This window comes from Rhinolophus ferrumequinum, chromosome 3 (genome assembly GCF_004115265.2).
Source record: "Rhinolophus ferrumequinum isolate MPI-CBG mRhiFer1 chromosome 3, mRhiFer1_v1.p, whole genome shotgun sequence".
NCBI lineage: Eukaryota > Metazoa > Chordata > Mammalia > Chiroptera > Rhinolophidae > Rhinolophus > Rhinolophus ferrumequinum.
Genome location: NC_046286.1, coordinates 43,908,404 through 44,052,582, shown reverse-complemented (window position 1 = coordinate 44,052,582; position 144,179 = coordinate 43,908,404). Strand labels below are relative to the sequence as shown.

General features: G+C 38.2%; 1 pseudogene; it reads left to right on the top strand.

The window, feature by feature from the left end:
• Positions 1-32,930: 32,930 nt before the first annotated feature.
• Positions 32,931-82,861, top strand: LOC117020664 (Y-box-binding protein 1-like; annotated as a pseudogene).
• The last annotated feature ends 61,318 nt before the right edge of the window (positions 82,862-144,179 follow it).

Genomic DNA, 144,179 nt, shown 5'->3' with positions numbered 1-144,179 from the left:
CCCACAGAACGAAATTTGATAGCAAGGATTTAGAAACAATAAACAACAATAAAAAAAATGGGTATGCTCTGTTCAACAATTAGTAGCTCACACCTGGATTACTAAATGAATAGCCTAAAACGACAAAGAGAAACTCAAGCACATTCACAAAAAAGTGACAAGGATGATGAAGAGATTTGACCTCTTGTCCTATTATGAGCAGTTGAAGGAACTAGAGCAATTCAGCCAACTGAAGATAGAACATTATGGAAATCAGAGCCAATTTTAGAGAGTTGAAGAACTATTATTTAGAACAAAGATTAAATTTGCTCATTCCTCCCCAAGGGATAGAACTAAAAGCACTGGGTTGCGAAAGGATCAATATACAGGAGAATATAATAGAGCTCACCAAATATGGAATAGACTGCCTTGGGAAAAAATGAATATCTACAACAGGAGGTGTACAAGCTCAGATTCGGTGATGACTTTGTGAGGCTTCTACAGAAAGAAATCAAGCATGGGAAGGGAGATGGATCACTCCAAATGACATTTAGGATACCTTCCAAAACTGGGTCTATGCTGTTCCGGGTCTGTTTTCAGCCCAGTGCCTGTAGCTTCTCACTAATGACAGGCAGTCAAGTCTTGATTAACAATGGCTACAAGCCAGGGATCTCTTTCCCTTACTGTTTACATTCATTCCTTCATGAAATTATAAAATTTGGTTTACTTGAATATTAATGCAGATTAGTCCCCTTTTCTTTCGATCTGTGTTTTCTTGTTTTGAGCATGTGCTACTTCCCCTTTGAATTCAACTGGAAATTTCGTCATGATCATGTAGCTTTTTGGACACAAACTAGAGTTGGTATCTTGGTCAGTCTAAGCATCCTGCCTTCGTCACATCCCAATTTGCCTCTCCTATTGGTTGATGTTAATTAAAGCATTCAATTTATAGGACTAATCTCTTCCAAGCAGCTCATTTTAAAGGATCTCTTAACTCATTTTTCTTGTTTATGTTTATATTTGAGTGATGCCCTATAATTCTATATATCCAAAACTCTCAAGAAATGAGAGTACCCAAAGAAATAAAATTGTTGCTTAATAGTCCTAATCAACATTTTAGGACTATGTCTTTCTTCATGGAGTTAAGTTAGTGGGCAAGTGAGTACAATTTCTGAGTATTTTACTGAAACTGGACAATTTATAGTGAGTCATATGTGATGGTTAGGAAGAATTAATAACATAAAATTCTTACCTATACAGAATTTTTCAGTAGTTATCAGATACTGAAGTTTTGCAAGTAAACTGGCTATTTAATGTAGCAGCATAACAATTTGAAAGTAGTTTCTGGACAATAGATTTCACGGATCACTGAGGTCTGGCACATTCACAGCTTTCTTCTCGATTTCCCATCGCAACGTGGTGGGTTATCTAAAACTCAATGCTGGTTCAAAGAGCAGTATTTGCCTTTATTTCAATGTGTTCTGATCTTACTTCTCAGAATTTTATGGGGGCTGTATTAATCCTCAGTTCTAATAGTTTTTATATACAATGATTTATATACCAAGACATTTTTTCATGTGTTTGACAATACAATCATAGGCTTTTAACAAGTTTCGGGTGTTATCATCTATAAGGAGCTAAATTGTATTCTCAAGCATTGAGCAATGAACAAAACTGTGATATTTCCTCATAAGTGGCCTCCCATGAGAAGGAACTCAGTGTAATGTTATTGACGTATTATTCAATTTAGCCTTTTAAAAATCATTCTTGTATATCCCATGACAAATATAACTAGCCTTTATCAAACAAGAAATTGAAAATCTACGTAGAAAAAGACACAAATTTTACAGTTGTGGAGGTCAGAAGTTCAAAACGAGTCTTACAGGGCCAGCACAACTGAAAAGCCATACCAGGCACTTAGGTAAAACTCAGCATCATAAACATATCAATAGTCTATAAGTTAATCTGTAAATTTAATGTAATACCAACATGATATTTTTCATTAGACAACTTGACTGTATAGTACAAAATATAGCAGAATAAATAAGCAGGAATAGTCAGAAGAATTCTAAACAGGAAAAGAAATGAAAGGAAGTAGACTTACTAGATATTAAAATATCTTACAACAAGTGAAATAATTAAAATTGTGAAGAACTAAACCAAAATCATTATGGAAGAGACTACTCATTTTTCACTAATAATTCTGGTTCTAATAGAACCCTAATTCTACTAGAAGTGGGCTATTGCCTGAATGTTTATGTACCTCCAAAAGTCTTATGTGGAAACCCTAACCCCCAAGGAGATTGTGTTAGGAAGTGGGGCCTTTGGGAGGGGCTTAGGTCATGAGGGCACATCCCCCACATATGGGATTAGTGTCCTTATAAAAGAGACTCCAGAAAGCTCCCTTGCTCCTTTCACCATGTGAGGACACAGCAAGAAGCAGGCAGTCTACAAACCAGAAGAGAGCCTTAGCCAGGACCCTACCCTGCTGGCACCCTGAACTTGAACTTCCAGTCTCCAGAACTGTGAGAAATATATTTCTGTTGTTTATAAGCCACCCAGTCTGTGATATTCTGTTATACCAACCTGAATGGACTAAAACAAGGTATCAATATGCCCATATTTGAAAACTACATTTTCTAGCTTTTCCTTGCAGAAAGGCTGTGGCCATGTGACTGAATTTTGGCCATTGTGACACTGGTTGGGTGTCTTAGTTTCCTATTTCTGTTGCAACAAGCTGCCACAAACAGTGGTTTAAAACAACACAAATTTGTTATCTTACAGTTCTGACGGGCAGAAATCCAAAATGAATCTTACAGCTAAAATCAAAATGCCCCCAGGGCTGTTCCTTCTATGGGCTATCGGAGAGAATCTGCCTTGACTTTTCCAGTGTCTAGAGGCTGCCTGCACTCCTTGGCTCATGGTCCCATTCTTGCACCAAAGTAAATCACTCCAACCTCTACTTCTGTCATCACATATGCATTTCTAAATTTGACATCCAGCTTCCCTATGTGACCCTGTGTGGTTACATCGAGCCTGCCAGATAATCCAAAAATAATCTTCCTATCTTAAGAACCTTAAATTAATCATATCTACAAAGTCCCAGATTCCAGGGAATAAGACCAGGGCATCTTTCGGGGAGCACAATTCTGCCTATCAGAGTCAGCCTTCTGGAAATCTTGTTAGAAGGAAGCTGAAGACTTCTACTAACAGCCATGATGGAGAAACAAAAACTGGATTTAACCTCCTACCATAAACAACTGAAAAACTGGGGTGGGGGAAGCCTAAAGCAGTTGTTTTCAGTTATTGCACAATAGGCAGCACAGGATTGTGATCCCAGAGAGAAGGGACACAAATGAGGTGAGCATGACAGTCACTCTGGTTTCCTTCCTAGAGTAATTTTCAGGCATCATGTACAGAACTGGAAACCAGATAGGGTCTGAGGACTCTCTGAGTTAAACACACAGAGACTGGAGGTCAATCAGCCAGGAGTAACAGAAGTTGTAGAGAAGAGTCCTGTAAATGAGGGAGCCACACAGAGAATGAGCATCAGAAATTTGCGTGTCATCTTGAATCTTTGCTAAGTAGTAAGTCATGCATGCTAAAGTGAAACTTCACAAAGATAGTCAAATGGCTACCAGGTATTTGTGAGCTGAACAATGGAGAGCTCGCACCGGGCATGGAGATTTCAAACCCCACTAAGCAGAGTAGATCCTGGATGATCACGTGCTCATCCAATGGAGACTCTAAGTTCATCATGCCTTAGCAGTAGTGCTAAACTATCAAGGCAGTGAGGATTACCCTACGGAGGGATGGAAGTAGTAAGGAAGAAAGCACGGGGTAGGATTGGGGGTGAGGGGAGATGCATGCAGAAAAGAACGAAATAAAAACAAAAAGGCAAAAAATGTAGCAGGAAGCGGACTCAGCTGGCATTAGTCATAAATTTTCTCTTCCTATCTCTTCTTGATTAAAATGTACATGATTGCTGGAACTACAGCAGCTATATTGCCACCATGAAGCACTTGAGGCTAGAAGCTGGCACTAAGCTTGTCAGAGAAGAATGATGGAGAGAATTAGGTATATTCATGATACTGTAGCACCCCCGCTACAGTGAGGGCTGCTTACTCCAGCCTTCATGTTACATGAGGGAAATAAAACCCTATTTTTTTTTTTTAAACAACAATTATTTGGTTTTTCTTTTATATGCCGTCAGATGAAACCTCAGCTGAATCACAGGATAGTAGAACAGACTGGAAAACCAAAAAAATAGGTGAAAATATAGACAATATTTTATAAAAAGGATAAATAGTGATAAAAAGGATAATAGTGACATTTCGACACAGTAAGGGGAAGATAAACAATTCATTAAATGTTATTGTGAATCGGATAACCATCTGAAAAACATATCAAATCCGGTTCCTACTTCGAACTACGCTTCATGGGGATCAAATATTTAAATATAAAAATGAAGCCATAAAAGTAGAAGAAATTATAGAATTTAAAAAATTACCTCAGAGGGGAGATCTTTCTTGACACAAAATGTAAAAGCCATAAGATAAAATATTGACATATTCAATTACATAAAAAATAAAATGTATGCAACAAGAAAAAATGCACAAGCAGAGTCAAAATAAAACTAACAAAATGAGGAAAATATTTGCAACTAATATCAGAGCTAAGGGATATTTTCCCTGGTACATAAATGAGCTCTCTAACTAATAAATAAAAGACTATTGATGCCATAGAAGAGTAGAGGATGTGAACAGATGGGTCACAAACAAAAAGCAAATGACTCCTAAGCATTATGAAAAGATGCTTACTTCCACTCATGACAAGGGCAATACAAATTAAAATTAAATGGCATAGCATTTCAACTCATCAGATTGACATATCATGGTGGGGAATGAAATACGACTCTATTGCTAGTGAAAGTGTAAATTGCTTCAAATACAAGTTAAGAACAAATGGCATTATGTTTTAAAATTAAAAATGCACATATCTTTTGATTCATCAATTCCACTTCTAGTTATTTATCCCAAAATATTCATTCATTCAATAAATGAGTGCCTACTCTATTTAAAACACTTTTCCAGGCACTCTATATACAAAGATAGTCACTAGCTATCACATACTTTATGATAGGAAAGGTTAGAAACAATCTAAATTTCCATAAACAAAGGCCTAGTAAAATTAATTAGGTACATCCATACAATAATAGACTATGAACCTGTTGCAAAGAAACAGAAACATGATATGAAAAGCTTTTTCAAAATAAAAGCTTCCTGAAGGTATGGATTTCTGTTTTGCTTACTACTATATCCCTAACACATAGAACACATAGAACTTATAACAAATATTTAATGAACTAACAAAGTGGGAAAAAGCAAGTCACAGAATGGTGTGCTACAATTATGTGTGAGAAAATATGAAAATATATATACTGATATACATTTCTAAATGCATAGACCATCTTTGGCTGCATAACACACTAGTAATACGAGTTCCCTCCAAAGAAGAGTACTACAGAATGGGGGACCAGGGAGGGAATTAGACTCCCTTCATACCCTACAACCTTTGGTATTTTTTGAATGCTGTGCCATGTGCATGAATTACTTCTTGAAAAGAAAAGTACACGTGTTGACCACTTCTGCATCTCTTCAATCCGTTTTTGCTTCCCCTCTGGTGCTGGCTTGAGCAGATAGTATTGGCATTCCTTGTGGTTCTGAGATGCTTTCAGAAATATACTAGGTGATTTTTTTATATATAAATGTATTCCCCTTGCTAACATTTAATAGGGGCCTGTCTATTAACCTTGCACCTACTCACAAACAATTCAATTGAGATGACAAGAGTGAAGTGACTCATCTCCAAATACAAAGATGCTGGCGGGGGAGAATGGGGCTTCCAGGGCCTTGTGAGAAGACAGTAACCTTCATAGCCACTCAATGGTGTCAGCAGGTATTACCTGTTAGGTCAGTTCTGCTCAGAAGCCTCTCCTGACTCCCCATTCCACTCCCACCCTTGATACACACACGCTCTCCCAGTCTTGATCCACATTCCACAGCTGTGTTTCCAAAATGTCCCATGAGTATATCTCTGGAAGCTCTAATTCAGGACTTTGCATTTGCCTATATTCTTATCTATCTTCCACACTAGACAGAGCCAACTCCTTGGGGCAGGAATCATGTTTGAATGTTTCTATAGCTCTGACATTTAGCACAGTGCCCAGTTTAGTAATTCTTCAACAAATGTTTGAAAAATGAATATATGAAAGAATGAATAAATAGTTCAGATGCCTTTTGCAAGGAAATCTCCACCCCATAGGTAAGCATTTTGGTGACATGCTAGAGGCTTGCCTAGGTCAGATGTTACCCTGCATAGAAAGAAGACCTAGTCCATGGCTGGATGCAAACTATATTTGCTAAAGAGGCCACCAGTCCCAGGTGAATATTACTGAGACTCCAGGAGAAGGGCAAGTCCAGTCAGAAGAGAGGTGAAAGCCAGGGCTCCACAGGAATAAGTCAGATGCAGAGTGCAAGACAGAACAAGTTCAAACCTTTAAAACGGTTGACCTTAAATACATCAAGAGAACCTGGGACTTGATTGGAGGCAGGACAGAAGTTCAAGGGGAGGCAGATGGCTAAAATATACAAGACTGGTCTAGGCAAAGATCTAGTTCTGAGTTTACATCAGGGATCTTATCAAGCTGTGCCAAGAATTGCTCCCACACTGTGCCATTCTACCTGTGCAAGAGATTGCTCACATTTCCCCATTTTGCTCATTGATTAAATCCGAATGAAGTTGTGACTGTTCTAATGTGGGTAGGGGAGGACTGAATATTCAGATTTCATCTGTTGAAGTTTAAGTCAATAGCGTTGGGTGCTGTATTTAATCGTTCTCAATTATTTTGTGGGTGTTAGATGTGCCTCCCAAAAGCAGTAAAAGGTCCCCATGAGCAGAAACCCTGCTTGGCATCCTTTTTGAGGCCTTGTATAGCCGCTGGGCACATACAGTGCTCAATGATCACTTGCTGATTAACTAATTGAAATATGTATGCATCCTGCAGGCAAGACTCAAAAACAGTGCTCTGTGTTCTTGTTTAGACAATGAACCTGTTTGAACTCTGTCATTTGCAAATTCTTTTCACTCTGCCATGGAATGTGCCTTTTAAAGTTAATGTACATATATATCAGAAGTAATGTTAGGTTAGACTCCTTGGCAGAGACTGGCTTTTATTAACAGCTTTGTCATTTTCAAGTTCTATTTGTACAAGTGCTTCACAAGGTAGAAATTTATTCTGGCTTTAGGTACAAATGTGTCAGTTGAAAGTACTCTGGTGAAACATGAGGATGGAGACCCAGGCCCTAGCCTTAGCATTTCTGCCAGCTAATCATGAGATTTGTGAGATTTGGGCACGATTTCCAGCCCCCTCTCCTTGATCCTAAGTGAGGCTCTGCGCTGGATGGCTGCTAAGGTCCCTTCTAGCACTGGCCTTCTGTAAGACTTTGTTATAATGGCTTTAACTGTGGTTTCTCTCTGCAGTTAACAGTACACCCTGCTACCAAAGGTCTGGAAGATGGGACCGTCCACATATAGCCTTTTATTTACAATCTCAGGAATAACTCAATTTTAAATGCTGGGACTAAGCTAAGGAGATTTCTTCCACTCTGTTACACCTGGAAATGATATTATTGTGCAGGTGGTCTAGAACTCTTAGTGCTAATCATTTCTTTTACATAAAGATATGCAAGATTCCTTTCAGTTATACAAGTGTTTGGCCTGAGGGATAACCCATTATCCTATCAGCTGGATGTTTCATACTGACCCCAGCCTGGAAAAGGATTCCGAGGGACCAAACAAAGTATGTAGCATGAAACAATGGAAAGAGCAATGGGTTTGCAATTTATATAACTTTGCAACATGTGGGATTGGCTTCTTCATCTGTAAGATGGAATAATAAAGTCCTATAGAAACACTGAAACATGGTTCCTGACCTAAGCAGCTGGTTCTGGCTAGTGTGGGAGACAGACAAGAATATAGGAAAATGTAAAGTCCTGAGTTAGAGCTTCCAGAGATATACTCATGGGGCATTTTGGAAACACAGCTGTGGAATGTGGATCAAGAATGGGAGGGTGGGTGTGTGTCAAGGGGCGGGAGGGATTTCCAGCCCTCCTCCAAGGACAGAAGTCTTCCGCCCACTCCCCCGTCACTATAGAGGGTCTTCACCTATGCCTGAAGGTAACAGTATTTGCTGTTCTTATCCCAGCAACATAAGGCCTTTATTCCTTAGGGAGAACAAGTGAGATTTCATGCTTTTTCTGCAGTCGTAGCCACTCCATATCCAGGCCAACGCCGCCAAAAAAGACTTTCTCCAGTTGCCCATTGTGCCTCATTCTTTCTCATGAGCACCCAGCAAGGTCCATGGAGAACAGCCTGCAAGTGGGCACAAATGTCCCTTCTGTCTGTAGCTCCCAGGAGTTCTATACTGTCATGCCAGCCCACACTCTGCCTTTAGCCATTTGAATGAAGCTGAGTTCTTCGTATGCCCACACTTGTATGAAAGCCCTGTCCTTCTTGTGTTGTCTCCACAGGTACTCATGTTTGATCTCTCCATGGTGCCTGCCTTTTCTGAAATTTTAGGCCAGTTAGTTGCTCTGTAATTTCAGCTCTATGATGATTTTAAGAAAAATTATTATTTTGTATTATATTTTCCAACTTTATCTTATTGCTGGAATAGGAGTAATGCTCTTTCTAGCTTTCTATATCCTAGATGGAAGCCAGAAGTCCCATTTAGATTTACCTTAAAGAGTTTATCCTAGGAAGACAAATTATATTTTGTTTAAGATATACATTTTGGTATATTTATAAATTGAGTAAAATTAGAAAAACTCAAACTTGTGCATTAGTCAGCATAAATAATGATAGCTGCTGAAACAAACTACAACTGTCAACACCTAGAGGCTCACTCTTACCAGAGTTTGATGCAGGCTGAGGGGCCTTCCTGTGTGTCTGTCCTCCCAGATGGACCTTCCTTCACGTACATCTACCAAGTCCTTCTGGTTCTATATAATGAAAGAAAAAGAGAAAAAGAGTAAGACTAGAAGATATATTTTAGGGCCAGGCCTGAAATTTCTGCCCCAGATTCCATTGGCCAGAAGTCAGTCACATAGCCCCAACCTAACTACAAGAGAAGCTGAAAAATATTGTCTTCCTGTGTACCTATGAGGAGGAAATAGGATTGATGACCATGTAACCAGTCTGTGCCTGTGTCATGAATTTAAAAAAAAAAATGTTAAATTATGGCATATCCATATGTGGAAATATTACATATGCATTAAAACTGTTTTTGTAAAAATTTTCATGTCAATGAAAAATGCTTAAGATATAACATTAAATAAGAAAAGAATACAAATTAGAATATACACTATGATCCTAATTATGTGTGTATATATAACACACATATGTCATCTATGCCAATAAAAAGACTGAAAAACTCAGAATTCAGTGGCTTTCCTTGAATGATAGGATTACAAGTGATTTAATTTTTTTTATCCTTAGAAAGCCTGTATTATCCAGATATTTATAATAATCCTATATTATTTTATGATATAATTGTATAACTAGTGTTTATTTTAGGGTATAATTTAGAAAAAAATATATCAGGAGTATTTTTTTTCAGGAGCATTTTGAGAAAATTGGAGCATTGAAACTGCAGGGAGCAAATTCTTACAGCAACTCTGTGAATTATCCATAGTTTATATTCATAGTCTGAAAGTAATTTTCATTTTCATTATATGACTATATCTTTATCTGAGTAGCTAAACATGATCCAAAGATAATACTGTACTTCTATAAATGAAATTCTGGTAACTATAAATAAGTTTTAAAAATAAAGTTCTTTTAAGTTATTAAATGTGACTATAATAAAAAGATAAAATGTTTTAATTAATGATAAGTCTGGACAATTGATGGTTAATATGAGTAAATGAAAATGCACAGAATCAAATAGACACATCCCTTTTTCTGCTTCACTTTTCATATTGAATTGGGCACTAAGTCATCTTTCCTCTGACTTCCCAATGTGTACAGAAGCTACCCCTGGGGGTCCTTTCCGACCCCAACTATAATATTTGTATTTCCCCCTATCAGTACCTTCGGCTCAGTCTCTTCCTACCCAGCCTTCCATTCTCAAAAACACTATCAGGGTGATCTTTCCAAAATGCAAGTCTGATCCTGGGTAGGAACAGACCTGATGAGACATCTGGAGACTCCCATGCATGCAAAGCTCCTGAGCAAAGACTCTGGGGATGATTGAGCACCAGGCCCAGAGTGTGCACTCGATGAACAAGGAGCTCAGAAAATCTGCCCTCAGGATCCTACAGGAAGGCTGTGCTGCAGACACAACAGAGTTCTTGCTGGGCAACTGAAGGAGACGAGAGCAGACAAGAAAGGCCAGCCTGGTGCACAGTTTTAAGGCTGTGACTAGAAGTTTTCGTTTGATATCCAGAGTACAACTGAGAAACTACTGAAGGATTCTGAATACTGCAGTAAAAAGAATAGAAAATTAGATCTATTTTCTCCCCCCAATTTTCCTAATATGACAATGAGCGCTATTGTCCACTTGAATTAAACCAGGCATTTGAATATTTCCTGCTGCTGTCAGCTCACTTCATGTAATATTTAGCCAAGTGAGTGGTATCTTGTCAAAGAAGTGTGCATAACACGGCTTTTTTTACTACTCCTTTTAAATTATTTAAATGAATTTACCTCTTACAATAAAATGACTTCACGGCTGCTGTGGAGCTAAAAAGTTAGGCCGTCGCCGCCATGCACTCTTTCTGCTCTCTGTGGCGGCAGGAAAGGAGACTTTTCTCCGCTGCCTGTATCCCAGGATCATGCCCACAGGAATATTCTTCCCCTTCTACCTCTTGCTATGCTCCTGATACACAGATAGGGCACCTGGGACTCAGAAAGGAAAACTACAAAAGAAATACTCCAGAAAAAAAAAAAAAAAAACATTCAGATTCAAGTGCATTTCCCCATTTTTGTATGTAATAGAAATTAATGTATGTATTTTAAATGTATACAAGGTGTGATCAAATCATACGTTGATTGTTTACATGTTAAAAATTTATTACAGTAAAAGACACACTGCCATTAAACCCCATCGTTCTTGCCACTTTCTGAAGTAGTTCTGGAAGTCCTCTTTCGTGAGTGTCTTTAGTTGCGCTGCTGTGACTGCTTCGAGGTCCTGAATCATTTTGACTTTGGGGAAGAGCCAGAAGTCACACGGTGCCAGATCCAGTGAATAAGATGGATGAGGACACACCGTAATATTTTTATTTGACAGAAATTGCCGTATACCAGAAGCGATGTGTGACATGGAGCATTGTCATGATGGAGGATGATTTATGGCACACTTGAAAACACACCTTCCCTCAACCATAGCTCACACCCGACTGACTGCACCGAACAAGTTGAAACTTGTCACATTCTTACTAAGGTTCAAGTGGCCACTTTTGTATTGAAGATCCCTGCCTTTCCGTTGGATGGCACTGGGCAGCAGCATTCACTATTTTTTTCATCACAATAGAAAGACTCCATGTCACACATCGCTTCTGGTATGGCAAATTCTATTAAATAAAAACATTACGGTGTGTCCTCATCCACCTTATTCTTCGGATCTGGCACCATGCAACTTCTAGCTCTTCCCCAAAGTCAAAATGACCATGAAAGGAAAATGTTTTGAATTGATTCAGGACATCGAGGCAGCCACAACAGAGCAACTAAAGTCACTCACGAAAGAGGACTTCCAAAACTGTTTCAGAAAGTGGCAGAAATGATGGGATACGTGTGTTGGAAACAAGGGGGTGTATTTTGAGGGGAATAAATGTCAATGTGTCTTTTACTGAAACAAACTATTTTTATTTAAACATTCACTTTTTAATCACACCTCGTATATTAATATAATATATATTAATAGCAATGATAAGACATTTCATTTATCCAGTTAGTATTACTTTATAAAAGTAAGAATTTGAAGTCAGGAAATGGAATGAGATGAGAGCTGTAATTGGATAAGGGAAAGGAAATGATTGTACCTCCCACTTTCCTTAATACCAGCAATCTTACTTCTGTCTTCTCCCCAGAATAAACTCGAAACATCTTCATGGATCGTATAGCATACTCTCATTACTGCACATCCTATTTCTATCTAATTACTTCCTTATGAATAATTCTCTAAAGGGAGATGTTTTACAGAATAGAAACAATACACCCAGAATGTTAGACCTCAAAGGAAAGGTCTGCAAATCAACATCAGCAGAGGAGCAGTGCTGGTTATAATGGGGCTCCCCCTGTGAGCCCCGCCCCTGATCTGTGACCTCACCTTCAGGCCTTTGTTCACACTTGGGGTAAGGGAGTATAGAATTGAGGTGTTTCACTTGCATCGCCAGAAGTTGGTGGTTGGCTGTTGGTAAAGAAAGCGTTTTACGGGGGTTAAAAGTAACAGAGATGCAGAAGTGGCAGCTCTCTGCTGAGAAGGCCAAAATAGAGTTAAGTTCTGTTCTTCTACATGCCTACGCAGATGTGTGACTTGTCTAAAATCAGAGTCCATTTTCTCTTCCTTTTCTGAGCAGAGGCAGCTCTTTTCCAGGAGGTCCTTCACCAAGCTTGTAGGTAGAGCTGCCGCTAACAACAACGGAAATAACCAGTATTGTCCTTCTGGAAGCCATCTGGTCTCTGTCGCTAAAGGTAAACTTCAGTCAGGCAAGGTGGCGACTAGCCACCTATTGTTATTTGAGAGTTCCAAAAGCAGCATGCTGCACAAACACACATCCCCACAACCACATACACATACTTGCCTCCAACCTAAAATTCTGTCCTCACCACACCACCCCCTACTGTCACCATCTTGTCTTAAGAGAGTGAATTTTCTTGGGCCTGAACCCAGAGCAGAGAGCTCCATGAAGCAGAGAAGAACATGAGAAGGAGAAAACCTGGGTGCAGCTTACCTGCTCTGTACCTTCTGAGACTTGAGAACTAAGACAAACTCTCCGGAGGCTCAGATTCCTCAAGTGTATAATAAGAAAGTAGTAAAAGTTTTTCTCTCAGGCTCTTTCTGTCCGATTTCATTACTCCATACTATCTCATTAAATACTCCTCAGATTGAAAAGCAGAGGGAATAGTGTAGAACGCACTGGCATAGGAGTTGAGAGCCAACTCAGATCCTAATTCCAGCTCTTCTACTTACAAGTTAAGGATCTTAATCAAGCCACTTAACCTGGCCTAACTGTAGGGCAATCATGGGACCAAATGAGATAGCATGCATCCACCAGTCCGCTTTTAGTGCATAACAAACCATGTGACAACTTAGTGGTTGACCAACAATTACAATTCTTTTCCATGATTCTGCAGTTTGGCTGGTGCTTCTTCTGGTCTGGGCTGGTACCGCTGGTCTCTAAAACTTGCTGGTGGCTTGACTAGGCTAGATGGTCCAGGACAGCTTTACTCACGTGTTTGGCAGATGGAAGGCTGGTTGTCCACGGGGCTCAGCTAAGGTTCTAAAGAGCAGTAGGAAGCCCAATGCATAGGTGCTGTTTAAGGCCCTGATAACATCACGTTTGCAAATGTCCATTGACTAAAGCAACTCACATGGCTGGGACCAAATTCAAGGGAAGGGCAAGATGGAAAGAGCTTTAAAGAATTTGTGTCCATTTTTGCAATCTACCAAAATACATCAAAATAGCTTTGAAAATTATAAAATATATTACAAATTTAAGGAACATTGTTAACATTTGTTTTACCTGCAAATATTTGGTTTGAATGTTTCCGACTGTAAAAATACTTTTGCTGCTGCATTATCCACTGAGGGTCCTTCATAACCTGTGAAATGCATTGGCCCTGATTGATTTATCTGAACAATCTATTGTCACTAATGTCACTAGCTAGGCCCTAAAATATGAGGAAGAAGAGGTAAGAGTGTGAGGGCACCGGACAATGTGAGGGCACAAGGATACAGGGCAAGATAAGCTTCTAAAACAGCCCAGGTAGCATCAAAGACCACTGGCTTCACATCTTCCCAGGCTGGTAAAGGTGGTAAAGGTAGTGAAGGTGCTGGAACTTGAGGAACTGCACAGAGCTGACAGTACCTGTGCCGGGGGGATCTGCATGCAGGAAATTATTATATTTTAACTCAGGCAGGCCAGGTCGTGAGGCATGCTGTGACAAAAGGTGATAGGAAATAGGGCAGACTGGAAATAGGCAGTAAAGGGGCTGGAAAATCGAACCTCAGTTATAGGAGGGTATCCTGACAATATGTTAGCTATTGTCAGAGTGAATTAACTAAGGCCAAATGGAGATGGTGGGTCACGAGCAGCCAGGAAAGTTAAAGAGAAACACAGGTGTCAATGTTCCAAGCTCCTCATAGCAGAATCCCAGTCAATGGCTGACGACATTGGGAAGAAGATCTGGCTTTCTCACCTTCCCTCCTGAGATGACTGGCATGAACTGGCCAAATTCAGGACTACAGAGAGGTGGGATAGAAGTTAGAGCTGTCCCCATCTCTGGGATACAAGATGCGGGTTGGAGAATTTAGCTGAAGCCTCACCTAACAGCCTGGGCCAGTATAGCAAAGACTGGGAAAAGCTAAGATTATGATTGATGGCAGGGGACTCTCAGGACTTGCTCCAGGGACACTGGGTCTGTGACAACACAAATAATTCTGGATCCATCTACTGTGGCTGAGTTGCTGACAGGCTTCAGCCCTTCTCAGAGTCGATCAGTTGCCACATGGGTCTGAGTCTGCAAATAGGAGTCATTAGGGGCCCTGGCTATGACCAGAGTCCCTCTAACTGCCTGTATCTCAGGTCTGCTTACCTATTACAAATGAGACAGAGCAGCAATTCTAAGCACTGACTGGAGACAGGCCTGGGTGGAAAGTCCAGTTTTGCCATTTACTGTCTATGTGATATGGGCATGTTTCTTCACTTTTCCATTAATCGGCTTCTGTAAAATATGGATCATAACAATTCCTACCTGGAAGGATGTTGAAGTAATTAATGAATTCAGTTAATGAACATAGACGGCGTAGGACAGTTACCTGGTACGTGACAAGTACTAGATAATTAGAATTACAAGTCTTTCTCTTCCTGCTAAGATTGTTCTTTTTCTTTTAAGAAAAGATTAATATCAGATTACCTACACTCAGAGCTTAACAGCTTTGTCTTTTAAAATTGTACGATCATCCAATTTTAATTAATATTGAACAGGTTTGGCCAGAGACACTGAAAGGGAATTATTTCATTCTTACTGACGTTTTTTCTTTGTACTTGACAGTTCTAGTCAAGTTTGTCTATCACTGCAAAAGGAAAAGGAAAAACTTAGAAGCATGAAGTTATAAACACATTTAGAGACACCTTCTGGTGCCTCCTCTGGAAGGTGATTGGTCAAGGGCAAAGCACCTACGAACCAGGAGATCAAAACAGCCATTAAAACACATCATAGAACTATTGGTGAGAATGCAAAATGGTGTAGCCACTATGGAAAACAGTATGGAGTGCCTCAAAATATTAAAAATAGAACTATGATAGGATCGAGCACTCCCACTTCTGGGTATTTATCGAAAAGAATTGAAATTAGGACTCCAAAGAGATATTAACGGTTCCATATTCATTGCAGCATCATTCACAATAGGCACGATGTGGAAATAACCTAAATAGCTATTGATGGATAAATGTATATAGAAAATGTGTATATATACAATGGAATATCATTCTGCCTTTAAAAAGGAGGAAATTCTGCAATTTGTGACAACATGGATGAAACTGGAGGCTATTACACCAAGTGAAATAAGTCAGTCACAGAAAGAAAAATCTGCATGATTCCATTTATATGAGGTTTCTAAAATAGCTAAATTCATAGAATCACAGAGTGAGATGGTGGTTTCCAGGGGCTGGGGGCAAGAGGGGAATGGGGAGTTACTAACCAACAGGCATAAAGTTTTAATTAAGCAAGAAGAATAGAGATCTGCTGCACAACGTCGTACCTATAGTCAACAAAAATATATTGTACACTTCAAACTTGCTAAGAGGATTCAAAATACATAGTGTACAAAAATGGCCAATTATATAATGTAGTTCAATTGTTAGGAGGCAGAAAGTGACACAATCTCATCATGTTTTGTCTCCTGGCTACTTTCTGAAGATTGTACATCCTTCAGCTGTGTTTGCCCCTAAAGAGAAATATATCCTGAGCAGCTGTATCCAAGTGACCAGATAAAGCAAAATATGTAAGCCTCCCATTGATCTGCTGTGTGTCTGGCACTAAATTTTACATCACAAAATCTCCATCTTTTCTAAGTTTCCTTGCAGCCTTAAGGTCCTACCTTTAAGGCATTTTCTAATTGGCCATGTGCTTTCAAAATAAAATTTTCCAGTGGTGAGATGTGGCAAATGGCTGCAGCAAGCACTGTGGAGACTTAAAAGAAGGGACACAAAATTTAGATTTTAGACACCAATCTGGATGTGTATGACAATTTAGTTGTATAATTTATGTTCTCTGCCCCACAGCATCTAGAGAATGAAAGAGGTGTCAGGGAGGACAGAATGAGAAGATACAGTCTCTTCCCTGGAGAAATACATGAAAGTGGGAAACAATACAAGATGGAATAACACCTCAGAGCAATATACTACTTTAAAGTGTATAAAGAACTTACCTGTACATTATATGATTTAACCCTCAAAACCTGTGCTTTCTGAATTAATGTCCACAGTTGACAAACGAGGGACTTGAGACTTATGAGGGATTGCTCAAGATCGTAATGGTAGTTAAGAGTTATGTTTGGACTCCTGACTGGTTTGTGAGATTTCTGATTCCCTGTCCAATGGTTCTCTCACTAATCACCTCTACATTCAGTCTGCCATCTAGGTTTAGAGAAACCAAGGGTCCAACCAGTAGTTTAGTTGGGCTGGAATAGATGCTTCAAGTTGGGGATTCTAGGGAAAGAAATTTGTGGAAATACAGTGCTGCTGGGTGGAGGTCAGTCACGTATGGTCCCTGAACCCTAGTTCCCCAAATGTAATTAGTTCTAGAAGCCTGAGATGAACTGAAAAAATTTGAGGACCACTATATATAGAAACTTAAAGAGTAGCCATTCATTTTTCCTATACTTGGGTGGGTAACATTTCAGGACAAACCACAAAATGTCCTTTTGATTCTAAATTTCTCTGAGCTCTCTTCCTTTCACTGAAAGCTATGGGGCACCTCATTAAGACAGCTCTGTCAGATTTACTTCAAATATAAATTACAGAAAACTTGACCCACTTCATATTTTTTGTATGCTTTTCTGTAACTTAAAAAAATGCCATAGAGATGAGTGAAGACTACCTACTTCCCATTTATAAGCTACCAACTATAACTTCAAAATTATAATACAACACTTAAATAATGCGCCTTGTTAATTAAATGGTGGCCAACTGCATCCTTGTTAGATTTCCCAGCCATTAGCTAAAGCAGCCTTGTTTTCCTTGGATGCTTGTTAGGACCCCCATGCCTATTAGCGCCATCTGCCTCCATAGGACCCCTCCCCCAAAGGGCCTCTACCTGCCCTGGAGAGTTTCCTGTGTTCTTCCAGTAGCGGCCATCAGGTCAAAGACATAGATGCTTGTGTATCAGTTCTCTCATGCTCCAATGACCCATGCCTTTTTAAAGAGAAGTGCATCATACAATGTGTCCCAATTCTCTCACTCAAAAGGATCAATCAGATACTTGTAAGGGTCCCAAACCTCCTCCTTCTGAGAAATTATAAGGGGAAATAGAACCATGCGTGTGTGAATACAGGATGGAATTTTTATAGATTATCTCATTCAATTCCCCAGTTTTATAAATGAGGAAAATAAGCCCAATGAAGTAGTTAGAGCGGTTTAGGTAATAAAAGTGATGAGAATCATTCTTTGTGCAGGAAAGTATTATTATTAAAATGGTATTTTAGAATATGGAATAAAATATCAATTAGCTAGAAAAGACCAGAAGTGAGAAGAGTAACTAAAAGGCAATTGTTTGAATGTTGGAGACAGACCCTGTGTTTAGTTGGAAAATAGGAGCCAATCTGGAGAACTGAAGAGACCTACAGATAGAAGGAACTAAAGATCCCTGTTTGCCACACTTACCAAATCTAGCTCAATTTTCTCTGCTCAAATGCCTCTTCCAACTTCTTTTGTCCAACTATGAGGCAAAACTAGAATGTCTTTTCATTCTGCTTCTTAAATCCTTGCTCATTCCTCTACAGTTGTTCTTCACTTTTAATTGTCCCTCAATTTGCATCTCTCAAAGGTCAAGTTATGCCTTTCAGCTCAAATACTCTGATATCTGGAAGACAAACCTTTCCTCTGCCTGGCCCACTCCGCTTGGTTTCACCGTATCCTTGGACCTTTCTGTTGGCATCGTCAGACTTTCTCTAGTTCTGCCATTTCTACCAGCTGTGGAACAGGTTTTCATAAAGAGTTGGATAATGGAATTATTTGATTTGTAATGTCTGTCCACTACTAATTGATCACCAGGCCATAGAGTAACATGTCTAAGGATTAGCCTATCATGGTCTCTCCCTCAACCTTGACCTGCGTTTTCTCTCTGTTTAATGCTACAAACCCCCAATACATCCAGACTGCTGATGCCCTCACTTTCTTTTTCCTTCCCTTAAGAATTTTTTTTTCTTTTGTCCAAGCAGAAGTGTGGAAAAGTTGGCTTGTTTCTCCAAATAGTAGCATGGCTCGTTGAGTATCTAGAAAAGTGTCTGTCTTGGCATCTATGTTCTGCGAAGGAGTATATAAGCACATATTTAGTACCTTTAATGCCACTTTTGTACCCTTAACACTCAGGGCCAGATTGTCTACCAAGTTAGGGAAACAGCAAGGCTGGAAAGTTGGATCAACAACAAAATCTTCAAATTTTGAGTAGCATACTGAATAAATTACATAAATGTCTAACCACTATGCTGTACACCTGGAGCTAATATAAAATAATATTGAATGTCAACTGTAACTGAAAAAAAATAAATAAATAATTTAAACAAACAAACAAATAAAAATGGTCCTTCACAGGGAAAAAGAACAAATGAAAGAACCAAACTCTTTCAAAATACAGTCCCAAAGGGTGTAACGTAAACAGAATATTTCTCTTTCTTGATTTCTCTTATTTGGCACAAAGTATATCAGTTCCCCAAATCCACCTCAAAAATAAAAATAAAGAGCTAAACTAATATCAACTTTTTAGTTATAAAATAAGGACAAAGTTCAGTTTTAACAATATGATACTTCCATCCCAAAAAGAAAGTCTATGATTTTACGTGGGACAAATGAAAATTCTATTGAAAAACTTTATTGCACATAAATACCTTCAGATTGATGAAGAGAAAAGGAAACTAATATCTATAAAATACTCTATGTTTTAGGTACTGTGCTAGAAATTTTCCACAAAGCAGAGTTCAAGTAGAATGAATTAGACATATAACAAGCTGAAATGCTAATGTGTCTTTAAAAACTTGAAAAAGAGTGTCATTTAATATGCTGCTGGTTTCATGAGGTATTGATTATAAAGCTAAAACAAATGAAAGTGATTTGAAGTGGTCGTAGTAAGTGAGATTGCTGGTGATGAGATTGCAGTTGATTTTCAATGCTTTGCGAACTTATCTTCATCAGAATCAGAACTCTTGATTGGAAGCCAAGATTAAACATAAGGTTGCATTTACAGAGCTGTGGCTTGTTGTTTCATCTAAATCGTTATATTACCAACTCTATTAATTTTCAGTTTATGTCTGTATAGGAAGTAATTGGAAAAAATTAGTCCCATTATACATAAAAGGAAGCAGAGATAAAAAGATGTTAAGTGATTTTTATTTAACCTTCCAGAGAAGATTAATAACGGTGACCAAAGTAAACCTAACTCGCAGCAATAAGAATTTGTGCTCTTGATGTTACCATCTTTCAACTATGAAACAATTCTTATTAGACCATCTGTGTGGATTAGCTCTCAATTGCTGAGGATTAAATCGTTAAATACACCCACTACTCTCACCCCTCCTTTCTTGTTGCTACCCACAATGTAATCTTTAGAGAAGTTCGAGTCTTTGACCTTTTGAAGTAATAGGGCATTATCCAGCTGCAATGGAACCAGTCAGGGCTAAGGGAACCAAGTCACAGAGTCCCATCCAGAAAGCAGTCCACTGAGGTAATACAAATCATTCCTGAAATGAGTCTCCTTGTGATTTTCAGAGAAGAATTCCTAAGAGAGGAGAATCAGTTCTTTTAAAATTGTGTTAGTATTCTCACTGAGCACTTCATTATCTAGTCCTCCAAGATTTATTGGAGAAAAGGACCCAATGATTTCAATATGAATTTCCCCTAGGTAAAATTGGACAGATAATGCATCAAATCTACATAAATACTACTGAGGAGCCATATAATCTTTGGGAGTGGCACCAGTCTCTACAGGCTGTAGGCAAGTTGGAAGACCACAAGGCTGGCAATCAGAAGACGTGTGCTCTGGCCTTGGCTCGACACTCCTCTCATTACCTGGGGCCTTGGAAGTCACATTACTTTTCAGAGCCTTGATGTCCTCTTCTGTCAGTAAAAGGAATATATTTTTCCTAACTTCTTCACAGGTTGCTGTTAGTGTCTTATGACTAAGGAATGGACAAGCAAATGTATCTGTGTCATGTCAATTTAGCTAGACGAGAACATTTTTCATAATTCCCTTCCCTGCATAGTTCTGGGTTAGTCTGGCCTGCAAGAGGCATTAGGCAAGATTTGGAAGGTGGAAATGAGGCAGTAGCTATCTTCTCATTTTGTACCTGAAAGTTCAGTGCAGACCGTGAAGCATTGTGCATCTCATACTTGGTGTTGCTTTATCTGCAGATTTACCTGGGTGGTATGGGGCAGCAGTCAAGCTTCAACTCCCACAGCTCTCACAGCTCCTGCTGGCTCTTCCTTCAACTTCTATGACTCCTGGGCCAGGAGCTTGTTAAGATCTAAGATTTGAGCCCCAACTTCATCTGCAAGATACCCTCCATCAAAGCTCAGAGGCAGAGAGACACTGACAAGAGTCCCAGTCCATCCTTGTAGGTTACAGCTTCTCTGGTCCTAGCTTCCCCCACTTCACATTGTCTGTGCTTCCCAAATGCTTGTTTCTGCTGACTCCAGGATGCAGCTTCAGATACAGAAGAAATAGCCTCCACACAGTGTTTAGCTCCCACAATTGCTTAGGTCAAATTTCTATAATACATCCCTTATCATATAGACAGAAATATGGATGATGATATAGATAGATATAAATACAGATATAAATATATATGTGTGTGTCCTATTGATTCTACTTCTGTAATAGAACCTTAACTGATACAGTCTACTATTCTTAAAATCATGGGCCATTTATCTCAATATTCCCAGCTCAAGCACATTGCTCACAATAGCAAGTGCTCAACCAAATTATTAAATTCAAAGCATTTACTTTGCAAACTTTCAAGCATTAAACAAAAGTAAGGTACTTTTAAATGCAATGATCACCCAAACAAAATAGCAAGTAGCTAATGAATGGCTTTTCTTAATAACATATTAGTAAAATAAATTATTACCTGGAAATATTTTCTGCTTGTAATAAATCAAAGAATTTGCTATGTCTGGTAACTTGACAAAAAATTAAAACTAAACCTTGTAAAATTTAAACTTGAAAACATATTCACTCATGGTTATTTTAATGGCAAATAGGAAGCTGTTTGCACCCAGCTAGTAGTGATTATTTCAGACTACAAATAGAGAAGTATTGTAATAATGAACAACTACTGAACACACTTTGAAATGGGTAATATTCTTATGTATAATTGGGATATTTTGTCCCTTTCATTCTAAAAGATAATAAAACACATATATTTACTGGTTTTAATAATGATGGCAAGGTTAAAATTATCTAAATAAGATTTCCATTAACCAAATTTTTACCAAAAGAATATATGTATATGTTTTAAGAATTGTAGAGAACTTTATTGGTCTCAAAAATCTTTCTCAATTATAATCACTATGCTATATAGTATGACTCATAAAAGGAAATAACTGCAGCTAACTACCAAAGACTTAGAAAGCCGGGGAATTGGAAGTACACACAATCATGGGAGTGGGGCAGCCACTGGGACTTTGGGGTATAGAAAGTCAAAGCACTTACAACCAGGCAGGTAGGATACTACATCTAGAATGTCAGTTAGTAAAAAGTGGGGTCCCAGTTCTTGAAGACATGGGAGAAGACTTTCCTCTTCTTCCAAGTGTAAATGATGCAATTTCTAGGCCAATATTATGGGTCACAATTTCAGGGACTGGATTATTCATTCATCTGATTTTCTCTGTGAAATTCATTCACATATTTTTCTCTTCATCTGTTTCTCAATCTATTCTGTTCTCCTGACCCATGTTTATGTGTATACACATGGATTAAACAACCAGCCATACTGGCACGTTTCCTAAGTTTACATTTCAGCCCAAAGTTGCCTCTGGAGTTAGAGTCCACCACATGTCATCTCATGGATGATTCACAGCATCTCAAATTCTACATGTCCAGAGCCTGTACTGACCAGAACTTGCTCCTTGTTTCTATTCTCCTCCATTCATCTATTAATTGTTAAAAATATACTGAATGCCAAACATTTGCCAGGTCTGAGGATTTGATGACAAATTAGGTGTTCCCAGTCCACAAGATATTTAAAGTCTAGTGCAACAGTTCTCAGCCTTCGTCACAAAATGGAATAGTTAACCTGGAATCTTGAAAAAGTATCAAAGCATGGGCCCAACCCTCAGATGTTCCAATTTAAGTGGTCTTTATTGAAGGGGAAAGCACCCTGTTGTTTTTTAAAAGCCCCCTAAGTAAATCTAGTTCGTAGCCAGAGTTGGAAAAACCTAGTATAATAGAATACTAACTAGCCTATGGTCCATGTAAAAAAATTAGTATTTACCTTAGATCTTCTACTTTCTCCTACCTCCAATATTCAATTAGTTACCAAATTTTATGGGACTGCTTGCTACAAGAACATTTCTTAATTTCAGGCCTCATTTTCATTATTATTTTCATCGCCCTATATCAAGCCACCCTAATTTCTCCAAAATTTTGGCAATCGTCTTCTAACTTGTCTTCTTGCCATTAGATTTTCCCTCTCATAATTCTTTCTCTACACAAAAGCAGGAGTGATTTTTCTAACACGCAGTTATGATCAGTGGTCTAAACTATACTCACATGTATCAACATATAAAATAAATATAAAAACAATATATAAATCCAAAATAAGAATGTTAAAGGAAAAAAGCAAGTTATAAGAATATGTGCAGTCTGATTACATTTCAAGACCAAAAGAGGCAAAAGCAAAAACATATATAATTATTTTAAAAATAAACTTCTTATTAAAGAAAGATTTACATAAAGTGCTCAGATCAAAGCCATACAACCTGAAGAATTTTCACAAAGCGAACACAGCCACCACACAGTATAGAAATGAAATATTACCAGCAGCTCAGCAGTCTCTCTTTGTACTCCATGCCAATCAGTCATTCTTTTCTCCACAGATGTAACCAACTATCTGATTTCGAATAGCATAGATTTCCCGGTTTTCAATATTCTGTACTTTCTCTTTATATCTGACTCTTTTCAACAACATTACTTTTTGTGAAATTCATTCATGCCGTAGTATGTAGCAGTGGTTTTGTCTTTTTCATTGCTATATAGTACCCTCTGTATGAATATTCTAATTTATTTATTCATTCTACTAATGACCATTTATGCTTTTCTCACTTCAGGTTGCAACTAATAACACAGCTATCAACATTCTTGAACCGGCATTTTAGGACATGGAGGCATGCATTTCTTTTGGAAATTCCATTTCTAAAGTGGAACAGCTGCATCATGGGGGCATGCAAATGTTCAGTTTTAGTGGAAAGAATCAAATAGTTCTCCAAAATGGTGTAGTGGTTTATGCTCCCAGCAAGAGTATGTAAGAGTTCCAGTTGCTCCATATCCTTACAGACAATTGTTATTTTCAGTCTTTAATTTTTAGCCTTTGGAGAGTTTAGTGCTATCCTACTTAGGTTTTAAATTTCATTTCTTTGATGACTAATGAGAATGAGCACCTTTCCATATGTTTGTTAATTGTTTGGATATAGTCTTTTGTTGAGAGTCAACTACCTATCTCTTTCAAATTGCTTTGGCTTAAAATCAATTGACCATGCGTAGGTCATTTTCTGGACTCTATCCTGTTCTGTTGATTTATATACATATCCTGTAGTGAATTCCACACTATTATGATTGTTGTGGCTTTTTAGTAAGTCTTGAAATATGGTAGTGGGTATTTTCTGAATTTGTTGTTCTTCTTTTAAAATCATTTTGGGTATTCTACTTTCTTTACCTTTCCATATAAATTTTAGAATCAGTTTGTTGATTTCTGCCAAAAAAAAAAATCTGTTGGCATTGCAGCATTATTCTCAATAGCCAAAATATGGAAACAACCTAAGAGTCTGCCAATGGATGAATGAATAAAGAAGACATAGTATATATACATACGATGGAGTAGTATTTAGCCATGAGAAAGAAGGAAATCCTGCTGTAACATGGATGGACCTTGAGGGCATTATGCTAAATGAGGTAAGTCAGACAGAGGAAGACAAACACTGGATGATATCACTTATATGTGGAATCTAAAAGAGCCTAACTTGTAAAAACAGAGACTAGAATGGCGATTACCAGGAGCTGGGGGTGAGGAATTGGAGAGACGTTGTTTAAGGGTAAACACTTGCAACTAGTAAGTAAATTAGTTCTGGAGCTCTAATGCACAGCATAGTGAGTCTAAGCAACAATACTATATTATAAACTTCAAAGTTGCTAAGAGACTAGATCTTAATTGTTCTCACCACAAAAAGGAAATGATAATTATGTGACATGATAGAAGTGTTAGCTAAGGCTATGGTAGTAATCATATCATTTAATATATATAATTTGTACACCTTAAACTTTATACAATGTTATATGTCAATTATATCTAAATAAACAAATACAAAAAAAAAGTATATAACTGTGTTTTATAACTGTGCTTTTCATGATGTTGGCTGGAGCACCCACGATGGCTTCACATCCATGTCTCCCAGTGTGGCCTCCACATGGGGTAGTTGGAATGCCAAGGCAGGATGCCAGGGCAGGGCTGAGCTTCTCTTTCTTTTCTTTTTTTTTTTTAATTTTTATTGGGGAATATTGGACGACAGTGTGTTTTTCCAGGACCCATCACCTCCAAGTCAAATCATTGTTTTCATTCTAGTTGTGGAGGGTGCAGGTCACTCACCCATGTGGGAATCGAACTGGTGACCTGGGTGTTATGAGCACTGCACTCTAACCAACTGAGCCAACCGGCCGCCCATGAGCTTCTCTTTCTCAATTTCAGATCATCTAGGGCTCTTTTCAACATGGCCTCCCTCTTCAGGGGGGCAGTCAGACTTCTTTAAATGGTTGTTCTGGGCTCTGATAGGGCAAAAACAGAAGTTGCAATGTCTCTGAAGGCCTAGCCATGGTAATCCCCCAGAATGTCATTTCTGCTACATTCTGTTATTCAAAGTGATCACTAAGATTTAAGGGAGATTTAAGGGAAAGAAAATAAACTCCATCTCTTGTTTGAAGAGGACAAAGTCACATTGAAAAATTGCATGCAGGATGGGAGGAATTGTGTGGCCATCTTTGAAAACAACCTATCATAGTCTCTGTACACTCCTTTGGAAATAGCCTCAGGTAACGACACCCAGAACCATCTTCACATTGGCACAAGAAAATCTAGGAAATACCTTCTAAGTCAGCTATTGATTCAACTAGTTACATAGCAGTGTCTGGGTAAGTGCCTCTCCGTGTGCTTCACCAGAGAGGTCCTGCCAGGAGGTCTGGCTGCATCTTGGCAGGGGAAGCACTTACTGTGGACTTTGAGCATCTTTTCATAATGAGCACAATTGCAGTCTCACTTAGTTAATGGCAATCAAAACAAATGTAGAGCATTGGCTTATTGGCTATCTTTGTTGGCCAGGAGTAAAGGACTCAGACCTGGAGGGACAAATAACAATGTGTACAAACAGGTACTTTTTGTGGAAGAAGAATGCCCATTAAAAGAAGATGGGTGGAAAAGGAAGAACAGGTTTGTTCAAATACATCCAATTACACATGTGGTCTCTCAGTACAATTATAAGTTAGTTTTTTAAAAGTACACTGTATTTAGAGACTATCTGTATTTGCAGAGACCTCTTGATTTATTGCACCTAGCAATTTCACTAGTAAAGTAATCATTTCAGGTCTGTCCATAATTTCTATTTTGATAAGCAAAATTTGGCTCAAAATGTGATTCCTACTTGGCAGCCAAAATAAGCTTTCCAGCTGCCCAATTTTAAAAATGAAATGATTTTTAAAGTGCTTTTCTGCAATGTTCAGGAAGACCTTGACAAAACTCAGAGCTGCAGCTGTTCCTTTCACCATGGCAATGTTATTTAATTAATCCATGAGTTTTAGGCTTCCTGTGGTTGCCACCAAACCTACCCAAAACCCTCTTTGAGGCCAGAGAGTCAGTATTTTTGCAGTATTACCCTCTTCCTTCCCCTCCTAATAAATCCAATTTCTAAAGTGTTAGCAATATCAGAGGATAGAGTTACTTAACACACCTCAGCAAAACTTTCAAATTCTCCTCCTTAGATCTCTAATCCCTTCCCTGCAAAAGTTCTTTTCCCACTATCAGAACCCTCATGTCTCCCTTCTCCCTTCCCCTGCAGTCTCCCTTTAAACCCCCTCTATTCTCACAAGCAATCCTCAACTTGGATACTTCACTAAACAAAATAAAGCCTTTTGTGGCTGACCTCCTTATCCCCTTGCTCCAAGGAAAGCAGTTCTGGAATTATCAATGTTGATAGAAATAGGTGCAGTAAGAGAAAGTTCTTGTCCTTCCGTCCCCAAACAATTTATCAAATATTTCCCTGAGCAAAGCAGAACCTTTGGGGATAGAGGGAGAAAAGTACAGTAGGCAGTGTTAAGGAGCAGAGAAGAAAATAAGAAAATAAAGAGCAACATCTGCCATAGAAAAGAAGTAGCTCCCGTATCTGTCCTCTCTTTTTTTATTTTGTCTATCAGATAGACTCCTTGCCTCTCAGATTATCAGATGATAAAAATGTGCCATCTCCTGTTCAAAAGCAACCAACCAAGAAGCTTGATTTCAACACGTCACCCTCCTACCAGGAATCCAGCACTTAGCTAGTGACAGGAGGGTGATGCAGAATTTCCTTTCCTCCTAAAAATTATCAACTTGCTGGAAACTCTGAGACATGTGATTCCCAGAGAACCAGACACTCCAAGAAAGAATCAGGCAACTAACATGTGATTCAAAGTTCAGGGTTATGGAAACAGAGAAGGAGGTGAGCAGAATCAACTAGGGTAGGTGTTTTTTTTTTAGGAAAGTTTTCAAAATCTATCCATGAAGGAGTGGAAACATCATGACCAAGACTGAAGATATAATTTGCTGGGTGTAGAATTTTGGGTTGACATATTTTGGATTTTCTTGTTTGTTTGTTTTTTCAGTATTTTAAAGATGTCAATTCATTGCTTTCTGGCTTGCAGAATTTCTGAAGGAAACCTTCTGTAATTGTTATCTTTGTTCCTCTGCATATGTGTATCTCTGGGTTTTGTTAAACTTCTGGCTGTTTTCAATATTTTCTCTTTATCTTTAGTTGTTAGATGTTTGAATGTGATATGTCCAAGCGACTTTTTTTAAATTTTCACTAGTGGTGTTCTCTGATAGTCTTGGATCTGTGGTTTGATATCTTTCATTATTCTTAGAAAATTATCAACCATTATCTCTTCATACATTATCATGTCCCATTCTCTCTATTTTTTCCTTGGAGAGTCCAGTAACACATATATTCAACTGTTTGATACTATGCTAAGCTCCTGGAGCTCTGTTTTTATTTAGTTCAATTTTTTTTTTTAATTTCAGCTTGAGTAATTTCTTCATATTTAATAATTCTTATCTCAGCTCTATGGAAGCTACTGACAAACTTGCTTGAGGCACTATTCATCTCTGTGTTTTTATTTCCAGCATTTCCATTCACCTGTTTCTTATATTTACCATCTATGCTAAAATTCCCAATCTTCTATAGCATGTTTCCACCTTTTCCATAATTGAATATTTAATGTATTAATCATACTTATTTTAAAATATTTGTCTGATAATTCCACTATCTGGATCATTTGTGAGTCTAAACATGTTCATTGTTTTGTCTCTTAACAGTGGCCTTTTTTGTTATTTTTATGTGTTTCATAATTTTGTGATTTTCAGATATACTGTGTCTAACATATAGGTAATAATCTTTATGCCTGGAAACTTGAGTCAATTTAGTCAGGGGCTTGATTTACTTTTTATTGTTGCTGTGGTTAACTTTAGTATCCACCAGCTTCAAATTCCTCTGGTATTAGCTTTTACTTTTATTTATAAAATTAAGACTTGCCATTTCTAAACCAATCACTGTCAAGAGGAATGGAATTACCACATCTGATTTAGACCAGCAAGTGGGACTCCATTCCTTGAGTCCATGGATGCGTTCAGCTCCCCCAGAAGTATGCTGCTATCTAGTTTATAAAGAAACACAGAGTCTGTTAGTAAAGAGAAGGGAGGAGATGACTTTTAGGTAAACCATCAACTTTTAGGTTTATTCCTTGACTAATCTTGGAGTTTTGTAGTTCAATTTAACCCTATGTTTACAACTTTATCTTGAATTTTGAGAACTTGCCACTATTATGATAAGAAGAGGTGTAGAGAACTACACCTAAGCTAATAACATTTATTACAAAATGCAGGCCATATTTCTTACTTTCTTACTGTATGCCACTCTCTAATACTGTTGTTCAACTGTGTCCCTGAGTATATGCTAATGTCAGAGATTTTTCTACTATGTATTGAAATGAGTGATAGTGTTTATATTTTCTCTAGAATAGCAGTTGTCAAACTCTAGTGAGGAATCTGTGCGATCATTCTCTTCCTGGCAACCTCTCAAAAATAAAACAATTAATATGCATATTTATTCTTTACCAGTTATGAAACTCTCTTGCATATAACATTCACCAAAGCCTCATAACAGTAATTAAGACAGCTCTGGCTCAACTATTCACATTATTTATACCACAACTTCCTGCCTCTAATTTGCTAGTCCATCACTAAGTGATGTCATCGTCTTCTTTTTTTGGTTCTGCTTTCTCAGACTTTTCCAACATGTACCCAGAACCGACCTAACATCCATGGCTGTGCATTCAGAAAATCTTTTCTTTAAGTCCCCCCAAAACTACTCCATCCATGATTCTAATCAAAGTTCCTATCTCCTGAGTGCTCTTACTTCAAGCTATTTGTAATGGGAGAAATTCGTCTCACCAACTTACACTAGAAGGTACATTATTAAAAACAACTTACTGAGAATGTCAAATATGAATTAGGCATCAAAAAACGCCTTTATAAAAAAATTATGCAAGTCCCAATTAGGTATTATTTCACAACAAAAGTTTGTATACGATGATATCAAATCCTACTATACACAATCAGGTAAAATGTAGTCACCATCTTCTTCATGTATTAAAGTGTAAAACCATTTTAAACTGACAGTGATTAAGAAAAATATATGTCATTGTTATAATAGTTGCCTTGATTTATACTAAGCTTAATTAGCTTAAAATTGAATGTTTCAAAAAAAAAAAAGAAAAGAAAAGAAAATACAATGAGGCTTAGATTTCCATTGATTTTCTTCCATTGCTTTATGTGTGTCTTGCAATTCTCCAAATGGTCTGTGGCTTTGGCAGAACAGCAGAAGAAAATTAAAGCTATGCCTCTGTCAGGGGAGGCATAAAATACTAATAGTTGCTTACATTTCTTATAAAATTTTGTGTCACATCATGGAGAAATTGGCTATTACACAATTTCCCTTCAGCATGAATCTAGATGAAACTCTACCTGTCTATGAAGGCAGTGCCCAGTTTTTAATCATTATTTGTGTAGTGATACCATCAAAGAAAATTTTCTGATGTCATCAAATATGTATAGAATCACAAAAGACTCTGAATAGCCAAAGCAGTCCTTAGAAAAAGAACAGGGCCAGAGGTATCAAACTCCCTGACTTCAAATTATACTACAAAGTGACAATAATCAAAACAGCATGGTATTGGAAGAAAAACAGGCACACAGACCAATAAAACAGAATTGAGAACCCAGAAACAAACCCATATACATAGGCAAATAATTTTCAACAAAGGGGCCAAAAGCATACAATTGAGGAAAAAAAGCCTCTTCAATAAATGGTGCTGGGAAATTGGAAAGCCACATGCGAAAGAATGAAACTGGATTGTTCTCTGTTGCCATGTACCAAAATTAACTCAAAATGGATCAAAGACCTAAACATAAGACCTGAAACAATAAACTGCATAGAAGAAAGCAGAGATACCAAACTTATGGACCTTGGTCTTAGAGAGCATCTTATGAATTTTACCTCAAAGGCAAGGAAAGTAAAAGCAAAAAGAAATGAATGGGACTGTATCAAACTAAAAAGCTTCTGCACAGCAAAAGAAATTATCAACAAAACAAAAAGACAACCAATCAAATGGGAGAAGATATTTGCAAATCACACCTTCAATAAGGGGCTAATATCCAAAATATATAAAGAACTCACAAAACTCAACAACAAAGAAACAAACAGTCCAATTAAAAAATGGACAGAGGACCTGGACAGACACTTCTCCCAAGAAGACATACAAACAGCCAACAGATATATGAAAAGATGCTCAACTTCACTAGCTATTAGAGAAATACAAATCAAAAGCACAATGTGATACCACCTTACACCAGTTAGAATGTCTATTATCAACCAGATAAGAAATAACAAGTGTTGGAGAGGTTGTGGAGTAAAAGGAACCCTCATATACTGCTGGTGGGAATGTAAATTGGTACAGCCACTACGGAAACAGTATGGAGGTCCCTCAAAAAATTAAGAATAAAATTACCATATGACCCAGAAATCCTTCTTCTGGGTATGTACCAAAAAATCTGAAAACATTTATTTGTAAAGATATTTGTACCCATATGTTCATTGCATCATTATTCACGATGGCCAAAACATGAAAACAACCAAAGTGTCCTTTGATAGATGATTGGATAAAGAAGATAATAGTGTATATACATATATGTATATATACACAATGGAATATTAACGATAAGAAAAGACAAAATATTGCCATTAGTGAAACATAGATGGATTTTGAAATTATCATGCTAAGTGAATAAGTCACACAGAAGAAGTTGAGATCCATATGATTTCACTCATATGTAGGTTATAAAATTGAAAGCACCAACTGAACACGACAAACAAATAAGTAAAACAGATGACAGTTTAGTGGTTACTGGAGGGTTAGGGGGAGGGGGAAATAGAGGGTCAACTGTATGGTGACAGAAGGAGATTTGACCTCAGGTGGTGAACACACAATGCGACATACAGAATTGTAAAAAGGAAAAAAACAACCAGACATCTTTCCATGAAAAAAATAAATGCAAAGCCTGCCCAAATATCCCTCATGATAAAGGAATGAGATATTATGGAGGACAACAGTCTTTGGGCTCCATATTTTGAACATTGTCAAAAAAATTATATTTTGAACAATATTATCTTTGCAGCAAAAGCCTGACTCTGGCCTTGCAGAATCTGCTAATTGAGAACTATTCCAAATATTAGCAATATGTGTTTCTGCAAAAAGGCTGGATACCTTAACATATCAAAAAGCCAGTGGCAAATTAAAGCTGGATACTGCATTGCACTAAAGGATTGGCTGGGCCCCAGAGATCTGGATAAGTCACTATGCGAAAAGGTCACTATGTGAAATACATACAACAGAGAGTATGTATGTAAAGAATGAGGCCAAATGCTGCTGAGCTTGACACAGTGAGTATACATGCTGTTTTAAAAAGTATCATTTACTTATAGGATAAAAGCTAAGATCCATATTTGGATGATGATTTAAATTATGGATAGCCCTTCAAAACACTTGAAAATATACACACTATGAAAAATTATTTTGGCCAAAAAAGTAACCTGGTGGAGTTCACAGAACTGATTATTATTTTCTAATTTAATTTTATCCCCAGTACCTTGAAAAACTACTGGCTCAGTGAATTATTAGAAAGATAATCTATAACTTAACATGCATATAGATAGGTAGGGGTTTCAGGATAATGCGAAATATTCTCTTACCATTGCTATCTGGGTGAATTAAATTCACTGAGTCAGCCTCTCATGGGCGCCTGAAATTCTCTCCTCTTTGATCTTGCTCCCCCTCTGCTTTTTTACAACTCAAACTTTCTTTCAGGATTTCTACTCCATATTGCCCTTGGTTTTTAGGAGATCTATTTCCTGGTATGACCCTGGCTAGGGAGATAGGTATATTTCTGGCTTTATCCTGGAAGAGAATGTGGGTTCTCATGTTCTTCAAAGCAGAGTACCAACAAGACAAGCCAACCCCTCTGTTGTTAATGTTTACTGCCTTTCTTAGAGAAACTCCAATATGTGGGTAATTAGCACGCAGACAACGATCAGGAAGAGGATTGGATTGATGGAAGGAGCAGACACACAGCCTAGGGTAAATCATACAAGGTTCACGTATCAAAAAACAGAGAAGAAAGTCAGTGCACAGTGCTGGAAGCTAACATCTAAGGGAGTAAGTGCCACATCAGACCTTATGAAAGCTCAGCTGGCCCCCTTCAAAGCCAAAGTTATATACAGCAAAACTTAGGTGCCGTAAGACTGGAATAGTTCCGCACGTACTCTAGTCTGGACATGTGCAAAAGACCACCCATCTAAGCCACGCGCACACTATCAGTTTGGGGCACAATGGGCCACATGACCCCAGAGCTTCAGGCATGCCCAAGGTCCATGCATCCCTTACAGCCTGTCCAGGCCTACACATCCTGGTTCACATACTTCCCTGATGTTAGAATCACAGACATAGAACAGGGCTTTGTTGCCCAAATGCCAAATGTGCCATCAAGGTCACAGTCATTTGAGGAACTACCAGGCAAATCCTGCCATGCATTATTATACTAAAAAATCTCCCTACCTGCCATCCCCACAAGGGTGAAAAGAGGAAAGAACAAATACTCTCCATTGTTTGAAGAGTATTACATGCTATTTGCTTATCAGTTTCTGTAATTTTTGACCCATACATGAATGCTAAATATTAAAACTAATATATATTTTTTTAATGAAATAAAGCACGGTGCCATAGAAGTCTTTTAAGGACAAACACTGCGGTCCTGCCCATCTTTTTTTTCCTCTCTCTTTACTCACAATTTAATAGAACTAAATTAGAAAATTAGGCCCACCTAACTGGTTACCTGCTCTTCTAAAAAAACAAAAAAGGAATTCTTAATCTTTGAATGCTAACAACTTTTATCAGCAGGTGTGGTGAGACACTTTTGGAGTTACTGAGGCCCACGGCTTCACATTTGAGGACTGCTGGCTTAGTGCAGAACTGTGGCTAATTCTCACTGAATGAATGACAGGAGCAGGACCTATTTCTAGGCACTGCCTTCTCGTTTTCCTCATCTCCTACCTTCTCCTGCTTAATACACTTAAATACTCCAGTCCTCACAATTTAATATTTTTTTCTTTTGCTTTTATTTAATATTTGGAAAATAAGGTTAATACAGCCGTAGAGACTTGGGCCATCACTCTTTTATTTATGCCACCTTGTTCTCATTATACTTTTCAAAAAACAAAAACATTTCCCTCAAGAACATTTCATTTTGATAAAGATTCTGGATACATGTGGAAAAAGTCCTTATTCAAATGGATCTGAAGATTGTAGGATTTATACTGTGTGGCTTTGTTTGATACAATAGCTCAAGTCACTCAAGAAATCACTGCATTTTAATAATCTTCTTCCCTGAACCCTTGTCTACATGCCCCAGATGTATACACAGAAATACGTGTTTCCATATCTGTAGAGCAGTTACTCTCTGATCTGCACAAAGTGATGTCGCAAACCCTATTTTAGGAATCCTGACTCCTCCAAGTCTTGGTTCAACTGATGGAAGGTTTACCTCAAGGGAAAGTTTTAGAACAGTTTGGCCTTTCACGGGGCTTAAGAACAGAAATGTGACACATTTAGAACCCTATTTGGCACAGTCTATACAGCTATTTTTCCCATTTTTGGAAGCTGTCTATGCTTTTTTTCTTCATACAGTAAAGGCTTACATATGTTTAGGCTGTCAGGCAACCTGAGAAATTTCCTCCTACTAGTTACAATCTAGAGACCACAATTTGTCATAATATAGAAATTTTGCTCTTTGTTTAAAAATAAAAAGAAAAACCAGTAACACCTTTGGAACATTTTCATGGGGTAAGAAAGACCACCTACTCCACTTATCCACATTTTTGACACCTAAAACCCCAACTTTGCTGGACTGAACAAGAAGACAGACTGAGGTCTGCGAGGATAAGACTGAAGACATAAATTATTAATTCAAGCCAGAAGGAAAAGGAAGGCCCTGCAGAATTCTAACAAATGAGTAAATCAGTCTTGGATTACCTGTAAGATTTACATACAGCTGAATGTGAGTTGGGGATAGGGAGGGAGAGGAAGGAGGGAAGGAAGAAGGAAGGGAGAGAGAGAGAGAGAGTGAGAGAGAAAAAGAGAGAGAGAGAGAGAGAGAGAGAGAGAGAGAGAGAGAGAGAGAGAGAAAGTGAGAAAGAGAGAGAGAGAGAGAGAGAGAGAGAGAGAGAGAGAGAGAGAGAGAGAGAGAGAGACTTAAAGTTCTCTGATTGCAGTTCTTCTAAGCTAATGTTAGGAAACTCATCTTTTAATTAAAGCAAGAAATCGCAAACAATGCCGCGAGAACAGCTTTGTCTGTGATCACACGGACAACTTCTGGACTAGGGCTTATTGCAATGAACTGTATTCTTCACTCTGCACAGAGACATGTAGAGAACTGTTAGCAAGGAGTTGCGAAAGTATTCGGTTGGTGCAAAAGTAATTGCGGTTTTTGCAATTATTTTTAACCGCAATTACTTTGCTCCAACCTAATACTTAGGACAGGCCCAGGGATTGTAAACCACAGTGACGCAGCCATTCATCTTCTCCTAAGGGACAGATGCACTGTTTGCGCTGTTCCTGGGAACTCTGGCAGGGGTATGGATCTCTTTTCCCATAGGTGCTTATCGAATAACAGTTGCGTTCACAGGCTGACATAGGGTGCAGGTACTGTTTATCCTGTGAGTCGTGCTTAGGAAAATCAGATGGCCTGGTTTAAAGTGCCACAGAAGCATCCTGCTTAGAATACTGCAGTTAGAAACAAGGGAAAAAGCTACTTACTCAAAAGTGATAAAAATAAAATTATTTATTGAATCAATTGAGATTACCATGAGAAAAATTAGTGATTTATATCAGACTTGCAAATACTTTTTTGTTTTAAATGTTGCTCTGCAAAATATTATTTTACTTTAACTTATTCTTTTAGATCCAAACACCTTTAGGCAATAGCTGCCTCTTCCACTATTTCTGATACATTTCATAATAATGACTATTACTGCAATATGGTGAAATAAGAAAACACTGATTTTATTGCAGTTCTAGCATTTGCCACCTAATGTGCCTAATTTAAAGGAAAAGAAAGTCTCTTAAATTCTCTGTAACTTGATTTCCTTATTTATAAACTGAATAATTTATTTATGAAATAATATTTCTGTGACCTTATTGTGAAGATTTAAGTTAACAAGAGTGAAATAATTTTAATAGTTAAAAGCACTAATTATTTATAAAATATTAGTATTATATACATCATATATTACCATTAAAACATGAGAAAAATCATGTGATCAGACTATAAGTGATAAAAGATAATGACAAAGCAATAAATCTGCTTTTTGAATAAATATACCAGAGTTTACACATCCAAATGTGTGCTGTTTTTTCATAACAGACATCTTGAGAGGCAGTAATTTAAGGGGACACTACTGCTCAAACATGTTTGAAGTTTTTTTGTTTGATTGTTTGTTTGGTTTCTTTTTGGGAATTGCTATCAGAAACCAACTTATAAGCAACAAGAAAATCATTCCTAATTAGTTTGTCATTAAATCTTGCTTAGCACCAAAAGCAGTACTCCTGATTTAAACCACTGACACATTCATCAAACTTAGATTTGTTTGGCGCATAGCACTCAAAAAATTAGTCACACTTGAAAAAGATAACTGGCCAGGATTTTCAAAGTGAGTATTATAGACTCTGAAAGCAATTCCAAAATAATAGTTCCAGAATTTTTTGAATAAAGCAGTATCATTGGAATAATTGTATAGCTTCCAAGATAATTATTTAGAGAGGACAGCACTATTTGCATGAGTAAGTTCTGACTATTTTTAAAAAATCAGTTCCAATACTTCATAGTCCTGCTTTAAACATCATAATGTCCCTTGTATCCTCTAGTTTCCATAAAGAGAAGAGAGGATTGATTGGTGGGAAAAATCTATACCTCATACCATTTAAGGTGATAATTGCAAAGTTGTGAATTTTCCAAAATTCACCTTAGACAACAATACATGTTGAAACATTAATTCTATTTCTGAAATTATATTAATTAAATATCTACCTTTTAAATATCAGACTTTGTCAGTTAAAACAAAATGAAGTGACACCAAATACCAAATCAGGAGCAAGGACCCAAAACAGTCCTGAGTAACTAAAGCAACTGCTGTTCTAGATCATTTTTCTTGTTTGAATTAGTCAGTACTTACGGTGAATTAAAAGCAGCCACAAATTTTTTGCCCCTCCCTCCAATATCCCCTCCATTTGAATCTCAGCTGGAGCTGACAGCTTTAACTTAACAGCTTTAACCAATAGAATGCAGCAAAAGTAATACTGTATAGTTTTAAAGACTGAGCTTTAAAATATCTGCAGCTTCTGCCTTCATGCTTGAAACATTCCCTTTGCCACCGTACTGTTAGACCCTAAGCCCATGAAACAGCCATAGGAAGGAAAACCAAGATAGTCTAATTAATAGTCCCAGCTGAGTTCCTCAAAATCAAACTAGCAGTCCTGTGAGTGAGCCCCCTTGGATGTTCCAGCCAGAGATGACCTCAGCCCCAGCTGACACCACTTAGAGTATAACCTAACTCTCCTACTTATTAGCTATGTTTCTAGAGCCAATTATTTAATCCTCTGTGTTTCAACTTCCTCATTTTTAAACTGCAACAATAATAATCCCTGTCTTACTGGTTTGTTGTTGTTAAAAGGAAATAAAAGACGGAAAGCACTTATGTAACAGTAGTTATCATCGAACTGATAAATAAATTTGCCATTTCCACATTGTTTTTTTTAATAAATCTTGCCATCAACATAACATAAGCTAAGGATCACTCTCATACCTGATATCTCACTTGGGAATCTCTCTCCACTGCTTATTCTTTAATTTTATTTCTAGAAAATGTCAACACATTATTAAAGAGACTATCATGGCAATTATACATAATTAAACCTGTTTCTTGATGAGGACATAGGAAATAATTCAATGGAAGCTTGTTACAGGTTTTTCTTCAAGTGAGCATATTCTGTCGTCATCATCACCATCATCATTTTGCTCATTTGTCGTGATTTCTATAAGTTTTTTGATGAAAATTATCCAGACTATATTTATAATGTGCAACCGCTGCTTCTCTCCACCATTGGATAAATGCCCTAGAGCCTGAGGTCACGTCATGTCATGGAATACTACTCTGTGATAAAAAGGAATGACGATTGATACATGCAATAAATTAGGTAGATCTCAAGGGCATTATCCTGAATGAAAACAAGCTAATCTCAACAGGTTGTTAGTGTATAATTCCATTTACATTACATTCTTGAAATACCAAAATTATAGAGATGAAAAAACGAGTAGTGGGTGCCAACAAGCAGAGATGGTGGAAGAAAAGGCTTGTGTGTGGCTGATAGAAAAGTTCTGTATCTTGATTGGGCGTTGGTTGCACAAACCTACATAAGCAATGGGATGGCATGAAATTATACATATACACTGAATCAATGTCACTCTACTGGTTGTGATATTATACTATGGTTATGTAGCATGTAAACATTGACAGAAACTGGTTTAAAGGGTACACAGGACCATCTGTGTGACTTTTGCAACTTCCTGTAAGTCTATGATTATTTTAAAATTAAAAATTTTTTTAAAATACTAAATGTTGGTGAGAGTGGGGATCAAGTAAACGTGTCAAACACTTTGGAAACTGTCAGTAACTAGTAAACAAAACCTAGACCTGTCCTATGATCTAGGAACCGCAGTCTTAGCTTAGCAGTCTTACCCAAGAAATGTGAATGCTTATGTCCACCGAAAGATATATACAAGAATGTTCACAGTAGGTTTACTCATATAAGTCATAAACTAGAGACAATCCATCAACTGGAGAATAAATAAAATGTGGTGGATTCATACAGCAGAATATGGTATAGCAATAAAATAAAATCAGACTTCTAATACATGTAACAATTTTAAATTGCACAGACATGGTATTGAGAAAAGAAGCCACATACAAAGGAATACATTCTGTATGTAGAAAAGTCAGAGTAATAGTTACTTCTGGCATGACGGTATTAACCAGCAAGGGGCATGAGGAAACCTCCAGGAAATATTCTATATGTTAATTTGTGTAGTGGTTACACAAGTGTATACAATAGCAAAAAAATTCATTAAGATGTATATTTCAATTTATATACATCACTTTGTAGATTTTATGTTTCAATTAAAAAATAGAGGGAAAATGCAGAATGCGGAATTTATTAGTAGTGGTATAAATCATGATACGTATATCAAGTAAGACAAGACTCCTAAAACAGGTAAGCACAAGGATTTCCTCCCTTTGCTCTGTTATGTGTGCGGCACTGATGATAGGAAGTAGAAAAACTGAGAAGCCATAAGAGAATATATTCTGATATTGGGGCTAATAAAATTGTGTGAAATTAGCACATCGGGCTTGAACCAGGGTCCTGACCAGATCCCACAGAATGGGGATCTATGATACACACGGAAGTCTCTGTGTCCCTTTCAATTGCCCCAGGATCCCTACAAGCCCCTGGCACCAGGTGAGTGACCTGGTGCCAGTAACATATGTACTGGCACCAAATAATTATATGTACTGGCAACAAATAATCTGCCAGATTATTTTTTAAACCTTGAGGGAAGAGGCAAATCAAAGTAGCATACCTCTTATTACTTCAAAGTTGTGCTAATTCCACAATAATTGTCTGCATTTAATTTAAAACATTAAAATGAGATTTCTTCAAAAAGCAACATTCTTTTTTTTTTTTTTTTTTTTTTTTTTTTCTTTTTTATTTATTGGGGTGACAATTGTTAGTAGAATTACATAGATTTCAGTTGTGCAATTCTGAATCACATCATCCATAAATCACACTGTGTGTTCACCACCCAGAGTCAGCTCCCCTTCCATCACCGTACATTTGATCCCCCTCACCCTCATCCCCCACCCCCCAACCCCCTTACGCTCTGGTAACCACCAAATTACGTTCCCCAGATTAATTTTCAAACCCCGTGGCCATCCTGTGGTCACCGACTGCCCTCCAATCCCCTCACCTTCCCCCCCACCCCCCACTCCCCCCGCCCATCTAGCAACCCTCAGTTTTTCCTCATTGTCTCCCAAACAGTTTCTGATTAGTTCATTCACTTATTCTTTTCTTTAGAATTCTTGACACTCTTCTTGTCAAGAGGCCTCAGGTTAAACAATAAAACAGGCTGAGGTTTGAACTTCTTAGCTTTCACATTATATTTTAATTATGCTGCTATATTTATTTGTAGTTCTTAACATGCTTCTGTCACTGTCACAGAACACTGGGGAATCCCCTTTGCATCTAACATAACACCAGCTAATCCCCTTCCTCAGGAACCCAGAACTGCAGGGCCTTAGGGTGCAACTGGAGGATTACCAACCTTTTGCAGGGGGAGTCATTTTTATTGGTTTTATTAAAACTGTTTTATTACTTTGCTGAAAAAAGCAAAAGGATTATGGCATCACGGAGGAAACAGTTCATACACTTATACACTTGCATAAGGGTTAACTGCTCTTTGCTTATATAACCACAGCAATTTAGGGTAAAAATCTGGTCGTGTTGAGTGCAACCCAGACAGCATTTCTGTGACTCCAGTCCTCGAATTCCTCTAGGAGTCCCTAGACAGTGTCTTTCCTGGTATATGAGCAGTCCCAACTGCACGTGATGGCTACCATTTTCCTCCTTTCCTGTCTGGATTCCTAAAGGTCTCTTGTTGAAGCCAGTGAGACCTGGCCCATGAAGCTTGTACAGTGGCACCAATTGTACATCGAATTCTGCTTCTTCGCTATTCCATTTGTGTCAGTCTAGTCCTGTTACTATGTGTGCCTCAGTGTGGGTCAATTAAACCCTTTTTATCTTTTATGCCACTATACATAGGATTTGAAGCAATAAGACCTGGCACCTTAAAAACATCAGTTTAAGAAAGTGAAACCACTCCATATGATACCATAATGATGGATACATGTTGTTAAACATTTGTCCAAACCCATAGAGTGTACAACACTAAGAGTGAACCCTAATGTAAACTATGGACTCTGGGTGAAGTGTCAGTGTAGGTTCATCAGTTGTACCCCTCTGGTGGGGAACGTTGATATTTGGGGGGCTGTACATGTCGGGGGGGGCAGGAAGTATATGGAAAAATCTCTGTACCTATCTCTCAGTTCTGCTATGAACTGCAAACTGTTCTTAAAAAGTAGTCGATAAAAAATATATATATCAGAGAATTTAATTAATAAAATAGGTGGGGTTTTTTATTATTATTATTACTTAGTTTTAGCTGTCACTTTTATAAAAGCTCCCTTTCCAAGGGCTCAAGTTGAACTAGCTGTTGGAATGGTCTCCATACAGTGGATCAGATCACCTTCCTCTCTGTTTTGGTCCACTGTCCTTGAGCCAAATTTGTGTGCATCAACGTTTCTTCCCTTAGTGTGAACTCTTCATAAGAGGCTCCTGGATGCCATGGGCAAGTAAGACCCAAGTGAACAAATCCTTGAGCAGACAGGTAAAAATGACATCCCTAACACACCTTTATAGCTTAGCTGGTTCGTAGACACTTGCCCAATTACACCAAAGCAAGGGAAACTACCAACCTCTAACCTACCAGCACAGCACAGTTCATGTAGAGACCATGAAGGAAATCTGCTTTGGGCTATTTGGCTCATTATTTCAACATTTTATCCCAGAGTAACAAATTTTAAAAGAGCACAAAATTGGTCCCAATTTCATAAAATATACTATCTGAGCACTTCCATCTTGTGGCTTTTTAGTATTATTTCCTATAGTAATAGTCCCTTTTTTTTTTTCAATTGTTTAATATGTACTCCTTACATTTTCCCAGCCTCCACCCGCAGGGACCGGTTAAATGTCTTCCTGATTGAGCCCTTCCTGCTGGCCAAGAGCTCACTCAATAGTGGAGAGAAGTCTAAGGTTAGTGAGAATAAGTACCCTGAGAGACAGGGAGAGAGTATGGTCAGTAACTTAGAAATCACATTTCATTGTGAAGAGCAATGAGGCATTTTTCTACCACACTGTGTGTGCCCAAACTTGAAAATGAAATTTGTTCTTCCTGCAACTTTCTATAGCCAAGGAGAGCCTTTAAACTTACCTTCTATATGTCCCACTTAATTGTGTATATGTGACCCGGAATTAGTAAATACCATTTACATTTTATAATTAATTCCAGAAGCTCATTTGCTTTCAATGGGTGTTTGTTTAATTCTGTTTCTTGGAAAGAAGCATTGACAGGGAGCATCCTTTCATAATTATACTGGTCTTTTCTCTCTAATGGACAGAAAAATCCCTGCAGGCTGCAATGCCAACAGCAACAAGAATGTCACAGATGTTAGCAGGTTTGCTATCAAGTATCTGTTGACATTTCAAATGTGTACTGTGTCTTCCAGGACCTGTACCATGGCTTTCTGTGCCCTCGGAAAGTAACATCCTTCAATTCTTCCCTGAGATAAATGTTTATGATTTGTCCACACTTTCCAGAATACTAATGTTGTTTAGGATGCAGACAATCTTTGAAACATCTTCAGATATTTAAGGACCCTTAGAACTGGGAACAACTTTTAAGGTCATCCAAATCATTTTATAGACCCAGTTTGCGTGACCAGCTTGAAACCACCCAGGCTACTGGCAGCAAAGCCAAGACAAGGTCAGTGCGCTCGACATTCAGTCTGCCATTCTTTAAGTATATTTGGGTTTTGTCCTATTACAAGAAGCATTCTTTACAGGGTTGAACGTCCATCTCTCAGTTCCTATTTTAATGCACAGAAAGCCATTGCAGCTATTGGAGAACATCCAATAGAAAGTGCCCGGAGTACAATGTAAGGAGCCTTGAGTATCATCTTGTCTTGGTTGATTATGATTATATTCACGTGATTTCAGTTACTTTTGTCCTTCATGAGACTGAGAATAAAGTTGGCACAGTACCTTATCTACAAGTTGTGGTGAGGTCATCATTGTGAAAATAGATTGCAAAGATAGAGTGGCACACTTAGCATTCTATTATTATGATGCAGTCTTATTTCCATACTTTCAAAAGAAAAACAAATTGATTCTATGTGTAGGCCGTGCAGCACTGATTCATTAGAATGTGAAACCAGTCCTTTTAGATGACTTACCCATGCAAACACTGGGTTCTTAGGAAATCCCTAAGCTTATAAAGGCAAGAGAGGAGGGGTAGGTCTATTCATTTCATGATAGCGCTTGCATTTCTTTGAAGAGTTAGACCTTATCTTGTGACTGGTGACCCAACCTCTTCTCTTTTGCTGTACTATTCTCCACACACTCATTATTCTGGTTTTTACTCCTAGGCTTGGTCCCTATTGCCAAAGATGTAAAGAAAAAAAAATCCATGATTAGAAGTATACATCACTGCTGGGTGTGGCCCACATTTGTTAGAATCTGACAATGGCATCTCTCAACCAAATAAAATGGAAAATGAGATGTACTGTAGTAAGATGTGAGATCTATGATACTTAAATCAAGGTGTACAAGAAATATTCCAAGAAATATTGAATATTCTAATATCCAAACCAAATAACAAATCCGATGACTGGTCAACAAATAAAAGGAGACACTGAGGCCCTATATGTGACTTATTATAGCAATTTGAGAAGGTGGCCTCTTAGACCCTGAGACATCAATCAATCCTATAAACACAGATTTTCAGGTTTTATTAACAACTGGATGACTCTGTAGTTTTTGACCTTAAGGATATCTCTAGTTGCCTCTTTCTCCATATCAAAGGGAAGGTCAATATGTTTTAAGCAGTTTTGAGACTGATAGGCTTAAGCATAAAGATAATTATTTGTTTAACTGCTTCCACATCACTTTCTTAAATCGTCCTACAATGCCAAATATGATAGTATATTAGGATTCCTGATATACACTGTATATTCAGTTCAGATTTGGCAGTGATTTCTATTCTTATTTCATATTTACTTGAGTAAGATCTCCTTGGGTCATAGCTAGCAGTCCAATGTACTTTGACTGAATTAGAATCTGATATGAAAAGACTTCAGCTGAGTAATATTGTTTAGAAGTCTTGACTATACTAGCAGTGGTTTGCTCTTTAATAAAAATTTCAAAGAAATTTGGTCTCAGCTATACTGAAGACCACCATAATGTTCCAAAAAGCCAACAGTTTATTTAACAAAAAATATAATCCTAAGTAGGGAGGCAAGACTCAATAGTTCATATATCAGTTTCAAATATCAACCTTGCTATGAATTTGTCTTATGAAAAATATCACTCATCTCCGTTTTCAGTCTTCTTTAAGCACCCATCCCTCTTCTCATATCATTGGCCTATGTGTGTACTACATATATTTATTCAGAAACCCCAGGGACCCATCCTCTTTTTTTTCTTTTCTGTATCCTTAAATTTAACAGAGACTAGAAAGCAGAATCTTTCTGGATATTTAATCTATATATGTCCCTTTTACCTTTCAACCAATTATGTTTAGCATAACAGGTTTTTAAATTATAGTTAATTATTATTAAAGGTTCTTAGGTAAAAATGTAAATATTAATGCAAAAAGCATAGTGAAAATTATGTCGATAAAGAAATCTGTTATAAATGCATAAAGAATGAGACTCATTATATTAGCTCATTATGGCTGCATAAGAAATTACTTCAAAAGTTAATGGTTTAAAACCACAAACATTTATTATCTTACAGTTTCTGTGGGTCAGGAATCCAGATTCATCTTAATCGAGTTCTCTGATTCAGGGTGTCTGACAAGATTCTAGTCAAGGTAACAAACAGGGCTGCCTGCATCTCATAGCTTCACTGGGTAAAGAGCCACTTCTACTCACTTCTCTGGTTGTTGGTAGGATTTAGTTCCTCATGGTTGTTTGTTGGACTAAAGGCTTCAGTTCTTCACTGGCTATGGTAAGAGACCACCCTCAGTTCCTTGCCATGAACACGTTCCAACATAGCAATTTGCTTCACCAAAGTGTGCAAGTAAGAAAAGTCAGAGGAAGTATGCAAGTAAAATGGAAGTCACAATCTTTTATAACCTAATCTCAGAATTGGCATCCTATTAATTTTGTCATATTCTATTCATTAGAAAAAAGTCACTAGGTCTAGACATACTCAAAGGGAGGGGATTACAGAGGACATGAATAGCCAGGAGGTGGGGATCATTGGGAGCCATTGTAGAAGCTGCCAACTACGCCCAAACATCTGGCCAGCAGAATTCCAGTAAGCTCAGCCATTTGGGATATAGTCATAAAAGCTAAAGCCTACAAAAGGGGTAGCAAAGGAGATAGATCTTCCAGGGCCATTGCCCTTTTTGACCAAAAGATGAAGTTACTCTCAAACTTATAGAAAAAAAAAAAGCCAAATTAACTTGAAAAATTAGTAAAAATTAAACTCCCTGATTTCACAAACTTAAGTGGGTTTACTAAGAAAAGTTCAATTCCAGTTATTAGAGGTGACAAATTAAAGATAATAGGAAGAGATGGGATGCTAAAAGCTGATATATTAAATGGTTATGTGGTGACAATTGAAGAAATAGCAGAGATTCCTTCAATTACCAACGCTATCTGTTCTTCAATTACCAGGGCATCTGGCCAGCACATGATATCCCTAAGGGGATCAAACTATGATACTGTAAAATAAAGGCACTCCTTTGTGTGTCTTCTTGAATGAAAGGGCAACAAATGAGTTGGTGAATGGCATGTCTACCCAGGAGGGCATATGCTTTCTGCACTATTGGAGAGTTCTCTGCCATTAAGGATATTGGGAAATAAATTCTCAGGTAAGCCACAATCTTGATTTTAATTTGGCGCTGCATTTCAATTGTTTTATTAACTGAATCTTTCACCAAAATTGCCAGCAAAATACCAGACTAGGAAGTATGTGAGATACAGGGATAACAAAGAGCCTACTCTGAAAGAGTGCAGTCTTTATGAGAAGGAAGTTATGTTTGCAGTGACTCCAACACAAGGCAGAATGGTGACAAATTCTGTACCTCAATAAAAACTGCAACCCTGCTCCTTGAAGTAGTTCCAAGATCCAACATCAGCATGGGCATCCCCCTGAGAGCTTATTAGACATACAGAATCTCAGCTCCATTCCAAAACTACTGATTCTGAACCTGCATTTTAACAAGATCCCCAGGGGACCTGATGCACAGTAAAGTCTGAGAAGCACTGCTGTAATGTAACATCAAAGAGTTTTGAGAGAACCGCGAAGAGGAAGACTAAGTTCAACTGGAGGAATTAGAGAATGCTTCACAGAGAAGGTATCATCTGAGCTGAAGCTCATGAGATGTGCATGATTTTAGCAGACACAATTTCAATGAAAAGAAGAGACTTTCTTTGTTGGGGGGTGGGGATTTTAAAGCATAGACAATAGTCTAGTACAGGAAAATGAACTGCTTGTTTGGGGAATGAAAATTGAACACACTGTTAGGTTGAGGCCAGATTACAATGGCCTTCAAGTACTTACTAAGAGATTTTTACTTTATTGTGTTGGCAATAGAGAGACACTCGGAGTTTTCGAGCAGAGCACAACAGCAGTAAGAAAAATTATATGGAGGCAATGTGGAAGATATATTGGTGTGAGGAGAGGCCAAACACATACCAGTTAGGAGCAATTAACACAGACAGACATAGAATTAGAAGCTGTAGTTCAGAGATGAGGTTATGCAACCTTGAAATTCTCAGCAGTAGTAATGGAAATAAAGGAGAAGTGATGGAAGTCAGAGGCATTTCAGAGGTGGAATCCAGATAAGCATTAGAGACTTTACACCTGAATGATGGGGAGTAAAATTATGTCATTGAGGGAGATGGGATCATGGAAATGAGAGCACATTTTGAGAGGAAGAAGATGAGTTTGTCTTTGGCCATGAGATTGTTGCTGCAAATTTTGAGAATGTCAGCCATATTATAGCCTTCCATGCTCCCTTCATGCAACAGTATAACCTTTCTGGTTTTACAATTCTCATGTTTTTCAGTGTCTTCCCCTGAGAGTTCTAAACAGATACCTGAAAAAGTCAGTGCATTTCAATTCAATCAGAAAGGTTTTATTCTTTTTTTCTGGTTTAAAGTGCCCACATAGAAGAAATCCTTGATAATGAATCACATTCTTGTAACTGTTTAGAAAGCTCTTGATTCCAATGTACTGTTGGACAAATTGAGTGAAAGAAATCCCTTTCAATAGAGTCTGAAAAATTGTGTCATATTTCAGGAAAGAACAGAAAGAGGGTATAAAAAAATGGTAGCTGTTACACTAATCGGAAAGAGGGAGAAAATATGTACAAAGAAGATATCAATGACTTTTCTTTCAGGTAGACGGAAACTTCTTTACTGATTAGAAATGACAGGGCAAACACGTTCCAATTGAAAAGAGTATTTTTCTCTCTTGCTTTAGACCTTCATTACTTTCCTGAAGAACTTCCTGATTTCTTTTAGCATCACTATTTACCATTTGTCATGCAACATTCATGTGGAGTTCTTTTATTTTGTGGTGTAGTCCTCATCAGCACCCTAAAAATGTAGATCCTTTTATAGCAGGTTTAGATGCTTCAAAGATTCCAGATTAAATTAATTACAGAATAAGTCTGTGCTGAAAGCATAACAGTAACAATATATCCCAAAGGGCCTTCCATAGAGTCATCTGGATGAAATATGACATGACTTCCCCAAAGTCAAAATGACCACAAAAGGTAAACATTTGAATTGATTCAGGACATCAAGGCAGCCACAACAGCACAACAGACACTCACAAAAGAGGACTTCCAGAACTGCTTCAGAAACTGTCAAGAATGATGGGAAAAGTGTATTTAAAGTAAGGGGGAGTATTTTGAGGGGATTAATGGCAATGTGTCTTTTACTGTAATATTTTTTTATTTAAACATTCACTGTATTATTTGATCACACCTCATACACTCAAGTATTATGCTGCCATAAAAAAGAAAGAAATTTTACCATTTGCAACAATATAGATGGACCTAGACAGTATTATGCTAAGTGAAATAATTTATATTGAGAAAAACAAATACCATATAATCTCATTTATATGTGAAGCAAAGAATAGAATAAATGAACAAGCAAAACAGAAATAGACTCATAGATACAGGTATGAGTACCTATGAAGTATCTATGAGTATGCTAGAAGGGAGGGCGATTAGCGGGATGGGTGAGAAAGGTAAAGGGATTAGATAGTACAAATTGGTAGCTACAAAACAGTCACTTGGATGTGAAGTACAGTATGAGAAATATAGTTAATAATAATATAAAAGCTATCTATGGTGTCAGATGGGTACTAGACTTAATCGAGGGCATCGCTTTATAAATCATATAAATGCCTAACCACTATGCTGTAAACCTGAAACTAATATAAAATAATACTGAATGTCAACTATAATTAAAATATATATATAGTCATGGAATGTAAAGTACAGCATAGGGAATATAGTCAATGGTATTGTAATAGCTATGTACAGTGTCAGATGGGTAGTAGACTTGTTTGGGTTATTACTTTGTGAGGTATATAAATGTCTACTCTCTATGCTGTTTTGGACACCTGAAACTAATAATTTTTTTAAAATGACAAATGAAGCTTTCCTCCAGTCTTAGAGAAAGACAAGCATTCACGTTTTCAAGGTTAACCTATATACCTGTATTCTTCTTACTATTATTCCTTAACCTTCTTTTTTCAGAATTTTACCTTCACCAATTTGTGGAGTGGGCAGTATTTATCAAAAAACATTTGTATTGTATTTTATTGTATTGCAGTTTACTGTGCCATGCTGTGTTGTATTGTATTCATTGTATGAAAAAAGATATCAAGGTTAATTAATAGAAATAAAATGAATTTATCATAATTTAGATGATGTATTACAGAATTGTACACCTGAAATCTATGTAATTTTACTAACTATTGTCACCCCAATAAATTTAAAATAATAACAATATAATTAATTATATTATTAATTATTATAATAATTAATTATATTATTATTATTATTATTATTTTACGGAAAAGCGGCCATAAGAATGGTGTGAGATAAAAATAAAACATATTTAGAAATAAAGGAGAAGATACAACTCAGATTAAACTGAATATTCACACTCTAATGTTCCTCAGAAATGGGTCCCTTTCTTGCTAACATTATTATGAGAACAACATCATGCAATTACATAGCAGTTAGGGACAAAGTAATACTTGGAATAGCTAGCTCTTCCTTAGAAGGAAATCTTTGGAGCATATGGAGAACAGTTTGAACAGTCAATAAATAATGAAGTAATTAAAGAATTTGGATTATGTTTTTAAAAGTGTTAAACTGGGCCTGCATATCAAGTATCTTCTGTTTATTTCCCAGTTATTGTGATAACTGTCTGAACAAATATCTTGTTTGTGGATCTACAATGTTTGATGTCTTTTTATAAAGGACCTTTGGTTGGAAAGCAGTAAACTATAGTCACCTGGTAGCTACAGTATATCCATATACTTTACACATTTTTCCTCAGTCTCCCCTAAAATTTAGGCCTAGGTTGTTCATAGTGATAAAAAGCATTTAACGAGAAGAAGATATGAGTTCTTGGGTAACCTTGAGTCTCAATTATCTTATTTTTTAAATGAGTTTTCATCACTGCAAAATCCTGGAGGTTTTTCTGAAGGAGTCTCTGTTGCTGCTGCAGAGGAAGGGCTGTAGAGAACAGCAGTTGGAGCTCCACACTCCTTGATACTTAAACCAGAGCATCAATATGTCATTTATGACACAAGATAAATGAAAGAAGACACAAATTAACAATGTCAGAAATGAAAAAGGAGACACTTTTACAGATCCTGCATATAATAAAATGACAATAAGAGGAGACTGCGAACAAGTTATACCAATAAATTTTAAAATTTAGAAGAAATTGAAAATTTCTTATACTAAAAACAACTGACTGAAATTGATACAAGAAGAAATAGAAAATCTGAATAGTCCTATATTTTTTAACTGGATCTGAAATTCAAATTTTTTTCTACAAAAAAATAATAATAATTCTAAACATAGATATCCTTACCAGTAAATTCTACATACACATAAGGAAGAAATAAAACCAGTTTGAATGTATTCTTTCAGAGAATTGAAAAGTAAGAACACTTTTTAATTCTTTTCAGAGTATATTATTGATAGAAAAACCTGACAGAAACATTGTGAAAAATTAAGATTTTTAAAGGGATAGTCATGGACTGGAAGAAAATATTAGCAATACATATAACCACCCCCTATATTTACACCATATCCATACAGAATACATTAAAACTTCCTAAAAAGAAATTAGAAAAAGACAATCCAATAGAAAAATTGAAGAGTCACTTCACAAAAGAGTATATTTAAATGACTTACGAACATGAAAAGGTGCTCAATCTCATTAGCCATTACAGAAATGAAAATTAAAACCAAAATGAGCTATCACTATCACTCACTAGAATAACTAAAATTAAAATGATTAACTACCAAATGCTGATAAGGCTATGAAGCAACTGGAATTCTCATACACTGTTGATAGGAGAGTGAATTTGGCAATTCCACTCTGTATTATCTGTTGCTATAAAAATGCTTGATAACAATCACAAAAACCTCTGTGATATGCAATGAACATTTATTTAACTTATAAGTATACAAGCTGGTATTGTAACCGGGATCAGTTGGGCTCACCTTTGAGTCTCAGCAGGATTCACCCATGTGTTTGGCAGTCTCTCTGATGGGGCAATTGGACCATGAGCCACAAGTTTGTCATCCTATTTTAAGCTACACTTGCATTATTCTCATGGTGATGGCACAGAAGCAAGAGCAAGGAAACTCAAAAACACAAGTGCTTATTAAACCTCTATTTGTATGGTTATTGCTAGAATCCCTTTAGTGGAAGCAAGTCACATGATTCAGAGTGAGAGGACAGTACAAAGTTATATGGGATGGGTGTATTTATACTCATAGGTAGGGGTGAAGAATTGGGGCTGTTAAAGCAATAAATCTATCACATACAAAAACATGCTCATATGCACTTAGAAATGTGTGACAATGTATGTAACATTACTGTTACATTATTATTACATTATTATTATTATATTACATTATTATGTTGATGTGATTGTAAACCACCCAACTGCCCTTCAACAAAATGGATAAAGAAATTGTGGTACGGGAATACGAAAATCAATTTAGGGAACGTAATCAATAATGTAAAGATTTTGAAGGGTATCTGATGGATACCTGTCTCATTAGGGAGACCACCTCAGGGATGATGCAGATGCCTGATCACTGCGCTGTACACCTGAAGCTGAACAATAATGAATGTCAACTACAATTTTATATGTGTGTGTGTATATATATATATATATATATATATATATATATATATATATAATTACAAGAAGCGGAGTACAGCATTAGGAATAGAGACAGTGGAAATGTAATGGCTGTGTGCGATGTCGGAGGGGTAGTGGATGGGGACGGGGGGCTGTCACTGTGTGAGGGGTATAAATGATAAATGTCTATTACATTGTTTTGTGCATCTGAAATTAATAATTTAAAAAAAGTGGAAAAAAAGAAATTGTGGTATAGTCATGGAAATTAATGAATACAGCTTTACAAAAACTCATGAATCTTACAAGTATAATGTTGAATGAAAGAATTCAGTCACAGAAAAGAACATTATATACAATTTATTTATATGAGTTCAAAACCATATAAAACTAATCAACAATTTTGGGGAATGCTTGATCAGAGAGTAGAACTATTTTTTAAATGCAAGAAAATTATTAATAAAGATCACTACTTATTAATTAATATTAATAAATGGCTGCACCTCCCAATACAGATGGGAGTAATAGTTGGGAGGCACCAGGAAGAGGGTTTCTGAGGTGCAACTTTCTATTTCTGATGCTGCTTACGTGGTCACTTTGTGATAATAGACTGGCCTGTAAATTTTTATTTTAGCACTTTTCCAGGTGTTATGTTTCGTAATAAAAAGTATTAAAGAAAAAAGTTTCATGAACTTTCTTAATAATTTTTTTCTTCTACATATCATACAAAAGCAACTAGCCAAACAAATGGAAAAAAGAAATCTACCAACTCCATTTGCAGCAATATCAGAAAATAAATATAATCCTCAGTCTACAAAAATATGAAAGACCTTTTAAAAAGGCTAAGAATTGAACTGGAGTGAGAAGAGGTAGGGAAGAGGTGAAGAAGAAAATGCTGATTTTCATTATAAACCTCATTGAACTAATCAGCTTTTAAAACTTATATACAAGTGTCTTTAGTTGCGCTGCCATGGCTGCCTCAATGTCCTGAATCGATTCAAAACATTTACCTTTCATGGTAATTTTGACTTTGGGGAAGAGCCAGAAGTCGCATGGTGCCAGATCCATTGAATAAGGTGGATGAGGACACACCATAATGCTTTTATTTGACAGAAATTTCCATACCAAAAACGATGTGTGACATGAAACGTTGTCATGATAGGGAAGATGTAAAGATACTCACGAAAGAGGACTTCCAGAACTGCTTCAGAAAGTGGCAAGAATGGTGGGTTAAATGTGTTCAAAGTGAAGGGGAGCATTTTGAGGGGGATTAATGGCAATGTGTCTTTTACTGTAATAATTTTTTTAAATTTGAACATTCACCATATCTTTTGATCACACCTCGTGTATGTATATACACACAAGTGTGGGTGTGTGTGTGTGTGTGCAGTTTCAAATGGGAAAAGTACATAGGGGTACATATATTTTTATGGATAAATGTTGTCAGATTTTTTGGGGTAGATACCCAGAAGAGGAATTGCTGGGTCATGTGGTAACTCTATTCTTAATTTTTTAAGGAACTTCCATACTATTTGTATGGCTGTATGAATTTACATTCCCACTAGTAATGTATGAGGGATCCTTTTTCTCCAAGTCCTCTCCAACACTTGTTATTATTTGTCTTGTTGATGATAGCTATTCTAACAGGTGTGAGGTGATATCTCATTGCGGTTTTGATTTGCATTTCCCTAATAGCTAGTGAAGTTGAGTATCTTTTCATATATCTGTTGGCCATTTGAAGTATCTGTTCAGGCTGAATTCCCTTTTAGCCTTTTAAGTTTCATGGTTTCTTTGCATTTCCAGATACATTTTGGCTGGTGACAAATATATAGTTACTTATTATTGGAACCAGTATGCAGTCTTGATAATTTTGCCCAAAAATCTAAAATCTGGACATTTTATACACAATTAAACTATTCAAGCAAATCATTCAGACTTTGAAAGGAAAAAAAGACTATTGTTCACAAAGGATTTTGTTGCTACATGAACCATCTTTTCCTGAAATTGCTATTACCGGAAGACATTAGTCATTTTCTTTCTGAAAAAGGCTAGTAAAGAAAACATAAATGTATTTCATAATCATATATTGAACCTATTCCAAAATATAAATTTCCTTAGATGACAGTATAATTAAGTCCGTGAAGATTATTACCTTTAAATTTAAAAGGAGAAAATATAAACTACTTGCCAAAAATTATGTAATCATGTTAGTTGTGCCATATTGTAGGTCTGACTGAATTAAAACAATGAACTTTTTTTCCAGACAGTGAAAGCTATTTCAAATGGGGTGAGCTTCAGATTGCTTCTGTCTTAAAAAAAACCAACTGTATCAAATGATATAAACGATTCAAATCATACTGCATGGGTCATTAAATATCACATCCATCCACCTCTCTCACTTCAGTCTCTAGTTTTCAGAATATCCGGAGACACTGAAATGCATTATTTTGCTCTTGAAACTGATGTTCTTGAACAGTATATTGACTTATCTATACAGCTGTTCACTTTTGGGCTTTTAGGTCCACATCGGTCCCATACTGAAGATGGGAACAGAGGCTTGGTTGTCACTTCCCAACTCTTGCTGTCTGTCTGATAATACTGTCATGTAATTATCGACTAATGGCATTATTCACAAAACTATCCACTACTTTGAGCATTTATGGCCTACTGCCATTCTTAGAAACACCAATCTGTTTCTGTGAATGTAAGTGCTGCTTTTAAATATTTTTAAGTGTGATATTTTGTGATTTCTTGACTTATTTTGATCTCCATCCTACTTAACAATCTTCTTTTTTCTTTCTTGACTTGAGTTTAACTTTGTAAAGTTTCTTTAGAGCAGTGTTTCTCAACCAGTTACAATTTTGTTTCCAGGGGACATGTGGTAGTGTCCAGAAAAATGTGGAGTCAGAGAGTGGGGCAGGGCTCTGGCATCTGGTGGGTAGGGCCCAGGGGTGCTGCCAAACATACTACAATGCATAGGATAACCCTGAAACAAAAAATCATCAGGCCCAAATGTCCATAGTGCCAAGGTTGATAGACACTGTTTTAGAACACGGGAGAAAAGGTGACAATTGTCCTGTTCAAAGTGATCAAAATGATTCAAGCTATTGGTGTTGCAACCTGCAACCAAGACTCACCAGCAAAAGCTCTTGCTGGTCCACTGCGTCAAATGTGTCCCTGGAAACTACATTGGTGCAAGAGCTCCCTCTGCATCCATCAGAAATCAGAAACAAGCAGGCATGCCCCTAAGAAGAAAGGAAATTGAAATAATGAGATTTTAAAATGCCTTGAGATGAAAATTGCTTGTAAGAGATAAAGACTGCAAGGAAGCAAAAATGGCAATAACGGAATTAAAATTTGCATTGAAAGAAAAAGAAGGTTAGTCCTGTGGATAACAGCACGATCTTTGCTTATGAAGGACAAACCTGAAAAGTTTTTCAAGAATGTGCAGAAAAGAATAAAGGTGTTTAAATGATCAAAGAGAAGAAAGAAATAAAAAAGAAGATAAATCACACATGAGAATATAGGTATATCTACAGAAAAAAAAATCACTACAATTGGAAACAAAGCAATTTGCAAAGAGTCATATTTAAAGTACCAGGAAAATTCATGAAAAGGAACCCATACAAGATATCTTTTATACTACTGTTGAATTATAAGGATATAGGAAAAAATCGTATATGTTATGTACAAAAAACATGAGAATGTCCTCGCTATTGCTAAATGTCAAGAAACTGTGAAGTAACATCAACAGAGCTTTTAGGAGAAAAAGTTTTTTAACTGAAGAACTTGAATCCCAACTAATTTGTTATTCATTTGTATAAAGAAATCAAAAACTTGTTCTCATATGTGCATGGTCGTAGAATATAAACCACTCACAAGTCTTCATTTTTTAAAAAATTACTTGAAGTTATTCTCCAGCTAACTAAGATATGAATAGAAACTAAGAGCCCAACATAGAAATTATCCTTTTAATAAGCTGCCAACGAACACTGAAACCATATAATCAAATCTAAGTGGCTGATGTAACAATGGCAATGAAAACTAAAAGCAAATGTTAAAATAATTCCTGAAAGAGAAGATAAATAATATAAACAGTAATTTTTTAATTTATCACTTTAAAGAAAAAAAAATCCAGGACATTAACAGAAGCTAGTGTGATAAGGATAAGGAGAAGGTGGGATAAGAAAAATACACTAAATTCTTCACCCTAAAAGGGTGAGAAAGAGGAGTTCAAACATTTATTCTTCAGTTTTACAATACTAAATATGTGGATAAATACATTTTTAAACATTTTCATGGTAATTGGTGGTAGAATTAAAAAATAGATAAGCACCTTTCAAATTTCCAAGAAAGAAAACAAAAGTTAGAATTTTAAGAAAAACACAAAGAGGAAATATTAAATGTATTACAATCTTTAAAAATAGATTTAGCTCCACTAATAAAAATAAAAATGTAATACCTAACTATAAATTATTTAGGAGACATTATAATATCAAAGATATTTATAAGTGGAATATTACTTTGCACTTATAAAACTGATTAATGTTTTGAAAATTAGTAAGAGTTGGGAAGGGTGTGATGAGTCAAGAACTCACATCGTTTTGTGAAATGTTTCTGGAAAAACTTGTCTGCACACATAGGGACCTGATATAGGTTCATAGCCTGTGACCAACTAAATTAAGTTCTTAAACATTATCCTCAAAAAATATAATCAGGATATAGACAAATAGCAATACACAATTAGTTTTGTTACAATGCTATTTTACTAGGAAAAACCTAGATATTTTCTAATGTCCAATAGTAGGAGATGCGTCAAATAAATTATCATATACCCATATAATGGAATATTATGCAACTATTTAAACTATAATTTGTAAATTTATTTAATAATATAGAAATGTTAAGTATATAATTCTAATTAAAAATAGAGGTAGAGTTGTAATATGATCTTAAAGAAAAATGGCTATACTTAAATTTAAGGAAATTTACCAAAATGGTAATGGGGGGGATAATGTCTGCTCAATTTTTATATTTTCTTGGTACTAGTATGCATTTTCTAATGTTCTACAAAGACCATACATTGTTTGAATCAAAGGGTTTTGTTTTTGTTTTAGATGTCCAGTAAGCAGCTGTATGACCTGACACATTTGGAAAACAAACAGAAAAAAAATTAAGTGAGGTTATCCATGAGCACAGAAGTTATTGGCAGTAATTTAATACTCTTTTTCTTCAAACACTTATTTTTTTACCTCTTTTTTTAATTGCGAGCTTGGGCTATTAGGGAAAATTCCTGGGATTTCTTTCAATTAATGTTTCTTCATTTCTACCAAGTTCTAATGATTCTTCCTTCCAGGCAGCAACTGACTCTTCTCGGGTTCTCATGTTAACTCTCAAGAGTATAATAAATTAATTTTACAGAATGAAAAGTGGGGCAGGGTGGCGTTTCTCCAGGAAGCAAGAGGTTTTGGCAAATTTTTGGTAGATATAATATTGTATATTAACTACATTTTAACTTTAAAAATATGAAAAAATAAATTAGGGATAACTATTAAAGTGAAAAAAAAAATAAAAGTAATCCTAACCTTGGAAAAATCAATCTAATAGAGAGTAAGAGATGTAGACTGAAAACAAACTAATTAGAAATAAATATATGTAGCCATAAACCCACCCAATGTCATTCTCCACTTGTCACACAAAATGCCCAAGTGTTTACACACCATCTGGAGACAAAAAATAGAGCTATTCTGGGGAAAAAAAAATTGAACACAGTTTTAAAGGAAAATTAAGACAGCTTTTGTGAGTGTCAACAACACTGGGCAAAGCCCCCACATGATAGTATTTGGGGGACCAGTACAAAGACCACCCAATTAACAAGCCCCTATGTCCATATGGAGACAGCGAAACAAATGAAAACCATCTATTAAGAAAAAATGGCATCTCTTCATCTACAACAGTTAATGCTAGAGATAACATACCAATAATCTTCAAAGTTCTGTTCTGAAAGAAAGGATTTGCAACCTGAAAGTCAATTTCCAACAGAACTATAAATCAATCAAATGTGGGGATAAAATAAAGACATAATTCAAATATGAAGACAGAATAAAGATATATGCAGACTTTCAAAGGCACAGAAAGTTAACACCCACATACCCTTTCTTAGGAACTTGTCAAAAGGCAGAGTCTATATTTGTAATTGATGGAACAAGAAAAAATATGTACATTTATTTTTTTTCATGTCTTAAACAATTTATTATTTTAAAAGTAAGCAAAAAAGAAGAAGAAAAGTTATAGTCTTTTATTGTTCATGGGAGTTATCTAGCAGAATTGAATGTTGGATATTAGTAGGCTTCACAACTCAACTTTTTATATATGGAAAGAGTTTCTAGTGATATTAACTCCAAACATAAGCATAGGGCTTTTTTATTTATTTTTATTTTATTTTTCAATTACAGTTGCATTCAATATTATATTACATTCAGGTGTATAGCTAGTGGTTAGACATTTATAAAACTTATGAAGTGATCTCCCCCCAGAGGTCTAGTACCCACTTGGCACCGTACATAGTTATTACAATACTATTGACTATATTCCCAATGCTGTGTGTATTTATTATGTAAAGGTATGAAAGCAAGTTAAAAAAAACCGAAAGAAGTAAGACGACTTTATTGAGAGAAGGGAGGGAGAGGGGTGACGATATAAGTGAGGCAAATCAGCAACTGTCATTCCAGGAAATGAGTACTTAGGTATTTACAAGCATCAACATAATGCAAAGTAGGAGAAGTTAAAGGGTTTGTGTGGGAAAAGGAGGAGCAGGAAGACAAAACATGGATGCTTCTTATTAGTATAACTCCTTCTATTCTAAATTATTGTGAAATAATTCACATGAATAATTTTTTAAGTTATAAAACTTTTAAATGAATGATAGGTGAGGGTGTAGAGACAGTACATACAGTCAACTCATTAGAGAAGTTCAGCTAATAAAGGGAGAAGAGAAATGGGAAAATAAATGGACAGGGGTGAGGTCAAGGAAAACTACGTCAATTTGATTTTTTCATGGAAAATTAGTATATTTATACATGGATTGGAATGGTTAAAAAAAAACAAAGAAAGAAAATTAATAATACCTTTGTACCCCATCCGTTGCAGGCAAATAGACAGTACCCAAGCTAATTATAAGGTGAGGACGATTTTATAAAGAAAACTTATCCCCTCAGATGTCACCCTTGTCTATCTACCATCTCCACATGCTTATCTTCAAAGCTTGAAGTGTGGTGTCAAAGCTGATGTCCTAAACAGCTCCCTATGGGAGTCGAAGCTTATTTGAACTGTCTTACTGGAGAGCTTCACTTTTGAAAGACTTTTTTGTCATGTTTCTTCAGCCTGATCAAATTGCACAACAGATGAATACAAATCAAGATTGGCTTATGTCTTATACTTGATTCAGAGAAGATACACAGTAAACAAACTACTGGAGGAATTCTAACTTTTTACAAAGCATCAAGTTGACTCATTTGCTCTTTTCCTTGGAGACCATACTTCCATCTTAGTACACAGACCCCCACCTGAGAATTCACACACACACACACAGATAAAAAAATATATAATACTAGCCAGAAGTTATGTTTGAACTGTCTCACTGGAGAGCTTCACTTTTGAAAGACTGGTTTAATTGTTTGTTAACAAGACTGGTTAATTGTTTGAATGGTTTAACTGTTCTGTGTAACCTTCCACAGCACGTTTACTTCATTAGAAGTAGGAATGGAGAGCAGTGCAGTCAGGAATCTATACCTGTTTTGCAGAACTCTTCTCATCATGCCTCGCAGAGATTTTGGCCACATATTAAACATCCAGTGCCACAATCACAGTCCTGCACAACCATTTGGAACAGTTGGATTGGTTGCCTGACACCCTCTGACAAAAGGCCAGTCTGCCTCAATTGCATATAAAAAAAACGTGCATATTGACACTTTATTTAAGCTGTCAGTAGTAAGTCTAAAGCAAATATTCAGTCTGACAAGAGGATGAAGTCCAAAGGTGCCTTAAAGAGGAAGACTGAAGACAGTGGGCCAGCAGGTGTTAGATTTCTAATGATTAAACATGTCACCCTATCTTCAAGAATAGGAGTCATTACTGCTAAATTACTCATGAAATCCATGCTTTTCATTCATGTCAACTATTCTCATTCAGATTTAGCTGAGGTATACAAGTAATATAGGTCAAGAAAGAATATGTTTGAGGCCCTGCTAAGTCTGTCTATTCTTTATTATTTGACTTTTACTTCATATCCTAGGCCCCACGACAAGGTGAGCTCTTCCACTATAGTGGAGATCATGGAAACCTGAAGTCATTTAAGCTCCAGGAAGTCATGTAAGGTCCAGGTCACAGATGGAGTTGACTGACTTTCTTGATCAGCTAGAAACAATTTAGGATGCCTATAAATACTACTAAGGCTTTTGTTGCTTTATTTGGCATATAAGTTTATCTTTTTATCACCCCACTTTTCACATGTATATACTTTCCATGGGAGCAATCCTTTGGTTGTCATGTCTCTGCCTCTACTCCCACTGCAGCCAAGGGTGCAGGCCTGACCCTGACCCAGACATGCTCGTGGTCACATGGGTTGGTCCAGAGATGAACACCTAATTTCACAATAGCAATCTCTACCCTTCCCTGAGAAACTAGACAGAGGTGGTTTCTCTTCAACGGCTCAAACTGCAATGAGTAAAATTCTGGAATTTGTAGGCACCCATCTTCTCTGTCATTTGGGCTGAAAAAACACAAGAAATCTGGCTGAAGTAGGAGAGGAAAATTAAACAGATGCACAGAGAGAAGCACATGGGGCAAATGGGAAAAGAAACCTCCAAACTTGTGCAATGGTTCTGAGACTCAGCCTCAACTTTATCTTTTTTTAAAAAAATTAAACTTTATTGGGGTAAAAATTGTTAGTAAAGTTACGTAGGCTTCAGGTATATAATTCTGTGATGCATCATCTATATATCATTTGTGCTATGAGTGGATGCAAGATGTTGATTAGAACAAACTATTCTAGTGAGCCATAGAATTCCATTAGGTCCTGAAGGCTCTATCTAGAACACTTCTAAGTTATTACGGGACGTAATGTGAGATACCAAAATGATCCTACAAAAGACATTGCTCCCATAAAATGTAAAACACACAAAAAAAGAATTAACATTCAATTTCTTCAACCCATAGGTTTTTTGTTGTTTCTTTGTTTTGTTTATTTTTTAATTTTTTTAGGGAGTGTTGAGTTTGGATAGGGGTTACTTTGCTGGAGAATACCTTTAGTTTTTCAGAAGCGTTTTGCATAATTTGTTACCAAGCTGGTTTCAATCCAGCTCAGAAAGTGTTATAGCCAAGGCTGGATTCTTTCTTCCTGAAAAGAAAGTCTTAGGTCTTTTTGACTTATGAAGGATCTAAGGGAAGACCTGTTGGAGATTTACTGGAGTAGTAAGAGGGTGTTAATAGAAGGAAACATATGGAGACCTGTAAGCAGCTCCAAAGAACATTGAAACTTGCTCTACTGGTGGTTGACATTCGGAAGCCACAGCAGCAGGGACCGCACAGGCTTTCCTCGGTAGAAATGGGCAGGCTCTGACGTTGAAGGTAACATGATTATTTTTTGATGGCTTTTGCTTCTCAACGCAGACCCTAACATTCCTGCCTGCAACCCAGGTATTGGTATAGCTTATTCACTCATCCACTTTTTTTCTCAGTTTTTTTAGATAAAAGACCTAAAGTCAAGAAAGGTTAAGGAAGTTCATCACTACTAGACCTGCCCTACAAGAAATGTAGACTGCATACTTCTACACACAAACTAAAGGAAAATGTTTAAATAATGATAAAGCCACCAGCACATTGTTTTCTGTCACAGCAAATTCCATCCTTTCTGTTAAAGGGGAACAGGGATATTATAAACCTGGGGGTCTATCCTCTTAATCATTTAATAATTATATTTAGCTCTTCAGATACCTTTCTCTGTTTGCCACTAATTAAATTATTTATCCAAAGGAAGAACGCTTTCTATGTAATTGACAACACCTATTCATTTACTCATTCATTCATTCATTCATTCATTCATTCATCTGTTTGAAAACCATTTAAGTGCCTACCGTGTGCTGGGTAGATTCAGTGGCAGACATAATGACTATCTTTGCACTATGAAATACTGGAAACAATAGACAACCTACAATTAAATCAAAGAATTCTACAGGTAAGAAAAATTGAGGGAAAAAAAGTCAAGTTCACACAGCTAGTTAAGAGACATAAATAGCACTCAGGTTTCCTTCTTTTCTCTGGTGGAAAGACCTCTAGATATAAATTAGAAAGCTGATCTAAATGCCAGCTCAGCCATTTACTGATGATTTGATCTTGAGGAAATTACTCACTTGCAAAATGGGAATATTATCTTTTTCCCAGGATTACTGTAAGAATGAAACAAGATAAAATACATAAAATATCCCAACATAGTATATGGCCCATTAAAGGCATACAACATTATTTTGTAATGTTTTTTCTTCGTGGTTCAGCTAGCACATTCTTCATTACTGCCAATATATTTCCCAAAATGTTCATTTCTATTCTGCCACGGACTTATTAAGAAACTGTCCCTCTTTTACTTGTCTTCCTTAGTAATTTCATTTCTAAAATGGGCCAAGTTTCCAGGCTATGGGTGAGAAACTTCTTTACCCTTCTCCTGATAACAGGCTGCTGCTGGCTTATACCATATCTTTACGGGAATACCCCCTTCTCCCACATCCATGCTGATGGCGGTCCCACCCGAAGCCACAAGTCTCTCGGCCAGGAGCTCTTGTGCAGGGCCCAACCTGCCTAGCATGGCCCTTCCTCAGATGGTCTGAAGCCCCTTGAAAATGTTTCTATTTGTTCACTCATTCCATCAATATTTATCAGCATTATCAACCAACATGGCCTAGTTGCTGTGACATAGAGATGGATGGTATAAAGTCCCTGCTTACAAGGAATTTACATTTTAATGGTAATAGTAATGGTGTTGTGTGATATTTAGTTAGTTATCCAACACTCAGGGCAAGTCATCACATAAGGTGATATCATAGTGCAGAGGAGGGAGAGCCTATTAGTTGAAGGAGAGTAAGGTTATCAAGAAAGGCTTTTCAAGGAAAGTAATCTTTAGAATGGGCACCAGGAAAGAGCTGGAGCTCTAGGAGAAAGGCATGGTGATTCTCAATTAAGCAATAGCCCAACTGGATCACTGTGGCCAGAGTTGGTGTGCCTGAAGAAGAGCAAAGGTGATACTACAGAAGTCGGCAGGGACCAAGTAGGAAGCACTGACGCTTCTATCGTGTAAGTGACGAGGAGGCTGTGAATGAATCTTAGCAAGAAGCATAACACAATCATATTTGGGTTTAATAAAGATTACTCCACAGACAGGGAATTGGGTGATGGGGCCTGACTTAATTCAGAGAGAGCAATTATAAGGCTATTATAATGGTCCTGGTGATGAATGATTAAGGTCTAAATCAATGCAATGACAATGAAGATGAAGAGGAAGAAAGAGATGTGTGTATGAGAAATTTAGGAGGTAAAGTCAACCAGACTTGGCCACTTACTGGCTATGGGAATGGAGGTTCCAGCAGTCATCTAGATTGACTCCCACATTTCTGGCCAGGATGACTGAATGGGTGATAGGAAATGTGGAGGTTCTTTTCTTAAATGTTGTTATGATTTAGTGTAGAGGGAAGAAACCATAAATTCACTTCTGAGCTCCTTGGTTTTGAGAGCTCGTGTGGGACATCCAGGGAGAGGTCTGTACAAGATGCTACAGTCATGGAGGTCAACAGGAGCAGGTGGCCTCTGCTTGGGTGGTTAGGTCATAGATGAGTGAAACAAGGTCTGAAGCAAAACCTTAAGAAGGACCAACTTAAATTTAAGGGTGGGATCTCAGTAGAGGGTGCTAAAGGCAAATTTCAAAGAGTGGTCTGAGAGTAAGGAATGCTTACTAGCTACCAAAGTGTCTTGATCAAGTTACTGTAAAATTTTAGGGACTATACAGCATCACATGAATATTCAGCAACAATCAGAAATAGTAGTCATTGACTCTAAATTTAAACTAGCTATTCCTTGTCACTTCCTTCCCACAGGAAACATGACCTGTCAAAACTGTCCATAATTAGCTCACATGTTGAAAAAGAAGTTTTTCCACTAGTTTGATGTTAGCATTGCTGGTTATTACCAACAAGGGGCACTTGCCCACAACATGTCATTTGACTCTCTGTAGTGGGCGATAGTAATTCTTCTGCCCATTCTCAATATGAATTGCAAGAAAACTAACCATAGAGTCAAAGGGCTGGAAGGGACCATTAAGATCATTCCAGATTAATGTCCTTAATTTACAGATTTATAGATGAGGTTCAGAGATAATGTGAAGTGCCAAAGTTGGCACAGCAAGCTTCAGTACCCAGACCGGAAGCCAGCCTTTCTGAATCTGAGCCCAGTGTTCATTCCAGCATACCGCCCTACAAGCTACAAAATAAATTACATCCCCCAAATTCATCTATATGTTATATCTAGAACTTTGATTTACAAAGCATGGGCTGTAGACTACCAGCATGAGAGCTTATGAATATTGCAGGTTCTCAGGTCCCTCTCCAAACCTACTGAATCAAAATCTGCATTTAACAAGACCCCCTGATCATTCAGATGTACAGATTACATTTTCAGAAGCTTTGCTCTAGAACTTGGATTGCATTTTCCCCATAGAAATGATGACCTATTCTCAAAGATAAGTTGACAACAGCCAGTTTTCACTATATACAGATGCTAAGTAGAGAAGATTGTGCTTCTAGCACTATATGTTCCAAATAATTAACCGAGGCTGCAGGGAATACAGTTTTCCTAACCAAGTTCTTTTTCTAACCCACCTTCCTGACCCCACAACTTCATTCCCTAGTTATCTCTGGTAAAAGACAGAAATGAGAGATGTTTATGGTAGAAAAGTCGCTAACAAAAGGAAGGATTTAGGGAAAAAGAAACTGGAGCCTCTAGAACTTTCTAAGGGACATGTGCTCATGATAGTTGGCTAAATATACAAGAATGAGGCTCTCCCATAATAGCTATTCTTAAGGTGTGACAAAAGCCAAGAGCAATATCAGGTGAGAAGGGGAAGTCTGCAGCATGCGTACAGAAACCAGGACAAGGAATCTTAAGGAGACAGAAGTTGGCCAGAACTCTCAGCCCCTTGGACAGCAGCAACAGTCTGACTTCTGAGCCTCAGTAGCTAGAGAGGATCTCTTCAAAGGCTGATAAAGACATGTCATGTGGTGTACAAAAGTGAGGTCATTTGTATAAAGGAAATTTTTATACAATGAGGACCAGTCATGAGTTCTGGGACACCAGAAAACAGGCATGGAGGAAGGGGACTCTAAAAACAGATGCCGAAAGAGTGGTCATAAAGTGCATGGGTGCCCAAGGCAGACCCTACCCATATCCCAGGGCTGCCCCTGGCCAGGCTTGAGTCAAGGATTGCTTTTTCTTGAGGATATGATTACAACAAGCAGCCAAAGGCTCTGGTCACTGTGTGTGGGAGAGACGGGTTTGTGTGGAACCTTCTCCTAAAATACAGATGTTCTGCATTTTAATTCCTGAAATGAATCTCATAAGAAGCAAATTAGCCTTTACCTACCTATCCCAGAGCTAATCATTTCTGTGACACATTTGATACAGCCCCTGAAATCTGTAGCATATTTAATGATGTTGTGACTCCTGCTTAATGTTTTATAATAATACCCATTGTGTGAGTGTCTGTCACCTAAGTGAAACAAATCAGACAATCCCATTTATATCTGAGCAAAACGTATTTCATTTGTATGTATTTAAAATGCATTGATAAGCTGAATCTATAGTATTTGAAAGTGTACCCTTTGCCAATAAAGTATATTTAACTTTATTGGCAAAGGGTACACTTTCAAATACTATAGATTCAGCTTATCTATATGTATATTTTTCTATACATATATATTCATATATATATATATTGAGTATATATATATATATATATATATATATATATATATATATATATATTCAAGAAATATTTTCTATGTGTAAAGCACTGTGTGCTAGTGCCTTTCTTCCTCTGGGGCCTTGTAATGTAGCAAGGCAATAACAACAATATGTGGTGCCAAATTTGGTAAAGGACTTGGGGGAACAGAATACCACAAGAGACAAAGAAGAGAGCCTCATGGAGGAGCTGTCATTTGAGGGAAACTGTGAAAACAGTTACAGTTGCAACAGATTGGAGGGGTGAAATGGGCTGGCATTTCTGGCAGGGGACTAAGACATGCAGATGGGGAAATATAGGGCAAGTTCAGGGAGCAGGAAGTGGTAGGGAACATATGTAACTTTAAGGAAACGATGGGAAAACGAAGCTGTAAATATAGACATGGCCCATATTTTCAAGAATCTGAAATGTTAGGCTGAGCAGTAATTCCATACTTCCAGAAGTTTTTTGACTGTGGGCAGAGGGGAACACAAGTGTGAGCTCTGAGTTAAGAATGTCATTCCGGCAATAGGATGTAAGATGACACAGAGCATGGAGAGACTGGGAGCAGAGAGACGGAGTAATTAGGAGGCCACAGCTGTGGTCCAGTGACAGGGCATGAAGTTTGAATTGATGAGGGAAGGCAACGGGAGTGGATGCATGAGACATTGCAAAGGTAACCTCTGGGTATTAAGCCTTCAGTTCCCAAGTTGCACTGACACTTGTGGTTAAATGGATCACTGTGGTGGTTGCAATAAATGTAGGTTCGATGTAAGGGAGGGAGGAGAATGGAGGCAAGAAGGAAGGCCAGCTCATGGAAGTTGAGTGCAGCAGATGCTGTCGGTACCCTTAGGACTCATGTCTCCATGCAGTCAGCCTGTATAGCTTCTTTCTGCTGGCACCTGTCCCTTGCTGCCTGAGGGCTCCTTTTGGTGACCACAGGTACTAGGGAGTTAAGACCCTCTTCGTGGCCCTCAAGCAATGACAGGTGGGAGCTAGTGTAGAAATACCTGTTTCCTCACCCTTCAGTAGAAAACTCTAAGACCTGTTCTATGCTGTCTCCGAGAGGTTTCAGTGGGGTTAAGCCCTATTTGCCACAGTGGTAACTGGCTCAGTACTGCTTTTTTTATTGGCTTCCTTTCCTTCCCTGTGTCACTTATTCACTCCACTCAAGGCTTCCTGGGATCATCTACTACACAAATTTAAATTATTGGATTCTTCTCAAAATCTGCTTCTGGGAAAACTAACCCTTGGAGACAGAATCATTTGAAGTGATAACTTAAGGGAAATGGTGACAAATGGCTGAGGAGAGAAATTGAAAATCACTAGAGATGAGCCAATATTAATGCTGGAGGATTTGGGATTATACCAGAGGAATGAATGGCGGAAGGTGAGACGGGAGAGACTAAACTAGAATTGGGGATGCAGCAAAAGGGTCTGAAACATCCAGGGGGTTGGCAGAAAACTTGAGGAAGAAAGAGGAGAGGGTGCTACAAAGACCATGTTGGCTTCCACAGAGGAGAGGATGCTGAGTGAAGACAGCTGGACCAGACCCTGGTCTGGCAGGATCGGGTCTTCTCTGCTTGAAGTTGTTTTCTCCGCACCTCCTCACTCTCAGGACGTACATAGTTAGCTTTCTGCTTCACTGATTTTGGTCAAATTAATGTTTACAAAGTGGAAGCTCCACACGTAGGATGAGTTGTATTCCCTGTAAAAATGATGTGACCCACCTAATGTTTGCTCTGCCCTAAATGTCCCTCTCTACCTCCTTTACCTAGAAACCCTGCTCATCCTTCAGGAGGCAACTGAGGCTTCATGTAGAGAGTACTGTGGGTCTCCCGTTGTAATCGCCTCTCCTTGTACCTTCTATTCATTTGTCCACCTTTTCCACCATATAGTGAGTTCCTCGAGGGCAGGAGTCATTCTTTTGTCTGTGGACCTAGTGTCTAAAAAATAGTAGGTGCCTAACAAATGTTTGCTGAGTGCTTTAAATCTGTTGAATGCTAAGCTCTGCTCTCACATAAGTGATTTGCTCAAACCTCAAAACAACACTATAAGGTGATGCTGTTATTATCCCTAGTTTATTGATGAGGAAATTGAAGTTTGGAGAACTTAAAAACTTAGAGTCATTCAGCCAATAATTAGCAGAACCTGAATTTAAACTCAGGCAAAGGCCTCTGACGTCAGAATCTAGTTTGTTAACCACTAAGCTTTCTTTCTTTTCTTCTCTCTCATACTTTCTCTAGACTGGGTGATGTATATAAATATAATGTAATTTTCCCTTTAAAAAAAAACAACCATTGACTTTAGGGCAAACTCTTTCTGGACATGAGCTGGACATCAGTCTAACTGATTGAAGTAGGGGTTCTGCTAGCTGCTGTCCTGAATGAGAACTATATCATCAGTGACGATGACTCCCCCAGGGACAAGGTCCAGCTGGTCCCGGAAGTACATGGTGGATTCTGTAAGGCACTGTCCAAGACTGAAATCTCTACTACCACTACCTCAGGAAAGAAGCCTCACGGTATAGATGGCTTCAGGATAGAGCACTTTAAAGCAGTAGTTTTTAAATCCTGATTTGCAATATGCTTCATCCTCATTTCATTAACCATCAGGGGTTGAAATAGAATAGGTATCTCCTTAGAAATAACACTTTACAGGGTTGGGTTGCTGTCCTCCAGAATGAGGTTTACAAATTGGATTAATGGCCAGTAGGTGGTGCTACTCTCCAGTAGCTAGACTATGTGAATGCCAGAACCAAGGGATGGAATATGATTGGCCCTTTTCACCGCTGCACCCAGCGATCCACTTGCTAAATACGTGCTTTTCTATTTCCAAGAACTTAGGCTCTAGTGGTCTGGTTCCCAGAAAAGATGCTTCCACCATAGGACCCAGTAAAAGTTTCACTGAACTTGAGAGCTGTAACTACAGCTTGTAATTTGAAGCTATAACTACAACCTGATGGCCTTGGGATCCTGGTGCCATAGGCCAACGGGCAAAGAAAGGAGTTACTATACTGGCGAGGGGAATGAGCCCTTTTTACCATGAGAAGCAAGGGTTGCTGCTATACAGTGGAGCCAGGGAAGAATCATTCTGGAAGCCATGGGATTCCCTGGGGCATCTCTTGCTGTACCTATGCTCAGTGATCACAATAAATGGACAAGCATAGCAACCATAGCTTAACAAGGGCAAGACAACTAAGGGTTCAGGCCACTGAGGAAGAAATTATGAGACTGTGTGAACAACAGTGAAGGCAACCTAGACCAGTTTAAGAGCTGTCAGATGTTGAAGGAAATCTGGAATGGGTGGTGGAAAATGGAGACGATAAATATCAATAGTAACCTTGAAACCAGCTCCAACAACGGGAACTATAGATGGGTTTGTTAACCTTGTTTTAACTTGGTACTAGTGGAAGTCATGAGCAGAGCTAAACATTAGTGCAAGAAGGGGACAGTGTCTTATGCACCACTCCATACCCCTCAGCCTCACCTGCCACTTACCCCAGTCAACACAGCAGAGCCACCTTCATGCAGGCAAAACCTGACAGTGCCCCACCTCTGGCCCATGGCTTACACCTTTGGCCCTGTTTGAAACTTCTCTATCGAAATCAAGGAGCCCATCTGGTGGAGCAGGTACCACTTGGGGAAGGGGGCAGGGGGATTAGTTAGCACCCTCTGGAGTGAACGCTTACCAAAACAATTCTTCCCTCTTTCTCATCCCAGATGAACTATCTTCAGATGCATCTTGCGGCTTCTTGGGTAAGAGACCCATGGAACCAAAGAGTCAGGTGCACTTAGCTGTGGCAAATTAGATAATAATGCATCCTTGTGTTGGCTCTCCCCTTTTCCCTGTCTCACTTCTCTTGTTCCTCACTCCTGCTCCCTGGAATTGCACTCCCTAAAAAAACATTAGCATATAACTCCCTTCTCTCAGGATGGGCTTTCCAAGCATTAAGGCTAAAATATCTGCTAACACTTTTCTGGTTTCTCGCCGAAGGAATAAAGAAACAATCTGTAAATGGTTTGAACCCCAGGCCCTGCCCATTGAGAGCTGCAGTGAGTATATCCAAGCACCCACTTAAGAAGAGCTGGCCTCTCTCAGTTTTCACCTCATCTCTCTTTCTGTGCACAGATGCCTTTATCTCTCTCCTCCCTTCCTCCAGTCTCCCTGGGAAAGGGACCCCAGTATACACCAAGGACAAGATGGAATCCTGAGTGGCACACCATGAGTCCACCCGACAGAGGAATGAAGCCTTTGTTAAAAAGGCAAAGACGCAAAAATTCTTTCCCACATCCTATAACTACGCTTGTCATTTTCTTTTGTCAGTGCAGAACAAAAAGTATGTGCCATGCCTTTCATTTGGAAGACCCCTTCAGTTCTAATGATTGAGTAGGGTCGGATTGGATTCCATGACAAAGGAAGCATAACTGACAATTTACACCAGCTCTTTCCTGGACTTTAAAGAAAGGAGGCAAAACGATTTCTGAAGTGTACTCATTCCTCAGGTCATCTCATATGGCAGGGAGTAGATAGAAATTATATGCAGTGAGCCAGAGCTAAGGATAAAGACTGTGCGTTTTGCCCTAATCTCCCAGCTGCTCTCTATCTCAGAAATCTAAGCACTGCAGAGAAATCGGCATCTGAAAAATTATGATAGCAGCAGCACCAATCCCTTCAGTTGCTGTCAGGTCCCTCCCCATAGGCATCATTTATTCCTGCGTCATGGCAAGCAGATCCCACATAGCATTTCAGACACACCATTAGAGAAGCAGCAGGGCACAGGGGACAAAATATGGGCCTCGGAGTCAAACACTCGTAGGTTCAAATTTCAGCTCTGGCTCTCAGTACCTACGTAGCCATGGGGCATATTTGCATTTTGCATTTGTAATTCCTTTACACTAATAAATGTTGCATTTCCAGCTCAGGAACCAAGCCTCCTCTACATAGAGATTTAATGCTACCATGTCTAGGAAAATCATTAAAAACGGGAATCAGGGGAGAAATACTATACACATCCAACCTTGTCAAGCGTCCTCAAACAAGATGACCAAGCTCTGTGATTATCATGTTTCTTCTAGAAGGTAAAGGCAAACCTCAACTCCAATGCTGTCTAAGTACTAAACAACACTTTTCTGTCTTCTTTCTTCATTGTCAACCTTCATGCTGGTCCTGATGCTTAAATAGCTTTTTTTTCATCTTTTGTTAATCTAAAGATAAATGATCAGAAGTTAAATCTTTGGATGGTGACAAATTACCATGGTCCCTAACTTTGGAAAAATTGATTTTACCATCAACTTGGTAAATTTTAATTATTTAAAACCTATTAAGTTGGTGCAAAAGTACTTGCGTTTTTTGCAATTATTTTTAACCTTTTAAACCGCAATTACTTTTGCACCAACCTAATAATAGTAGCCTAAATATGATGCCCGATGAGAATGGTATTAACACAACACTAAAGAATAGTGTATGATATGCTGAAATGAAGAACAGTACTTGGACCAGAAAGATGTCAGAAATAGGTGTCTTTGATGCACATGCTCTCGCATTACACAAAATGCCATAGTAAAAACATCAACAAGGCCGGCCCGGTCGCTCAGGCAGTTGGAGCTCCGTGCTCCTAACTCCGAAGGCTGCCGGTTCGATTCCCACATGGGCCAGTGGGTTCTCAACCACAAGTTTGCCGGTTCAACTCCTCGAATCCCGCAAGGGATGGTGGACTGCGCCCCCTGCAACTAGCAACAGCAACTGGACCTGGAGCTGAGCTGTGCCCTCCACAACTAAGATTGGAAGGACAACAACTTGACTTGGAAAAAAAGTCCTGGACGTACACACTGTACCCCAATAAAGTCCTGCTCCCCTTCCCCAATAAAATCTTTAAAAAAAAAAATCAACAAGCAGTGTAAGGGTAGCTTTCCAGGGAAAAGCTCATGTGAACAGTTACTATATTAATAACAACAAAAAAGAAGGACCTTACTATCACTGTAAAAGCAGCAGGTAAACAGACATTAAGAAATATTCAAGTTACAGCATACACAGGCATACACAAATTTCCAAATATTATCACACACAAAAAAGTTATATTGAAAAATTAAACCTCATCTGCACCTCCAAAACTGCCCTAATAATATCAATATCTAAGTATGGGGCTATTTGCAGTTATCCAGTTGTGCAATGCCAGTTTTGGGGTTAGGGTAGTACAACTAAAGATTGACAGAACAGGATGATGATTTGGATATATTTTGGAGGATATAATGTTGCTTTTGGAACTCTCACTAGCTCTTGTAATTCTCATGTATCAACTTCCTTCTCTAGAGGTAGTCCAACTTTCATCCAAAATCCCATGTCAGATTGTACAGGAGTACAACCCGAGCAACCTGTTGCCTCCTGCAGGAAGGGTCTTCTAAGGACTACACTGACAAACTCACCCAGTAAAACTTAGTCCTAGAGCTCACACATTACAACCCTTGTGCATTTGATGCTGAAATTCTCACTTCCTCATTCATGTTTTGTTCCAGCTGAGAATGTATTTCTGCCACCGTCACTCCTCGTCTAGGTCTACTCCAGTAATGTGGCACCATTCTGCTATCATTTGAAGTGACACGGTACTTGCGAAAAATAGGATATGGGTCACATATTCTTTGCTTTAAAGCACACACACACACACACACACACCTCATTCCTGGTTCCCTGGCTACTAGGTCAAACTCTCATCTTCTGAAATGTAGTTTAGATTAATAAAATGTGACACACATCATCATAAGACCCTCTGGGGGTGCTGCTGAGAGCTGTTTCTCATGTGCATTAGAAAAGATGCATTTCAATCATCATAATAAAACTACATTGCTTCAAAAAGATGAACAATTAATCAGAAGTAGCTGAAATAAAGACCCTGACAACTCAGCAATGAGACAGAAGCAATCCTGTGGGGGAAGGGGGAAGTACTTTTAAATTGTTTAAATGTGCTTGTCTAACATGTCACTAAAAGCTGTAATCTTCCATTTTCCATTAACAGCTCCATCAATTTTCCCTTAATGTTTTAAATTAACTGTCTTTTCTCAAACATGACGCAGTTCAACATTTAAAGAAAATAGCCCCCCTTTTTCTATTCTGGATTTAGAAAACTGAATTCATTTTTCATTTTCATTTTTATAAAAGTTTATTCATGTTAGAAGTTGTCATGTTTCTTATCATTTGAAATTTCAGAGCACTGCCCAAAAATAAATGTACCTGTTCTTTTATAAATTCTATGATACCTGTGATATTAGAATTAGAGCAGTGCCAAGCTGGGGAAAATTATATTCTTTTTATAAAATGCGTAGTTTTCATAAAATTCCACAGGCTGATCCTATTTTCATTTAACTGATTTCATCCTTGTACCATGCTCTATCTTTTCCTCCTGATAGTGACACTCCTGGGAGAGTGAGAGAAACACGGGGGAGTATATGATCACATCTCCAGCACACTATATTGAACACAAACAATAAGCTTACATCTAATAGAAGGGATATGTATTCCTTCACCCCATCCCAATTAGACTTGGCTAATGGATAAGGGAAATGTAGAGTTCACAGACCAGAGAATTTCCATATCTATCAACTAAGTAACCACTAGTAGTCATGTTGGGAAAGATTTCAGACATGCCCTATAAGCCCTACTGTGGGTGTTTTGTTTTGGCTTTTTTACTTTAGAATGTGTACTAATTCATTTCAGTTTAAAGAATGTTTACTGAGTATCAATTTATCCGGCATGTGCTTGGCACTGGGATGCAAAGACTCATTAAACATGGGCCATGCTCTCAAAGAGCTCAAAATTGTATGGGGGAGATAAAGATCATGTTCAAATTATTATATTGTAATGCAATGATGTTAGATAGTAGATGTTACCTTATTTTATTTTTAGATTGTGAGAGCATGGCAGACTAATTAATTGTGGCTAATTTGGATGGGGAGAGAGCACAAATTATTTTCATTGAACTGACCTTATTTTTATATCCTTGTTCTCTTACTGTAGAAGTGACATTACTGAACTTGAAGATTTCAAGAGAGAGGTGAATTTGAATTGGGCATTGAATAATGAGAAAAGGTCTGTAACACTCTGTACCTCTCTCTCAGGCTTGAAGTTAAAGATATGGACATAAACAAGATATTCAGAGAAATATTACACAAATATCTTGCCTTCTATTATAACCTGTGTTTTTTTTTGTTTTTAGCAAGTAATGAGGAACATGGGAAAGATACTTGTATTCAGATTGTGAATGATCTGATACACCATTTCAAGGATCGTAGACCCTAATCTTTTGTAATAGAAAAATAATCGAAACATGTTAAACCACTATGTCATGATCAATCTTAAATGTTAGGAAGATTATTTTCACAGGATGCCTTGGTAGAACATTGCTCTATTGTCTTCTAGCAACCAAAGTTGCCATTGGTAAATTCAGTGCCACACCAATTCCCAGCCCTTTCATGGTGACCTCTGTTTAGTTAGTTAGTTATCTCTGCCTTTCATGTGGGAAGCATACACAAAATGTTGGATGATTTTTGTCTGTCAGGTCTTATTTCTAAGTAAGGCATGGAAAAGTAGATTGGAAACTCTAGTTACAAAGGGCGGGGTTTGGAACACCTGTAGAATAAAGGGCACCAAACAATATTTCAGTTGAATAATCTCCAAATATCAGTATCCTTTCAGGGCCAAGAAAGTTCTCTAGCCTTATCTAGTCTTCAGGTTAATGCTTAGCAACAAGTGACGTGGGAGCAAAGCAAAGAACAGAAACTGGAAGTCTCACCATTCAGTATACAGACCCTCCCTTAACTCCCTTAAGTCCATCACTGCACCCCCAGCTTCCATTGTGCCTGGTGTTTCCTTTGCATGGGAGAAGATATTTGCAAACAATGCTTCAATAAGGGACTAATATCCAAAATATATAAGGAACTCATACAACTCAACAACAAAAAGACAAACAGTCCAATTAAAAAATGGACAAAGGACATGAACAGAAACTTTTTCCAAAAAGATATACAAATGGCCAATAAATATATGAAAAAATGTTGAACTTCACTAGCTATTAGGGAAATGCAAATCAAAACCACAATGAGATATCACTTCATACCTGTTAGAATGATTACCATCAATAAGACAAATAATAACAAGTGTTGGAGAGGCTGTGGAGAAAAAGGAATCCTTATACACTGTTGGTGGGAATGTAAATTGGTACAGCCGCTATGGAAAACCATATGGAGTTTCCTCAAAAAATTATGAATAGAAGTACCATATGAGCTAGCAATCCCTTTCCTGGGTATTTACCCAAATAATCTGAAAACATTTATTCATAAAGACGTATGTGCTCTGATGATCACTGCAGTATTATTTATGGTAGCCAAGACATGGAAACAACCAAAGTATCCTTCGATATGATCGGATACAGAAGATGTGGTACATTTACACAATGGAGTATTACTCAGCCATAAAAAAGAATGAAATCTTACCATTTACAGCAACATGGATGGACCTAGAGAATACTATGCTGAGTGAAATAAGTCAAACTGAGAAAGACAAATACCATATGATCTCATTTATATGTGGAATCTAAAGAACAGAATAAACAAGCACACAAAAAAAGAAATAGACTCTGAGATATAGAGGGGAAAAAATGACAGTTGCTAGGTGGAAGGGGGGTAGAGATGGGAGAGAAAGTGAAGGGATTAGAAAAGTGTAAGTTAGTCACAACATAGTCACATATGAATATGAAATACAGTATGGGGAATATAATCAATAATGTTGTATAGATTTTGTAGGGTGCCAGATGGGAACTGGGCTTATCAGGGGGATCACTTCATAGACTGTGTAGATGCCTGACCACTGTGCTATACACCTGAAGCTGAAGTACAATAATATTGAATGTCAACTATAATTAAATATATATATATATATATATATGGTCATGAGATGTGGAGTACAGCATAGAGAATATAGTCAATGGTATGTAACAGCTATATACGACATTAGAGGGGTAGTAGACTGGGGGGGTTATCACTTTGTGAGGGGTGTAAAGGTCTAGCTATTACATTGCTTTGTACACCTAAAACTAATATTTTAACAAAAGACTAAAAATTAAAATAAAATAATAAGATGTGGTATATATACACAATAGAATACTACTCTGCCAAAAGGAAAGATGAAATACTGCCATTTGTGACAACATGGACGGACCTTGAGATTATCATGCTAAGCAAAATAAGTCAGAAAAAGTCAAGAGCCATATGAGTTCACTCATATGTGGGATATAAAACTGAGAGCAACAAAGGAACAAGACAAACAAATTAGGAAACAAAAACTAATAGACACTAACAGTTTAGTGTTTACCAGAGGGGAAAGAAGGGCGGGGGAGGGTAGAAGAGGGTGATGGAAGGAGAACTGACTCTGGGTAGTGAGCACACAATGTGATATATAGTATAGATGATGTATTATGGAATTGTACACTTGAAACCTATGTAATTTTACTAACCATTGTCACCCCAATAAATTTAATTTAAAAAAGAAAATAAGGAATGGGTAAGTTGATTATTTGAGCTGCCTGTAGATTTATCTAGACTGTATGATGGTTTCTACTTTAAACAATAAATTTCAAATAGTTAGACAAGATCAAGGGTAAGGCCTAAACATTTGTTTCACTGTTTGGCTCGTTAAAACATCTGTCCACCCCTCAATTTGTTTTGTGAGCCAGGAAAAGATGAAGAGTTCAGGGTTTCCATAGTGACTTTTTAGTTTTGATATCAATTATAGTCATTAACCACTCGGGAAAATGGTCTGAGTGGTAACTTGTTAAAGAACACTTCTTCCTTTCTCTGGAGTCAAAGTGACAGGTCTAGTCGCCCACTAAAATTTGTCATCTCATATTCCACCACTGGAGTCCTGTGTGCCCTTGTGAAGCATATTTAACTGCTTAGTTTCACTCATTTTAGATAATTTCAAACATTTGACAGAGGGCATTTGTGTCCTTTCTGTCATATTTTATAAAGCAAAAAAAATGTCTTCCTGAATTCTGTTAAATTATACAGCTTTTCATTCCATTACGATTTTGGAACTGAATAACAATATGAACACTTTTTTCACAAAATCTTGAATGTCCATCAATCTCCTTGAACAGCATATGAACAGCTCCTTAATATGTTGTTTTACCCTTGCAACACCATGAAAAGCTGTATCCACAGATAAATGTAATTTTCCCGTCTAGTACAGATGAAGTGTAGTTAGAAGTATTTTGCATGTATTTTGCATTTGTGCGTGTATAAAGTTAGTATTTGAAAATAATATTTGATTTGGAAGCAAAAAATTGGAAAAACATGAAATATGTGAATAAAATTGATTTGAAATATGATTTGCACCAACCACAGCATTAAATAACATTAAAGCTGTCTAATATTGTTAATTTGGGATGTTTTCTGAAGAATGAAAAATGCCTTAATGACAACATATTACTTCCACTCAGACCATCATCTGACACTGGTATGGATTTATCAAACGACTGTTAACATTTGTTGGGTGCTTACTATGTTCCAGATGTAGTTTTAAGTGCTTTACATACATTAAGTTACACATTCGAATGCTATGACGCAGGCACTATCATTCCTATTCCCATTTTACAGATAATTAGAAATATGAAGTCTGGCTCCAGAGTCCATGCTCATCAACACTCAAATATAGCATTTCATAAAATAATTGCAAACTATGATTAAGACCTATAGTCATAAAAGAGAACAAAGCTTGCAGACCCACCCTAAATCTAACCTAAGTGTTAGAATTTGAGGGGACCCAATAAATATCACCTCCATTCCCTAAATTTTTCACCAGTTGAGATATAAAATGAAAGTGTAAGGCAAATGGGAGGAGGGATAATGTATTATCTTTATTACTAGTACAGGTGATATGGAAGGATGTGGCTTCCATATGTAGGGACAGCCTCAGAATGAGGCAGGATTACATAGGTGTCACCAGTAGTGTCCATGTATGGCGCCTGCATCCATAAAACTCCGTGAGTGGTACCTGCTTCTGTAAAACCCATTGTATGGTTCCCACATCTGTAGTCTGGAGGAGCAGATCAGGACACAGGCTCCCAAGATGAAGAAAGAGAAGAAGGGTCTGGTTTATAGTTTTCTAAGTTTTCCCTTCCAAACTCAGCAATCAAAGATACTCCTTCTTCTATATTGTGTGGGCCAGTCATGTAGAGTTTAATAATATAACTCAGTTCCTATCCCAGTGTTTTTCAGTTTCAAGATCTGTTATCTCAGACTCTCCCTAAAAGTACAGTTTATGAGATTCTCAACAAAAGAATGCAGGTTTCCTTCTTATCATTAGTGGTGAAAACATATTCTTCCAATTGCTACAAACACCACCATGGTCAGCATGTCTGTGCTCCATGGTGTAGAGTCTCTGCCCTTGCTCCCTTTGAGCAGCATTTTCCTCAGTGAGAGCTGATACTGGTAACGTTCCTCTCAGGTGTCTCAGCAATCTAACCTCCTCCTTCAAGATGTGTTCTCTTGTGGCCTGGCAAAGTAGAATCAACATAGAATGTGGAATTTGGAGTTCTGAATTAAATTCCACCTGTGCAAATTTCTAAGCATACCTTGAAAATGTTGTATGGCCTTCCTGAATCTTACATTCCTCATGAGTACAGTGTGGATAATAATAATAAAAAACAAATCTTGAGGCATAACCTTTATAGGATCAGATGAAATAATAAATTTTGGAAAGTGAGAAGCACCATATAAATATGTCATCATTACCTACCCCTGAATAACACTAATAATTATTATTGATATTATTGCAATTGAATTCATAATATGATTCAATTCAGTATTGCCAAATTTAGGCATACTCTTGGCCAGATCACGTTTCTAAAACACAACAACTGCATCTGGAAATATTATTTATTATTAGAAAAGAAAATTACAGTAAGTCTATAAAAGTTTTGTGTTGGCCAACACACCCGAAATAATTAATTTGAAGTTATTAGTTCTTAAACCTTACTCATTTGAAAAACTGTGTCACATCTAAAGAAAGTGGTTTTGTAAAGCCCAGTATATCTAAGGCTTTGTACATGTGGATTTCTGTAAGAGATGGACGTAGCATAATTTCTCTTTTCATATATTCATTTTATGTAAGAAGTAGTCACTCCTATCTACATCCTGGCCTGAAAAGTATTCTCTAAACCTTCCTTCACCATTTTTATTGCTGTCTGCAGGAACTCATTAAATTTGTGAACATTAAAGGGTGCTACAGAGAAGTTAAAACAATGCTTCCAGCATGATCTGCTCATCATGAGCTGTAATGACAATCAGACTTCCTTTCTTGAGACATTTATATTTCCATTAATGTATCTAGAGTACTTTAGCTTATTTATATATATCTCCCACTATTGACTTGTATAAAGCTTAATGTCAACTAAAAATCTTTTTCCAGGTACTACTTTTAAGTCACAGATCTACCATTTTCAAGTGAGGTACGGGTTTGTTTGGCTTTGTTTTTTCTTAGACCTAACTAAAGTCTTTTACATTTATTTTTATTAAATTTCACCCATAACTCCCTAAATCAAGGTTCCTGTCTGTCTGATTTACTACTGAATCCACCCCTCCCCCCCATTTCTTGGCATATTAGAAAAGAAAATAACAGTAAGTTATTTTAATAGCCACCTGGTACATTTTTTTAAATAAATGCTTAAATAAATAAATCTGCTCCATTGTCCCAGTCTACTAAGATATTTTTTGATTCTGGTTGTAGTAGCCAATGTATTACCTTTTGCTTCCAAGTTATGTCATCCACAAATCTGATCAATATTCTCTCTACATTCTCACTGAAGTAATTAATAAAAAATGAAAAACTCCATCACTACTTGGTCAACGACAGAATCCTCAGGTGCATTCTTAGAGACCTCCCTCCAGGTCAATGTAGGCCCATCAATTAGCAGACAGAAATGAGAGAAATGAATTGCCCTTTGCGAGTTATACCACAAATCAATACCTACATGCAGAGCAGAGACAGCAAAGTCACCTTAAAAAGAAGAAATGCACCCAGGCCTGTAGGATGTGCCTGAAACCTGATCAAAGGTACTACTTTATCTTAAGAATGTATCAGTCAGAAGTGAATTGGAAGAAAGGGCGACAGTATTGACAATAATATCCAGTCTTTGTCCAGAGAGCAGGACCCAGTCAGACCAACTACAGGATCTATGCTTTGGAGAGGGACAATACCAGGTTTTGAGATCTTAATGCCATTAAATATTGGGACCATTTAACTAAGTTCCCCTGCTCTGATTCCATCATCACTAGGCCACCTGCCCCAACACCTGCTCATCATGTGACTCGAACATTCCTTTGTTTCCCCATCTGTAAAATAGACATAGTCATCATACGTACTTCATGGGGTTGTTTGAGGATCAAATGGTGTAAATAACATGAAACAGCCCTTCAGGAAATGTTAGTTATTGAAGGGAGAGCAGGTGTGGGTTATACCTATAGGAGAGTCCAAAATTAATAATTGGTAGGAAGAGCTTTGTTCACATGTGTATATTCCTCTAGCTGGAACTGGGATACAGGAAACAGCCCATTTAGGAGTTTCTTAGCCTGCATATTTGAGATCTGAGAACCCAGTGAATAAGGTCTCTGTGGCAGCCTCTGACCTTACTGGGCACCTTTCTTTGCAATTTTTACAGCGTATAGTTTGATTTTGTCTTTCAACCCAATTTAAGAGTTTTTGTATTTTTATGGGGGTTTTAACTTATTCACATCAACTATTAAAATTAATAATATGATATTCATTATCTGTATGGGCTTATTTTGTTTTCTGACTTTATTTCTTACTACATTTTCATTTTGTCTTTTGCCATATGAGCCACAATTTCCTAGTTTGTTTTTATCTTTGAATGATTTAAAATATAAATGATGCTGTTTTAACTTACACTAGATTATTTGGGGTGGGCGGTCATGTAGGAAGCAAGGCCTGATGTTGGCCAGCAAACAGGACGGAAGCTTCTCCTTGGTGCCCACTGTCATCTTCTTATTGGTAGAACCCCAGATGCAGCCTTTCATCTTCTTCTTGCACAAATAGTGCAGGATAAACAAGAATCCCCAGAATGCTTTCAACCCTCATCTCTGCCTGGTGCTGGCCTTTCATCCCAACTGCTACGTTTTCTGCTTCCCCATTAACCATATTTCATTATTAGGCTAAGGTCTCCAAAGAAATACAGAAAGAGAAGAGGAAGGCAGGGAGAAAAAAGCATGGAATGACCCTGGCCACCACGAAAAAGCAACCTGTAGGAAGGGGTAAATTCCTTCCAAGCCTACAAAGGCGCTATATCTTTGAGGCAAGAACATAAAAACACCCTGCCATCTTCCTGATTTCTATTACTTCACCCTAGATCTGCTTCAAGGGGTAGAAATACTTCTGGAGGCCTGATAGATTATCAGTCATATACCCAGTCTCCATCATGGCTAGATTTTCACTTTTCCTCATTTCATGAGTATTACTACAGGAAGACAAGCAAGGAAGAAAATCGGGTACATTTAGTCAGTTGTCAAATTCCTCTCTGCTTTCTGCTATTTCTGAGGACATTGTATTGTGAAAACAAAGTAGTTTCTGTATTGTTCTATAAACTGATGAAATGCAACATGACATAGTGGTCCAAAACCTATGCTTTTTAATCACAGAGGAACTGGCTCAAATTCTAGACATTGAGACATGTGACCTCCAGCAATTCATGTTATGTCCATAAGTTTTAGATTTCCCTTCTGTGAAATGGACCTAACAATGCCTAAATCACCATATCATTTTAAGTAATAGAGAGAACAAGTATAAGAGGTTTAGCCTTAAAAGTCACTCAAAAAATAATATTATGATGGTTCCTCCAAAATAGTGTGCGTAGTTTAGGGGTTCCCCCGCACCCTCTCTCTAGTCAGCAAGAGATCTGGGAAAGATGTAGGGTAGACAGAGCCCAGCCCTCTTGCTCCCACTTCAATCAGAGTAGCTCCGCTTCCATCTGTTCTGCTTCTATATGATGTTTCTTCTAAACAAAAGGTCTCTTTGGTGAAGACAAATTTTAACATCACAATTGAATAATACAATGACTTAAAAAGACTGGGAAACCAATAAATGTCTAGGCTTTAATATTTGCAAAACACGCTACCATTCATCCTGGTGGTGTCTTCTGACAGCCCTTTAGTCACCAAGGAAAGAATGACTCCCTTCTTCCCCAAGTCCTGGGCAGTTAGCTGCTAAGCCCAGAGCCCATAAACCAGTTACTCCATCATTTTATTATTTATATTTAATGTTTTAAATCTATCTTTTCCAAGAAATTTTGAAAAATACATAAAATGAGGAAAATATTTTAAGATTCCTGATCTCACCATCGAGACATAATCAACATAATGTGTTTCTAACAAAGCTTTATGCATAGATTTTTATTTTACTTTTTTTAACTGAACTGTGCCTGTACATGTTATACAACTTTTTTACTCTGTTGTTGTATATAGCATCATAAATATTCTTCTGTATTTCTATATTCTCTTTTAAATGGTGATGTAATATTTCATCCAATGGGTATGCTATAGTTTACTTAGCCTTGCCCCTATATTTAAAACATTGAGATTGTTTCTAACTTTCTTACATTGTAAATAACATTAAAATGAATACCATGGCACATGGAGCATTCTAAAAATTATTGCTTAGAGAGATTTATTTTATATAAACTCATGAAAGTGAAATCACTGAGTTCCACAGGTAGCGGGAGTGGAGAGCGGACCCCAGAAAGCACTGAGAAGTCACACTGCCGCTGATGGCCAAGTTACCATCACACCGGGAGGAGCCACTGCTGCTGTAGCCAGTCCCCATCGCATCACACAACCAGGAGCAGCGAGGCCCAGACCCAGCAGCGGCCCGCAGCCCCCACACTCAGCGCTGCTGACACCAAACCCAGCACCAAGGCCAGAGGCACAGGGAGTGGTGGCCCAGGTGGCCTCACATCAGCAGAGCCTACCTGTGGGGACAAGAGGTCATAGCAGCAAAGCCTTTGGGAACAGTAAAACGGTTTGATGTAAGAAACAGATACGGTTCCATCAACAAGACTGACACCAAGGAAGATGTATTTGTACACCAGACTGCCATAAAAGAGAGCAACCCCTGGAAGTACTTTCACAGTGTAGGAGATGGAGAGACTGTAGAGTTTGATGTTGTTGAAGGAGAAAAGATACAGAAACAACAAATATTACAGGCCCTGATGGAGTTCCAGTTTAGGTAGTAAATATGCAGCAGACAGTAACCACGAAAGATGCTACTATCCATGTTGCAGGGTCTCCATGCAATTACCAGCAGAATTACCAGAATAGTAAGAGTTGGGGGGTGGGGGAGGGAAGCATGAGGGATCTGAGAGTGTTCCTGAAGGCCAGGCCCACGTGACTGTTCCCCCCTTACTACACACGGAGACCCTATGGGCATGGGCCCCAGTATTCCAACCCTCCTGTGCAAGGAGAAGTGATGGAGGGTGCTGACAACCAGGGTGCAGAACAGGTAGACCAGTGAGACACAATATATATCAGGGCTATATTTGTAGACCACAATTCCGCAGGGGCCCCCCTCACCAAAGAACCTAGAGAGGACGGCGACGAAGAAGATAAGGAAAATAAAAGAGACACAAGGTCAGAAGCCACCTCAACATTGGTATCACGATAACTTCAATTACCCACACAGATGCCCAGAAAACCCTAAACCACAGCCTATCCACCAGCTGAGAATTCCTCTGCTCTCCAGGCTGAGCAGGGCCGGGCTGAGTGCTTGTGGGCTTACCATCTCTACCATTATCCAGTTTAGTCATCCAACAAGAAGAAATGCATATGAAATTCCAGCAATAAGAAATGAATTAAAAAATGGAGCTAAAGACCTTAAGTGCTTGCTGTTTACCCATTGACCAGATAACTAGACCTGTCTGCATTGTCTATGCAACCTGGGGTGTTTATTATTTTTACCTCAAGACATCTCTTTTTGATAATGACAAACTCTTTAAAAAAAAAAAAATCCTGGTTTTTCTCAATATACTTTTAAAGGTTTTTAAATTGTTTCATACAAAGTCAAATTGAGATTTTTAAATTATAATAAAAGCTTACAAATTGATTTTTTTCCAGAAAAGTCAACAAACTGCAAACATCTGTTAATGAAGATCTTAAATAATAAAAAAGTGAAATCACTGTATCAAATAATCTGAACAATTCAAAGATACTGATATATATTGCTTTCTAAAAGACTTATACAAATTCATACTATCATTCTCATAGTGTTCCTGCACCTTTTCTTGCCCTGACTCGCTTTGCTAGCCCGTAAGATTATATCTGCTTAAGACCAGAAAGTAAAGCCCAGAAAGAAGAGAAAAAAGTACAAACTACCTTCAGATTTTGATGACATTTGTAGTGATACCAACTTTTATAAGCTAAAATTAGGTAAAATAAATAAGTGTAAATTGAATGTGATAACACTGTTGGGGATTTAATTCTAGCTTCTCCCAGTAAAAAGCTAATAAAGATGTATCTATGGCTTACAGTAGCCTAAGTGGGTCAAGGAAAATGACTATACATATTGCCTTCCCTGCAAACCAGTGCTTTATAATCTCTTACCATTTTTCTGCATTGGAGCCTGATGAAAAAAAATTGGTTTATACAATTGGATACTCATAAGATTAATGTGTATTAACATTTACTTTGATCCAAAGGTTATGCTTTCAAGGTTACACCTATAAAGCCGTGAAGGAGTTCTGCTGGTTTGCACAGCAACAAATGAGCTACCAGAAATAACGATTGAAAAATGTGTTAAGGAACGTTGCTACATTATTCTTTATTTCTAATGGAAGGTAGATATTTTCTAATTTTCTTCAGAACAAAGACTTGAGCCTAGTTGGCAGTTAATTGCCATAAAGGAGTATTAAAAGTGCATTTCATTCCAGAATCCTCCTCCCCACAATGACAATACTCAAACAAATCAGAACTTTTTCTACCCAAACTAGTCAGGTAGAAGAGAAAAACAAAACTGTACATTAAAGGAAATGTGTACAACAGCAGACCCAAGCTTCCTGCCCAATACTAGTGAGAAAGATAATACCAGATATGAACAACAGCCAAAATCTCAGCCATTTTGCCAACAATTTCTAGCGACCTCTCAAGGAGGATTCCTCTTAAATCATTTAATTTAAATCAAAGCTACCTTTGAGGCCAGCATTTGTAGGACAGATAATGATATTACACAAATTTCTATTGGGTATTTCTAACTCTAAAAAGGTTAAGAATTGCCACTTTATGTCTCGAATTCTAAATTAAATTGGGAAATGTGGAAGATCAGGAAGAAAATCATTTTCATACCCCTATGTTTGTTCAGAGTACAAATTAATATAATTCATACTCTGTCCCCAATTTCGTGTAAGTCAATAGTTTCCAATTTTGTCCAAACTTTTAGTCAATCAAGCAGTAAAATAGACTCTTCATCCATCATCTTTTAAAGGAGCTAAAGACAATGAAATGTTCTGAAGTTAGACCATCAAAAGGCAAGAGACAGGAAAGAAAGAGCTTGGGTCATTCACAAACTGAATGATCAGACTTAGAATGACAGAGGTAAGACCAATTTTAGCTTTCTCTTACATCCTCCTTTCTCTTCCTTTGATTATTGATGATTTTGGAATCTTGTTCAGTCCCATTTAAAAGGATATAAATGCTATAAAAGACACTTTCCAAAAAACTCATGTAAAATGAGCTAAAGTCATCACTGCAGTGGTTCAGAGCCTTTAATTCATGCATTAGAGTCACCTGGGGAGCTTTTGAAAACAATGTCCCATGCCAATTGAATGAAAATCTCTGGGAGTATGGCCTGGCCATCAGCATTTTAAGCTCCCTCAGCATAGAGCAGTGCAGCCAGACTTGGAATCACTGCATTCCTGTGGCAAAAAATAACAACCTCACGACACCCTGATCTGTCACAGTTGTTTATGTACAGATTGAAAAAAAAAGTGATATTTATAAAACCATAGAGTTCTAAGAGTCGAAAGGGGACTTACAGAAAACCTAATTTCATTGCCTCATTTTAAGTGTTAGCAGGAGGTCATCTTTTCTTTAATATGCAAATTCCAATGACTTTTGAACCATCCATGCAGTTTGAAGTTCAATTTGCCAAACCTGTTATATAAAGAACTCTCTTTTCCCAGATATTTGTGGAAATCCTCAGATAATACATACACCTTCCTTAACACCGCTCATACTTTCTCCAACTCCCTTTCCACCTCAGCGAGTCATTTATCTCCATACTGCTTGTCCCAATCTCCCTACAGGTCACTCACTGCTCAGTCCCCTCCAATAACCACTATTGTTTTAGAAAGACACAGCCCCTCGCCATCCCCCCCATCCCCATACAACCTTTGTCTTTATTTTCTCTACGTGAAACTTTCAGCGCAATTTCAGGGATGATTTGGGCTTAAAGGAAAACTACAACCAAAACCAGCCTATAACTGCTACTTGAGAGGACCACCGTCAGGAGCCCAGCATCTCCCTATCCAGTCACTTCCGTCCCTCTCTTCCTTCTCCCCAAGTGTCCTGTGTCATCTCCTGGCACAGGAGAATCACGGTTCTCAGTCACCAGCCCCTGTCCACACTGGCTGATGATCGTGGTCTGGGTCATCGTTCCTCGCCATCCACGCCCTCTCCCCTGTTCTACAAAGTCCCTTTAGTTCTGCCAGGCCTTGCTCATGTACCTTTGTTTCCTGTTAGATGTTTTCCAGCCACTTGGCAGACGGGGGAATACCTCCAGCCCTCTGTGTCCAGACATTCCAGGCAGTGCCTCATTCTGCTGATACCTTGGAGGGAATATCTAGGGCCTTATTTGTTTTTTTAGAGCCACATCCAGAAATCAAGCACCTTCCCCTCTGATCTCAGATCACCGAGTTTACATAGAATTGGCCCAAAGCTGGAGGCAGAGAGCGGGCACAGGGAACTCATCAGCCGTTTATTCTTCATCTCCTCTTCATCTCTCCTCAGTCATCAGCCCATAACTCGAACAAATTTAAAGCAGGAATCTGACTCTGCAATCACCCTATGCTCTTCTCACATATGTTGTTTATAACATAAACTTTGACTTTTGCAGCTTAAAAACATTTTCCTTCCACTTACGGAAAGGATTGTTCAAAAGTCTACTTAGAAACTCAAAAATCTGTTTTCCTTTTCCTCTTATATGCCTGCTACACCAAGTCTAGCCTGCGAGAAAGCCCAAGTCACTCATAAATAGTGGGGGTAGGAAAGGGAAACCTGGAAAAAAGTCTCATCAGTTAGTATAACCCATCTTTCCACATCTTGGAAAGGGTGCAAGTACTCTGCCTAAGAAAATGGCAAGAAATTGACAGACCCAGAAAGATGGAAGAGCACACAAGAAGATGTGAAGGATCAGGAAATATCTGGAGAGAGGTAAGACTTGTTAACTGGCCCCTGAAAAGAGACACTTGGGAGAGGAGGCTATCTCATAAAGATATTCAAGTGAAATACAGTAGTGTACTCTCCCTTCCTATCTCCCAGGAAATCTTCATTGCTAAATTCTTTACAATAAAAGCAAATACTGTGTTCTGTGGTAATGTTGGCGTTAGAAGGAAAATGGAATAGTAATAACTTATATTTAGAAAATAAGTTACCCTCTGCAGCCATGCCACTCTGCAGAGACTGTTCTACTAAGAGAGCAGATTAACTCATTGGAACCACAACATTTCCAACAGTTCCCTCCATGCAAAGGCCCATTTTGTTCAAATCTCTGTGATCTTAAAGAATAAATTCATCCAAACCAGCCCAACCTTAAAGGGAAATTCATCGGAAGAATAACAGGGGTATTTATGTTACAGAACTCAAGAGTATCAGGACAGTTCTGTCTTGCGAGGACTAGAATCAGGATCCAGGAAATCAGGAACCCAAGTAATTTTCTCTACTTGTCCAAGACCACGTGGTCTCCTGTCTCTTCTTCTTGCGCATGGAGATATATGGGAGTATGATGGATTTGGGGGACTCCATGTAGCCATTTAGCTGTAAGGGAAAAAGCCAGCTGTGGAGTAAAGTGGACATGGGGTTGGAGAAATGGCCGGACCCAGCACATCACAGACATCCACTCAACATATATGGAATGGATACATGGAGATGTTACAGATATTTAAGTGGAAGAGACCAGTAGGAAGTTGACTGATGAATTTGTAACTCCGAAGAAATATCTGGCTGGCAACAGAGATTTGCATGACCAGCCTAAAGTAGTAGTTTAAGCATCAAGTGAATAAATCACCCAGGGAAACTGCATAGAGAAAACAAAAAAAAGAAGCTAAGGACAAATGCCTGGGGAGACAAATGCGGTGAGCAAAGAAAGAAGAGCTTGAGGAGAATGAGCAGGACTAGTCAGAACAGTACGAGGAAAACTAAGAGCAAGTAGCATTGCGCAAACAATGGCGGATGGATCTCCAAGGAGGGAATGGAGAAAAGGGACAAAGGCGGTCCTGAAATCAGTGTTGATAAAAACTGCTCTTGAAGAGCTTTGATGAGAGGTGGACTCAGCAGAGGCCAGGGTGTGCTATCTTGAGAAGTGAATGGGCCACGAGAATGCGGGCAGTGGGTAAGACCACTCCTAAACCGGAGCTCTACTTGCTGTTTTTACATGAATTATCTCATCTAATCTTCATAGAAATCTTGTTAATTAGGGATCATTATCCCTATTTTATAAATAATAATAATAAAACAAAACAGAAACTCAGAAAAAATTTTAATAACCCAACTTTCATTTCTGATAGTATTTTAGACAGATGTTATTCTGAAACACAGCCCTCCTGTGGCAAAACAACTAAAATTATTCATTTTTATTGTTATATTTTTATAACATCATCTATGTTAACTATAAATATTTTAATATATTTCATATTAGCATTGTTGAATTCCCAAGATCATATAGCTAAAGGAGACATTGCCTATATTCAAACTGTAATGTGTCAGACCAAAAATTCACATTCTTTTAGTTGCTTTTGGAGGAATATTTTTAAAAAAAAAAAAACTGAAATAATACAAGTAACAATTTTAAATGCCATGAAATGTCAACAAGTTTTTCTTCTCTGTACCTATTCCACATAATTTTTCAAGTGCTGAAATCAAAACTGAACCCTTCTCTAAGCATAATCTGAGCAATGCCAATTACACTTGCTCTGGGTGGTTGCGAATCTACTGTGAGTGTTTGTTCCTAGCTTCCTCCCAGGAACTAAAATCAGCCACTTCCTTGATGTTCTAGGCCTCTGTAACTATAAGATTGTTCCTTCAGTTATACTGAAAGTTGATCTGCAATTCAGCTGACTTCACTCCCTGACAATCCACACACTCAGATCTCCCCTGTATCTTTCCAATGGCCATACATAATTAGGATAGGTCTGCAGCTTGCATAGGAATCCCAGAAAAATTCATTTTGGGTCAAGCTCAAGGTTTTAGGGGTCTCACGTTGATTAAAATGTTTGTAAATGAGTATGGCGAGAAGAGAGTGACCTCTCACCTCACCCCACTGCTAAGGCCGATGCTGGTCAATGCACAACAGTCGTCAGAGCATTGGCCATGGCTACCTGCAAACTACCTCAGCTATAATTAATCCAGAACCTGCTTGGTCATGCTCTGGCCAGGGAGAGGCATCCTGCAATTTGTCAGAGATATGTTATGTGAGAGAAAAAAATAAATAAATGGAAATTTTCTTTGCTATATTTGGGAATAATCACTTCTCAGTGTTTGCCTCTCCACCCAAGCATGAAGAATGAACGTCAAGAATTCCACACCTGCCTAAAGGAAACATAGCATGGGGTTTTACTCTGAAACTAACATTCAGCAGAGCTCTATAGCAAAAGGATTTTATAAATTCCCCATTATGTATTTTATAGAAGAATATGATATTGGGCATGATCATGAAATTGTAACATCCTAGCATAGGTAGCAATCACTAACATCAGGAAGGTGTGGAATAGATGTGTCATCTAATGTTTTTCACTGAAGGGACTGAATTTGTCAATTCATTTCATATTTAGAAAAAATGATGTAGTCTATACATAGATTATTATCAAACTGTTGCAAAGTACACATAAAAATAGGAAAATATACTAAATAAAAGTGAATATTTTATAGTGGAAAAATAATATATTATTTTTAGTGTCTCATTTATATGTCTATATTTTCTAAATGTTAAACAATAAATGTTATTTTTATAATAATTGCAAAGTAAATGTCATTATTTTTTCATGTTTCATGAACGATTTTTGTCATGTTTCACAGTCATTATTTACGAGTACAACAATATGCTATAGGGATCTAAGGGTGTCAGACAATGTGTGTGACTCAAAGGTCAGAATAGGGACTACTGAAAGTTCCAGAAGACATATATGGGATCAGTATCAGGCTAAGGTTTCTAATAAGTAAAGTTTTTCATCACCAGCAAGATCTCCCATGGGAAGTAATAAAACCCAGTCTTTTTCTCACCACTTCTTCTCTGTACCCACAGACGGGCAAAGGATGGAAAGGCTGCACCCAGGAGCCAGCATGAGACAGAGGGCCCTGCTGGAAGGCCTTGCAGCCAGCGAGAGATGCCAATCCCACATTAGTAAAGAATTAGTGGTAAACAGAATAAGGAACATAGAATTTGTACAGAATATGGAAGAAAATAGCCTTCGATAACAATACATTTAAATTATTCTTTATATGAACTTTGAACATTTGCAGATTAGAGACAGAATTTTGGTAAATAGTAGAAAGAATATGAAACGCAAAAGAAATATTCCTGCCCAAATGCCTATGATAAGAATGATAGGGCATAAAAGAAGGTCAGCAGAGTCTGGACTATGAAACAGAAGAAATTCATCCTGGATTATGGCAGAGTTAACCTGCGTGAGCTTCTCAATTAATTTTATGCGTGGGAATAAGCTGGAAATTAATATCAGAACCTCAATGTGTGCTTGATGAGTTTAAAATCTACTGAAGCAAATGCTTTATTAAAACATAAAACTTTTGGTCCTTGTTGAGGATGTAGTCATTCACAAATCTTTTCTATTGTTTTCAAAATGCTAAGGGAAAGTTTGATCAGCAGCTACTTGGACTGGATAGATCAAGATTCTGATGAATACATTTGGACAAAACAGGAAAGAGAACACTTGAAGCAATAATGCTTTACAAAATTTTAATTTCTGACTCAATGCATGTTAGAATTATTCATTTTTTTTAAGAATGAATTTAGCAGAGTAACAGTCAAACTATTCAAAACTCCAGGAAGAACATTTTAGACTACGACTAAAGAAAGTTGTTCTAAAAAAAAAAAGAACAAAACACATTTTTAGGTGAATTAGTGTGTGATCTTGACACTCCTTTACCAAAGAGAAATCTATTCGATTACAGTGTTAAACAATCACTGATTTCTAATGGTCCCTGGTGCACTGAAAGCTCTGTTTACAAATTTAATGCAAGTATCTAATTGATTGAAACATTAGCCTGATGGTCTAGATGCAGCAACTTAACTGGGATTTTGCATAATGATGCTTCAGTTATTTTCCCACATATAACAGTGCTCGTACTGACCCTGAAAGCCAAAAACATGTTTTATGATATCTCAGTTTTCTCCAACTACCTAAACAGCTGTTCTGAAAATCTTACAAATTTTCAAAATGAAATTAATTTTGCACCAATTTATTTTATAAAAGGAAAAACATACTCTCTCTGTTTTAAGAAGACTCTGTCAATCACACAATTCCAGAAAAGACTGAGACTTGCCTTTTAAAAGTTTGGCAGCATGGAAGTTTAATTCACCTTGTGCCATACATATGATAGAATTTTCAACAGGTAAACACTCCCTGACTTGAGGAATGAAGCCAAACTCTCTGGAGCAATTGGACATGGCGCCACTGAGAGCTGCCAGACCACTGTGATGGACTGCACTGTGGCAGCTGCAAGTAGGAAAGTGACCATTGGAATGATGCAGCCTCAAGCCTGGCTGGAAAATATCATTTGAGAATACCAATAATTTTTAAACTCAACTGACTTCTCCAGGAAATAAATACTCAGAAGCATTAACTTTAAATTAAAGCATAAAGATTGTGAGCTACATTCTACAAAGGAGACTCCTGCCACCTTTATTTCAAGATATTTTGGGATGGAAGATAGGACAGTAAGAGAAGAGAGAATAAAGCGTTCTTCCAAGTTCAAGGGCCCTAGGCCTTGAGCCTCTTAGAGCAAGGTTCTTAACTAGGATCCAAGAACACTTTCTAAATGTAGGAAGATTTGGCATGTTTATATATACATACTTCCTAGGGAAAAAGTATCAGGTTAATTAGACTAAAAAAGGATAACCCCAAAACGTAATAACCAGTGCAATGTGTGGCCTAATTTATGAATTCAAGGTTTGCAATATGTGATCCTGTTTAAAGAGGAAGACTAGTTAAAAACAAACATAAACACAAGTTTGTGTCCAATGTGACACAGATGCCTGATCCCAGAAGGATATGCCCACCTCTACATCACTTATATATTTCAGGTTTCTGCAGATGTGAGTAACAGAGGTTTTGTGGTTATTTCAGAAGCAAACTTAGAATATCTGATCAGATCAGATATTTCTTTTCTTAGTACAGGAGAGACATCATAGCAGTAGCCTGATGCCCAGAGGAATTCTCCAACAAATTGCCTTTCACAAGAGTGGAGCCACAGCTCTGAAATGAGTCAGAGCAATTCCATTGACCCAGCACTTGGCATGGGTAGAAAACGTTATCCAGTTGCCCTTCCTCATGAAACTCATGAGTCATCAGAAGTGGTTTTTGAGCACTTAATGGGATCATTGATATAGCATTTGCTAGAAAAGGTGAAGGTCCTCAAGAATTATTAACAATCACTCCATCAGGCAGAACAGAAGGAAGATTGTGTAGAAGCATTGTGTAGAACAAGGCTCAAATTTCAGCTCACTCTCTTGCTGAATGTCTTAACCTGGCTTACTTAAAATTTCCATTTCCTCATCTTCACATTAAGTCTTCTAATACTTTCCTTGCCACACTGCCTGATATATTCAATAATGAATAATTTTCATTAGTATTCGTCACATAAATGGCCTCTCTATCCATTCTGCATTGAAGTCAGAAAATGGCCACCCCAAAGAGAGACCTAGAAATGAAAAGAGTGTTCTGAGCCAATAGGTCTCCATCTGATTATTCATTAAATGACAACAGAAAAAGCAGAGGAAGACGAGAGGAAGGGAAATAATGCTTCTAGTACCATGGATCAGATATATTTAAGAATTATATTAGTTTAGGGGGGCTAGGCTAAGAATAGAACCTCCTTTCATCATAGTGAGTTGAAAGGAAAATTCATTTTGATTTATAAACACCAAACTAACAAATGCACTTACAAAAGACAAGGAGGAAAAACTGAGGGTTGCTAGATGGGCGGGAGGGGTGGGGGGTGGGGGGGAGGGTGAGGGGATTGGAGGGCAATCGGTGACCACAGGATGGCCACGGGGTTTGAAAATTAATCTGGGGAACGTAATTTGGTGGTTACCAGAGCGTAAGGGGGTTGGGGGGTGGGGGATGAGGGTGAGGGGGATCAAATGTATGGTGATGGAAGGGGAGCTGACTCTGGGTGGTGAACACACAGTGTGATTTATGGATGATGTGATACAGAATTGCACACCTGAAATCTATGTAATTTTACTAACAATTGTCACCCCAATAAATTAAAAATAAATTAATAAAAAAAAAGTAGTATTGACTCTATTATTACTGTTTTTGTTAATGAAATCAGTAGTCTTAGTATAGCAGAGATTAATTTTACTACAGTGCCAGTCTGAGGGGCGGTAAGTGGAAGGCAGGTCTCAATCTGGCTTTCTTCAGTCCCACACAAGTACGGGGAGTGAGGAGGTTCTATTATACAGCACAAACACACACACACACACACACACACAGAGTTTATCTAAGTCCCACCCTTTATATCAGGTGGTTTAGAAAGGCCTTGGATTTTAAATAGTAGTTGTCTCTTACAGTATTCATCTATTCCAAAAATATTTATTGAGCATTTACTTCATGTGGAACATGGTTCTAGATGTTTGGGGTATATCTGTGAATAAAGCAGAGATGGCTGCCTATAGAGAGTTTCTATGCTAGCAAAGGGAGATAAATGGTAAATAAAATAATAATAAAAATGGTTTAAAAATGACTTAATAAATGATTAAAGCATATAGTATTTGAGAGTATGGCAAATACTATGGAAAAAAGAAAAAGCAGATCAGGGTAGGAAGGATTCAGAGTGCCAGGGGTGGGTTTCGGTTAGGTTGCAATTTTAAAGAGGATGGTCACACTTGATCAAAGACAGATGAGTTGTTGGGTTTTTTTTTGGGGGGGGAGAAGGGGGTCAGAGGGGCTTTTAGGTAAGAAGAACAACCAGTGCAAAGGCCTTAAGATGGCAGCATGCCTGGGGTACTCAAAGAAGAGCAAGGAGGCCAGCATGTCTGCAGTGCAGGGAGTGAGGGGAAAGCGAGAGGAGACAAGCTCTGAGAAGTAATGTGGGTGCTGCATTAAGGACCTTGCAGGCCACTGGAAGGGATTTGGCTTTCAATCTGAGCTTGTAACTCGGATGGCATCCTCACAGATCTTCATGCACAGAGGGGTGCAATTTCCCCTGGAATATACTGGCTGCTACTGAAGGAGGGTCTCACCCAGCAAAGACAGGAAGTATGAAAAATACAGCTCCTTGTGGAGATCGTGGCTGGAGGTTACTCAAGGCCAACTAGGTGCTATCTAAATCCTAGTGCTGCTCCTGCCCAGAATATCCATCTAGTTTCAGACTCCCGGTCCCTGTTCCCACAGACTTTTGACCTCCCCACGCTCTCATGTCTTTCCTTTTCCTCACCCAGAGAATCCTCTCATACCTCTGAGTGTGTGTGTGGTGGTGGGGGGGAGGGGTGGAGGAAGGCTGGACCAGGCTATTTCTCATGAGAATTTTCTTCTCCATCAATTTTTATGAATCAAAGTCTCTCCCCTTCCTCCTCCAGATACAGGCTTCTTGAAACTCAGAAGGCAAAATAGTGACTCCGGCTGTTTTTTCCCTATCTCAGTGTGTCACACCATTCCCAAATAAGTGAAAGCAACAAATACGTAACACTTGGCTAAATAGGAAAAGGGAAGAGCCACAGGGTAAAAGGATATATCACTAACAAAAACACACCAATTAATATTTTTAAAATACTCTCTCACCGTATTTGTTTCAGACAAATCATTTTTCAACAAACATTTGTTGAACATTTTCCATGAGCCAAGATACGTGCTAAGCGTGAAGAGACAGCTATGAATGGAGCCTAATCCCTGCCGTCCAGGACCACACAGCCTAGTGGGAAGCGAGGGATGACAGTAAATTGTAGCAATGTGGACAGTGATGGTATAGCACAGAGCGCGCACTGGCAGAAGTTAGTCTCATGAAGACAGCGTGCGGCAAGGAGCACTGATGGCCGAGTTTTCCCCACTCCAGGCAACTGCTGATGCTGGTCAGTCAGGTGAGGAGAACATGAAGAGATTTAAGAAAGAGGCACTTCTGACTAACATAGAGAAGTGCTAGATTTCCAGCATTAAAGTGTGCAATATCACATTTCACAGGGACTCAGGTCTGTGACGTGAGCAAGTCCTCCTCATGCTCTAAGTGGAAACTAGAAACAAATTTTTTCATGAAACTCTTTCAACACATATTTACCCAGTGCAAAATGTGCTCCTAAAGTGAGGCAGAGATCTAGTAGGAATTCAAAAGTCAGTTAAGATTTTTGGTGGGATGATATACACAGGAAACACAGAACTCAATAGACACGTCAGGAGAATGTCAGCACCTTGGTCAGCTCCCCTCAATTTGAGTGACCACCCTTCTCACAGGTCAAGTTTCTGTGTATATACAGTTCACCACACATAAGCTTAAATGATGATTTCCCAAAGAAAATCATCTGGTGGGTTCAAGAACCTTTTTCCAGTTGCAGCTCTCTAGGGGATGGGAGATAAGCCTAACCCGTATGACTAAGGCAATACTTATTGCCCTCATCTATACGTTCCATGCATCTTCTTTGTCCATTCTCTATATAGGGATGCTTGTTTCCTACCTCGGGTTTCTTCTTACCCATCAAAAAACAAAACAAAACAAAACAAAACAAAAAAAACCTCTGCTTTGCTAATGAATTTTCCCAAAGTATAGTCTTTAAATACTGAATTATCAAATGACTCCTTTGGAAAGTTTCAGTTCTTCCCCCCTACAGCTGCTTTCTCTGATGCTGCAGCTCTCTGCCTTTTCCACACAACTTCCCATTTAGTGGCTGATGAGTCTCAGTCAAAATAAGCTTTATTATTCTGTGGAGATGAGAGGAAGTGCCTAAATCCCTTTTTGGGTTGGTAAAAGGCATTTTCTGCCTAGAATCTGATCTGAAAACAAACTCGCATTGCACAGCCTTAATCATCTCTCTGGAAACAGGAAGCTGGGAATGGAAAAGCTAATCGTGCAATTCCCCATGCTGAGTGGCTTACACGGGGATACAGGCAGGCACCTAGAAAGCACTATTGGAGCACAGAGGACAAAACATTTAATCAGCCTTGTAGGATCAGCAAAGAATGCCCCCCGGAAAATTATTTGAGCTGAGTTGTGAAAAATGGGAATATGCTTTCACTAGGATGATATGAGATCAAAAAATTATAATTAAAATGTTTCCAAGACTGCTGAAAGACATTGGTGAGGGTTCAGACTTCAAATGAAAAAAAGCAAGTTTTCCAAAGATGATATAATAGAGGAGTTTATAAACTGTATTTCTGTCACTAGAACTACATGGATGATAAAGATTTGAGGAGAAAGTGAAGAGATGACCAAAAAGGCAGTCCCTTCCCTAATTCACCCGGGGCAGCTTAGTTGTACATATTGGGATTCCAACATTTAAAAAATATATATCTATTAGAAAAACATAAAAAATATTTTAATAATTTTTAAAAAGATTTGAAAAACATAGTGTTGGAAAATGTACCCTTGGTCTTTTTTAACAGAGCACTGTGGTAAGCCACAGATATTTTCTGTGTGAAGATTCTACTGTCAGAGCTAGGCAAGTGTATCTATTTCCTGACCTCACTATGGAACATCAGCATTTTTTGGCTCCTCAGACCTTATCTGTGAAATGACAAAGCTCCTGGGCCCAAACAGAAAGCTGTGTGAGATTCAAGGAAGGGGAAAGAGAACACCATGAGTAGTAGTAAAACTGAGATCTATGGGAATGGGTAGAGCCTGGCGGTTTGTCAAGCCCAGTCTCCTTTAACTAAGGCACAGTAGCAACAGATGGCCCCACCCTGACCTTCCTTCTCGTTCTGCTGTGGCTTCCTGCTTAGGTTTCATTTTAGACCTGATACTAGCCAGATTCTTTTCTAGGTTGCATTTGGCATTGCTGAGGCCACGCTGTGTAGTCCATATGACTCTATGAACTTTCTTAATAATTTAAGCTCTTTCTTTAAAAGATATGTTCTCACCTCACAGGGGCTCTCTTAGTTTTAACTTTTTGATTCCTAAAATAAGCTCCATATTATGATCAGTGATGTTTCCCAAATGCTAAGGGAATTACGTGGAACTTCTAAATAAACGGAGATTCTGCTGAAAACCCCTGAAAGAAAACTATTTCTCAGTGACAGGACTGAAAAATTATATGTCTTGTTTTTCTACATCCCAAAACAAATGTAGGCTCCAAGACTCTAGCTGGTATGAAAGTGTTTCTTATTTTCAGGAAAATTAATCAAAATGCTTTCTAAATGTCATCCTTACCAAGTAAATATTAATATACATGAGTCTCCTCAGAGGCAGAGGCAGTAAAGGCCTGTTTCAGCTTGCCAATGTGGTTCTTCATGCCACAGTAATGACAGTGCTGGACTGAGGAGACAATTAAATGGTTGAAAGATGAGAAAACGGACCTGGGTCTTCCTAGAATCCCACAATGGATTTTTAGGAAAAGGAACTGTTATTTTACAGTTGAGGAAACCAGGAAGGTTTAATAGGTTGCCCACAATCACTAGCACCTTTTTTGTCTTCAGACCTTGTCTGCGAAATAATACTTCAGGACCAACATTAATTCAAATCGTGGTACAGTTGGAACCAGGACCTGGTCTGGGGCTCTTCCCACCATGCCACACAAAATACAAAGAAGAAAATAGAAATAGAAGAATGTCAGACCTAGCCAGGGCAGTAAGAGTTCAGGAGGCCACATGAACATCCAAGTTATATTTATATTTCTAGTAATTGCCTTAATAGTAGAAATGCTTAATCTGAGGTCTGTGATAGTGAGTCACAAGTATGGAAGTGAAAATTCCAGAATCAAATGAAAGAAGTGGGGCCAAAACTATTGTTTCCAATGCTGTTATGAAAGCTGCTGCCAGGATGGCTGCACAAGAATTTTTGAATTACTGAAAAGTCCAGATTCCAAGGCCCCACAGGAGATTTAAGGTGGGAATCAAAAATCTGTGTGTTGTAAAACAAAGCTCCTGGGGACATCTATCTAGTACAGAGTCATGTTCAGAACCTTTGAGGTCCCTTGTCACACTGCCCTTCTGTGGGGACAGAGCTCCAAAAAGCAGTTTCCAGGCTCTCAGCCTCACATAGAAAGGTGCTGGCTCAGGTAGTAAATGGCCATCGACTGTGATCAAATGGCCAGCAGCTGTGGCTAGTTGGCCGTCAGCTGTAACCAGTGAGCCATTGGGCACGAATATAACGGCCGTGGCTAGGCTAGCAGAAAAAGGGGGCTAGCAAGAAGATGGTGGCTGAGTCTGCAAGCGGCGCAGTGAGGGTTGAGAATTGTGTTGCTCCTGGTTCCTGTGTCTCCAACCCAGCCGCCAGTGAGAGTATAGTGGTATGACTCCCCTACTTGTGGCTCCGTGGGTGTTCCTTTTTGGCCTAGCCATGTCCTGCGTTCTTATGTGGGGAGGGGGAGCAGAGACCCCGCCTGACACCCTGCAGGCCACCCCGCCTGACAACTGGTCCAGCGAGCAGAGTCCCCCACACGACACATGGAGTAGTTGGCAGGATCCCCTGCACTACACATGGCGCAGCAAGCAGGGTCTCCCGCATGACAAATGGCGCAGCGAGCAGGGTATGGTGTCAGCCAAAGCCCTCCGAAGGGTGGTGGAGCAGTTTGTGTGTATGAACACTCAGTCTCAGGAAGAACAGGAGGAGCGGCTGCCGGAGAGCTGGAACCCCGTGGAGGGGTGGGAAGATGTGAACGTTCCCCAACCAGCAGAGGCCGGAGAAAGCGAAGGTTCTTTCGGCCCTATGAGCTGGGAAGTGCTTGCTGAGGCAGCCCGGATGCAGGACTTGTAGTCCCAGGAGGAAACACTTGCTGAGTCCTCCATGGAAGATGAGGGTGAGGTCAAGGTCGTCCCTCACCCTCAGGACAGCCCTGGCAAATGACTATGGACTATGGGGAATTGCCTTCCATCCCTAATTTAATGGACCACTTGACTGTTTGGGAACATACCACCATGTAATGGAACTGGCGGATATTTGCTTTTGTGTCTTGACTGGCCACCATTGAGAATATGTAAGCACCTTGACTGTGAGCCGCTGTTGTTCCAGCACGGTACCCTGAGAGGCCCAGAGAGAGTGGCAGTGCCCTGAGAACCCTGGCTGTGTCCAGGAAGTCTGGCTGTGCCCAGAGAGAGTGGCAGTGCCCTGAGAGGCCCTCGCTGTGCCCGGGGAGACTAGTGGTACCCTAAGAAGTCCAGGAAATCTGGCTGTGCCCAGAAGTACTGGTGGTGCCCTGAGAAACCCTGGCTGTGACCAGAGAGCTTGGCTGTGTCCAGGAAATAGCATTCACCTCCAGGCTCCTCGCACAGGGCCCCTCGCAGAAGACGCTTGTTGCGTAGATTGTAAGGCGAGACCCTGTAGGGGTGGAATGTGGGGACAGAGCCCCAAAAAGCAGTTTCCAGGCTCTCAGCCTCACATAGAAAGGTGCTGGCTCAGGTAGTAAACGGCCATCGACTGTGATCAAATGGCCATCAGCTGTGGCTAGTTGGCCATCAGCTGTAACCAGTGAGCCATTAGCCATGAATATAACTGCCGTGGCTAGGCTAGCAGAAAAAGGGGGAGCTAGCAAGAAGATGGTGGCTGAGTCTGCAAGCGGCGCAGTGAGGGTTGAGAATTGTGTTGCTCCTCGTTCCTGTGTCTCCAACCCAGCCGCCAGTGAGAGTATAGTGGTGTGACTCCCCTACTTGTGGCTCCGTGGGTGTTCCTTTTTGGCCTAGCCATGTCCTGCGTTCTTATGTGGGGAGGGGGAGCAGAGACCCCGCCTGACACTCTGCAGGCCGCCCCGCCTGACAACTGGTCCAGCGAGCAGAGTCCCCCGCACGACACCTTCTGTTGAAGGACCTTTCTTTCAAGTTCTCAGTAGGATTTTCTTACATAAGACCATTTGGGAAAGATGTGACATAACCAGAAGGAGTATCCACGTTTGAGTTGTGGCCTGCTTGTCTGTTTTTAGTTAACCATGCTCCTTGTGATCATTTTGCACATTTAATGATGATGATGACGACGATGAGAATACCAAAAACTATGGACAGAGTTTACTAGACCAGTGCTTCTCAAATTTGAATGTGCATAAGAATCACCTGGGGAAAAAAAAAAAAGAATCACCTGAGAATCCTAGTATGATTCTGAATCATTGGGCCTGGGATTGAGTCTGAGGTTTGCATTTCTAGAAAGTTCCCAGGTGTGCCACTGCTGCTGGTCAAGTGATGACACTTCGAGTAGCAGGGCACTAGACTTTTTAAACTGGCTAACTAAGAAAAACAGCGTCTATTTCAAACTCCTTAAAGATTCAGCATCTCAAAAGGCACATAGCAGAGTACTGGCTCCTAAAAACAGCACAAAAACCTCTAGAGGCAGTCAGGTGTCACTGGGCGGTGATTCATGCCAACCATGGACAGGGCCAAGTGGTCTATATGCTACAAAAACTAAAACTAAAAACAGGCCACTCAGTAACTTTTTTCCAAAGACCCCAGGTCACCGAGCTTTATGCTTGTTCATAAGGTAAGAAAGGCCTGTCATTCTTTTGGGTCACAGTCACATGATTTGTCCCATCCCCATGAAACTCACAGCTGTTTATTGCTACTCTAAATGAACATGCAACTATTCTGGAGAAGGCACAGAAGGAAGACACGCTTTCTGTCACATATGGATCCCCCCTTCCTTTTCTAAGTCTCAAATCATAAACATGGCACAGTGAAAACAGATCCCTGCCAGGTATGGTTCTGTGGCAGGAAAAAGAGACTGCCATTTCTCAGCAGAGCAACAATCAATAAATACAACGGTCAAGAGTTCAAGGACTTCCTGGCAGATCGAGGAAAATAGTATGATCACAAGAGGCAGTAGCCACACTGAGCTGGATTGGATGGTGCTTAAACAGGGTTGTAAGAGACAGGATGTCCCTCACAGCAAGTCTGTACAGAAGCCGTAGGTGAGGCCGGGGGTAGGTTGCCAGTCAGAAGAGGAGGAGGGCTCGGGAACTGCCAGGGGACAGGGTGTTGCAGAGGGTGTTTACATGTCTGGGTGAAGTCAGTCAGCAGCACTCAGCATGGCGGGAGTCTGGGTCAGAGCTTCGAAGGACCACAGCAGCTGGGGGCCTTAGAACTGTAAGGCCCCATGATCTAAACAAGTAGCAGCTGTTGGGTGAGGTTTCGCAGGGTATGCAAAGTAGTCAGTCTCTAAATGCCTAAAATTTCGCTTCTCTGAGTTTTTTTAAATAATTTAAACCCAAAAATTTGGGTTTGGCTCTGGTGGGCTTTTGAGCTAATAACTCTCAGCCTGCATTAAAGAAACAAGCAACCTAGGGGCCAATACACAGAGGCCTTCTTTGGCTCATTTACACAACACCCGCCTACTGTTTTCAGGCAGGACTGGCAAAGAATAACTGACACTTGCCATATGGTAGTTCTGAATAAGCCCAAGCAAATTTTAAGAAATAGTGTTTGTCAGTGGGAAGGGATAGAGTCCTAAAAACTTTCCTAATTGGAAAAGAAAACAAGGTGAAAAAAAAGCATGTAAAATGGGCTAGATCCTCAAGTTTCTATTTAGCTGCTAAGCTACAGTGAGAACACAGGTGGAAGTCAGCTGCCTTTTATCTCTAGATACAACAGGAACAGCATGTTTAAAGGAACAACTGCAAAACTCACAAAGTATAGTTTCAGCAAGGCTCTTAGGGAATTTCACTTTTAATCTAGGCTAGAAAGCTTCAAAACAATAGCAACGCAGAAGAAAACTTATCCAAATGATCCCGCTCAACAGAGGTGAAAGGAACCTTGAAGAATATGTATCAGTGAGGAAACTGAGGCTCAGAAAATTACATGACCTGTAAAAGGTTATGCTGCTTGCTCGTTAGGGATAGCCTGAAATCACTCCTGAATTTCCAGCCCTGGGTTCTTTCCCTTCACACCCAGCAAACCTCTGTTGATTATATAATTTAACACAGTAGTTCCCCTTTATCTGCGGTTTCACTTTCTGAGGTTTAAGTTACCTGCAGTGAACCACAGTCCAAAAATATTAAATGAAAATTTCCAGAAATAAACAATTCATAAATTTTAAACTGCACACCGTTTTGAATAGTGCGATGAAATCTCGCACCATCCCACTCTGCCCCACCCAGGACATGAATCATCCCTTTGTCTAGTGTATCCACCCTGTACTTACAGTATAATAAGATATCTTGAGAGAGGAAGAGAGACCACATGCACATAACTTTCATTAAAGTATAGTGTTGTAATTGTTCTATGTATATTTTATTATTAGTTATTGTTTTTAATCTCTTCCTCTGCCTAATTTATAAATTATATTTTATCATAGGTATGTATGTATAGAAAAAAATATAGTACATGTCATGCGGGGTCTCTGGTCCCGCTCCCCGCACAAGAATGCAGGATATGGCGAGGCATAAAGGAGCACCCACCAAGCCGTAGATAGGGGAGTCATACCACTATAGTCTCGCTGGTGGCTGGGTTGGAGATACAGGAAGCAGGTTCCACAATCTGCCCTCCGCTTCTCTGTCAACCAACCAACCAACCAACCAACTAACCTCCTAGTGTAGCCACGGCAGTTAAATAGTGGCTAATGGTTAACTGGTAACAGCTGATGGCCACACAGCCACAGTGGATGGCCATCGATAACCGAGCCAGCACCTTTCCATGTGAGGTCGAGAGCCTGGAAACTGCTCTCTGGGACTCTGTCCCCACAGTATACTTGGTACTATCCATGCATGGTTTCAGGCATCCACTGGGGGTCTTGAAACATATCCCTTACAGATAAGGGCGGGTGGAGGTACTGTAATCTCAGGATTTATTAGAGAGGTTGGAGTGTATAAATTTCCTTTGTTGAATTGTAAACCTTTGTTTTTTTCCAGCTTTATTTAGATGCTATTGACATATAACATATCTAAGTTTAAGGTGTACGACATGATGATTTGATATACATATGTATTGCAAAATGATTACCACAATAAGGTTACTTAATACACCCATCATCTCACATAAGTACATCTTTTGTATGTGATAACATTTTAAGATTTACTCTCTTAACTTTCAAGTATATAATACACCATGCTATACATTTGATGCCTCAAACTTATTCATCTTATAGCTAGAAGTACCCTTTGACCAATATATCCCCATTTCTTCCACCTCCCCCAGCTCTTGACAACCACCATCCAACTCTCTATTTCTTTCAGTTCAGCTTTTTAAAATTCTACATATAAGTGAGAACATACAGTATTTGACACTATCTGACTTATTTCACTTAGCATAATGTCCTCAGCCCATCCATGTTGTCACAAATGGCAGCATTTCCTTCTTTCTCATGGCTAAATATTCCACTGTGTGTGTGTGTGTGTGTGTGTGTGTGTGTGTGTGTGTATCCCTTTATTAGATATATGACTTGTATGATTTGCAAATATTTTCTTCTATTCCATAGGTTGATTTTTTCATTTTGCTGATTGTTGCTTTTGCTGTACAAAAGCCTTTTAGTTTAATGTAGTCCCATTTGTTGATTTTTATTTTTGTTGCTTATGCTTTTGGTGTATCCAAAAATCACTGTCAAACCAATGTCAAAGAGTTTTTCCTTATTTTTTCTTCTAGTAGTTTTATAATTTCGGTTCTTACATTAAGTCTTTAATCTATTTTGAGTTAATTTTTGTGAGTGGTACAAGATAAGGGCCCAATTTTATTTTTGTGTGTATGAATATCCAATTTTCCCAACACCATTATTGAAGACACTTTTGCCATTGAGTATTCTTGGCTCCCTTGTCAAATATTAATCGATTATATATGTTAGATTTATTTCTGGGCTCTCTATTATGTTCCATGGGTCTATGTGTCTGCTTTTATGCCAGTACCATACTGTTTTGACTACTATAGCCATGTAATAAAGTTTAAAATGAGGAAATGTGATGCCTGCAGTTTTGTTCTTCTCTCTCAGGATTGCTTTGGCTATTCAGGGTCTTTCGTGGTCCCATATGAATTTTAAGATTGTTTTTTCTATTTCTGTGGGGGGGAAAAACCATTAGAATTTTGACAGGGATTGCATTTAATCTACAGATGGCTTTGAGTAGTATGGACATTTTCACAGTATTAATTCTTTCAATCTGTGAAAACAGAATATCTTTTCATTTATTTGTGTCTTCTTCAATTGTCTTATAGTTTTCACCTCCTTGGTTAAATTTATTCCTAAGTATTTTATTATTTTTGATGTTGTTGCAAATAGTATTGTTTTCTTAACTTCTTTTTCAGGTAGTTCATTACTAATATATAAAAACATAACTGATTTTTATCTGTTGATTTTTTTATGCTGCAACTTTACTGAATTCATTTATTAGTTCTAAGTTTTTTGATAGAGTATGATTTTCTATGTATAAGATCATACCATGTGCAAATAGAGACATATATTCTTCTTCCTTTCTGATTTGGATATATTTCTTTCCTCGTCTAATTTATCTGGCTAGGACTTTCAGTAATATATTGAATAGGAATGGTGAGAGTGGACACCCTTGTCTTGTTCCTGATCTTTAGCAGAAAAACTTTCAGCCTTTCACCATGCGTGTAATGTTAGCTGTGGATTTGTCATATATGGCCTTTATTATTTTGAGGTATGTTCCTTCTATACCCAGTTTATTAAGAGTTTAATCATAAAAGGTTGTTGAATTTTGTCAAATGCTTTTTCTGCTTGTATTAAGATGATCATATTATTTTTATGTTTCATTCTATTCATGTGACATATTACATTTATTGAGTTGTATATATTGAACCATCCTTGCATCCCAAGAATGAAACCCCCTTGATCATGGTGTATGATCTTTTTAATGTGATGTTGAACTTGTTTCATAGTTTATTAGCACATAATAGAATTTATTCTAATAAAATCTAATCAGGTATACAATGGGTTTTCTTCCATGAAGTGATATAACAATCCAGAATACTTCCAACCACCATCCCCTAAAACAGGAGTCAGCAAACTCTTTCTGTAAAGGAGAACTAATAAACACTTTAGCTTTTTGGGCCATAAACAGTCAACCACTGTTGTAACTACTCAAATCTGCTCTTGCAGTGTGAAAACAGCCATATGAGGTCAAACAATTAAGTTCACGAACTCATCCTAGAAAAAGTGCTACATACCTCATTGCTGAATATCACTATGATCACCTTCGAAGTGTTCCCCTTGGGAAGCTATGCACCAATGCCAGCACCTAGTCCACCCTTCAGAGCAATTTTAGAACTCTTTTTCTGGAATGGCCATCAGAGCTTTCATAGTATTACCCTTGATGTTCTGAATGTCATCAAAATGTCTTCCTTTCACTGTTTCCTTTATCTTCGGATAAAGAAAGAAGTCATTAGGGGTCAGATCAGGTGAGTAGGGAGGGTGTGCCAATACCCTTTATTATTTGTTTACTGGCTAAAAACTCCCTCACAGACAGTGCTATGCGAGCTGGTGCATGGTTGTGATGCAAGAGCCATGAATTGGCGAAAAGTTCAAGTCATCTAATTTTTTCACTCAGCCTTCTCAGCACTTCCAAAAAATAAACCTGGTTAACTGTTTGTCCAGTTGGTAGAAATTCATAATGAATAATCCCTCTGATATCAAAAAAATGTTAGCAACACTGTTGCAACAGGTTCATGAACTTAATTGTCAGACTTTGTAGACAATACCTAAACAAATGAGCACGACTGTGTCCCAGTAAAACTTGATTAACAAAAATGAGTGGTGGGTTAGTTTGGACCCACAAGCTGTAGTTTGCCAACCCCTGCCCTAGAACTTCAGAGTGTTTTGCTTCTAGCCAACTGACAAGGAAAGAGAGTTCATAAATGATCGCGCTAGAAGTTTATGTGGGCCATGCCTGTAAGAGGCAGATGTAACTTTGGCTGCATTGTATTGGCCAACCTCAATTGTTTAACCACACAAAACAAGAGTGACAAAAGTAGTCTTGCTGTTTACCAAGAGAAAAATGTGTTACATTTGTAACACACAATAATTCTGCCACAATATACCCTTCTTGTTGCGAAATACAATTTTATACTTTCTCCTATCTATAGAACACATATTCCAGATCCACCCAACCTCCCACAAAAGGTATTTTGTAAGCCAGAAGCCCCTTCCAGTCAGTTTTAAGTGCCCATAATCATATCCAAAGTTCCTTCTCAGATATAGTTCTCAAACCAGTCTTAATTTTCTTGGTTTATTCACCCCCATGTCCCTCCCCCTCTCCCTCTCTCTTTCTCACTGTTTCTCTTTTTCTATCACAATTTAATGATGATTACATCAAAAACTAAACTGAAGAATACACTGGAGGGGTTCAACAGCAGACTGAATGGAGCAGAAAAACATAAGGCAAAGCAAAGGAACTCATCCAGACAGAGCAGCAAAAAGTAAAAATAATTTAAAAAGTGAATATACTTTAAGGAACCTTTGGAACAACATCAAGCAAAATAACATTCACGTTATAGGGATGTCAGAAAAAGAAGAAGAGAGAGAAAGAGCCAAAAAACTTATTTGACATCAGTCTTAGAGATGTTTTTGTGAATCTGACTCCAAAGGCAAGGGAAACAAAAGCAAAAATAAACAAATGGAACTATATTAAACTAAAAAAGCTTCTGCACAGCGAAGGAAGCCATCGTCAAAACAAAGAGGCAACCTACTGAATGGGAGAAGATATTTGCAAATCATATATCTAACAAGGGGTTAATGTCCAAAATATATAAAAAATTCACAAAAAAACAAACAACCCAATTAAAAAATGGGCAAAGAATCTGAATAGATATTTTTCCAAAGAAGACGTATAGATTGCCAACAAGAACATTAAAAGATATTCAAAATCACTTATAATTGGGGAAATGCAAATCAAAACCAAATGACATCAAATGATACCTGTTAGAATAGCTATTATCAAAAAGACAAGAAAGTATTGAAGAGAATGTGGAGAAAAGGAACGCCCGTACACTGTTGGTGGGGATATAAATTTGTGCAGCCACTATAGAAAACAGGATGAAGATTCCTCAAAAAATTAATAATAGAATTATTATATATGATCCAGCTATTCCAATTCTGGGGACTTATCCAAAGAATATGAAAACACTTATTCAAAAAGATATACCATGTTTCCCCAAAAATAAGACTCAGCTGGACCGTCATCTCTAATGCGTCTTTTGGAGCAAAAATTAATATAAGACGTGGTCTTATTTTAATATAACATAAGACTGGGTCTAATATAATATAATACCAGGTCTAATATAATACCCGGGTCTTAATATTATATAATATAATATTATACCCAGTCTTATATTAAGATAAGACTGGGTCTTATATTAATTTTTGCTCCAAAAGACGCATTAGAGCTGATGGTCCAGCTAGGTCTTATTTTCAGGAAAACATGGTATGTACCCGTATGTTCATTGCAGCATTACTTACAATAGCCAATATGTAGAAATAACCTAAGTGTCCATCAGTGAATAAATGGATAAAAAGATGTGGCATATATGTACAGTGGAATACTACTGAACCATAAAAAAGAATGAAATCTTGCCATTTGCAACAACATGGGTGAACCTCGAGGGTATTATGCTAAGTGAAATAAGTCAGAGAGAGAAAGACAAATACTGTGTTATTTCACTCATGTGAAATCTTTAAAAAAAAAAAAAAAAAAAGAACAAACAAAACAAAAAAGCAAACTCATAGATACAGAGAAAGACTGGTGGTTACCAGAAGGGAAGGAGGTTGGGAAGTACGTAAGATGGGTGAAGGGGGTCAAGTATATGGTGAAAGATGGTAACTAATCTTTTAGTTGTAATCACTTTGTAGTGTATACAGATATTGAATCATAATGTTGAACACCTGAAACTTATATGTTTTTATACCAATTTTACCTCAATAAAAAAAAGTGATTTGTACGTTGAAAATAAATATCCAAGAAAATGTTGCTGTTATCTTCAAATGATTAGTAATAAATCTTCTACTTTAGTCTTTAAATACCATTAAAATCTATTATAGTCTTTGTGCTCCTCAGAAAGCACATACACATACGAACATAGGTAATTTTCTGATTAATTGTTACTCTGTTTCCATAATTACTGTTTGCTAAAAGAATTATCAATGCTTGCTCTACTTGCACAACCATAGGGCAACAAGATCATCAGAGATTAGAAACATAAATCATACTTTTAGGAAGGTATTTGCAAAAGGCGAAACATAATCAGCTTTTATAAACTTATTTCTAAAACTATCAAGGCTAATTAAAGAGTAATTAACTAATATTGAGAAATATCATTTAAGAATGAGATCTTGGAAAAGCAAATAACAGAACTGGGAAAAGATAATTTGACTACAAATATCCAAAAGTAAGAGAGGGAGGTGATAATCTAATAAAAATGGCCCAACACAATGGGTAGAATCAAGAAACTTAAGTTAATAGTAGCAACTTGTTTAATTGGGAAGTCCATGAGTTCAGAAAATAATTCCTCTTGAGAATTATTCGATATGCCAGTGTAGATTGGTTTTCTTATGTTCCAAATACCAAAGAGAGTATTCTGGAGAACCGATTTTCACTAACAGAGGGACAGATTATATGGTTTTTAAGGTCTTCTCCCTCTATTGTAGATTTTACAATAAAGTATAATTTATGTAGAAAGATGGGTTCCATCTAAAGCCTGACTCGGCAGGGGTTGGGGGGAAGGGCCCAAAAGAAACCTAATATTAAGTTTCCTAGTCATTATCCAGTAAGGCAGGCCCCATCTGCTCCCCTCTTCCTACTTCTAGTCCAAAACCTGCAGAATTTTCCAATCTTTTAGTCTTCCAGCCTGGAAGATTGCAGGATCCTGATATCTGTCTGGATATAGACCAAACCGCCAGCAGAAACACTGGCGGTGGTAGTCCTGGTACCCTGTGGAAGTACCCCTCCCAAACTGTGCCTCCTTGAGACAAGCTGCTTATTTTAATTTCAGAGAAATAGCTAATAGATAGCAACAACTCAAGTGATCTTCAGAATCTATGAAAATGCACCTTGATTCAATGGGAATACTAGCAGGAAGTTAAGATGAATGGATTTCTCTTTTTGAAAAAAAAAAAAAAAGTGGTGAAGGGCCAGTTAGTATTGTGAATACTTCTACCCAGTTCTCCAGTCAGAGGCAGGCCTCCAGTTCACTTGTTAGCATCTATGTGAGTGAGTCTTTTTGACAATACTACTGTTTGGAACTCTGAACAGCATTTGTGGGATGACTAATTATGGTTGCCAAAGCTTCTAGGAAATCACAAGAGATCCTTAGGCATGTTGCACCTAAAAGATAAAGGAATTACAGAGATGAAAATAAACATATTGAGATACAATTCCCTATTCATCAAAGATTCAAACCAAATGAAACAGTTTGGCTCAAATTTTGTTCAGTGAACATCCTGACATTACAGCTTTCTTCCAATTTCACGATTTGGGGAAACATATACAGGCTCAGTTATGGTTCACATCAGTTCACTTTTTTGGAATAAAACTGATACATTTGTGATGTAATACAAAAGTAATATTTGGACTCAGTTCAAGATTCAGCAAATTAGTATGGTTCATTCCAGTTTAATGTTTCATTCCAGTCTCTATTTTTCAACTGTTCATTTTATCAGTTATAGCCCAAAGGAGATATATATATATATATATATATATATATATGTATATGTATATGTATATGTATATGTATATATATATGTGTGTATACATATATATATGGTATATGGTATATGATATTTATATATATGGTATATGGTATATGATATAGAGATAGAGATAGATATAAATATATATATATATCTAGATATATCTAGATATCTCTCTCTCTCTGTGTATATTTATATATATGTATGTGTGTGTGTGTGTGTGTGTATATATACATATATATATATAGCCAGAGTTAAAATAGGAGCATACAATAATGGCTTTGAAAGGAGCCAAGAATCTCATTAGGGTATAAACTAAGCATACAAGGTAAATTAAGTTCGTAAACTCATCCTAGAAAAAGTGCTACACACCTCATTGCTGAATATCACTATGGTCACCTTCGAAGTACTCCCCTTGGGAAGCTATGCACCGATGCCAGCACCTAGTCCACCCTTCAGAGCAATTTTGGAACTCTTTCTCTGGAATGGCCATCAGAGCTGTCCTTGTATTACCCTTCATGTCCTGACTCTCATCAAAATATCTTCCTTTCAATGTTTCCTTTATCTTCGGGTAAAGAAAGAAGTCATTGGGGGCCAGATCAGGTGAGTAGGGAGGGTGTTCCAATACAGTTACTTCTTTACTGGCTGAAAACTCCCTCAGAGACAGTGCCGTGTGAGCTGGTGCATTGTCGTGATGCAAGAGCCATGAATTGTTGGCGAAAAGTTCAGGTCATTTTTGTCTAACTTGTTCATGCAGCCTTTTCAGCACTTCCAAATAGTAAACTTGGTTAACTGTTTGTCCAGTGGGTATAAATTCATAATGAATAATCCCTCTGGTATCAAAAAAGGTTATCAACATCATTGTAACGAATTCGTGAACTTTATTGTCACACCTCGTACATTTTCTGTTGTCACTTTATTTGAAGTATATAAACCTTCCTGTTTCCAAAAATTCTTAGAACAATCTTCAGATATCTTTTTTCTTAAACATTTGCTCCATTTCTCTTCTCCCAAAGCAACAAAAAATTTCTAACTAATCTTTTCTAGAAAAGTCTAAATTAGAAAATTTTAACTCTTCATTTCTTTTATGAATGAAGATTGTGTACAGTAATTATATATATAAAATTTTATGTATAGTGATACATAGTAATCATTTTATATACACATTATAAATATATAAAGTATATATACATTATATTACAGACACACACACATGTATACATACAAAAGGGTAGTCGAGGAGGAGCTTTAGGTTCACTGAGAGCAAGAGAAATGCAAGTGAGCCAATGAAAAAACAGATTGATCCAACAGTTGGGGGAATCTGAAATTCTTTTCTTGATCAAAACTCACTGCTTAGAATTTATCATTCTGTAAATATATTTGGTAAGATGACTTATTGAGCTATACATGTATGATATGTTTGCACAGAATTTTCCCTCTTGCATTCAATAACACTACTCTTCATAATTTCTAGTTCAATGAAGAGATTTTCTCCTGGAATTGGAACAGAGGGAAGATGTAGAATTTGTGAGGGAAAAAATGGAAAAGCCTCAGTGTAGATCCGTAGAAGATCCCCCTGTTCCATGCCATATCCCAGCAGTGCCGCAAAGGAGAGTGGCCCTAAGGTATAACCCAGCCCACGTCCACAGCCCCCATTTAGAAAGCAGAACATGAAGCTTCAAGATATTGCAAATCTGTATTAGTTTTCTATTGCTGCTGGAATAAATTACCACACACTGTTGGCTTAAAATACAAATCTATTACCTTATAATTCTGGAGGTCAGAAGTTAGAAATGGTTTCAGTTGATTTCAAGGTGTCAGTAGGGAAGGATTGCATTTCTTTTGGAGGCCTAGAAGAAACTCCAGCCCCTTGCCTTTTTTAGCTTCTAAAGGCCACCTCATTCTTTGACTTCTGGCCCTTTCCTCCATCTTCAAAACCAGCAGCATAGCATCTTTGATCCTCTCTCTCTCTCTGTCTTCTACTTCCTTTGTTATATGTAACTCTAATACTCCTGCCTCCCTCTTAGAAGGACTCTTGGGATTATACCAGGCCCATCTGGATAATCCAGGCTTGCAAAGGAGGGCATCAGGGGTTGTCATGATGAACTGGAGATTCAAGGCCCTCCTTCAATGTTCATACCCTTGTAAGTCTTAGGATTCTTGCACAAAACTCAAAGGGAAGGAAGCTCCATTAATAACTAAGATGTGAACTGAGTCAAAATTAAGTTGAGAATTAAGAATACTTAGAAATGTGACATTTCCTGTTTGTAGAGTGATTTTTGTTCACAACATATTGTTTCTTTTTCTTCGCTAATTGCATTATCTCTTAGTCATCACCATTAAAATTCATCTACTACCATCACATTGTCAATTAACAATTATCTACAAAGCACTTATTATGTACAGAGCATTATACCAGGAAACTCAAATAATTCCAAAAAATTAGAAAATAAGCATCTCTCCTCAGCAAGCAATATGTACGAAGACTATAGGTGAGATTACTTGTGGGAAAAAGAAGATAACAAGACTATGGAGCATGCTAACATATATTTTGCAAATAATAAGTGTTCCTGGACACTCAGATCCTTCTTACATTTTTATCTTCGTCAACTCGGTATTTTACCTCACAAATATACTTTACAGTATTTCCCACAAGATACTCTGTAAACAGGAGCTTCTCTGGTCAAAATTTAGGAATATATTGACCCCTCCTATTTAATTATTATAGCAATGGCCCAGAGAAGTTCTACACTGAAGAACGCATTTTCACTTTAACTCAGTGTTTCCCAGCATATTTATGCCTGCACCCCTTTTCCTCATAACCCTACCAACGTCTCTCTTTGAAAATGCTGACTTGGTGAAATGGTTGGCCTTCCTAGACCATTTATTAAAAGGTTTCTGTTTAAAAAGCCAATTTTCAGCAGTACCCACTGGATATTTAATAGATGTTTGCTGAATAATATGAATATCTAGCAAGATGAATGCCCGTCTCTCCTTATCTTTTACTTCCCGTTACTTGTCAGTTCCACAGCAAAATAAAACCAATTCCTTGGAGCTCTCTGCTTTACCACCTTTAAAATTAAACTGTCAAACTTTTGAAACTCTGAATAGATTATAGCCACTTGTCCTTATCCACAGGTATTTTTTGAGGTGGCATGCTATGAAAGGTAAAACACTGCAGTCTCCTCTTAGCTCTGCCACTAACTAGCTGTGTGTTTCCATGACCTCTTGACACTCAATGTACTCATTGGTAAAACAAGAGGATCTGAACTAGATGGTCTCCAAGGCACCTTGCAGCTCTGTTATTTATACACATTCTTTATCTAGATAGTCATGTTCTCAAAAAATTTCAATATATTGGATGAGAATAATTTATCCTGAGGAAACCCCCTCACCCCAAACCCCCTCACCCGCTACCCCAATAGTTTTTTTTGTGTTCAGTGACACTACTCTTTATATAGATTCTGCCAGCTTTCCTGGTGTTGTTACAAAGGAATGATCTCTTCTTCCACACAGTTTATAATCTTACTGAGTGTATGGAATGAATTATACCCACCCTTTAAAATTTATATGTTGAGCCCTAAACCCCAATGTGACTGTATTTGGAAATAGGGTCTTTAAGGATGTAGTTAAGGTTACACGAATCTGTTAGGATGGGGCCCTAATTCAATAGGACTGGTGTTCTTATAGGAAATGGAAAAGACATCAGGGGTACACACACACACACACACACACACACACACACACACACACACACAAAGTCCTTGTGAGGACAGAGTGAAAAGGCAACCATCTGCAAGCCAAGGAGAGAGGCCTCAGGAAAAACCAACCCTGTAACACCTGGATCTTCGATTTCCAGCCACCAGAACTGAGGAAATAAATGAGAAAACAAATTTCTGTTGTTTAAGCCACCCAGTCTGTGGTACTTTATTATGGCAGCCCTAACAGACTAATACATTGAATCGACATGCAGACACAAGAAACAAAAAGTAAACAATATATGACTGAACATAATCAAATGAAAATCTGCATACTTTTGTTTGCAGATGACTTCTCTTTGTTAGCTAAAGAAATGAGTATGGAGAGAATGGTTTAGCCCCTTCTCACCCATCTATGTGGAATGATCGAATTCAGCATTTTCAATTCTATACACTAAAACTAAAAAGAGTACACAAATAAAACAAACCAGGAAGTGGCACAATCTTCTCTCCCAACCCATTTCACATCCTTAATTCTGAGGTAAGCTGCCTAATGGGCCCAATGATTTGGTATGGATGTAGCTAGCAATGACTATGATTTTAGTCTTACCTCTTTAACTTGAGAGCCATGGGGCCTCTTCTTAAGTGGCTTATTCAAAAAAAGGAAGAAAGTAAAAAAGAAAGGAAGGAAAGAAGGAAGGAAGGAAAGAAGGAAGGAAGGAAAGAAGGAAGGAAGGAAGGAAGGAAGGAAGGAAGGAAGGAAGGAAGGAAGGAAGGAAAGAAAGAAGGAAGGAAGGAAGGAAAAAAAAGAAGGAAGGAAGGAATGAAAAGAAAAGAAGGAAAGAAAGTCAGAAGGGTCAATATGTGTCTTACAGCATCATCTGAACAAGGACGTTATGCCCTCAGCCACCCACTCGCTGTAACAGCTTCCCCCTCCATCACTCCCCGTCATACTCTCCCTCTCTGTACCCATCCCTCTCTGCCTCCTGCCCTCACAGCAGGACCCACACTGTACATGTTCCCAAGGTCGGTCTGCTTATGGCAAGAACTTAGCTTGCATTGACTTATCTCCCACTAAAGACCCACTCAGAGCAGTTATTATGTAATTATTATTGGTCTGTCTGTATTATCTTGCTCAGGGACACAAAATTTAACTAACATGAGCAATTAACACCTTGTTTGGGCCCCACCATGGCCCCACCAGGGACAATCCTCACTGTGTCTATGAGGGTTCCTTCTGTTTATAAGCATGCTCAAACTTGCTGTCATGTCCTTTACACCTAAAATTGATAACCATAGCTTTATTTAGGAAACTCCTCAGAGAGTTCTGGGCATGCATGCTCTGTAGCACCTAGCACAACATATTGCACAGAGTAAGTGTTCAAAATATATGTGTGGATCAAATAAAAAGAACAGGGAGAACTGTATTTTAAAATTTTTCCAGCTGTTTTTCTCATGTTTGTGTATAAATTATGTTAACAGATTTCACTTAAAATTCTAACTTTAAATAAATACTATGTGTCAGACCCTCTTCTAAGTGTTTTACAGATATTAATGTACTGAATTCACATCATAACATTATAAGGTGGTACTATTCCCAGAAAAAGGGTTCTTGGTGCACACCACAGGAAAGAATTCAAGGAGGCACTGAATAAGTCAAGCAAGCAGTGGATTTATTAAAAGAAATAAGATAGTACGCTCCCAATATGGTGGGAGGGGGCAGGCCGGGAGAGCAACTGCACCAAAGAACAAAGGGGCTTAGGAATTTACTACCCGCATAATGAGGGCATGAAATACTTGAAATTTAGGGGTGGCATTACAGGCGTTCCCAGGCAGGTCCTCACTGACCACTCCTTCCTGTGGGGAGGTAGGATTCTCTTGTCCTTATTTGGCTTTAATCGGAACTGTCATGGGGACATGGGGTAGAGATTTTCCCTGCCCACAATGCTAAGAATATTGTAATCCATTGCAGTTAGCTAAAGTTCATCTTGAGGAGCAAGATGGCGTCTCAGCTCTGCTCTCGGTCACTGAAATCTAGTTCTGGCTGGTCCAGTAGCTGCACCTTTCTTAAGAATGATCTCATCACTTCCTTCCTTTGTCTCCTCTCACCTCCTCCTTCTTTTCCTTCCCCCTTCTCTCACTGAGGCCCTATTTTTTCTGTCTATGGTAACAGTACTATTATATCCCCTTTCCACAGATAAGGAAACTGAGGCATGGAACCTTGAGTAACTTGCCCAAAAGATCACACAGCTCAGCAACAGGGCTGGGATTTGAGCCTTGACAGTCAAACTGTAAAACCTACACTTTTAACTACACTATGTCACTTTGGTTTAGTCACAGAGCACGCAGGTATGACTCTGAAAACCAAATGAAAAGAAGTCTAAATACGCTAAAGATTATATATTTTATTCCAAAGGCAAAAGCTTTTGGTCCTTGCTTGCAGACTGCCTACTGACATTCAGCATCTTGACTTTATTGCACACGTGCTTCTCAAAAATAGCAAAAGGGAGTTGGGAATGGGGAGCTTGCTGGAAAAAGCTATCCTGAAGGTAGAAAGAGTGAGAATGGTCAGTACACAGTAAGAAGGGAGAGAAAGGAGAGAAGGAGGGGGCAGCATGAGCACTCAGAAGGCTCAGAGCTGAAAAGCAGTTAGTTCCTTTTTGTACTGGCAGACACTGTGGTCAAATGTGACTGAGTCACAGAGAAAGTCTAATAGTGATTAACAGTCTCTGTTTTGTCAGGCGGGGAGAAAGGAGTCCAACTCAGTGGTTAACAAGACGATGCACTTTCAAAAAAGAAAATTTCAGTTTCTGCAAATTTACTTTATTTCCTAAAAATGGTGGAAACCAAAGTATTATTAAATTTATAGAAATAAATCTACCTTTATTTAAAAAGTACATAGATATATGTAAAGTGCCCATGGTGATATTGTGCTTTATAATAAGAAATATATGTTTGACCTTCAACCCTAGTCATGGCTCAGAGCTCTGAAACGCTGGGGATTTCCCGAGTCAGGAGAGCAATAACTGTGTCTTTAGTTATGTTAATGAGGTGACTTCTGGAAAGCACCTAAGGATGGGAGCTGGTCACCAGAATGACTGGGTGACAAGAGTCACCACATGAGTAGAGGGTTGGAACTTTTAAGCTCATGTGCCCCTCTCCCCTCTCTACCTCCACGGAGGGAAGAGGGGCTAAAAATTGAGTTCAATCATGAATGGCCAATGATTTAACCAATCATGCCTAAGTAATGAAGCCTCCATCAAAACCCAAAAGGACACATGAACTGGTGGACATGTGGAGATCTGGGGAGAGTGGCGAGCTCAGAGGGGGCATGGAAGCTCTGTGCCCTCTCCCATACCTTGCCAGAGGCATCTCTTCCATCGCTCTGTTCCTGAGTTATATGCTTTTATAAGAAACCAGTAATCTAGAGAGTACACTGGTTTCCTGAGTTCTGTGAACAACTCTAGCAAATTATTTGAACCCAAGGAGGGGGTCATGGGAACCTCTGATTTACAAGCAGTCGGTCAGAAGGACAGACAACAATCTGGGTTTGCAATTGGCAACTGAAATGGAGGGCAGTCTTCTGGGACTGAGCCCTCCACCTGTGGAATCTGATGCTATCTCCGGGTAGATTCTGTCAGAACTGAGTTGAATTGTACAACACCCAGCTGGTGTCCAAGAATTGCTTAGTGGTGTGTGGGGGGAAACCCAAACACATACATTGGAAGTGAGTGCAGAGCCCACACCCATTCGTTGTATGTTTTCTTTTTACATTTCAGATGTTAGTGTGAGCCATTTCTTTCTGTACTAATCTTTCCTCTTTGTTTGTTTGTTTTAAGTAAATTGTGATTACACTGGAATTATCATCTTTGGTAAATGATTTACTTCTATCATTTCATGGGAAGGAGTTCAGAAAGTTTACCACTATACTTCCAAAGAGTTTTTAAAGGATTTTTCTTTTGGAACTTTCCAGCAGTGGAAAATTAACCTCAGACATGAATTCCAGCAGCTTTTTGAGAACACCAGTGTTCTCACCTGTCTGGGCAGACACCCAGCACTGCTGCATTCTCCATCATGATGAACGCTGGTGTGTAGCTGGGAGCTTGTGTGCAGAATGTGGCCATTCTGCTTGATATGTGCCTGCCTCCTGCCAAATAGATCCTCAGTCAGCCAGTCGAGGGAAGTGGGTCTGATGCCAGGTGGGCTCTGGTCCTAATCAAGACACCAGAGGTTTATCAGCTCCAGGAGCCGTTGTGGACTGTGGGAAAAGGAACTGATTTTTTAAGACACCTTCATTTGAAATTTTAGATTAAAAAAAAATCCTCTGAAACAGGATACATTTAAACATCATCTCAGGTTATCGGTGGAATTCTTGCTGCTGAGTCCTGAAAGAGATTTAAGCATCCCATGCGGTGATCTGGAACAGGAAAAGTACTTTTCTCTGCACAGGCAGCAGAGGTGAGGCTGCAGAGGCTGCACAGAGAGCAAACAGAAGGCAGAGCACATTCACCTCTTCAATCAGCTTCCTAAAGTTCTGGAAAACGCAGATTCACAAAACAAATCATTCAGTTGACGGTATTTAGCTCAATCCAGAGTCCAGAGATAAAAGTTGAAAAAGAGTTTGGGTTTCTGAAGGAACAGAGCAATACTTTTATCAATGCATCCTCCTTCCTTCTGTTGGTTAATAAATACAGAGTTTTCATCTGGAGTAATCAAAAAGACCCTGAACTAGATGGTGGTGATGGTGGCACAACATTGTGAATGTACTTAATGCCACTTAAATAGACGCCTTAAAGTAACAAGTGTGGGAGAGGCTGTGGAGAAAAACGAACCCTAATACACTGTTGGTGGGAATGCAGACTGGTGCAGCCGCTATGGAAGGCAGTGTGGAGATTCCTCAAAAAATTAAGACTAGAATTACCATATGACCCAGCAATCCCTCTCCTGGGTATCTACCCAAAACATCTGAAAACATTTATCTGTAAAGACATATGTGCTCCAATGTTCATTGCAGCTGTATTTACAGTGGCCAAGACATGTAAACAACCAGTGTCCTTCGATAGATGAATGGATAAAGAAGTTGTCGCATATATACACAATGGAATATTACTCAGTCATAATAAAAGATGAAATAACATCATTTGCAACAACATGAATGGACCTTGAGATTATAATGCTAAGCAAAATAAGTCAGACAGAAATAGGAGAGAACCATATGATTTCACTGATAATGTGGTATATTAAATTGAGAAAAACAAAAGAACAAGACAAACAAATGCAGAAAAAAAACTCATAGACACAGACAATAGTTTAGTGGTTACCAGAGAGTAAGGGGGGAGGGAGTGGTAAATGAGGGTAAATGGGATCAAATATATGGTGATGGAAGGAGAACTGACTCTGGGTGATAAACACACAATGTGATATATATAGATGATGTACTACAGAATTGTACACCTGAAATCTATGTAACTTTACTAACAATTGTCACTCCAATAAACTTTGATTTTAGAAAATGGCTAAAATGGTGTATTTTATGCAACATGTAGTTAACCACACAAATAAATAGTATGCCATGTGGTTGTCACACATGGTTCCCTCCCCACCTCCCTCTCTCTCTCTCCCTACACACATACACACACGAGTTCTTAAAAAGTAGACTAAGGTTGATTTCAGAGACCTTTTACTCACATTTCTAAATCTACTTCATTTCTTTAGATACTCTTCTTAAAAATAAAAAATAAAAGTCCTTCCTTATATAAAACCTAGGCCTCCAAGGCTGGGAGTGAAGGTCGAGAGGTGGCTGGACAATTCTGTTCCAGCTGTTCCAGCTTAGATCCCTCTCTTCAATATGGGGAACTCTGGGTGCTGCTCCCTGGCAACACACTGAGAAACACACAGCCAGGGGTGGGGCGGGGTGTGGAAGGGAATGACATAAGGAAACAGGCCCAAAGTTTTATATGGGCTGGATAACATGACACACGGAACCTACTCCAAGACTGTCCCTTTGCAAGCTCCAGGCTCACCTCCCCATGACAGACACTCAGCAGTTACCCAGTAATCAGAAGTTCTCCCCTGGAACTCACTCATTCCCTCACTCATTTATTAAGGAATTGGCTCATGCGGTTATGGAGGCTGACAAGGCCCCGATCTGCAGTTGGCAAGTTATCGGAGAATTGATGGTGTAAGTTCCAGCTGAAAGCTGGCAGCCTCGAGTCCCAGAAAACCAGTGTTTCCCTTCCAGTCTGCAGGCAGGAAAGAACCTGTGTCCCTGCTCAAGGCAGTCTGGCTGGTGGAGTTCCCTCTTGCTTACAAAAGGGTCAGCCTTTTTGTTCTATTCAGACTTCAATTGATTGGATGGGGTCTACCTGTATGTATTAGGGAGGGCAATCTGCTTTACTCAGACTACTGATTCAAATTCTAATCTAGTCTCATCCCATAGATACAGAGAGCATTTTGATGGTTACCGGAGGGGTGGGGAGGGGATAGGGAGGATATGTGAAGGGGAGAGGGGATTAAGACATACAAATTTGTAGTTATGGGAATATAGAGTATAGCATGCAGAATATAGTCAGTAGTATTGTAATAATTGTGTGTGGTGTCAGACGGGTACTGGATTGATCGGGGTGATCACTTCGTAAGTTATATAAATGTCTAATCACTGTGTTGTATACCTCAAATGAATATAATATTGTGTGTCAACTATAATTTAAAAATAAAAATATATTAAAAATAAAAATAAAAAATTCTAATCTCATCTAGAAACATCCTCACAAACACATCTAGAATAATGTTTCACCAACTATCTGGGCACCCCATGGCCCAGTCAAGTTGATACATAAAATTAACCATCACATCACCCTACTGTCTGTCTAAAGCTAGTCTCAGCCAAGGTTTCCTGTCTGAGAACCCACCTTTTCTCTAAAGAATTCATACTAGAAAGACCTTCACCCCTGTCACCATTCTGCATGATTCATGAGGGCAAAGCACTATCCTAGCTGATATCTACCAATAGTCTATATTCAAGGAGGAGCCTTTCTTTGCATTTCTTTACTCTCATTTTCCCAGACTCACATCTCTCTTTTCTTCCCCTTAGCAGCCCCTGATTATTACTTCTTGATCCCTAACTTCTGACCTGATGCTCCTGGATTCAGGGACCAGTTCTCCAGCAAGGATCCAAAAACTCAATTACATCCCAATCCTAAACACTTGTATGTAAACCTTGGCCTTCATTCTCGTACCCCAAAGGGACCCAAAGACTTTTCAGTTCAAATCACAAGCATTCCTGTGCCCCATGACCATGGGCTTGTCTGAGGTCCTGTTTCCCAAAATTGGTATTTCGACACTGTCGGAGAATGGCCACTGCCTATGTCTGAACTGATTAAAATCTGTTTGGGTTTGAGAATGATTCTATTGAAAAGTCATTTCTGTAAGAGAAAACAATGGAAAAGATAAACTAAGAGTGGGACTAGAAGCAAATAAACATCACAGACATCTGCCAAGAAACGAGTGACCAGTAAGACCACCAATAAAGCTGGGCCAAGAAATTTGGAAGAATGAATTGTTTATAAAACCACTCTTTCTCCAAATTGGGTGCCTATTGCTGTGGACTGCGAAGTATAACCCAGAACTAATCACTGTCCCCATTTTTACACAAGCTGATTTATGACACTTTATCCAGGAGAGCTGTATCAGTGGGAATGAGGAGGGGTTGAGGGGAAGTATGGATAACGTAGTGAAAAGAGTAGTTTTGAAATGAGAGAGATCTGATTTAATTCAATCAGCTGTGTGAATTTAAGTCAGTTACTCAACTTCTCTGTGCCTCTGTTCATTCTATAAAAATAGGAATAATACTGCAAAGAAGTTATTTGAGAATTAAATAACTTACATATGCCTTCTAACATGCAAGCAAAAGACAGACACATACCTGAATGAGGGTTTTTATCCTAATCCTATTCCTTCCTTCACTATCCTTTGTCTACCTATCTCAAACTCATGCACACTCCTAGCTCCTAGCAGAGTGCCTTTAAAAATAGTAACTACTTAACAAATGTTCGTTTCCTTTTCCTTATTTTGCAACCACTTCTGATAAGGAAGATTGAAACTATGAACCTGCTCTCATTTCTTTCACCCTAAGCAAACTTCATAAGATTCATTTCACAGGTTGCTGACCCTCATATGAGGTCTGAAATTAAGTTCACGAACTTGTTGCAATGATGTTGCTAACCTTTTTTTATATCAGAGGGATTATTCATTATGAATTTGTACCAACTGTACAAACAGTTAACCAAGTTTACTATTTAGAAATGCTGAAAAGGCTGCATGAACAAGTTAGTCGAAAATGACCTGAACTTTTTGCCAACAATTCATGGCTCTTACATCACGACAATGCATCAGCTCACACGGCACTGTCAGTGAGGGAGTTTTTAGCCAGTAAACAAATAACTGTATTGGAACACCCTCCCTACTCACCTGATCTGGCCCCCAATGACTTCTTTCTTTACCGGAAGATAAAGAAAATACTGAAAGGAAGACATTTTGATGACTTTCAGGACATCAAGGGTAATACGATGACAGCTCTGGTGGCCATCCCAGAAAAGGAGTTCCAAAATTGCTTTGAAGGGTGGACTAGGTGCTGGCATCGGTGCATAGCTTCCCAAGGGGAGTACTTTGAAGGTGACTGTAGTGATATTCAGCAATGAGGTATGTAGCACTTTTTCTAGGATGAGTTCACAAACTTAATTGTCCGACCTCATAAGTACTTTGATCCTTGTTCCCCATTCTCACTCTCACCCCCCCTCTTAGCACACCTCTACCTCAGGTCTTGTGATCTAATAGGCAGAGTTAACATTCACCGTGCAATTAAAGAGGACTGAGGATCTGATTCTGGAACAACATCCCAGCCATCAAAGAGTTCTACTAGTGACAGCTAAATAAGGAAGTGAGAACTTTTAATATAAGACCATTGAAAAGACAGGTTCTTCTTTTCACTTATGCTGTGGCTCCAACCTCTATTTTAAAAACATATAAAATGTTTGGAGACAAACATAATAAACCAAACATTTTATGTATTGCAAGTTTCTAGCTATGTGTATCATGAAGGCTACTTTCAGCCACAAGTACCAAAAACCCAATTTAAAGTTGCTTAAACTAAAAAGAAAGAAAGAAAGAAAGAGAGAGAGAGAGAGAGAGAGAGAGAGAGAGAGAGAGAGAGAGAGAGAGAGAAAGAAAGAAAGAAAGAAAGAAAGAAAGAAAGAAAGAAAGAAAGAAAGAAAGAAAGAAAGAAAGAAAGAAAGAAAGAAAGAAGAAAGAAGAAAGGAAATGTATTGGTTACTGGTTCTAAAAGTCTAGGCACAAGGTGAGCTTCAGGGCTTGCTTTATCTGGGGTGCTCTTCTCTTCTTTCCCTCTTCTGTGAGATTTGCTCTCCTCTAATTAGCTTTATTCTCACACTTCTAGTCCTCATATTGATGCACAATTTTAGAGAAAAGGGAGCAACTATCAAAACTTTCCTAGAAGAGCCAGAAGGACAATTCATAGAAACCACAGAAAATCTCTCCTCTCATTCCATTGGCCTAAACTGGGTCATATGACAATCCATGGACCAATCACAGGCAAAGGACATGAGATTACTCTTAGACCAATCAGGCCAATAGCTAAAGCTAGAGGTTGCCTCAGTTCACCTGAGTCACAGGGACAAGTTCTATAATTAATGATGGAGGAGGGGAGAATGAATCCTTGTAGGAATCCAGCAGTGAACACTTCAGCCTTTATTTTTCACAAACACATCTAACTCCACTGGAATGAGAGGAATTAAGAATATTATTAAGAAACAGATTTATGTTAACATGAGGTTTAACAATAGAGAAAAGAAGCTGATAATTTCTTTTAGCAAAAAATAGCAAACACTCAAATGGCCGACATCCTACAATAATATTCAACTTAGGGCAACATACACTTCCCCAACTTTCCATTATTTGTAACATGCCTGGAACTCCTCTTTAGGAAATTTCATCTTTTGTTCTCAAAACTTTCTCCCTAGGTGAGCACACCAATTCTCATGGGCTTAGATATCATCTTTCTACTGTTGACTTGCAAATTTCTATCTCAAATCCAAAATTTGCTTCTGAACTTTAGATTTGTATTCCAGTTGCCTATGTAGTTCTCCTTTCAGGCATCTCAATCCTAACACATCCCAATAAATGCACAGTATTTCCCATGACAAACTTCCCATCACATTTAACGCATTATTTAAGATAGAAACCTAGGACAAATTTTCTTTATAGGGTGTGTATGTGTGTGTGTGTGTGTGTGTGTGTGTGTGTGCATGCACACGTGTGCACACATGCATACTTGCACATGTGCTAGAAGAGGTAGTTTTCCACAGTGTTGCATTGAAGGGGATTTTGGCAACCATCTGTTCTAGTACTAGCCCTTTCCAATTTTCCAGAAAAAGACTGTGGAGGGAGAAATGATTTGTTCACAGGTTAGATGGTCAGTTATCAGCAGAACAGTGATTAGAAACCAAATTTTAGAACCTGGCTCCAAAACTAAAAACCTCTCTCGTTTTCATTAATTGCACTCTCAAGGTGAGTCCATACTCCATCCAAGTTACCAGCCTTTTATTCCATGGGCTTGTCAGCTTTTTCAAGGCAAACTTTGCTATCCTTAGTTTACTTTTAATTATGTAATCTATAGGAACATTTCCAAAATTTTAGAAAAACTTGCTATTTTACCTGGAGGAAAGGAACATTGCGTTTGTTGTAAGTCTCAAGCTCCCTTCAGATGTTGCTTGATGCATTCCATCACCTTAATTCACAGGCACAAACCCTGCAGATACGTTAGCCATTAGAGATCAGTTCTGCCGTGCTGAATGCAGGCTGCTAGAACGGTCCAGTGGCACATTCCAGTTAGTTCACATCAGAGGAATGATGATTCACTAATTTAATGTATTGCCACTAAATTGAACACACTCAGTTTTTGCTTGGGGTACAGAAAAGAAATGCTAACATTAACTTAAATGGACTCTTAGATAAAATTGAGAGCACTTATGCACTGAACAGCTTGTGCCTGTTGCAGGCTCCCAAATTGCAAACCTATAACTGATCATCGAGAGCCAAGCGCATCTGTGAAGTCGAGAGGGGCCTCAGAGCCTGAGAGTCAGCACTGAAGACTCCGATGGAGAGGAGAGCCTTTTTATGTCTCACACATGCTGCCACCGGGGCTGACACTGTAAGGCACAGACGCTGAGCCAACACTGTCCAATGGGAATATAGTGCGAGCCTCAGATTCAATTCATACGTGTACCGTCAGATTTCCTAGTAGCTACATTTTTAAAAAAGACAAAATAATTCTAATGTATTTTAATTAACCTAATACCTCCAAAATATTACCATTCCAGTGTGTAATCAATATAAAAAATTGTTAATGAGGTATATTACATACTAATTTTTCAAACTCCGGTGTGTATTTTAAACTTGTGACACCTTTCAGTTTGGACCAGCTGCATTTCTAGGGCTCGGTAGACACAGGTAGCTAGTGGTTGCTATATTGGAAGCACCGTGCCAGACAAGGGCTCCTCCAGAACCGAGATTCCCAAAGCAAACTGACCACCTGTCCCTTTGCAGACAGAAAGTCCCACACTCTCCACTGGACAGACTGGGCTCTGTGCCCTAAAGGCTTTCCTTTTTCCTCCCTCTAATTCAAGGGCTCTCAGAGCAGGACTATTTCTCTAGAGTTCTGGTTTTGTGTTCCTGAACTTCTCAAACTGTTCTGCATTGTGAGCACGACAGAGTGTGAGACTTCCTGGCCTTCCCTGCACTCACAGGTAAAGCTCCTGGGATCCTGCCACACCTACAAGGCTCTCTGCTTCGTCCTACCTCTGTTTTAGGCCCAAGGCCAAGGATAAAATGGCAAGTACTACAATTATCAACAGGCAGAGATCCAACTCGGTTATTCATTCTGTGAGTGCACAAAACATAAGACTTACTTCTCCAAGTAGTCCTGCTCTCTCTTTCTCTACTGACCAACTGGGTGGTTTACTAATGAAGAAAACATCTATTGTGTGTTCCACAGATAAGATTTAATTTGCTAAGTCTTCACAGTATGACTTCATGCGTGCTATTATTAACCTATTTGATAGATAAACAAATAAGGACTCCTTCGGCACATTTAGTTGGCGAAGGTCACACAGTCCAGAGTAGAGCTGGGATTCAGTCCCAGCTCAGAAGCATATATTCACAAGCACTGTATCTATACTGTCATGCTCTCTGGCTTCTACATCTTGTCCTAACTTCCTGGCCTGGCAGCCTGCCATTAAAATGAGCTCCAAATCTCATCTGGCCTGGCTCTCCTCTTGACTCTTGATAAGGGCCTTATTCTAGGAGGACTGGCCCCTTGGCTGCTCCTTAATCAGCATCTGCAGGACTCAGAGTTTGCACTGGCACTACTCACCACACAAAAGACTTCTGATCATCCACCTAAATATCAGAAAACAGGAAAGAAGTGCACAGAGCAACACTCATTTAAGTTATTTCCCAAGGCTTGCCAGCCAAGATGCTGGAAGCTGGGGTTATAGCAGCTCCTTGCTTTCAGGGAGGCTATATTGTAGTGAGAGAAGAAAAATAGTAAGTAAATAAACCCCCAAACTAAAGATGCTTTTACGTAATGAAAAGTACTATGAAGAAATCAAACAGTATGTTATGATAGATCCTTAGGAAAGAATCTACATGTACCTAAAACCCCTAATACCATCATGCATCTATTAACCTATTCATAAATCCTGGGAAACAATGGGATGAACATACCAGAACTATTTTCTACTGTTTCTAAGCACAGAAAGCTAAAATATTCCACATGTGCCCCAAAGAAAGCCCCAGCTTATAGCTTCTTTACTTAGAAATCTTGCTTTTTTGTTTATATATATATATATATATGTCTAATTATAGAGAAACTTTTGTCTTTGTAACCCCAATAAAAGTGGAAATTGGATGTCCCCACAGGCCCATAACTTCCGGGATAACAATTGAAAGGGTTTGCCATAGGTATGATGCCCCTGGAACAGAATCTGAGGCAGATTTGCATGCAGGTGAAAGGCGGAATATGCCCTTGAGAATAACAAAGCAGTGACACTATCTGGAGAGAAGGAAGCAGGATTCCGCAGGGGAGAAGTTGAAGTGCAATTCAACTGTTAACCCATAAGGAGCAGCGGAGCTGATGGTCCTTTAGACCTGTCCCAAGTTGAGACAATGGGACAAGATCTTTGTGACTCTCAACGTCCAACGATCAGCATCTGAATGGAGTCTCCCTGGGGAGTGTGAGTACACTTGGGCAAGGACACTCCCTTTGATGAAGGGAAGTTCCTGGGGAAGGATTCAGCTGTGACTCGCACAGCAAATCCTCCAGTAGTTGCAGGGAGGAAGGCTCAGGCCTGAAGGGCAAGTCTGTGTGGCACACCCCAGCACCCACTACACAACATCTCAGAACATCATCTTCTCTCCTTGAAAAGTTGCTGAGTTTCCCCACAGAAGGTTGCATATGAGCTGTGTCCTGGTATCCACATTTGTCACTATGGAAACTACCCTAGGAATAATCCTAGTCTAGGATTTTTATCTAGAATATCAAAGAACTCATCGTTGGCAGCACAAGGTCATTGAAACCCCTTTGATGGTTTTCTGTCTCTGAGTACCACGAAATTTCTATCTTATTACAGTCCACACCAGGAGAGAGAGAGGCACCTTAATATATGAGTAATCTGATAGGGAGTGAAAGGAATAGAGAACGGTCAGGATAGGCCTCTCTGAGAAGGCAGCACTTGAGATGAAAACTAAACGACAAGCAATTGCCAGCCATGCAAATATCTTGGGAAGAGGGATTTTCATAGAAACAACAGCAAGTGCAAAAGCCTTAAAGCAGAAATATTTCATATGCTCTGATATTTCATATTCCCCAAATATTCCCATATTTCTCTAAGAGAAGAAAAAAGGCAAGTGTGGCCGGAGGTTCATGAATTGGGGGAGAAGAGTACAAAATGAGGTTAGAGAGGTAAACAAATAGCAGATCTTTTATCTACTCGACAATGGTTTATTGATTACCTACTATGTGCCAGGCACCATTCTAAACTCTGGGAGACATCTCAGCAAACAAGTAGAGCCTTATAGACTATGGTAAGAAATTTGGATTTTATTCAAAGGGCAAGACTGAGTGACTCAAACAACAGAAATTTGTCTTCTCACAGTTCTGGAGGCTGGAAGTCTGAGATCAGTGTGCCAGCATGGTGGGGTTCAGGTGAGAGCTGTCTTCTTGTACCTCACATGGCAGAGAGAGAAAAAAAGAGAGAACTCTCTTCTTCTCCTTATAAGGTCACAATCCTATCAGATTAGGACCCCACTTATGACCTTATTTAACCTTAATTATCTCCTAAAAACCCTCTTTTCAGATACAGGCACATTGGAGGTAAGAGCTTCAAAATATGAATTTGAGGAGAGATACAACTCAGTCCATAGCAACCACCTAAGAAAAGAATATGGGTAGAAAAGCGACAAAGGCCCAGAACGAACACTTGGAGGATATTCCAACATCATAAAAGGAAGTCAGAAATGGAGACTGAGAAGCAGCAGTTGATGAGATAGGAGGAAAAGAGAATATGGTAAATCAGATGCCAAAAGAACAAAAGAAAGGAAAAGAAAGAAGCATTCACTGTGTGGCACACTGCTGAAAGTTTGTCTAAGATAAGAACATACAAATGAATACTGAATTTGGCACCATAGAGGTGCCATTGGCAAGATCCCTTTCAGTGGGCAGAAGGATGGCAATCAGATTAGAGTGGACAGAAGAGAGAACAGGAGGTGTGGACCTGAAAACTGTGAATACCGACAAGTCTTTCCAGTGGTTTTACTGTGAAGGGAAACAGAGAAATGGGCCAGTAGGTAGAGGAGGTCATGGGGTGGGAGAAGAGAGAACAAACAGCTTCTGACCCAGGACCAAAGGGCACAGTTCTAACATCTTGGTCTATCCTCACAGACACTTTTGCTCTGCCTACTTGGTGGACCTTCCTGAACACTGTACTCCCTGTACAAGCCACCCTCATTTCTCCTACTTTCCAAGTAGCACAGTATAGTCATCAAAAGCCCAGACCCTGGCCAGAATTTCAGCATTACCACTAACTAGCTGTGTGACTATGGACAAGAAACTTACCCTATCTGTGCCTCTGATTCCCCATTTGTCAAATGAGGTTGATAATTATAGTAGTACCTTCCACGCAGAGTTATATAGAGATTAAGTTACCAAATAGATTCACGTGATTAGAATAGCCCTGACAAGTGCTATAAAACTATTTGTAAAATAAACTTACACTCCATAAGCAGATGTGTTTCATGGCTTGAAATACAGGTAACAATTGAATTAGCCTAGAGAACAGGCTGGCATTACAACTGGTGGCTCAATAACTATAACCAGGGACCTGGCATCATAGTGATATATGTGCTTATCTGGTTTAGAATTTGAAACCACTTAATCTAAAGCAGCTCTTTGAATTCAACAAATTCTATAATTTTTATCACTGGTTTTTCCCAAATAATATTTAATTTCTGGAAATCAATCAGCATCGGGCAACTTTAAATAAGGTTTTATAACAACAATCTTCTCATTGGGCCCCATCACTAAGGCTTAAAATGGACACCGTGTCAATTACATTTCCATTATCACTACAATACAAATACTTTTAAGTATCTAGTTATTTATTTGTGTGGTGTCCATCACCAAAGTTCTGTAACAAACTTTTTACCTGCCCTTTTACATTTTTAATACCTTATAGATTTCTTGAGAGATTTATATATGTGTAAATCTGTTACCTGTGTTTATAGCCTTAAAATAATAAACCTAAATAAAATCTCGAGTTATGTTTTCCCCATGCTATTAATGAAGCCAAAGGTTTAAGAAAAAAAAAAAGTACACCATTTCATATCTACATGAAATGTTTTAACTCAGACGCATTATCCTATAATGAGCTGCCTACACTATTATAAGGTGAAATGTATCTCCTCAAAATTTATGTTGAAGTCTCAGAATGTGACTGTATTTGGAGATAAGTTCTTTAAAAAACTAATTATGGTAAAATGGTCATAAGGATGGGCCTAATCTTGTGTGACTGGTGTCCTGATACAAACAGATGAGGATACAGACACACATGAAGGGAAGGCCATATAAAAACACAGAGAAGAAGATCGCCATGTACAAGCCCAGGAGAGAAGCCTGGAACAGATACTTCCCTCATAGAAGAAGCCAACTTTGCCAACACCTTGATCTTGGACTTCTAGCCTCCAGAATTGTGAGAAAATTAATTTCTGTTGTGTAAACCACCCAGGCTATGGTATGTTGTTATGGCAGCCCTGGTAAACTAATACACACAATATAGGATGAACCTGCAAGTAGTTGGAAGTTAATGGCTTAGCCATTGGGAAGCCTAAATCCTATAGCCAATTCAAACCCTTGAGTCAAAGACTTGATTTTTAAGTAGAGCCCAATAGGCTAATGAAAATATCTTGCTTATTGCTAACATGATTCCCACTAGTAATTAAAGGACTGTCAAAAATAAGTAATTTCGTGGAAGCTCTCTGTTGATAGACACCCAGCTAAAACTGCCCCTAGGTCCTGCAGAATGAAAATTACATCTATAAGAGTGCTATTGTGGGATAAATTTAATCAACTTTAGATCATAAAGTTACTGGTTATCAAATTTGTCTCTAAAATGTGAGAAATTGTCTAGTAATGCTTAAACAATAGTATCTTAAGGAAAATGTATGAATTGAGTATGCTGATGTATCATTAATTCAGTATTTTTCCCTGTGGTTATGTTCCATCTCTTGAGATTGTCAGAATATAAGTGGGCCATTCGAACTGAATACAGATTGGTTATTCATAGTTTCTAAGGGTCCATATATAAATTTTTCTGCCTAAAAGAAAAACATGTGTGAATCCAATCGAGCTTAGGAAAGAAGCCTTGCTAGGCTAGAAAACCCTTAACATTGGAATCTTGCATTCCGCTTGCAGCTTCAACTCTGTTTTCTTGGCAACACTCAGGTAAGAAAAAGAAGGCACTGGAGTCTTCCTGGCTTTTCTGGTTTGCTCTTCAGATCTGTCCTAAAGGAAGAAGACGGCCTTCAGCCTCCCCTTTGGGAGAGGTGGTGCCACTGACACAGAAACGGAGAGTGAGCCAAAGCCAGAATTCACCTGGTCCGGGTCACCATGCGATTTGTGTGGCCAACAAACATTCTCACATTTAAATATCTATGGTCACTTGGTCTCAAAGTTTCCTTCTTCACTCCCACCCCAAGCTCACATATAGAATGGTGAGGATTGGGGACCCCGTGTTACTGATATTTGTGTCCCCAGCACAAAGCACACACTCCACCAATATGTACTGAATAGAAGAATATTGAAGGAATAAGTAATCAAAGAATGTTTATTGACCTGAACCCACACTCACATGCCTGTGGTCATTCACGTACAACAGGGTTTCCTTTGCCTCTCCTCTTTTTTCCATAAATAGAGGAGAAATGAGAAAAGTTTAAGAGGAAAGAAAACAAACGAGGAAGACTAGAACAGACAATATAGAAAAAAAGCGTTTATCGTACAAATATTTTTGGATCTTAAATGTCTCTTTAAATGAAATCTTTGTGGAATCCTAGTACCTAAAATGAATAAAGGCACTACCTCTCTGATCTAAAGGTAGTAGGGAACTCAGCGCAAATCTCCCTTCAAACACTCTCTCTCTTCATTACCCCATCACCATATAACCTACAGCCTCTCATGACACCCCAAGGCATCTCTGTGAAATGTGGTGTGAAAATCACAGACAGTAGAAGAAAGAATCCTAGGTCAGAGTCAGAAGATCTGCTTGTCAGTTATATGACCTTAGCAACTTCTGTTAACATCCCTTTACCTCATCTTCCTCACCAATAAAATTGGAAAAATCATACTACCCTGGTCACTGGGCAAAACACAGTATCGTAGTATATAGTACAACAGTTGGACTCTGGGTCAACCAATTGTTTGTCAAGTGGCAACAAAACAAAGATGTTATAGTTTGTCTCTTCGTCTAAACACCATAAACGTGTCTTCTTAATTCTAAGTTCTCTTTTTGTCCAGAGGATAAATATCATTATATATGAATCACTACATGAGAATAGCCAAATATTTTAAGCAAAGTTGCTCTCCATTCCCAGCACCTGTGTTTATCAGGAAACACTCAGGCCTACTCAATATGTAGTATTTTCAAAATCCAGTGATGTAATCTTATACTCACATTGAACAAAGAATCAACTGTGAGTTTATGGGATTCTTTTTCCCCAGAGCCAGGCACTTGTTCAGGAAAGACAAAACACAAAAATATAGCCATGAAAGCATTAGCTGGGTCAGGAGGACTTTTATAAAACCTAATTTCTCACCAGAAACGTTTGCAATTTCTCCATTTTCAAAGAGCTTTTCTCCTGACCCCAGGAACCTCTTTAACAAACAATTTCCTGATTTACCTGAGAAATCACTCAGGGTTGACCCAAATGGAGCATTTGGACATTTTACCTGTGAATCAAACCCTCCAGCTGAGCTAGTCAGTATTTTGGGGGCTGGTAACTACATAGTAACAGCATGTGCTATAGCTCAAGATGATTCAGAGTGGGCTGATAGCCTTGACTTCCTCAGCTCAGGGAGCGGATTCTAAATGGCTTTTCGCTTACTCTATAAGTTTTAATGATAGAATTCCCCAAGGTCTCTCTCAGCACAGGTAACAGACCATGATTTATTCATATGTGACTCTGTCAAGCAAGCTATACTATAAACAGAACAAAAGGAATGAGATAGCTTTGTCTGGGAGTATCAGTGCCACAGTGATAAGGCAAAACATTCTCAGGGAGCTAGATACTGGGAATTATTCCATAACAATTCTAACATGAACCACTTACAGGCAAAATCTCTATCCTGAACTTAGCAGTGGGATTGTAGTGAAAAGAAAATAACCCTATTAAATTATAGACCCTTATTGAAACTATTCTCTGTTGAGTTCTATATATATGTCCATGTTTACATCAGACCAGATTCAGTTGCAGAAAACAAAATGCAGTTGAGCCAGTTTACGCAAGAAGGAATTCAGAAGTGAGCATTAAATAGTTTACACATCTCTGGGAAGGCTGAAGGAACAGACTTTAGACTGAACATTCAAACCCCCAAAGCCACACCACAGAACAGGTCCACCAAGAAGCTGCTGCCTCTTCTACAGTCAGGAAACCTCTGGCTTTGAAACCACATTCTAGGTACCACGTTTTGTCACCAAAACAGCCACTGCTACTGCTGCCAGTTCCTAAATTAACTGTGCCCACTATGATCCATAGACACACAATGGATGCCATAACCTGCATTTTGACACTCACACAGCTGATGGCTGGACACTGGGACCTCTGCTAACCCTACCTCAGAAAAAACAAACCTTCACAACTGGGGTTGGCAGTAGAAACATTACAAGCCTCAGAGATGAAGGTTCAGCCTCACTCAGCCTTCCAAATGTCATCTAAGCAACCAAGCCCAAATCACATTCATTACAATAGCTGCAAGGGAGCCTGTATAATGTAGCCCCTGGCTTTCCAACCTCTGCAGGCACACCAGAAAGAAGGAGGGTGGAATGGTTATTAAGCACCAATTTTTCGTATTCACAATGGTGTTATTCTGGCTAAAACAGGAGTTAGAATTTTCAGGCAGGGATAAAGCCTCATCTTGAAACATGGTCTCAAATCTGAAAGAAATTTTAATAATCACCAGTCCATCTCCTTCAGTTAATAAACTAAAAACCAGAGATACATGGTAATTTGCTTAATAGCACACAGCTAATTTGTGACAAAACCAAAAAGAGAAATTATATTGCCGGACTCTCAGTCCAGTCCTATTTTCATCTCCCCAAGTTATCTTAAAAGATAACAAGTAGTAAAGAGTATGGTAATAATATTTCAATGTCAGATTTGGCCAGGTATAAAATGTATATAGATAAATAACACACTGTGAGGGCATTGGGAAATATACCTTTCCCCAGGATTCACAGGGAATATTAACTACTAATTTGACATGTTTATTGAGTTTCTCCTATATACCAGACACTGGTAGGAATTATATAATAGGCATTGGAGAAATAATGGTGACCAAAGTGGACGTGAGATATGTCAGGCAAAGAAAACAGACAATTCAGCAATTATCACCAATAAAGGTCAATGGATATAATAAAAGGAATACTATCGAGAGCTATAGACACAGAAAACAGAAGAATTCATCTAGTCTTGGCTTTAGGGAAGACTTGTGGGGAGGAAATCACAGTTTCATTGGGATCTGCAGGGTAGAAAGGAGTTAGACAGATGAAAAGAGCTGGTGAGTAATAAAAGGAGAGAGAATGCCACCTGTCACCTCCTTGAAGTAAGAGAAGCTCAGTGTAACTAGAGCATAACTTGCAAAAGAGAGAATGGCAAGAGAGGTAACTGCAAAAATCATCAGGATCAGCTAGATGGTAGAGAAACTTTTGAAGCACACTGAAAATGTTGAGCTTTATCCTAAAGCAATGTTTCCCCAATTCTAGTCGTTCGTATTCCCAATACGTTATTTTGCCTCATCCCTGTATTAGTTTCCTAGGGCTGTCTTAACAAAATATCACAGTGGGAGGCTTAAACCAACTCAAATGTATTCTCTTACAGTTCTCAAGGCTAGAAGTCAGAACGCTGTCAGCAGGCCATGCTCTTTCTGAAAGCTCCAGGGGAGGACCCCTCCTTGACTCCCTCGCTTCTGGTGGTTGCTAGCAATCCTTGGTATTCCTTGGCTGGTAGACTCTTCATTCCAATCTCTGCCTCCATTACCACATGAAGTTCTCCCTGCGTATCTGTCTCTGTCTTTTCTCTACTTCTTATAAGGACATATGGAATTAAGTCCTTATCGGATTAAAGGCCTACCCCAGTCCCGTAAAACCTCATCTTAATTAATTATATGTACAATGACCCTATTTCCAAATAAGGTCATATTCTGAGAATCTGAGATGAACATGAATTTGGGTAGGATACTATCCTACCCAGTACAAACATCTATGTCATTAGTCACTTAATATTTTAAATTGGCTCACTTTAAATCAATTCCTAAGCAATAATATTCATTAAATCGTGTCTGAAAAGCTAGTAGTTTTTTTAATATACAACAAAAGAAGAGAAATTATGAAAACTAAGGAAATCTCTGTCCCCCTATTAATAGTGATAACAGTACCGACTTCAGGGAAAACTGTCCAAAAGGATAGCTTATGAGAAGCCCAGAATCTAAAGCCCTCAACTGTTTTTAAGCCATGAACAGAAACTGGAGATAACTCACACTTATATAGAGCTGGCTTTGTGTTGCATTATATCACTGATTCCCAACCCTAGACAAAATTCAAAATCACTCCTGATTCTCTAAGACTTGGTTCTTAGATGTGTCAAATTTATCATTACTATTTTCCAGTGTAGGCAACCACCTAGTTATTCTGGCTTGGTGGCACATAAAAGAATCCAGTTCTTGTATACAGTTTCTATATTACTACAGTATGCCTGAAAGCTATTGTGTGCATACAATATCCTGGGCATTCTTTTAAGAGCACTGCTTGTTTAGTATCTAATTTAAGAATTGTAGCCACCCTATGAGGTATTACTTTTTTATGATGAATAAATTATCAATATATTTAAAAACAAATTTATTAGTTTCAGGTGTACAAAACAACATAGTGATTACACACTTATATACCTCACAAAGTAATAACCACGTAAGTCTATTACCCACCTGACACTGTACATAGTTATTACAATATTACTGACTATATTCCCTATGCTGTACTTTATATCCTGGGACTATTTTTTTAATTATAGTTGACATCCAATATTATTTTATGTTAGCTTTATGTGTAGAGTGTAGTGGTTAGACATTTATATAATTTATGAAGTGATCTCCCTGATAAGTCTAGTACCAGTCTGAAACTATACATAGTTTTTACAATATCATTGACTATATTCCCCACACTATATTTTACATCCATGACTATTTTGTAACTACCAATTTGTATTTCTTAATCCCTTCACCTTGCTCATCGAACCTCCCAACACCCTTCCCATCTGGTAACCATCAGTTTGTTCTCTGTATCTATGAGTCTATTTCTGTTTTGTTTGTTCATTTATTCTGTTCTCTAGATCCTACATGTAAGTGAGATTACAGGGTATTTGTCTTTCTTAGACTGACTTATTTCACATAGCATAATACCTTCTAGGTCCATCCATGTTGTTACACTTTTGTTCTTTTTTATGGCAGAGCAATAGTCCATTGTACATAATACCACCATTTCTTGATTCAATCATCTATTGATGGGCATTTTGGTTGTTTCCACATTTTGGCTATTGCAAATAGCACTGCAGTGAACATAGGGGTGCATATATTTTTTTGAATTAGTGTTTTGGATTTCTTTGTATAAATACCCAGGAGTGAAATCACTGGGTGATTAGGTAGTCCTGTTTTTAATTTTTTGGGGAAACTCCATACTGTTTTCCATAATGGCTGCACCAATTTACATTCCTATCAATGGTACACAGGGGTTCCCTTTTCTCCACATCCTTGCCAAAACTTGTTGTTTGTTAATTTATTCATGATGGCCATTGGCCATTCTGACAGATATGAGATGATATCTGATTGTGGTTTTTATTTGCATTTCTCTGATGATTAGTGACATGGAGCATCTTTTTATTATGTCTATTGGTCATCTGCATGTCATCTTTGGAAAAATGTCTGTTCAGGTCCTCTGCCCATTTTTTTAATTGAGTTGTTTTTTTGGTGTTGAGTTGTACGAGATTTTTATAAATTTTGGATATTAACTCCTTATCAGATGTAGCACTGGCAAATATCTTCCCCCATTCAATAGAATATCTTTTTGTTTTGTTGATGGTTTCCTTTGCTGTGCAAAACCTTTTCAGTTTGATGTAGTCCCATTTGTTTATTTTTTCTTTTTTTTCTCTTGCCCAGGGTGCTATATCAGTAAAAACATTACTAAGGGTAATGTCTGAGAATTTACTTCCTATATTTTCTTTTATAAGTTTTATGGTTTCAGGTCTTACATTTAAATCTTTAACCCCTTTGAGTTTATTCTTGTATAGGGAGTAATAAGGTGTTCCATTTTCAATTATTGCATGTATCTGTCCAGTATTCCCAGCACCATTCATTGACTAGACTGTCTTTACCCCATTGTATATTCTTGCTTTCTTTGTCATAGATTAAATAACCATATAGGCATGGATTTATTACTGGTTTTTCTATTCTGTTCCATTATCTATGTGTCTGTTTTATGCCAATATGCTGTTTTTGTTATGATGGCCTTGTAGCATAGTTTGATATCAGGCAGCATGATACCTCCAGCTTTGTTCTTATTTCTCAGGATTGTTGTGGCTCTTTAGGGTTTTTATGTTTCTACATAAATTTTAGGATTATTTGTTCTAGTTTTGTGAAAAAAGTCATTGGTATTTGCATTGAAGCTATAAATTGCTTTGGGTAAAATGGACATTTTAACTATATTAATTCTTCCTATCCATGAGCATGGTGTATACTTCCATTTATTTGTATCTTCTTCAATTTCTCTCTTCAATGTCTTATAATTTACCAACTGCAGGTCTTTTACTTTCTTGGTTAAATTTACTCCTAGGCACTTGATTTTTTTTAATGCAATTGTAAATGGGATTGTTTTCTTAGCATCTTTTTCTGATAGTTCATTATTAGTATATAAAAATGCAACTGATTTCTGAATATTTATTTTGTATCCTGCTACTTTACTGAATTCATTTATCAGTTCTAATAGTTTTTTGGTGGAATCTTTGGGGTTCGCCATATATAGTATCATGTCATCTGCAAATAATGACAGTTTTACTTCTTCCTTTTCCATTTGGAGGACTTTTATTTCTTTTTTTTTTTTTTTTTTTTTTGTCTGAATGCAATGAGTAGGACTTCCAGTACTACGTTGAATAAATTGGTGCAAGTGAACATCCTTGTCTTGTTCCTGTTGTTAAGGAGAATGCTTTTAGCTTTTTCTCATTGAGTATATTAGCTGTGGGTTTGTTATATATGGCCTTTATTATGTTGACATATGTTCCTTCCATTCCCACTTGGTTGAGAGTTTTTACCATAAATGGATGCTGGATTTTGTCAAATGCTTTTTCTGCATCTATTGATATGATCATGTAATTTTTATTTTTTTTATTTTGTTTATGTGGTACATCACATTAATTGATTTTCAGATATTGAACCATACTTGCAGATCAGGAATGAATCCCACCTGATTATGGTGCATGATCTTTTTAATGTATTGCTGAATTTTGTTTGCTAATATTTAGCTGACGATTTTTGTATCTATGTTCATTGGGGACATCAACCTATAGTTTTCTTGTTTTGCATTGTCTTTGTCTGGTTTTGGATTCAGAGCAACGGTAGCCTTGTAAAATTAGCTCGGGAGACTTCTCTCCTCTAGAATTTTTTGGAATAGTTTGAGGAGAATAGCTGTTAATTACTTTTTGAATGTTTGGTAAAATTCACCTGTGAAGCCATGAGGTATTGCTTTTGTTACCCTAATTTTACAGGTGGGGAAACTGAGAGCAGCAAGGTTAAAAGCTTGCTGAGGATCACACAATTAATACTTATGTGAGCTGGGATTTATACCTAGGCAATCTGGTTGGGAGAGAGTGTGGCTAACTGCTCCATTTGCTTTACATAACCACCACTGCTCCTTCTGCTCCCATTTAAGAGATACAGCAAAATAGATTGAATCAAAGTAATCATTTGCTTTGGGGAACACCTGTATTCTTGATGAAATTATAATTAATCCTATGGTAACTTCATGGTAAAAGCATCAATTGTTGATTTTATTCAGACAACAAAGATGGACATTTCCAATTATTTCTTATACTCATGAGTATGTTTTCCAGATGAAGATGTCTTGGATTTCCAATAGAAAAGTTAATCATCTGAGGATCCTAACTTGCAGTCTACAAACAAAAACATAATAGGCCAAATAATATCGACATATTAAATCTGAATCAAAAATTGCATAATAACATATTTCCTTGGCTTTTATAACCAATTGAATCAAAATATGGTTAAGAACCAAAGAAGACAATAGAACACAAAAATTTCCAGCAATGTAAGCCATTGAAAGGAATAATGAATAAAACTGATTCTTTGCACATACAACAGAGCATTAACTGACAACTCAAGTGTCTATCAAAACTGTTCAGGCACAGCTGGGTGCTGCAGGCCATTTGCATTGAATCAGCCTTCCAATTAAAATATTCTCAGCCACTGGGAAATCACAGGTCTTTCTAAATATTTCACCCTGGTTCCAGCTGGCTCCTGTCTGCCTACTCTACATTATTCTCCAGGACTCTTCCTGGAGTTAAAGAAAAAAAGGCAACCTCTTCTGCATTAAAACCTCCTTCTACTGTCTAATTCATTCTTCCTTTCCCTCCTACTATCACAAATGCTTCATACAGGACAACTGATAAAATAGCCCTGAATATGGCTCTTCATTGCAAGAAGCATAGAAGTCGAGAGACCAGTCTGGATAATCTTTGTAAGCAAGCTGAGGCAGAAACTTGGAAAAAAGCACCCCGTGGAAACAGGCCAAGTCCTATATGACATTACCTTTGGTTAGAAGCCGGCACCTAGAAATCAGCTAAGCACACCCATTTAAGTCTGTGACTAACTAAACTGATGTGTCCATTCTAGCCTACTGTGTAGAGTGGGGCTACTTGAAGTTGAATGCCAGCACCACCACTTAGGAAACACGTCACTTCGGACCTTTTATGTAATTTTTCAGCCTATTTCTCATCTGTAAATTTAGGGTAATAAAGCTATTACCCCATTGGTTATTCTGAGGATGAACTGAGATCTAAAATGCTATGCACCGGTACATAGTAAGTACACAATGATCATTAGCTTAGTTATTGGGTGACCAGCAAATCAACCATCTCTTTCACAGATGATCGATGTTTAAATGTCCTTAATCTTCACTATTCACAATAATTTAAAGAGGTTCTTTCATGCTGTTCCATACCAGTGCCCAGCCAGGTCTAGAAGCAATAAAATGGATTTTGCCTCCTTGCGTTGCTCTTTATTGCATCTAGTTGCTATATGGAGGTCAGGGATATTTCCATTCCCTAAACAAGCTGTGTCTTTCCTAAAACAAAAGAAGAAGAAAACGAAGCAACTAGAGGCCACATTGTATGTTTGTTTTCTACTACAGTAGACAAAACACGCTGCGTTTATGGTGATTGAGAAATGCCTTAACCAACTCTGAGAAAACCACAGTGACAATTATCGTAAGTCCCAGAGAATGCAACCTTCAGTCTCATAGCAACCTGACTGCTACTGTTGTTTTCTCCCCTATTACTAGTCACTGGTAGCCAAGGCAAAGATTTCCCACCAATGCTAGGGCTCTACGCTCCCATTCTGCATAAAGTTTGACTTATTATACAAAAAGAAGAATGGAACAATTGCCATCCTTTGATATGATGATAGACGAGAGAGAGAGAGAGAGAGAGAGAGAGAGAGAGAGAGAGAGAGGGAGGGGGGGAGGGAGGGAGGGAGGGAGAGAGGAAGAAATGAGGAAGGAAGGACGGAGGAAGGAAGAGAGTACCTGCCTGCACCTTCTGTCTCTCTCCCTCTTTAGTCGAGCTGGCAGGCGTTAGTTCCTCCTGCACGACGCCGGTCATGCAGGCAGGAAGGAAGGAAGGAAGGAAGGAAGGAAGAGTATAATTACTCTCTGGTATAAACAATAAGTCATTGGAGAGCATATCATTTTGTGGTCTAGTATGTAACAGCTACATAGCCAAGAATAGAATAAGGCCTACATATGTCTATTTCACATTAATGAGTCATAGAATAATATGATCCAGGGCTAATAGGGCCCTTAGAGTTACCAGTGGCTCTGTAATAATTCATAAAAATCAATTCACTGATTCACAAAGACCAAAGCACCAAAATATATTTGCAAATCTCTGTAAAGAGTGGATATGGTCTTTTTGTTTAGAAGAAGTTTGGGCCACTTTTACATATAAAAATAATTAAAATTAAATTAAATAAATAAAATAAAAACAAGGCCCAGGATAATCTGTGGAAACAAAGATGGAAAGAAAGAGAACAAGACACCACTGTGTAACAAGACAGAAAAATAAGAGCTCACCATATTTCCTCTTAGGATAAGTACCCATGTGTTCAGAAGAAATACCTTGGTGAGCCATGGGATATTGAGGGTAAGAACCCAGGGGAATCCACAGCTAATCATGCACAATTTACTCATTTGCTCTGAAAAATAAAGGTAGAAGAGAAAAGAGGAATAATCTGAGAGGAAGTGGAAGATGTTCTGAAGACAGGAAGTGTTCAGAGGAAGTGAGAACCCCTGCTGACAACAGGAAGAAGACACTTTCGAAGGTAAAAAGTTTGCATGGGGATATTTTAATGGAAATGCTATGCATAGTGGGACATGACCACTCTCTATAACCCCAAAATTTTTCAACAAAAAAATATTCACAAAGAAATCACAAAAAGCTTTTCATAGTTGGAATTCATATGAAAGTCAGTAAAGCTAAATTCTGTGTCCTAGTTTAAAGAGTCAGTAGCTAAGTGATAAAGTAATGGGAAATTTCAATTTACACAAGGAAGACCAGGAAGCAGAGGTTAAGGTACCTAGAACTGGGAGAAAAAAAGATTTAAAGAGAGAAACTGAAAAAGACTCCCCAAAAGTGAGAGATAACTATTGAAGATGGCCAAGGAACTTTTAACAACAGTAATATTTAATATTCAATGTTGGGTTAGTTCCTGTTCTGTGAGTTTATCCCACTCAATTATTCCAAAATCTTTATTAACTTTAGGTTATAGCACTGCAATTTTTAAGTAACTTTATAAATATTTTCACTTTGTCAAAGTAAATGCTACCCATAAATCCTCTATCCTGTCCACACTCTGACCCCTTCTTATATATTGCTGAGAGGATCCAACAGTCTTGGAATTGGTTTTCACATTTTCTTTGAAAATTCTTTTCTTTTATCCATTACCTTATGTTGGTATGTAGCATTTATTGTTATAATGCCTTAGTCAAAACTTCAATTGTAATATCTTAATGTACTTTAATATTGAACTGTTGAGTTTGATGTTTGGTATAAGTTTTTATAGATTTTTTTGATCAGATTAAGAAATTTCCCCTCCTTTTCTTTTTTGCTAAAAAAAAAAAAAAAAATTATAATGAATTTGTTTGAACTTATTGAATTGATTTTGCATTTACTGAAATAACCAAACGATTTTTTTCTTTTTTAGTCTGCTTAGGTGATGAATTATAAAAATTATTAAAAGTCAATAGATTTTTCTCAGATTGAACCAACTTTGCATTTCTGGTATATCAGAGTTGGACAAAATATATTATGTTTATTTATTTGTGCATTGCTTGATTTGATTTGGTAAATTTTTAAAGGATTTTTGGAATATATTTAACTCTCAATGTCCTGTTGGTTTTGGTCTCAAATATTAGCTATGTAAAATAAATTGGAGCATGAAGCAGAGAGAACCAATTTTTGTTCTACCCTTCTTCTATAGTCATAGAACCTTCTATTCTTAACTGGACTACTGGATGTCCAAACTAAGACAGTATTTTCCATCCTCTCTTGTAACTTTGAGTAGCCATGTGACTAATCTCTGACTGATATAATGTAAGGCAACTTCTGGGATGTGACTTTTAGGGAAGTGCCCCCCTTCTTCAATCCATCCTCTTACTAACTGGAGCAAGAATGTGGTTGTGAATCTTCTTAAACTGTGTGTTCAAAGGGATGGATTAAACAAGGTAAAGGGAGTCTATGATCCTGACCCTAGACGCACTATATAAGCCACATATGACATTAAAGAACACATTTGCCAGATCCATCCTGGCTACCCACCTCCAGACTCTATAGGAGAGTGAAATAAAACTCTATATTTTTAAGATACTGTTATTTTCAGTTCCCATTATACACAGACTTTTATCCTAACTAATACATGTAGCACATCTTTTTCAATATTCTCTGAAAGAGATTGTATAAGGATGGAATTCAGTTTTGATAGCACTTGCCTGTAAAATAATCCAGATTTGGGGAAAGGATTTTTAGCTACTGATTTTAGGATCATTAAGATGTTTTATTTCTTCTTGAATCAGTTTTAATAGTTTATAGTTTTCTAGGGACTTGTCCGTTTTACTGAGGTTTTCAAATGTATTGTCTGAGATTATTATTATGGTTAAGAAAAAGTAAATTTCAGAGGTCTTATAGAAAGGGTTCTGTATAAAGAAAACATTTTTTTCCCATGGCATAGTACAACCTGCTGTTCACAGCTTTCTTAATATGTTAGATTTATAAAATGGAAAACAATAGAATTATCTTTGATCCAGTGTTCCTATGGCCACTTGTGTTTGGAGTGAATGAGCTGAGCATTAAGAGGAGCAATGGTCGTTGCTTCCTTACTTGAGCCAATATTAATTAATATTTAGAGATAATCTCTCTCCCAAAGATCAACTGCTGCCTGGGTGGAAACTGGATGAGCCCTGCATCACAACAGCAGTGTATGCAAGTCCGCCAGACCATAGAGGGCTCCTCCTTGAGAAGCAATGGCAGTAGGGAACTGCTCAGGTTTCTCAGTTTTGTCTATGAAAGTTGGTATTAACACTGGAGATTGAGATGTATTTGACCGTAAATTTGTGGAGCAGTTCATCAATATTCTAGATGGAGTAGGAGGTATGTTTAAAACTGCTAATATCCATGTTTACCAAAAGAAATTTAAAGGCTTTGACAATACAGGACACTGGACCATTTTTGACCACCTCACTTTTGGTTAAATCCCCAAAAGGTAGGAGATTTGACCATTATCACACAGCAAACCCATGATCACTAACCAGAACTCCATTTTTTATGACTCTAAGTCTAGGAGATTTTTCACTTTACCACTTGATCTCCTTGATAAGAGTATATACACTGACACTGACCATTGCAAAATAACTTTTATAGGTTAATGTCAACAATGGATAGCCTTATTTCAATTCTTCAAAACTTTTCACATGAATTGATTGACCCAAAAACTTTTAAGGCCATGGATTTGAAAAATTTAAAGACACGTTCATTGGGTGAGAGCCAAAGAGGAGAAAAAGAAATAGTAGTACTTACCCCCAACCTATTCCTTCCAATTTAGTGGAAAATTGTCACAGGTCTGGGCATGTTTCTTCCTGGACCATGGGTAAACTGAAAACTTCCCCATTTTATTCATCCTGGAGACAGAGTGGGGCTGGGTCTCAGAACACAGATTCATCAAATAACGAGCAGCAGCCTCAGTCTATGTCAAGATTCCTAACTTTTAGAGTAAATCTCCTAACATTTGTTCATCAAGACTGAACTGACTTTCACATGCCCTCAAACCCAAAAGCCCCGAAACAAAATAGTGGGGAGTCATATAAGTCAGATAAGAGGTGAGTCATTCTCATTTATTTGTCTTTTAAATTAATGAAGAGAAAATAGAGTTCTAAGTACTGTTGCTCAACTATTAAGGCAAGCAACTTTAACAATTCAGAACATTTTCTCCCAGGTCTTATTGAATAATACAAAGTTTGATACTTGAGCATACTTACACACTAAACTCCTAACATTAGTATGGCCATGTTTTTGCCTTTGAACAATTGGAAAATCAGGTGTAAAAGGAAGTTCTCAAGCAATAACTGAAACCTGTCATAACTTTTTCATCCCAACCCCAAGGAAAGACTAACACAAATAGAATTTTAAGAACTATCTACTACCATCACAATGTCAAAGGGAAAAAAAATCAATAGTAACTTCAAAACTCCAATATTTATTTTTTTAGTGAATATTTTGTGGCTTGTTGGTTTGTTGTTGATTTTTGTTTGGATTTTTTTTCCTTTGTGTACTTCTTTTATATTATATCTCCATCCTGTTAAATGGCAATAATTCTTACTGATTTAATTACTATAGATCTCCAAACCACATGTTCATCACTCTTTATTGCATTTTTATATGAAAGATCATCAATATAAGTATCTTTATGTTGTTTGTTTATTTGATGATTCTATAGATTTTAAGTTTCATACCTGAATGTCACCTAACTTGTAAATAAGACTACTGAAATCTCATTGTCCATAT